At 40.4% G+C, this 143,317-nt stretch overlaps 1 protein-coding gene across 3 annotated transcripts; it reads right to left on the minus strand.

Moving 5' to 3' along the window:
- Positions 1 to 22,773: 22,773 nt before the first annotated feature.
- LOC131253456 (N-terminal acetyltransferase B complex auxiliary subunit NAA25) lies at positions 22,774 to 93,458 on the minus strand. Of its 3 annotated transcripts, XM_058254445.1 has the most exons (19): positions 93,085 to 93,458; positions 80,972 to 81,128; positions 80,729 to 80,847; positions 80,510 to 80,584; positions 79,915 to 80,008; positions 79,691 to 79,809; positions 74,698 to 74,768; positions 58,654 to 58,804; positions 58,353 to 58,528; positions 54,614 to 54,816; positions 36,094 to 36,224; positions 29,700 to 29,776; positions 28,173 to 28,247; positions 27,819 to 28,011; positions 26,678 to 26,797; positions 26,447 to 26,585; positions 26,203 to 26,243; positions 25,388 to 25,654; positions 22,774 to 23,890 (listed from the first exon to the last, which is right to left on the minus strand). In XM_058254445.1, exons 1-19 carry the CDS (start codon positions 93,229 to 93,231, stop codon positions 23,195 to 23,197), a joined length of 3,051 nt encoding a protein of 1,016 aa, XP_058110428.1. In that variant the 5' UTR covers positions 93,232 to 93,458; the 3' UTR covers positions 22,774 to 23,194. The 3 variants fall into 3 exon arrangements, with proteins under 3 accessions (XP_058110428.1, XP_058110430.1, XP_058110429.1); XM_058254447.1 differs by lacking the exons at positions 80,972 to 81,128; positions 93,085 to 93,458 and having other exon boundaries at positions 80,510 to 80,580; positions 80,729 to 80,852; XM_058254446.1 differs by lacking the exons at positions 80,972 to 81,128; positions 93,085 to 93,458 and having other exon boundaries at positions 80,510 to 80,645.
- Between the last annotated feature and the right edge of the window lie 49,859 nt (positions 93,459 to 143,317).

The raw sequence follows: 143,317 nt of genomic DNA on the forward strand, positions 1-143,317 counted from the left end.
GGATTTCATATAATCATCACGATGGACCTTAAAAAAATCAAGGTGGCCATTCCTCTACATGGGATGTGGATTTCCTGCGAAAGCCTTTTGCAAGAAGTTACTGCTAAAGGATGTTGGATGGGGTTTACCGAGTTGTTTTCGAGAAATCCACCCTATCCATCCACTCCTACCAGGATGTTTTTGAGAAATCCACCCTGTCCATCTGCTTTGCGAGCTTATTTTAGGATGTGCAACCAAAAATGATGTGTATCCAACATTTAAGTGGGCCACACGAGAGGAAACAATGGGCATTTAGTGAGCACCATTGAAGAATTCTTATGGCCATAAGGGCTTGTTTGGCCAGACGTGGTGGATGGGATTCTACTGTATTAGGAGGGTTATGATGTGCTATTCCATCCCATCTACTGTTTGGGACGGCGATTGTACTTCAGCTCAGGTGCCCTCGTAAACGCAACCAGTCGCTCGACAGATTCAGCAAATCCCAACAGCAGAGGTTGCCCATCCCTCGAAAGACTATGGGATATGGGATGGGATGGGCACTCTCGTTTCAGACTGGCGTCTCAAGACAGCGCTCTGATGGAAGAGACGACTCACAACTAGCCATCTTGGTGCGTTTCCATATAAGGTTGATGAGCAGTGGGTTAGGGAGACATTAATGTGCCCTGTTTTCCAGATCGGCAATGAGAAGTTGGTCGATTGTCTTCCTCACAACCAGCGAGGAAGTAGGAATCTCGCCGTTTGAAGGTAGGTCCAATAGTAACCAATGATTTTGAGATACCATTTTGAATCTGTAGTACAGTTTGTATGCATCGATTGGGTGTGGGACTTATAGGGCAAAGGATGGGTCTTTAACTGTGTGGATCCTCAGTAGCAAGGGGGATTCGATGAATATGAAATTTGAACGGGGATCATGATGGGATTGGTTACTTGCCATCTGATTCCTAATAAGATACCCACCATTAACAGATTGGCATTACAAGACCTCTAGGTGACAGATCCTACACTAGTTTCAGTAGATGATTAAATTCCTTCTCTGTAGCCAGTGATGGATACTTCTCTTGAGGGTCACTCAATGAGCCTGTAGGGTCTTTCATATGGTCGGGTCCATGTAAGTGTATGTACTGATTTTACGGTTTATGATATCTACCGACACTTGTTTTTGGATTAAATCGCTTTCTTTTATTGTGAGTTGATACGAGTATGGACGGACGGTGTGTTTTCTTTGTTGTGATGACCATTGTCTCTTAAAACCATTTGGAAACGAGGTTACCTGTACACTGAAAGTTTATATATCGTTTTATAATTTTCTTTTTTTTTTAATGCTAAAATGTTTAAAATGATGTTGGTAGTATAATATGATATGTATTGTCTTTATAGTTACTCTAGTAGGATTTTCCAAGTGCACACCCAATGCCCCCATTTGAACCCATGACATGTTGTGAAGTCCACTCTATCTGCTAGATTTGTTACCCTGTTTAGCTCAAAGCCAAAAAAAATTTATGTCATCCCATAAAAAAATATTTAAAGCAGTTATAAGACTCATCATATATGAAGGGTGCTATTAAAAATTTTCTTAAGTTTAGACTATTTAAAACAGTTTATGTAATCCTAAACTGAACAGTAGATGTGTAATTTTCCTATCCTAATATTAGGAATGTATTTGTAGTTTTTTTATTCTGAACTCAACAGTTGATTACACACCCTTGTTGGATTTGATGATGAATTACAGATGATTTATAAATTTTGTTATGTAACTTTTCTATCCTAATCTCAAGAATGTATGTATTTTAGTTTTAATTTACGGACAATTGGTGTCAATCGGTGCTTGTATATGCCTAACGTTAAGAGGTGTGGTTGATGTGTGGACTCTACAGATTTATCATCATCGTTTCTTAGGACAAGTTAAAACTATAGTAAGGAACACATTTTGAAAATTCAAATGTGTACTTTTTGTTTCTTTTTTTTATGAGAATGTCAAAATGTGATAAATGTTGTTACTAGCATAATATGATCTGCATTATCTTTGTGGGTACTCCAGCAAGAACGATATAATGCACACCCACTACCACAGACTGAAGCCATGACCTGTTGTGAATTGCTTATTTATCTGCTAGATCTGTCATCTTGTTAAGTTCAAAGCCAACAAATTGTTAGCTTTGTGAAGCACAGTAACTCTAACTAGTTGTATCTCCTTATGCATGTCTATCAAAGAATCTATGTTTTCAATCCTGAACAATGTTGGATGTGTAATTTTTGTATCCTAATCTCAGCTCATATATGTGAAGTTCTTCTATACAAGGCACACCTTAATGTTTTGTAACAAATCCAATCGCATTCATCTTTTTTCCCAGATTATTTTAGGACAATGCAAAAATTTCGATATGGTTCCAATGCTTAAAGTAAACCGATAAGGCCGATTGGAATTTGAGCAGCAAAGCAGATGGAATTGTTCTCACAAACATTAACACCTACGGCCATGGCGTTGCCCAAGACAGACATGCAACTAGGTTTTTCTATCCCACCCCACACCCGAGACACCATACATGTCGCCCCACATGCTACATTTTTTAAAGAGATCCATCTCACTCATAAAACGACCCCACGTGTAGATGCCCTTAATTAAAAAATAATCGGCTGCTAAACACATGAAACGAGTGATGACATCAGTGAGTAAAGGATGAGTGTCACGTCCCGAAATTGGTTACCCGAGTTCGCCAAGCCTGAACCCGAATTACATGACTGTGAGTTGTACTTAAACAAAATATAAATTGCAACCCACATTATTTTCATGTATTTTCAAGACAATCAGAGCAACTAAAATTATAATAATCATTGTCATTAAATAACGTCCACTAATCAATTCTTGAATCTTTAATTACATTGATAAATAATAATAATAATAATAATAATAATAACAAAATGCATTGAATCTTAAGAAATCTTCAAATAAAACAATAGGAAAAGTCATCAATCTTGCCCAACCAATTCTTCATATACAAACCCTGCAAAACAGTTTATACGGGTGTGAGCATGACGACTCATAGGGTCAAATCATTCCCAAATTTGAAAATTCTACTTTAAAATCAATACAACTCAATAAAATAAATAGGATTAATTACGAGTATTGAATCGGCATTTTACATTACAACAATAACAATTTATTTTTCATAATATCAAAATAAGATAATACAGTCATCTAAAATCCTTTCTAGTTCAATCCAGGGCAGAGCACCCGTGTGTGTTGATCGTTTTAGGGAATGACCCTCGGCAGAGCACCGGTGTTGATCCTTTTAGGTAATGACCCTTAGCAGAGCACCAGTGAATAAACTTTTAGGGTGATACCTAGGCAGAGCACCTGTGTGTGTTGATCATTTTAGAAAATCACCCAGGGCAGAGCACCCATGCCGATCCTTTCAGGTATGATCCTAGGCAGAGCACCCATAAAAATACAACCATCCTTTTAGGGCAGAGCACCCATAAACAAATAACATGGTGATCCTTTTGGGGCAGAACACCCATAAATTGAAATAAATTCTTCATCACGTGATAATAAGGAAATAATTATAATTTAAGCACGCCACGATAAATAAAATGAAGTCAATTAATAACTCAAATAAATTATCTCTACAATATACAACTAAGAAATCAAATAAAATATTATGCAACTAATGACAACGATCAAATAAATTTAATACATAATAAATAATCAAATCAATCGATATGTTAACCTAAAATTTTTAATAAGGAAGATCACCTACTTGATTTAGTGTGACATATCCCATGTATGGCTGGATTAGGCGAGAATATCTAAGATCGATACAAACGCGGTCCATTCGGTCCAGTTAGATCAAGTTCAACTCAATTCAACATAACGCCTCTTGGCGAGCATTTCTATGTGAAATGTTAGAGATCTCTACAAGAAAATGCACATATTAATTATACTTCTATTATCGTAAAATTTATATATTCTAAACTTGAATCCAACTATATTAACACATTCGATTCACTGAGTCAATGTGGTGAGTCGACTCAATGAGTCAAGCCTTATGAACTACAACTATAAATTGATTCCTAAATAGGAAACTTGTGAGGGATGTATACTTAATAGATGGCGTATATGGGTTAGATTTCAACCTTGGAACCGGTACGGATAGATAATACAGATACAAGAAAACTTACGGTGGAACTTTGATTAACATGAGGATGGTAAGCTTTAATGGCGATTTCTTGTTCTTGGCATATTTCGATGTAGCAATCTTTCTGAATGGCATGGATTCATCCTATGAAGCTTTTAAATGGTTAAAAATAAGCTATATACCTATTTCATTCGTGATTACATGGTTGAAGGGTTCTCAATTTTCTTACATTAAAGAAGCGGAGAGAACATGAGAAGTGGTGTTTTCTAATTGCTAGAAACGGGAGAAATCACTGAAAATTAGAGGTCCATTGAATGGAGTTGGTTGAGGAAGATACAATGGCTGAGATATGTGAAATGTGTCCCATGTGATAGACAACATGCAAGATGCACCAGGTCGTGCGCACGCTAGGCACGGCGAAGAAGGAAGGATGGAGAGGAGAGAGAAAATTGAGGATGGAGTTGGTCGTGAACAGTGGCGTGCTCATGCACGTCACTGATTTCTCTGTTTCTTTCTTTTCTTTTCTTTTTTAAATATGGGGGCCTCATAAGATGATTGTCACACCCCAGACTTGGTAATCGGACTCACAAGGAATCCGATAGCCGGTTTTGACCGCAACAGCCTCCGTAGTACCCCACTCTCGGCTCCTGAGGCAGGTTCCAATCCTGGGATCCCACAAGGAGGATTTTCATAACTAAATAACCATTTCAGATACGAGCATACCCAAGATCACAGCAAGTATATATAAGAATAACAAAGGTACACATCACAAAATCTACTATAAATTTAAACTTTTACAAGTACAAAGCAGAAAAGAAATACATCTGATAGCAAAAGAAGTAGGAAGAAGATCTGCAACACTGGGGGTCCTCGGCTCAACTCTAATCCAAACTGTAAGCCCCGTGTCCTAGACCGTACTATTCCGTGGACATCCGCAGTCTTCCCGGTCGAATTCTGGTAACCTTCGACCCTTAACCGGTATTTACGTATGACCATGAGTAACACGCCATCAACCTGAATTGACTCAAACCAAGACTTGTACCCTTGCGACCGCGTCGTCACTGCGGTTCCGATGTCACGTCTCGCGCACCGATCTGATAGTCTGGCCAAGAGATGTGGGCCAGCGTTCAGTGCGAGGAAAATGTCGCGCGTGCGAATTCTGAGAGAATCTCTATGACTTGTCGCATCAATCGATCAATCAATCAATCAATCCCATCATGTCAAGTACACATCACCTTTCACCCATTCCCAAGCAACCCCAAAGCCAAAAAGAGTTCTTACACACCCATGCCTTTCTTACACCAAGCAACCACAAAAGTCAAAAAGGCCTTACACACCCATCCCTCTCTCTCCCATTCATCACTCTATCACATCTCTCTTTACAACACTCTCTCTCTCTCTTTTCAAACTCACTCCCAAGCAACAATCCCAAGCAAAGAGAGATGCTCACGTCCAAGCCCTTCCCAAGAGAGAAAGTGATTTTAGTGGCCCACTTCCTACCCCCCTCATCTCCCATCTTAACCATCCAAACTCCATCTCCTCCATTAGAATCGAAGTTAAGGAGCAAAGGAAGCCTATGGAGCAAGAAGGAACGGTAGGTGATCTTGGATCTCCACTTATTTATTTTATTTTGTGATTTAAGGGCCCACTTGTTGTGAGACCCACCTTGATGTATGCTTTATATCAAAGAGGGGCCCATAGTGGCGGGGCTCCTCCACCCTCTCTGTTCTCTCTCTCTCTCCATTATTTTTTTTGTGTATGATGGCCTATGGCCCACTTGATGCATGATCCACGCCATCCATTGATGTGGACCCCACTGTTTTCATGGCTGGTAGGTGTCATGGGAAAAACACAAAGATCATGCTAATCCAAAACAGGTGGGCCATTTGGGACCCCCTTGTGAGGTGTACATCCACACCGTCAGTCCTGGCGGATGCACCAGTGGAGGGTGTAGCTAACAGTGAAGTGTTCTAACGGTGAGTGTGGACTGACGTGGGTGGCTAACAGTGAAGTGTTCTGACGGTGAGTGTGGACTGACGTGGGTGGCTAACAGTGTAGTGTGGCTAACAGTGGGAGTAGCTAACAGTGGAGTGTGTATGGACAGTGGGGTCCATGGGCCCCATCCACGCCCTCCACCCCACGTGTGGGGCCACACCATGGTGTATGTGTTCTATCCAAAGCGTCCACCATCGCTGGGCGGTGGGACCATGTCGGTGTGGGGCCCTCCTTGGTACGTGTGCACACCCAACCCCATAGCTCAAGTGGCAGACCGAGTGAAAGATACCTCGTTTCAGCACTGGAGGTCTTGGTATCGATCCTGTGGAGGTTGCTAACATGGAGTGTGTACTGACATGGCTGTGGACGGACTGTGGGGTCCGTGGGACCCATCCATGCCATCCATCTGTATAAGATGGCCCCACCATGATGCATGTATTGTGTCCACCGTCCATCTGACGGTGGGACACACCCCACGTGTGGGGCCCTCCTCGATGTAGGTGACCGTCCGAGCCTCCCAAGGGCCGGACGTTGGATGTAACATATATATTATATATATTATATATTATGATATGAGAGTGTGGGCCCTACGTGGGACCCACCTCTGCCCTCTCTTTTGTACATAAAAGTTGTTGTGCAGCAGTATAATATATATTATATATTATATATCATATATATGGCATGTGAGGGTGGGCCCTACGTGGGACCTACCTCTCTCTTTTAATGAAGAAAAGCTGCATGTACAACAGCTGACCTCTTTCATATATATATAAATATATTTTATATTGCTTGAGGGTGGGCACCACGTGGGACCCATCTCTGCCTTCATGAAGCAGCTGTAGCTACAACGTGCAGCACTTATGCTGTTGTGTACATCCAGCATAAGACGTGGACCACACCATACTTTATGTGTTGTACCACCGTCCATCAGTTTGGGACGGTGGGATCCACCAGCAAGAGAACGGGTTGGCTGGGGTACCTCATACCAGCTAAATGGCTGGTGAGTTGAAGTCGGTAAGTTCTGTGGCCCCATGATGCATATGTCTATTTACATCATCCACTATTTGGACGGTGGGGCCCATCATGCATAATACATGTGTTGTATCCATACCATCCAACCATTTTGAGATACCATTCATGGTATGAGTAAAGAATGAGTCAGAATTAAAAATTCAAATGGGCCCCACCATCGAAGCAATGGACAGTGACATCCACCGCTCAAAACTTCTATGGCCCCCTAGTTGCCAATATTGTTTCCACTTCACTTATCTCTATGTTAACTTGTGAATAAGTCGGATCTCAAATATACATAAGGGTGGGCCTGATTTGATATACATGAGGCCCATCGGTGTGACCTATTTGATGTACATGAAGTCCGTTGGTGTGGCCCATATAGTGTGGCCCATGTGATGTGGCCCGCTGGCATAAGAGGCCCATTGAGATGTATTCGAGGCCTTGGTGCGAGGCCCACCTGTTGTGTATATTTGAGGCCTGATGTGATTTATGTTGGCCCGTGTGACGAGGCCCATGTGAAGTAAATGAGGCCCATCATGATTGTACGTGAGGCCATGGGCCCATTATATGTTGAGCCGTATGTAGGCCACCCCTTTGGGAGCAATGTTGGTTTGACGTCCACATTGATGGGCAATGATGGTTAGATGTCCTCATTGTGACCTTCCCTTAGGCCTTGTTAGGCCCATTCTCTTCATGGGTTAACCTAAATAAGTGGGCCCTATTCACTGTAATGAATGACTTCATAACCACGGCCGAGTGTCAATCTTTATACTATGGTTGATCGGTTGATCATCTATGGACCCCACTTTGTTTATCTGCTGATTATCGAGGCCGTTTATCGTGACCGATTTGCCGATTTCGACTATCGATCGATTCCGATTGTCGTAACCGATTTGTCGATTCCGATTATCGTGGATGATTGCTGATTCCGATTGACTTGGGCGGTTTGCTGATTTCGATTTCGAGGCCGATTTCGATTGCCAAGGCCGATTGTCGTGACCTATATGATGTACGCGCGACCCGTAGTTGAGGCCCATTGGGACACATATTAGGCCTATGATGCATGGCCCATTTGATGTATTCAAGACCCATGTGTATGGCCCACATGTCATGTATTTGAGGCTTATGGGCAAGGCCCATTGTAATGTATTCATGACCCATGGGTAAGGCTAATTTTGATGTACTCATGGCCAATGGGCAAGGCCCATTGTGATATGTATTAGGCCCATGAGGGTCCACCTGTTGTGTATATGTGGCCCTTGAGTAAGGCCCATCGTGTTGTATATTAGGCCTTTGTGTGAGGTCGTGGGCCCATTATATGTTTGGCTCTATGTGGCCAATTCTTGGGGGCAATGTTGGTTAAATGTTCACATTGTCGAGGCCGATTGTTAATGCCGGTTATTGATACCGATTATGAGTATGTGACAGCATAGCATCATAATACATGCCTATATGCATCATCTGCATGTTTGTTATGAGATGTGATTGACCATTGCACATGTCATAGGGCAGGTTGTTCATACGGCTCCTTGATAGGCGGAGTTGCCCCACATAAGAGCATGGCATGCACAGGATTGATGCATGATTGGACTGTGTGACTCATACATCTCGCATTTGTGTGATATGATCACCATACGCCCTAGCGACATCAGGGCCGTAGCTTCCACAGGTATTTCGTGGATGGCCGGATGAGACACCGAAAATTTGTTCTACATGGGGTGTTATAGATATCCTTGGGTGAAAGTCCCAGAACCCTCTTGGTTCTAGAGGTTGCTCCAACGTCTAGACCGAGTGGATGCATGAGCACATAAGGGCTGTATACCGTTAGGCCACATCTCCCACTGTGTCGTGGTCGATTGAAAGGGGGTACGGCCTTACCTGCCCGAGAGGAGGGGGTAATGCTAGGCTAAGTCTGACCAGCTCGAGGAATTGGTCCGTTATCGACGAGCCGGGCCCGATATTGGCAAGCAGATAGTGAGGTCTCTTCTACTCACCTTGTTGCGCACGATGGGGCGGCAATCTGATTTGGAGTGTAATAGACCCCGGTGATTTCTCATAGAGGAACTGTACTGATATGTGGACTTATTGAGTAGGAGTTGCATAATCATGCATTTGTTTCATTCACTATCCACTCGGGCTGGTGGTGCGCAACTAATTGTTGTGTACCTTTGCATGGCCAGGATTTTGGTTGGGCACGCGACTAACTTGAGATCAGGAGTTTACCACATTAAGTTTGACTATCCAAATTTAGGTATGGGACTGGTTTGGATAGAAGTCCCTTGTGATGGACCCCATAGCCTGCGATACTACGTACTATCATCCCGACTTCACTCCAGCTTGGTCATTTCATTCGCACCGCATATCGCATTGCATCCGTAGTACTTAGCATTTTGGGTTGCCATATTTCTGCATTGATATGGCCGTTAGTACTCACGCCTTGCATCGCATAGCCTTGGTATAGCTGATGGCACTCATAGACTTATCAGTATATTTCCGCTTATTTCGATATTGTATGATTTATGGCATTGTACCCTCGGCATCTAATATTTGGCTTGCTCTGACACCTCATTTGCATAGTTGATTTGCATTGTATACCCTGATATTGTATGACTCATGAACTTGTCAGTACTTCAGCTTACTCTGATTACTCTGATATTACTTACTTGACACTTACCTTGTGCACACACTTACACCACCCTCTAAGCTTTCTATAAGCTTATGCATGATAGATGCGTGCAGGTGATGTTAGGTTACAGCAGCGTGGAGCTTGGAGCTTGTAGCTGACTTCCGGAGCTTTGATTTTGACATATGTATTTTCCTTTCAGCATTATACTCAAATGATTATATTAGTAGATATGTGATGATGATGTTGCCTTTATGACTTGGTTATACTTGTGGTTATGCTCTATTATAAAAAAATTCATACTAAAAATCCTCCTTGTAGAATCCCAGGATCGAAATCAGTCACGTGAGTGGCGGGATCCGAGAATGTGGTACTATGGAGGCTGTCGGCGCTAGATTCGGCGATCGAAAATTTTGTGAGCTCGTTTTCCGAGTTTAGGGCGTGACACAAGCTCTGCCGTTATGATGCTAATTTAGGATCACCTACACGCATCAATCGTGCATAAGTTATAGAAGCTTAGATGGTGGTAAAGGTGTGTGATAATAGTGCACAGAAGAATAGTAGGAGATGCAGGAAGGGAAACATGATCAATGACAATATCGCTAGCCTTACTGAGGCTTATCATGAATACAATGCAATGAGTACTGGACGTCATACCAAGGCGATATATAAAGGGCTTAGGTAGCCGATGCAAATGCAATGTAAAGTGATGTCAATGCTCATATCTGAATCCACATACCAAGTACATCTCCATCATAAGGAAATCACCGGGGTCCAGTACACTGCTGGATGACTGTCGCTCTATAGACCCGCATAGTCAAACAAGCATAAGGGACCTCACTACCCGCCTGTGGACGGCTAATCATCAACAAGGCTTGACGGCAATGGACTCATTTACGAGCTGGTCAGACTCAGCCTAGCAACGCCTTCTTACACCATGTGGGTAAGGTCACACCCCTATCCAACCGACTACACGACAGTGGGAGTCATGGCCTAACGGTATAAGGCCATCGTGCGCTCATAGTTTCCACTCGGTCATGGCGTTGGAGTAGATCCTTGATACCATGGAAGTTTTAGAAATTTCACCCATGGGCATCCTATACACCCGGTATGCTCAACTAATATTTCTGCTGTCCACACATACGGTCATCCACGAATGTCCCTGTGGAAGCAGAGCCCTGGTAAAGCAAGGGCGGTATCATCATGAAATGCGATGTCAATGCATGAGTCACGCATACAGATCATGCACTAGCTTCAAGTACTCAATGTGCACAAGGGGAGAACCTTCATCCCTCTATGACCACCACACAATGCAATCAATTCACACAGATGATACATATGGGTTACGATGATGTAAGTGCGCTACTTATAGAATATATTCCTCCTTCCCAAGGAGGGACAAGGTCTAGATACATAGACAGGTACTCTAAGGAGAAGTGAAGTCTTCTAGTGGGGGCCCAATACTTTGGGATGACCCACAAGCTAAGAGAGTCATAAAGCCTCAAGGAGGAAAACGATCCTAACAAGGTCCAAGGTGGGCCTTCAACCACCTATGAGGACCATATGGGCCTACCTTAGGGCCACCAAGGAGGACATCCAACCTCAACTAGGTCCCAAAAGGTAGCCCGCTACGCATATAAAATAAAGTCCAAGGCCCAAGCAATCCATAGCCTAGTGGACCATATACTAAGCCCAACACATAGGCAACATGGTGGGCCCTCAAGCAAGGTTTAGGCTCAACCATAAATATCATAAGACTACTCATGGTGGTGGGCCTAATGGGCAGCCCATTATTCCAACATATGGAAAATTCTTATATTTAAAACAAGTTGGGCCTCACATCTCGGCCCAAGTATGGATTTATTTTAATGGGTAAGCAAGGGCCCAACTACTTGAGTATTTGGCCCATAAAAGCCATTATAGTAGCATGATAAATATAGGCCCCAAGGGTCTAATGAGCCCATCAAAAGTTTCAAGACAATGGGCCTAAGAAAACCCAACAATTAACTAAGAAGACTAGTCCAATACAAACCCAATTGGAACGGGCCTTAAATATGCACTAATTAAGCCTAAAAAAATCTAATTAAAATGAGCAAGATATGTGTAATAATATCCCCAAATTTTATGGACCACGTTGCCCCAAAACATCCATTTATGGGCAGCAACTATGGGCCTATTGCTAAATTTCCAGCCCACCCACAATCTGGCATTGCTGAAAATTTAAAAATTAATTAAATTATATGTTTATCTTGGTTCCTGGTGACCCATACATGTCACGGGGGGGGGGGGGGGGGGGGGGCCACCAAATGAAGGGAGTGGATTTAACACATAAATCAAATGGGCCATGTTGCTGGACTAGACGTCCAGCAGCAGCCCAATGGGCTGAGCGTCCCTTGGTAGGCAGCCTTATGGGCCTGGGTAATTGGCCCAAAACTCACCCAAATGGATCCCAAAAATGGAAACTACAGAGGGTAGTGGCTATGTCCCACATGAACTAAGATAGGATGGAAGGTGGGACAACAAAACTCATCAAGATGAGCCCACAAGTTGGCCTGGACGGCCAGCCAAGGCTGGACGCCCCAGCCTGGGCGTCCTAGTCTGGTGGGCCACTCCAGGCCGTACCACGGATGGTACAGGGGCCCGTTGGCCTGGAAATTTTATAGGTTGGTACTTCCATGCGTGGGCTACACTTTCACAAAAATTTTGTGATTTTTGGATCACTAGAAATATTTTAATTAATTTAACGAATACAATCTATCCAGAAAATCTGTCTGACCTAGACGTCCCAACATGGTGGGCCGGTCTAGCCCTTGCCACGGTGTGTACAGGGATCCGTTGGCCCAAAAAATTGGTAGGTGGGTCCTTGCCATGGGTGGAACACACCTCCACAAAAGTTTTTGATTTTTGAATACTCATAAATATTTTAATTAAATTCGGAATTAAAATCTATCTAGAAATTCTGCTAAGTGCAGAATTCTGGATAGATCATGATTGAGCACCCAATGGGGTGGGCCCTGGATGTCCAAAAATTAGGAAAATTAAATTTAAACCTTCTCTCATATACTTAGTATAAGGTGGAGTCCACCAAAGTAGCCCATCTGATCAAAAACTATTATATAAATTACAACCTTCCTAGAATTACAACAGAAAACTCAGCAAGTACCCATATTGGCCCACCCTTTTGGGGACCCGAATGAGGTCAATTGGGGCTGGAATTTGTCATGCTTATAGGTGGGATACCCATATTCAAAAATCATACTTCACTTGGTATACAATTCCCCATCAAAAGTCCCAAATTCAGGCCTCAAGTTGGCCCAAAAATCTGTCCAGACAAATTTGGACAGCAACATGTAATTGAAAGAATTAAAATATAAACATTATTTGCCATGGGATTAACCCCAAGAATTTATGTGGTGGACTACCCCAGTGGGCCCCACAAATGTCCAGACCTTCCTCATCATCAAATACCCCTTGCATGTGTCCCATTTTGGAGGATTTTGGGGCCACAAGTCTAAGGATGGACCGCTACGGGCGTCCTAGCTTCATGGTTGGTCTGGATTTTTGTTGGCCTATATGGTGGGAACACATGCAAGATCAGAATTCTATCATAAATGAAAAATAAAGAATCAGCTACAAGAGGAGGGGCTCCACCATATTGAGGCCCTCCCCTTCATCAATCACACCATACATTCCTTCTATTCATATGTTACAACAAAGATCCACCACATGCATGTCCTAGATTCAAGATCAATGGTTGGGATGTCATCCCAACCATGATTCTAAGGTCTAGATAGCCTATCTTGCCATGGAATACAAATAATCCTCCATGATGGGGGCCCATAGAGGGAAAACCTCATGCATGGGCATGCATGCATCAAATAGGCCATTTAGCCACAATAAGGGATGATGTAGGATCTCCACCATTGATTGGTGGGTCCTACACTTCTCATATAAAAAAAAAGAGATCTAAGAATATGAAAATAGAAATCTTAAATCCTAGGAGTACACTTACCTTAGATTGCTCCAAACTTATACCTCCTAGCTCCTAGTGCACCAAGGGATCCATATCAATGGGTGAGATTGGATTTAGATGGTTAGATTTAGAGGATTAGAGGGGAAATGGGGTTGGAATGGGGTGGACGTCCCACCCCTCTTGCTTGGAGAAAATGGGAATGAGAAGGAGAGAGGAGAGAGAGGAGAAGAGAAGAAAGGAAAGAAATGAAGTGAAAAGGCTAGCAAGGGAGGGTTTTAGCCAAAGTAATGATTGCTTTTCTAGGAAAGGGGCTCTCTCTCTCTCTCCCTAGAGAAGAGAAATTCTGAAAATTTCAAATATAGGGAAGAGGGAAAGTAGCTTTTGTATGGAAGATAGAAAAAGGAGCCCTCTTTGGTAAGAGGACCCATGATTACTAGCTAGCTAAGTAGGCTAGGGACCTAGTCTACTCCACCTACCCTATGATGGCTAGGGTGATGAAACCTAGGCTAGAGACTTGCACCAAATCTTAGGTGGACCCCACAATCACGATCAATGGCCTAGAATGAGCACGGCCCACAACTCATGATCTACAACTCGGATTGTGGCACGAGACGCGGCGATGGAACCGTGGCAACGATGCGGTCACTATGGCACTAAATTTGGGTCAATCCGGGTCGAGTCTATGTAACCGGACTTGAGGATGACCACAAACACTAATAAAAGGTCGCGAGTCACCGGGATTCGACCGGTATGACCGCGGGACCAAGATGAACGAGATACATACTCACACATGCACACATGCACACATGCGAACTCGGGTCGGGTCTCACAATGATGTGATTGATCTCCTCCGTCCATCAGTTCTGCCTTACCAGGTTAGGACATGGGCTAAAAGATAAATCTGATCCAACGCTCTAGTGGGCCACACCATAGGAAATAGTGGGATTTAGTTCCCACTGTTTAAAAAATAAGTAGGTTGTTACAATGAGTTAGGAACATTTTTGGACAGTTTTATCTATTTGTCCATTTATTTTAAAATTTGTTGTCGAAGTGCCAGTTTTGGCAAAGACCATCTTATACAGAGTGTGGACGCATCTATGGTTGGCTTGGATCTCACATATGCTGCCAGATTAGTATGTGGATTGGGTCCCTTTTACACACAAAAGCAGATCTGTTAACTAAGTACGTTTTTTTAGACTCAGATTATGGACGCTGAGTTGTCTCAACTCAATCACTAATATAATAATTATGCTTTGTTTGGATTGATCAAGTAGGAATCATCTAGATTTACTAACTTGATCTTGTTTTTATTTTTTTATGGTCACGAAAGTGCTAATACTATACCAGATAAATGTATTTATCTTTACTTTATGCAAGTCCGTCTGATTTTACAACTTGATCGAATTCCTTACGCCTATTGATATGCAGATCTCTTGTAGATCATCGGATATTCGACATCTAGTATTCCAATAGTTCAGTGAATTATCATCAAGGTAATGTTTTACCTAACTTATTTTGCAAGCTTGATGTTCGAAACACATGTTGATTTATAGAGATTATGTAACCCCAATTAGGAATCTCTGAAAGTTCTAGTTAATGGGTTGATTGTTTTAATTAATATGACTTACTAGTTTACTTTTCTATCACTAACAATGAGTTGACTAATGGGTTGTCATAAAGCATTGATTATTGAATTACAATTGCCTGTTGCTAATTTCCAGTTGTGTCTGCTAACAATCAGTTAGCAATATTATTCTCTTAAACCAAACTTTACACGAAAAAAAAAATATTAAGGAAATAAGCTATGTTGAGGACCAGATTTTACGTTTAGTGATATATGTCATTAAAAGAATATTGTAGAGTTTTATTAAAGACATCTTCACACATCTAAGTGTAGGTGATCTATTCGTGATGGGAAACGAAGAAGACGAAGAGATGGCAAGGTCCGTTGTTGTTCAGGCGATGGCAGCTTGTGTGTCCGCGGTTAGAGAATACTGTCAAGTATATATGTTCAAACAACCGGCACGTCACGGAAATGATGAGCGGACGAGGTTCATCAACTCAATCATTTGGGCCAGTGACCGGGAATGTGTTACTCAACTCAGGATGAGTCGAGAAGCATTTTTTCAACTATATACTAAAATATGCGAGAAGACACTTCTTCACGATAGTCGTAATGTCAGTCTTGAAGAACAACTGGTCATTTTCCTACACACAGTGGGTCATAACGTTCGCAATCGTGTAATAAGACACAAATTCATTCGATCAAGTAAAACCATTAACCATCATTTTTACCGTGTACTAGATGCCTTCGTATCACTGTACCCTGAGTACGTTAAATAAGCCAGACAAGAGACACCCTCTGAGATCCAAACCAATTTAAATTGGGTTGCATACTTTCAAGTATCATTTTACCCAAAGGTCTCTTTGTATATATCGTTATTCATGTACATCTATTTACAATTCTTCCGCCTTTTGAAATTTTATGAAATGCATCTAGGATTGTGTCAGTGCAATTGACGGGACACACATTCCTACTCATGTATTAGTAGCCGACCATGCGAGCTTCTGCAACAAGAAAGGGGTCCTGTCTCAAAACGTACTTGTGACCTGTTCATTTGATATGAAGATTTTGTATATACTAGCTGGTTATGAAAGTTCTTCTTCAGACGCAAGAGTGTTACACAACACTTTGAACCGAACTAATGATCCTTTAATTGTCCCGAATGGTGGTCCTTGTTGATCATAATCATTGTCCTAGAAATATCTTTACTAATGAATGTTTCGAATGGACGTTTAATACAATATTCATTCAAATGTGTAGGAAAATACTATGTTATCGACGCTGGATATGCTCATTCACCAGGAATTATGGTTCCATACTGCGGGGTTCGATCCCACTTGAAAGAGTATCGAACTGGGAGAGCACCCGCAAACATGGAGTTGTTTAACTATTGATATACACAATTGCGCAATGCTATCGAACGTTGTTTTAGCGTAATGAAGGGAAAATTTTTTATATTGAAGATGGCGATACAGTATCCATTCCAAACATAAGTAAAAATTATAATAGTTTGTTGTGTCTTACATAATTTCATATGATCGGATATTGAGTATCATCAAGATCTACAAGATGCTGATATGCCAGTGGCTGACGTAAATAAACCCTACACCGCATGAGGTCTCAACAAATGACAAGAAACAATAGTTACTTCGAATTACTCAACAGGAGAAAGAAGCGTGGGTTAGAGCGCACGATGATATTGCGCAACGAATGTGGGTAGATGCGCAGAATAATACTAGGACTAGATAGCTGCAATATATTAACTTCTTTGTAAGTAGATGTCAAAAATATGAACTATTTTGATTTTTATAAGGCGAAGTATGCATTAATGGATGACTATTTTTTAAAGTTGATAAATTATAGAATTGGAGATGTACTTCTAATTTGATTATTCTTTTAACGTTGTTTACATTGAAATATAATGTTTTGAGTTTAGATTAGACAGGTCTATAACTGTGTGTCATATGCATAGGTGGAATGTCGGACTCCTGGCCAAATGATACATTGACACTAATACAATCGCCGGTTAGGTCTCCAGTGCTACCTACTCGATGTTCACTATGGGAGAAAATGGTAAAATCCCTTGCAAAGCCGCTGTCCCGAGCAGCAAAAATCAAATAGAGTAGACCAATGGATCAAGTTCTATTCGACACGTTGCTGGAACAGATTGCATTAGGACGGAAAGCCGATAATAGTTTCAAGAGAGAAGCCTACCAAGCAGCCGCTGAAGAGGTGACGAAACATACACAGGTTCCTGTCAATTGGCAGAACGTGCAGAACTGGTTGCGATATCACAAGAGAGAGTATAATGATGTGAGGGACATGCTCGTCGCTAGTGGATTTGGATGGGATAATGAGCGAATGGTGGTTACCGCACCTGACGAGGTGTGGGAAGAGTACCTTAAGGTAAGATTTTTCAAAACTTTTTCCAACAGTACAATCTAGTAGACTTTCATGTGTTAATGACACTTATATAAATAGTACTCTTTGGAATTACTTATAAATGGTTGTTTGTTGTAGTCACACTCGCACGCTGAAAAACTATAAGGCAAAAGAATCAAGAGAATGGATGACTTAGTGGTTATTGTCAGATCCGATCAAGCTACAGGACGTTACATGCAAGGAAATAAGAGTGTGGCTGCATCCTCCTCTCGGATTCAATGAGATCTTAATGAGGCTTGGACGGAGGTTGATTATGATGTTGACGATACTATTGACCTTTCGGAGGATAATTTAGGAGACTCGACAAGGAACAATCAATTTTTCTCAGAGACACCGTCCATGGAAAATCGATTGTTTCGCAGCACTCCCAATCGCACATCAGATTCTGATAATAATTGTAGTGGGAGCAGAACCAAGAAATGATTGCGGCCTCCTCATCCCTGTGATGTACTTGGCATATCTCTTAAAACTATTGCAGAGGCAATGTGTGATTTTGGCTGTAGAAAAGATGTCAACCGAACTAGCAAAGTATTGGATGTCCTCGAAGAGGTGTAAGGGCTGACCAACTTTGAGTTCATCGAAGTTGGTTAGCTCTTAAGTAGGGACGGGAAGATTGCATCAATCTTTGTCAGTCTTTAACCTGAGCGCCATGTTGATTGGTTAAAGAAAACACTCCACGATAAGTTAGGTGATGCCGGTTGTGGTTCCGTATGATGGGGATTATGCTCTGTTTGATACAATTTGGTGTTTCTAAACATGTAATCACTTTCCTTATTTTGTTTAGTTTTTGGATTGTTTAAATTTGGTAGACAGTACATACTCAACTTTTGATACTTTGATATATTTTGGACATTAATCTCCTTTTTTATAGATTCATATCCTGGTTTAATATAATCGGATCAGATAGATAATTCTGATATTGCCGATGGAGAATATCTTTAAATGAAAACATTTCTACTCTGCTACAGTCCACCACTCCAAGGGTACGTATTCATAACTATTTCAATATATTGGGATAGACACACTTCTCTTCCAACTCGATTGGGTACCGCTTCATTCAATTATACTCATTTATATTCGATTACATTTCTCAACACATCAATACAATTCCTTAAAACTATATTCATTTAAGACACTCTACATTTGGATATGCTAGTCATTTGTATTTTTAATGAATTACTGAAATGATTCTTTTTTTATGATTTGTATACTCTCATTTTTCTTCCTTAATGGACATGTTAACGCAGATGGGAAAAGAGAAATATTACATCATACTCATTGGTCGCCGACCGGACATATATCTTTCTTAGGATGAGGCCAAATTGGAAGTAGAAGGATATAGCGGGAGTAGACACCGGACTTTCAAAAACTAGAAAGAAGTGTCTTCTTTTTCGAACAGTCACTACAGTAATACAACTGCTCAATCAGCTATAGGACGAGCCAAATACGAGGAATGTGTATCTGCTTCTTATGATGAGCTTGACACAAGGACTTCATGGTCGTCAACCCAACAGATGACCCGAGCCATGGTTTTTCGAACTACTTCGACGGATAATGCCGCCATGTCCATTGGGGAGAGAGTAGCTGCATTATAATGAGAATCATGGTTATGTTTTTTGTTTTCTATGTTATTATTAAACTCTAGTTTATCACGTTGGATATCCGTTACTGTTTTAATGAACTCCACTGAAACCAATTTCACGGTATGCATTTCTGACACATCATGTTCCTTGCCATTTGATTGCTTGTGTTTAATGAGGTAATGAGATTAAAAGTGAGTATAAAAATTTCTGTATATGTGAACACAAATCAACGCCGATGATCGATCCACACTGACACCGAGTAAGATTGATGGATCCTACATCAATGTGTTACATACCAGCTGAACTCACCAGCTAGAATGACCAGTTGGTATTGCTGACCTTAGATGAGCGGGTCACCAACTAACCCCACCTCACAGTTGGCCCAAGCGAGATCTTCAGCCCTTGGATTCATGGTGTGGGATCGTTTGATACAAGGCTGTGGTGGACTACACAGCAAGAGGCTAACACATGCCAGGTTTGCAATCTCTAAATGCCTGTGTATGAAGCATCATAACTGATAGAGTTATATATATATATATATATATATATATATATATATATATGGGAAAAGGTACTATGTGGTCGTGCTCATGGGAACTTCGCATGAGGTCGAGCTGTGTGGGCCCCATCGTGATGCTTGTCGACCATCAACACCGTGCATTTGATGGGTCCCCTTTAAATTATGGGATATCCAAAAATCCGCCGTATACGGAACTCAGGTGGGCCATACCATCTAAAAGCACGTGAAGACATGTCTAAAACATATAAAAAGCACTTGGTGGGGCCCACCTGAAATTTGGATGCATCTGAAACTTGGTCTTAACCCTCATCCAAGTGGGACACACATAATGGATGGGCTGGATTTGCAAACCACATCTCGGTGGGCCCAACAAATGATTATGAGTTTTTTAATGGAGGGTAGCCCCTCTCAATTTCTGTATGTGGTGTGGCCCACACAAGTCATGGATTGACTTGATTTTTGAAACCTAGGCCCACCATGGAATGGTGCATCTGACTGATGGGGTAGATGTTCGACAAGCATCACGGTGGGGCCCACACAGCTCGACCTCATGGGAAGTTCCCATGAGCTCGACCACATGGCACCTTTTCCCTATATATATATATATATATATATATATATATATATATATATATATATATATATATATATATATATATATATATATATAACTCTATCTTATTGGTGTGATTTTTACATATCTCTCACTGAATTGGTGGCTCATATGGTGATCTATTAGATTTCAACTGGGGCCCGCAAAGGTTCCAGATCAAGCCGATATTTGTTTTTTTCGCTTCATCCATGTCGTTGTGACCTTTAGAACAGGTTGGAAACATCAGTGTGGGCCCTAGGAAGGTTTATACGGTGGATATATTATCCCCACTGTTTCCTGTGGTGGGGTCCACATGAGGATTGGATATGTACTCAATTTTAAGCTAAACTCCAAAAATTGGCTGAAAAAACGGATGGACGGTGTGGATAAGCTACGTACATTCATGGTGGGACCAACAGCGTTTACTCGGTACGATAAAGCATACTGGTTACCCGGTACGCAATCGGATTTCCTACGTCCATCTGTACCATGGTTTTACAACAGTCGGACGGCTGTTGCACCAAACACGCCATTCTCATGGGAATACCAGTAATCCATGCAATTCCAAACACGCCAACGATCTATTACTGGGGCAGTAGCCAATCCCACGACCCATTCAAACACACTGCCGTGTTCAGCTTGGACTATCCCAAACCCATGGGATCAATGGACAAACACTGACAGCCCATCAATTATCTTAAACCGTATCCCGTCTCATCTACTCCACTATTAAACCCCCGGTAAAACGCGGCGTAAGAGTTTTGTATCAGGCCATCATTTCGTGTTTTCACTTCATCGGAATTATCTTTTAAACGGTTTGGATAGCATGTAAACATCAAGGTGGAGCCTAAGAAGGTTTCAACGGTTGAAATTTCTTTTCCCAATTCTCCCTCTCGTTTGACCCACTTGAGTTTTTTATCCACCTCATTTTTCATGAAAAGTCGTAAAATAAGCTCGTAAAACGGATGAACGGAATGGATTTCTCACGTACATTAAAGTGGGACCCACCCAGCATCCTTGCGCAGTAAATCCGCTTCCCTCTACTAACAGATTTGCTAGCTGACAGCTCGACACCTGCGGTTGTAAATATATTGCCGTGGGGGGCCGACCCGTCCTTAAACTGCACAAAATGACCTGGAAAAAATCAAGGCGGCCTAAGAATCTACAACAGAGTTGCGAGCTTACAGCACGACACCTGCAGTTGTGGGCTCTGTGGGGCCGGACCTACCAAGGGCAGCCCTACATTCAATGCTAAGTCCGTCACTATATACCCAAGAAAACATACATTGAGCGGCAACCGGCCACGAGCATCTTTAAACTGGCCCACTGAATGATTGGACCATGATAACGGGTCAGACTGGGCAATTCATCATTACCCACGTCCAGCCCAGGCCAGACACTGGCCTGGATTTCAAACCCACTTGCCACGTTTAGGGTCCCAAGCCCTAGCCCTTGCCCCAGCCCAACAGGGCGGAGTGCCTGGCCCACTGCACCATTCTGTAAAGTAAAACATCCGGCTGCAAAAACACCCCAGATTTGCTAACTCATGTATGTAAAACATACGTTCCCTGCAGAAGGTAACACTACTGAATGGTTGAGGTGGGCATCGAGTCAAGTCGGACCGGATTGGGTCCAACTCGACTCGATCCGATTTTTCCAAGAACCTGACCCGAACCCGATCCGGGACCGAGTCCAGTAAGGCTGACTCGATCCGATCCGAATCCTTGCTGGCTTGAACCGAACCGAGTCCCTCGGTCAAGGAAATCAAGTCGGATCGAGTTGAGTCTGTCCGGTCGATTCGGACTGAGCTGAGTCAAGCCAAACTGGAGACTCATGCTAGGAAGAAAACCGGAGGGAAATTGGGAGAGAGATGGAGAGAAAGGAGGGGGGAAATCAGAAAAGAAAGAAGGAGAGAGGAGAGAAAGAAGGACGGATCGGATTGGCTACTGACCCGTACTCGACTCGATGAGCGGTCGGATTTGAGTGGGTCTACTCGATCCGACCCGACCCTGGCTTTTGGTTCAGGTCGTATCGGATCCGACCGGTTCGAACAAGTCGGATCCGTCAGTTTGGGTCGGATCCTCCCGCCCAGCTCTATTGAATGGGCTGCCACAGAAGTTACCTGGTGCAATGCTAGGGAGATTGACTCATATAAGGTGGGCCAAACCCTGTAAGAAAACCGTCGACCAGTTGGGAAAAAGAAAACTTTTCTTTTTGTGTGATATATTGGACAATTTCATCCGTGCTAGAGACCCACCTAATGCACGGATCAGATGTCTCATACATTTCAATGGGCCCCTGTGGGGTGGTCAGTAACATCACAAGACTAGCTATATTTGGAACTATGGTTTTGATCAGAACTAGTCACTATTATTCTAGTGTACAAACTACTCAGCAATGGAAAAAAGGGGGTCAAAAATACAGCAGTCAATATCTGCCTAAAAACCTACAAAATCTCATTCCCTCCACACCAAGAAGCATCACACAAATACAGAGAATTCAACCCCTCTTCACAACCATGGTTTTAAATATCATCCCATGCAACTCGATATGGTCCAGGTCTTATCGGTTTCAGTCCAAAATAATACGAGTCACCACAGCAATACAGGACCGAGTTGGGTTAAGTCGGACTAAGTCATACCGAGTCAGAGGAGTCATACCAGTTTCAGACCCCAGGGAAGTCACACTCGGAAACCCGGTACTTGAATCAATGGTCACCAGCACAATGATATCTCGCTGGGATCCCCAGTGCCTAAACCAACTGCTTCAAAGCAGACGCCATCGACTTCAACCTCGAACTACATGCGCAGCGGAATTCAGAAAGCACTGTGGACTGGCTTCTAACAATTCCCCTCACCACATCAGCCGAACTCCATGTCTGAATCGCTTGGAAGACCCGCTCCCCAACTTGTGGATGTGGTGTTGAAGCCATGGCTTCTAGTAACTGGAAGACATGCCCAGGCCCCATTTCAGATCCATTTATCTGGATAAGGGAGAGTAGGTTGTTCAGCTTTTCATCCTCTGGCTTGTTGTGTTGGTCTTCCAACCATTTCATGACCTTTTCTGCAGCCTTACACAAGGACTGGATTGAACTCCGGACGGCCTGCGATAACGGTGAGTGCGATTGATCTGTGCCACTGCTCTTTTTCTTTTTCTTGCCAGCGGTGGGTAGCAAGGAACGAACGCATGATTGGATTACAAGACTGTGCCAGTAGAAGGGCTCCGTCACCATCTGCACCAAGATCAGAAGATCTTCTCCAGGGTATGTTAGGATGGGCTGTGCAGATTGTAATTGCTCATCGGCCCATTTCTCCATCAGGTTATTGACAATACGCCATGAATTGGTCCTGCTTCCATCTCCGTCTGGCAGCCCCAGATCTTGAGAAAGGTTCCACGCATTCACAAATATGGCGAAATTCATCCAGTCGAGCATGTCCGAGCCATATTCCTGTTTACATATTGAAAATTATGTGAATGCAAGGAAACCCGAATGCAACTGAGAATGAACGCTACTCAAAAAGGAAATGTCGTGGAAAACAGAATTGAGAGAATACCTCAAAAAGGATAAAATTGTGGGAAATGTAAATATGAATGAACAGAAAATTCGAAGATGGAGGAAATATGTGCCAGCTGAAGCATGAAAATGTCGAGTTCCCTTTTGGAAGTTCATGCCAGCAGAAACAGGGAACTTTCCTGCTGTGCACCAATTTTCTACATGTGAAGCCCATGGTTGGTTTATACAAAGTCATTGACCTGACAGTCCCGCCCCTAATCATGAATCTTCCAAATTGGAAGATCCTACCCATAATCCTTGGTCTTTCCAATCTAAAAAAGGAAAGAATAAAACTATCAAGGAGATCTACCGGCCATGATCCATCCATGATAGGGCCATCATATTGGGCTTGGATCACTTGGATATACCTACCATGGGCCAAAATTTACAAACTCAATGCTCAGCCAGGATGTTCCTGTTTGCCAGAAACATGGAACTCAGCCTTCCAAATGTGACAGTCCAAAAGCATGTGAAGGAAACTCATTAAAAGCGAACAGAGCTTCCCATACACATTGGGAAGACTTGCTCCAAAAGGTGTTTTTTTCCTCTTTTTTTAAAATCAGTAATGCGAATCTATTAAGTAAAAGCAAAAATACAGCAATCCACTAAGGTAATGGATTTCACAAAGTTCAGACCTAAAAACCCCTCTACCAATGGTATCCCTGAGGAATTTTCCCCTTGACCCATGTCGAAACAAAACTGTCAAGAAGACAACTTTGCCTTATAATCTCGGTAACAGTAAAAGCCCGCTGCCACAGAGACACATCTTCCGGCCGCCGAAAGAATAGCATTTTCAAATCGGCCAAACAATTCACTAACCCTTGCACGACTGGGATCCAAAAAAATAAAGGATACCCCCACTTTGATTGCCATAAACTCCGCATAACTGGTCCACTACCAAAATTTTCTCATAGTATTAAACAACCTTTCCCAAGAGATCATGTTCCAAAATCACCAACTGTCCCTTGGCGATGGTGAAAGAAATCTTATGCAAATTCAAAATATGGCTCCAATCTCATTCTCAATATGCATCGGGTTTGCAGCCAGTCTTAGGTACCCATGGCTCCACAACCTTCCCCCAAACAGACCTAGGTGTCTCCTAAATTTAGGGAACAGTTTGGGATCACCTCCGAAAAAACAGTTTCCTACAAGATATAGGAACTCCAGTAACCATAATTCTTATGGAATCTCAAATCACAAACACGTGTGAAAGTGAGCCACTTCTGAAGAGGAGACAGGAAGACCACAATAGTAGTAAGAATAATGAACAAAAACTTGAAAATATCAGCAGCCTTCCAAAATATGGCTTATCATCAGGTAGATTACAAGGATATTAGAATATCATCAAAGAATCCCAATAAAGGCGCAATGCAATAGATAGAGAAATCAAACCTTAAAAGATTTGTAGCCATCTGAAATCCCAGCAATTACTTCAATTGCATCATTGAAAGAAAGGCCAAGGCTCCTGGCAAATTGTTCAAGCAGAAGCTTCAGATCAGAACTGATTTTGCCATCATGAACAGACCCGTTTGTTTCAATGTGTTCCTTATGTGATGATGAAGCAATCTGGACCGAAAGGCAGATCAACCGAGGAAGAAGGGATCTTCTCTCAATGGCTTTATGTTGGTTTGCTTCCCATTCCTTAGCTTGTTGCTTACCCTAGATGCAGTAAAGCAGAAAAAACTCAAGGACTTGGCAAAAGAAAATAGATATCTATAATACAACTATTGACAAAAAATAATAGCAGAATGGAGAAATAATACAGTAGCATGATCAACTAAAGCATGCATATGAGAAGAATAACCAAATGGTGAATTTATGCAATCCATCGCATGGTTTCAAAACATTATAACAGGCAGTACTAACGGCAACAAATGGTCGGTGACAAAGTGGTATGATGTGTAATATCATGCTGTCTGATGTGTAACAACGGAGGAAGAGGAGAAAGGAAGGAATAAAGAATTGAATCACTATACACATGGGTAGAACATTTGTTTCGACCGTAGTGATTATTTGTCGAATCGTATCAAAGCTTCCGACCGTAGTGATTGTTTCAACCAATTGCCCAATGTTTTAACACATCTAGGGAAGCATGGAAATAATACTTTCATGAAATAAATCAAGGGGAACAAAGATCTTTCATTTATTTTGTCAACATCAGATGCTATAACCATTGTAAGAATTTTGAATGACGTAGAACTTCATACCATGTTTACTCCAGGGTAAAAATTTTCTCCTTCAAATGGCTCTGTGGAACAGAAAGAAGAAGTCAATCAAATAAAAGACCTTTGTATCCAATGAGAAGACATTGCCCTAGAATCAGAAAGTGAAATCCCCAACACCAAGGCTCAAGAAGGTAAATGCAGTAAAAGCAATTTAAGATCATTATAGAATTACCAAAAGTAGCTCAAATTTTCCACACACAAAAAGGAAAAAACCAGCTCAACCAACCGAGAAGATAGTTTTTATCAGGAGCTGGCGACCACCAAGGTCGTGACTGCATATCCTCATTGAACATCAAGGATTTGAGATGCTCCTCACTTGACAGCTCGAGCACTTGAATACCATGTTTCAAGTTGCCAAAAATGCACTGCAAAAAGGCATAAAGTTGAAACTTGTTAGCATGTTAATATGCCAAAAATCATTAAACTGGAGACCATAGCATACGTGATACATCATCACCTCTATTTCTTCAAGATTATCTGCTTTCTGCTTTAGCTGCAGGATTGGAGCTTCAATCCTAGCCATCAAATATTGGTGGGAATGTTGCAAGCGTTCTCTGAATTGAACAAAGTCAATTGCCTGAACAAAAACCATGTCGCTCCAAATCATCATACACACAAAAGAAAGTAAAAGGGCATGGGGCGAAGGAAAGACGGAAGTTACCACCCAAAAAATAAAGAGAGAAGGAACATAATTTCCATCAATTTCTTTCAAGAGTTGATGAAGTTTTTTTTATCATATAGGGTTAAGATTTTATGCATTTTTACAGGCAGGTTTAACTAATTTTTTAAAATCTTGAAGCAAAACGCAGAGGTAAGAACATGTCTGGGCCATAGGGAAATGTACCATCCATAGAGGAAGATTCCTTTGGTTTATGCATGAAAGATGATGAGGAAATATAAAATGCCGGGGCAAGTTGTGCCTAGGCTCAAACCAGTGTTTCAAATAGCGTAGCGTGGCCGTAGCGCTACATAGCGTCCCAAATAGCGAGTGTACGCTACAGCTACGTAGCGCGTAGCATCCGTAGCATGAGCTACAATGTATTTTTTTACTATTTATTTTTTTATTATTTTTTTCACGTTTTCTTTGTTTCTAATGTTGAGGAATGTGATACTTTTATTATACTTGATACTTTTAACCTATAGGATTTTTATTTCTTTTCATAATTGTGACTTGTGGTTTCAATTAGACATTATTAATTAAAGTGGTTTTCTTAGAAAGTTGTTGATGTGATAATTATTTGATTTGGCTTATATATGTGAATTGGCTTTAGATAAATGATAACTAGTAACTTTTTTGAACATGCTTATAATTGATAAAATGAATAATCTTTAAGCATTTTTATATTTTTTGTTTTTCCTTTTTTTTCACTATTTATTATATTTGTCCTATTTTTAAATTAAAAAATAGAAGTATCGTGTAGCTTACGCTACACACTACGTATTTATGCTACATGCTATAGAGGGCTGAGCGCTATGCATCACGCTACCGCTATTTAAAACACTAGCTCAAACAAGTTTGTACAAGGGGGGCCCAGAGTTCCTTATCCCAGCCTGATATTACGGGACCCATTGGGATAGCCCATGTACAACTTGCTTACTTTTGTATAGTTACGATGACGATATGCAAGAAAGGTAAGGTCTGCAGCTTCTTGGAAGTGATCTTCCATGAACTTGAGATACTCATTTAGAAGATCTGTCAAATCCGACCAAAGGGGTGATCTCAACATCTGGGGCAAAATGTGGTGGGAGGCTGTCTCCAATAGGATATTCTTTATCTCCAAAGTTCTATACCTACAAAAGAATATGCATATTAAGCCAGAAGAGCCAAAAATAGGATTGCAAGAAGCCACCACTTCCAGCTACTCCAACCCGTGGCTTTGTGACAGTGAATTACGCTATAGAACAATGATTTCATTGACAACAACATATTAAACATCAATATTTCGAGTTACCATTCCAATGCTGATGGAAGAGCACCCAAGAAAGAATATAAATGCAGCAAAAGAATCCTATATTGCCAGATATATCTGCAAAACAGACCAAAAATACAGGCGTTGTCCTCGAGAAGGAAAGTCATAAAATATTATAGGAAAAAAGAAAAGTCAATTTTGTAGCCAGAAAGTCATGGTATGGCATAAAGCAGTTGCGAGTTACGACATATAAGCAAAACATTCTGACGAGTATGGCACGTCCTCAAATTGGTCAACTTATAGGCATTAATGTCTAATGGTCACAAGATCTAAAGCCAAGAAGAAGCATCTATCTAGAATCTTGAATTCACTTCATCTTTATGAACAGGGAACACGTTCCAACAAAAAATAGTCTCTTTTTTTTTAAGAGTTACAATATATATTTAATGATAATATTATATTCAGAGCATGTTCTATGATATATATATATATATATATATATATGGGAAAAGGTTCTATGCGGTTGAGCTCATGGGACCTTTCCATGAGGTCGAGTTGTGTGGGCCCCACTGTGATGAGTGTCGAACATCTACCCCATCAGTCAGATGCACCATTCCATGGTGGGCCTGGGGCTTAAAAATCAAGTCAATATGTGACTTGTGTGGGCCACACCACATACAAAAGTTGAGAGGGATTACCCTCCATTAAAACATTCATAATCATTTGTTGGGCCCACCGAGATGTGGTTCACAAATCCAGCCCATCCATTATGTGTGTCCCACTTGGATGAGGGTTCAGACCAAGTTTCCAATGCATCCAAATTTCAGGTGGGCCCCACCACGTGCTTTTATATGTTTTAGGCATGTCGTCACATGATTTTAGATAGTATGGCCCACCTAAGTTCCGTATACTGCTGATTTTTGGGATATCCCATAATTTAAAGGGGACCCAACAAATGCACGGTGTTAATGTTCGACACGCATCACAGTGGGGCCCACACAGCTCAACCGCATAGAACCTTTTCCCTCTATATATATATATATATATATATATATATATAGTAATGAAGTCAAGATCTGTGATAGAATGGCATGGCACAGCAGGATTTGTGTAGCTGACCCCAATTAGTTGGGATAAGGCTTTGATGATGATGATGATGATGATGATGATTGAAGGAGTTGAGATAGTATTTTAGATAAATTTTAGCAATAGAAAAGGCATGCATTGTTCTAACAAACTGCTAAACAAATCAAGTTGTGACACAAAATATTTGATCTACTGAAGGTGGGCCTTTAGTCAGCACTGCAACCAAAAAAAAAAAAAAAAGCAGTGAACAGGTCGTGGAACTCCTTGAAGGTACCAATGGAAAACAGAATTCTTTCTTAGCTAAATTCTACATGAAATAAAGCTTCCGTAATACCCAGGAGAAGGTGAAAAACATTGTCTATGTAATCTGTTTCTATATAAAGTAGAAGGAGATTAGAAAAAGTTGATGAGATCAATACAGAAAATGAGGACAATCCATACAAAAATAGCAGAAGCAATAAAGATGGCAACACAAAATCTAACCTTCTTATGGTCAAGCCAAATTCCAGAACCATAACACCCTCCAGCAAGTAACCGAGATGTCTTGTCCGCCAGAACAACTATATGGAGCAACCAAACTCAAAGATAAGAATGCAAGCTGTAATTGAATAGTCTACAGACAGATGACCATTACTGGATGTAGGCAAACATGAATAAAGATGCTGGCAACATCCAAAAAGAAAATAGATGCTGTGATTGAAAGTCTACAGATAGATGACCATTACTGGATGTAAGCTAACGTGAGAAAAGAAGCTGGCAACATGCAATAAGAAAACATATCATCTCTAAATAAAAAGCATAATCCTAGAGATAATTCAGGATCAGCTCAGAAGAAATCAGAAGATTATATCATTAACTACAGTAAAGCACAAATCCTACTATATAGGAAACTTAAGCTTTTTCTTGAAATGAAGTGCAAAGCAGCATCCCCTGAAACATAGATGGAGATAGTTAGTCGGGCCGGCCCGCCATATATACAGGCACATGCATTTCATATTTGATATTTGCAAGAGAAAATTCAGGACTTTATTTCTCTGGAGACTCCGGACACCACATAAAAAATTAAATAAATAAATTTTATTTTTTAAAAAAGTCTGCTCATTCTACTCCAAGGAGAGATGAAAGAAATCATCATGTTCGGCCAGTTCAATGGAAACAAGCGCAATGCTCACAACGGAGTTTGTCTTCCATCTAATCCACACACAAAACCTTTTGACCTGCAGTTTTCGTTAGAATGTTCCTTCCTGAAACATGGTTTCAGGGTACTGACATACACGATCTTGAATTTTGGGCCGATCTGCAGTGTGAGCAGTGTTAAGAGTATCAATATTGTGGTGCAGATGCCTTGCATTCTGCAGGGCACAGTCCACCATGAGAATTCACAGTCAACCGTGACTCACTGTGATGTTCACGGTCGACCGTGACTCATTGTGACTGTCGGGTTTCGCAATTTTGTGCAAAACAGGGTATTTAAGCCCGGTTTTTCCATTAGGGCTTAACACAATACGAGTATTTTCTCTCAAAGGGCTAGGTTTGCCATGGGAGAGGGTTTTCTACTCTTGTAAAAGGCTTAGGAAGGATTTCTCAAGGGATCTAGGGGTTTCCTAGAGGTGCACATCGCAATGGGAGATCGGATACATCTGTAATTGAAGAAGGTGAGTCTGTACAACTATAAAGTCTTGATTATAGTGGATCTTTGTCGCTTTGTGCCATGGTTTTTTTGCCGCAAGGGTTTTCCCCGTAAAATACCGTGTTTGTGAATTGTTTGCCTTGGTTTTGTTATCCTGCATTATTATATTGTTCTATCTTTATTTATCGTGCTTCCGCAAAGCGCACAGATCAACAGTGGTGTTAGATCCGAATTTCTAACACCTAGGGTTAATCCGGGTTTGTTGTTGGCTCAAGATTACATCATTGTGGTGTGATATATGTAATCATTGTGGTGTGATATATAGCAGGTTCACTCACAATAGATATCGTTGCATGCATCGATGAAGGATATGGAAACATGTATCAATATCAAGGATATTATCAATTCATCACTGATATTTAGAAGAATATCGCTGACTAAGGGAAACATTAAGCAAACATTGCAAGAAAGGTGGAATTTTTCGATGAAACTTCAGAAGATGTTCAAAGACACGTGTCTACACATTTAAGAATCAAATTATTAACAAAAACAACTATACATAAAAAGTTTCCATTTTATAGAGGCCTAAACCAAGTTGTGCCGAATCCATTGCTACGGCCGTTACATAACGATATTGGCATATCCTAATACGCATTACAGGGTCGTAATAGTATGACCTTACAAAAGTGAACCATAACAGCCGTAACAGGCATAGCGGTTGAATGGCACCCACAACAGTCAAAATATGGCCATATTTTTTTATAAAAAACCCTTCAAAATCTTTTTTTATTCCACTTTCCTCCCATTTTCCTCCTTCAATTTCGACCTACCTTGGGCACAAAAACAAGATTAAGAACTCATTTAAGGTTTTTGAACGGATAAAGGCTCGGGGGGGTTACTTTTTTTAGCCCTATTTATTTCATTTTAATATCTTGTCGTTTTTATATAATAAAAAGCCAGCAAAAAAATAATTTTTTAGTCCAATATTCATTTTCGAATAGTCTAGCAGATGTAGCATGATTATGCCTACAACACCATGCCTTTGATTAGGATTGATATGCTTTTTCTATTTTTAATTCCTCCAATTTTAAAATGAACAGCGACTATGTGGGGGAAAAAAACAAAAAAATTTACTTTTTATGTTCGAAACCTAATGTTGATGCTTGCAAGAGATGTAGCATGATTAGGTGTACAGAGACATGCCTTGATTAGGGGTGAAATGCTAATTTATTTATTTTATTTGTTTCTGGCTATTTTTGCATGAACAGTAACTATGAGCAATATTCATTTTGGAATACTCTTAACATGTGTAGGATGATTAGGTTTACAAGACCATGCCTTAGATTAAGGGTTATATGCTAATTTACTATTTTTTGGAAAAATATATATTTTTCTTGCTATTTTCCCATCAACAGTTACCAGCAAAAACCGTCAAAAAAATTGTCCAATATTCATGCTAGTATTTTTATCATTGATATTGCATATTTGAAAAATCAAATATAGGATTTTTCCACTCATTCCAAGGCTATCAGGTTATAAAATCAGCAGGCAACATGAGATAGCATTCCCACCAAAGCGTAGACTGTTACATGCCATCATAAACGAGGTAAAATTTTAAAAAGAAAACATATTTGGAATCCCCACATTTTATGGATTTTTGGAATTTTTTTTATTTTTTTACCAAAAAAAGGAACCATTATAGGGTCCCATACACATACAATATTGGCGGGGCACCGTTTGTGCCCACTGATACCGTTTCGGCATACCTTGGCCTAAACCATGTGCTGTCGGAAATAGAATTAGCATGATTTCAATGTTTACCTGAAAAGAATGGGAAGATAGCACCCAGCTTCTCCACGATCGAAAGGGGAAGCATGTTCAACACATAGTTTGGGTCGATGTAGATTTTTTGCCATCTATCAAGTTTTCCTTGAAGACCACTCTCCCATTGGCCAAGGTACTATGACTAGTTGATTCAGATGAGAAGCCGGCCATGGGATATATTTATGAAGCGATGGATCAAGAGAAAGAGGCGATATTCGGCTATATGGGAAATCATAGACCGGCGGTGGAATCTTCAATTGCATAGGCCCTTACATGTGGGGGCTTATTTCTTAAATATTAGATTTCAGTATGATGACAATTTTCATCCGGATTTAGAGATTAAAACTGGCCTACATGACCGTATTGAAAGAATGGTCATTGATTCAAGGCCAAGGGTCATCATTGATGAGCAGATGGATAAGTTCAAAAAGACATGGTTTATTTGGAAAAGAGACGGCAAAATTAACTAGAACGACAAAGCAACCAGGTAATTTTACTTACAATTATTTTTCTTCTTTGAGTTTGATTGTGTGCCTATTGTTTATATAAATTATATATGATTGTGTTTTAGGTCCATGGTGGGAGAGTTATAGAGGCGGAGTGTCCAAAATTGCAAAAGCTGGCTATTTGAGCACAACTGGAGCACTTTTGAGTAGGTGAGACATTATTGAATTTATTAATCAACTTCTGAATGAATCAACTTGTGAATTCACCATGTAGACTTTAATGACCAATAGCCTTAAATTATTACATTCGTGGGCTTGTAGATACATTCAAAGAAGAGGAATAGACTTTTGAGCAATAGAGATTGAATGCGCTCATCTTTGTAAAGTATAATCTCCAGCTCGAGGTCCACCATGCAAAGAGAGAAGGATCAAGGGCATGATCCTATATGCTTATCAAATATGGAATCTAATGATGAATGGATCACGGAGAAAGGATCATGCACTTCCTACAGATGGATGGACATAGGTAAATGCTTTGCTGAAGGCTTGGAGGATGTACAAGGTGAGGCGGATCCACATCAAGACCGGATGGGCGACATGGTATGACTCGAATTCTTATCGATTAGTCTTATACTCTTGTAGTCTTATAATTATTAATTAATAGTATTATATTATAATAAATTTTGCAACAAATATTTTGTGGGTCCTAGAAAGCTTGTTATTCGAAGCAAGGCGAAGGGAAAAGCGAAAGTGGTAGAAGTAGAGGGGGAATATGAGTTTATTTCGACATCAAATTATGAAGATGAAGATAATGTTGATAATGTTGACCTCAATAGTGATGAGAAGGATGATAATGGCACAGCCGATGAAGAATAGATTTGTTTGGAGTTTTTATTTACTTTTTGAATTATAGAAACATGTGAATAGAGAATTATACATGTAAATGGGAATGGGGAAAATATTATTTTATTGAATCATACAAAAACATACGTGTACATGGGATGGGAAAGGGGATTATTTGTTAAACTTGATTATGACATAATGATACATACATGATACATCTTTTTGTTTTTTTGCATATTCATGACAAAATAGATGATAGATGTGTTTTTTAAATTTATTTTTTTTTTTTTGAAAGATCACTTAAATTTCATTAAAAGAAAAGGAAACAAAACAAGAAGAGAAAAAGTCTGCTGAGGAGGCAGACTCTACAGGACTCCAAGAAACAGAAAATCAGACTCCTTTATATTGAGAACATTAACGGCCCATTCTAACAATAGCCTCTTAGCATTTGAGGCTATAACCTCTACTGAGTTTGAAATGTTTTCAAAACATCTGTTGTCTTTCTTTCCAAACAGACCACCAAACTGCTAGGATAGACATTCTCCAAAGCCGATTCTTTTGCTTGCCCAGGCTGACTCCATGCCAAGCAAAAAGAAAATGATCGGCCAACCCTGGGCTGCACCAGTTTATGCCAAAACGAAGAAAAAACTCTGACCATATTCTTGTGATGAAAGGGCAATGGACGAGGAGATGATCGATCGATTCTTCTTCCTTCATGCAGCAAAGGCAGACATTGACGATAGGCAGCCCCTTTTTTCTCAAATTGTCAACCGTGAGGATATTTTTCTTTCCAACCAACCAGCCGAAAACAATAAATTTTGGAGCTGAATATTTCCATATAAGAGATAAGGGGTGAACCTCGGGAGAAAAAGTGCTGGCCATCATATTATATAGCGATTTTACCGTGTTTTTTTAATTTTTAATTATATACAATTTTTATTTTTATTTTATGGTTATGAAAATCTGAAAAAATCTTACGATTTATGATACGATACGATTCAGACCCCTTTATGATTTACGGTACAATAACGATTATAACAACATTTACCAGGAACTTTTATAAAGGAGCCTGCCGGTTTGGAGACTTGTGGTGATGGGGATTCTTTGGTACATTTGGAGGGCTTGAAACTGTTGTTGTTTTGAAAATAAGATCTTTTCTATTGCAGAAATCATATGTATGGTCAGATTAGCTGTTTCAGACTAGGCTATCTATGTTAAATCAGATTCTAACACTGATTTTTCTTTGTGGCTTTTTTTCTTAGCTCTTGTATTCTTTCCCACTTCAGCGGTTTTTCAATAAAATTTTCAGCTCTCTCAAAAAATAAAAATAAAAATAAATTATTGATCAATAATATATTTTTTTTGAAACACACACACTACCACCCCATGCATGCATGGGTTCTCAAACCCTTGACCTCAGATATGAGACATAGTGTCTACCACTGAGCCAAAAGAAGAGACCCTTGACCAATAATATTGCTGAATATCATCAAAAATATTGAGAATGTGGGTGATGCTTGAAAATTTTCAAAATATTTGTAGTATATATATCGTTGACCAAGCAATAAGGGTGTAGGCGGGGCCAACCTCTATCCAAGCCTAGCCCATTGTTCGACACAGGCCTGAGCCTAGCCCTGGCCCATGACAAGCCAAAACAGTCCAGCCTGAGCCAGCCCTACCCAAAATGTTTATGCTCGAGCCTAAGGGTTGGTCCAGTTGGAACATTGAGAGAGAGAGAGAGAGAGAGAGAGGTAGAGTGGATTAGAGCTGCAACATGAAAAGTAAATGAGGATTTATACATATTGTGCATATTACAAAATTGCCATTGCAAACCTAATGGGCCGAGCCGGGCCAGACTGACTGGTTGTTGTACACGTTCCGAACTCAGCACAATTGACAAATGGGCCTGAATTGTAAGCCCAGGCCCAATGCTCAGGCCTGATACTCCAGCCCAAACCTAACCCGAGGCGGGCCATCCCAGCCCATTGACAACCCTATCTGACAATATCGGTGATATTGCCAATATATGGAACACCGATCATGCCTACTGGGCATAAGCAGTGCGTGTGCGTGTGCGTATAAATAACATGAGTGAAGCTTACTCAAAAGATACAGCTTTGTCTGAATTAGGTACCTGAACCAGCACATTGCACGCCATAGTTAGAAGCTCTTCACCATGCATATTTTCCTGTGGGTCCAGTTCCTTTGAAAGAGGAAGGTTCTTAAAGTACATCTCTATCATTCGTGAAGCAGTGCTTTCTAGTTCTGCGAGAGATGCACAATTAAATGCAAAAATTCAAATGAAATATATAAACATAAAAGTTGAAAAAAAATAAAATCTGAAGCATAATGAAGATGGTAATTCCCACTATGACACATAAGAACATTGAAATTGTTGAATCAAACTATTTATTTCTTGAATAAGCTGGGAGCTTATTCACAAGGTAAGCATACATAGAATCCAAACTTGTTTGTAATTGTTAAGACTCTCACGCTCATAATAAAAGAAAAAAAGAAGTTTCCCCAATTACAGGGGCCAAGTCGGTAACTCAATTCAACAATTTTAAGCCCACAAGTCTGGCCCCAACAAACGAGCACAGTTGTGTCTATAGTTGCACGATGCGGCACCAAATTCAGAGGCAGGATCAGGTGAACCTTTGGTTCAAAATGTTGGCCAGTATAAAACGCTATGATGGCCATGCAACAGAGAACTCATGTCACAACATTAACATCACAAATTTGATCCAAATACATGCATGCGCGCGCGCGCACACAAAATGTTCAACATGAAACTTGGCACATTAAAAGTTGTTGTGCCCCAATCTTCAGTCATGAGCTATGTTACCCGTGTAAGGGCAGAATGAGTCGAGATATCAACTAAAGCAAGGATCTGGTTCAGCAGACCTTCACAAACCAAATAGGACAAGGATTTGTTACATTCACAAGTAGAAAGTAATTAAAAAAAAAAAAAATCAAAATTTGAATCTGTTGCTTGCTTAACAACCCTTGAGTTAAAAATCCTAGTAGATTAGGAATTCAGGTCTGAAGAAACAGGGGATCAGGAATGGGTATATGTTATGGGAAAACTTGTGGTGTGGACACACCATTTAGCTCCAAATACAGGGCTCTGCACAATCTGGTGATGATTCTTCCCTACGGAACTAGAGCAGTACACGAGCAGAGTAAGCTCGGGTACTCGCTCGACTCGACTCGCAATAACTCGACTCGACTCGTCAGGTGTTTGAGCTGAGCACGAGTGGATTTTTGCTACTCATTATGATTTCGAATAGAGTACGAACTGTGTAGTACTCGACTTGTATACTCGAATCGGTACTCAACTCAGTACTCGAGACTCATACTCGACTAGGGCCCTATACCTAAAACAAAAGCACTAATCCCTCCCACTCCCAGTCGCTTTCGCCTAGAGCTATACACGAGTCAAGCCGAGCCAAGTATCGCCCTACTCGTACTCGGCTCTTAATGCCCAAGTCCTACTCGTACTCGGCTCTACTTGGCCAGCGAGCATGGAATCCCTGCTCGTGCTCTACTTGCCCGAGTACAAGCAGAAATCGAGTCAAGTAAAGTCCGAGTATTTGAGGCGAGTTCAAGTCTGAGTTTGAATTTGAGCCCAATTCGAGCAGGGTTTTCGAGCAACGAGTTCGAGCTTTGAGCCCAATTCGAGTTATAAATTGAGATTCATTTGAATTTCAATTCGATTGTCAATTGGAATTCGAAGTTGACCGAAGCAATAAAATATATAAAATGCACATAATTTATGATTAAAAAACTTCGATAATTACATTAACATATTTACATTACATTGTTCAAAATGACAATTTATAACAAATAACCTCCATAAGAGGAGTGCCTTCCTGTATTGTCATCTGATCCATCGGAACTGCTATCTATTTTTTCATATACATATTGGTTCACTTCCTCTGAGTCAGAAGGCGAAGAGATATTTCCTTCGTACTCTTTTACACTTTGAACTAGATTTTTCAAACTTTCTTTATGTGAAGAATTGTATGTAGTACCCAATGCCTTATAAAATTCACCGAGACGTGTCAAGAATTTGAATTTATTACTCTTTTTCTTCTTCTTGTTTGTCGTACTCGACCCTGCTTCAACATCGTATTGTTTTTTACTCGAATATCGCTGAAGTCTAGAAACATCTTCCATATTACGTTTTAAGGCGAGTTGGAATTGTTCTTCCTCCAAATCTTTTAATCTGGCTTCCTCCTCTGCATCTTTTGTGGATGTCATTCGTGTACTAGATCCAGAAGCAGTTTGGATGGAGTGAAAGGTTTTCTATTCGAATCTAACAGGGCTTAAAAAAGAATTTGGACATCCTTAAGGGCATTGGGGCATGGTTTTGCATCACCACCTCGACATGACAAGTGTAAGCGAAAGCGATTAGTCTTGTTTACAAACTTTGCGCCACACAAACCACACTTAATCTTTGTTTTTCCAGACCTTGGTGGTGATTCAACCAGGGAAGCGTAGTTCCAAATGTTTGTCGATGGGTCAAATGATGACATCTACACTCAATTTTATTTTTTTAAAAAAATCAGAATATTAATAAATAATTTGAACTTGATATAGGAACAAAAGAAAGCAATATAAATGTATCAAAATTCAAAAATAAAAGCAAATGAACAGGAATATGTAAATAAATATCGAAGATTCTTATATTTAAAATACTAAAAAGTATTTTATGTACTTTTGCATTTTACATATCACTAAAATATTTGTTTAATTTTTTGTTGAACAGTGTAAACTTGCTCATACACATAACACGTCAGAGTGGGCCACCCAGCCCATTTCAACACCTAAGTCTAACACATGGTTTTAATTTTTCAATACCTCCCAGCCCATTTTTTTGTTGAACAGTGTAAACAAATAGCTCATGTTGAAAATGGGCTGGGTAGTATTAAAAATTTAAAACCATGTGTTAAACTCAGGTGTTGAAATGGGCCACTCTGCCGTGTTATGTGTATGAGCAAGTTTACACTGTTCAACAAAAAATTAAACAAATATTTTAGTGATATATAAAATGCAAAAGTACGTAAACTACTTTTTAGTATTTTAAATGACCATTAGCTAGAATTGAATTCCATTAGAAAATAATAGTTCATTCCCTCTCTTTTCAAACACGCCAAATTTTCAACGTGAGCTATTTGTTTTATTTAATTTAATACATTTTCATTCCATATGTGTTTTTTATTTTTATTTTTTGTTAACTTAATCACATGGAAACAAAAGTCTACCCATGCATAGAATAAATGTTTCAGAAAAATAAAATAATGCATCTTTTGCAAATAAAATTAGTTATACCTTTAAAAAACAAACACAAATTTTACTTTGTAGTTTTGTGGGTATGACTCATAATAGCATATGAAACATTTATAATATTTGAAATCATACTAAGTTTATGAGTTGATTTGTTTAATGCCTCTTACTATCATCTAAAATTGGCTCTTCATGAAAATCACAATGAGAATCTTATGGAAAAAAAAATTAATAGAAAATAATGGTAGCTTTCCATACATGTCAACTTGGCCAAAATGGATTTTCTAATCAAGGCTGACTCGGTATCCAATTCCAAATATTATCCCGTCCAACCCAATTAATTATCAAGCTTAAATCTTGCATCGAGTCAAACCCATAAGCGTATTCCTGCCTAAAGTAGGTTGAACTTAGATTAGGCCCATTTGCTACCCAGATAATATTGTTTGAACTTTGAAGGTGCAAATAAAGAAAGAGAGTTCAATTAGGTGAGTTCGAATAACAGCTTAGTGGGTGAGTGGCTGACTATGGGCCCACTTCGATATATGTGTTTTAATGTCTAAACTGGTTTTGGGTCCTTTTCTTTTCTGATTTCATTTGTGATTTGGATTTAGATTGTTGTTTGTCTTTGAACTTAATATAGTGATTCTTTTATCTTTGTTGGATGCTTAGTAGCTAGAGTTGGGTTTCAATAGCTTAATTGGATTTGGCATTTGGGGTGAGGAATGCTTAGTGCACTCAAGTTATTACACTTAGCATTCATCTTTCAGATTGCACTTTCAATTCATTTATTGTTTGATTGTCAGGTTTTATTATTATTTGTATCGTTCTAGTTGTAGTATAGGGTAATCAGTTACCCATTTGAGGATTCCTATGTTGCCAGACATAGATTCAGTGTGTTCTTGGATGCATAAAAATTCTCAAATTGTCCCTTTTTGGACAGTTCAGGGTTAGATAGATTGTAATGTCTTCATTTATTCCAATTTAAATGCATATGCATGTTCTGGTTTCGTCTCTCCTTTTTCTCTCTGGATATATTTCATGTATTTATTTCCGTCGTCAAATGTCCACACTTTGTGTTGATGATTGACATAGGAATCAAATACAAGATTAATATATTCTGGAGAGATAAGGGAAGATGCTGCCGGAATTTCGGCGTAGCATTTAAATTGAAAAATGAAGGCATTACAATCTATCCAACCTTGAATGAGTGACTGATTTAGACAGTTAAGTATGCGGTATGCCCGTCTAGCAGTCTAGCCGTCTAGGTATAGCCGTATAACATATCGAGAACTTTATTTTATAAATGACTAGTCAAGACGAAAGCCCAAATACCCCTGGAATGGGTGCATCAGCCACATCTCCTCTAATCGCAGAGGGAGACACATACACGTCAACTGCATGCAAAGGGAAGAAGAAGAGATCAGCAGTGTGGGATGATTTCGAAGATGTGACAGTTAATGGTGTACAGAAGATAAAGTGTAATCACTGAAAAGGGTTATTCAGCAAGATTCCAGGAGGATCTACGACACATGTAATTAGACTTTGAAGACATGTCCTAAGATACCAAGACTCCCTCCTCCCGAACAATAATTGTTGTCATTTAAGAAGTCAGAAGGGGACGACTCACAAGGCGTAGTGTCTACTCATAAGTTTGACAAAGAGAAGCTGAATGAGTGGTATGCTAGATTAGTGATTCTGGAAGAAAAACCTTTCAGAATGATAGAAAGTAAAGGGTTTAGGGTTTTCTGTCAATTCCTTAACCCTCGGGCCGAGAATGTCTCCTGTGTCACAGTGCAGAGAGAGTGCATGAAGATGTACGCAAAAGAGAAGATGAAACTGAAAGAAGTTTTAGCTTTAGTGTCCAAAATAGCTTTGACGTCTGATTTATGGACAGTGTCCAATCAAAGAAAAGGATACATTTCATTAACCGCTCACTATGTCGATAAGGATTGAAAACTATGCAAGAGAATTTTAAACTTCCGCAACCTTTCTCCTCCACATACTGGTTTACTTATTTCAGATTGCATCTACAGTTGTCTAGAAGGCTGGGGCATTGAGAAGAAAATTTCAACAATAACTTTAGAAAATGCTTCAGCAAATGACAGTGTCATTTCATGCTTACGTAACCAGTTTAGGGCCACAGGAAATTTATTTTTTGAAGACAATATTTTAGGTCAAATGTTGTGCCCATATTGTAAATTTGATTATACAAGAAAGGCTGAAAGAAATTGACAACACTATAGAGAACATAAGAGAAAGTGTGAAATATATAAGGGGGTCGCCATCGAGACTGAGTGTATGGAATGACATCATCCAACGTTTGAATGTGCCATCTAAAAAAACATTGAAGTTAGATGTCTGTACACGTTGGAACTCGACCTATGAAATGTTAGATATGGCAATGGAATTACAACTTGCATTTCCTAAATACGCGGCGCGTGACGGAACGTATTCTTGGTTGCCGAGCACAGATGATTGGGTCAAAGCACAAGTTCACACATTTCTCAAAGTTTTCTACGATTGCACGAAGATTTTTTCTGGGAATCAGTATCCAACCGCAAATCTGTTTCTTCCGTCTCTTTGGAAGATTAAGGATGCTCTACAAAAACATGCCAGTGCGGGTCCAGATTTCATACGCCAGATGACAGTTGGTATGAAGACGAAGTTCGATAAATACTGGGACGAATGTCATCTGTTTATGTCCTTGGCAATTGTTCTTGATCCTCGTTGTAATATGGGGTTAGTTAGCTTTATTTTTACGAAGCTTTATCCTACTGAAAGAGCGGTAGCAGAGACGTCTAAGGTTCGTCAAGCCCTTGAAGATTTGTACAAATCGTATGTTAATACTTTACCTGCAGCGGGTGTTGAAGAAAGCAGAGATGCGGATATTTTTGTACCTGGTAATCTGGATGTGCTAAATGAATACATATCATACTTAGCACAAGCACAAATGAGAGTTGATACAAAGGAATCAGAGCTAGAAATGTACCTCAAGGAGCCAATCGTAGTGCGATCCGAATTTGATGTGTTGGAATGGTGGAAGATGAGGGTTAGTGAATCAAAATACCCTACATTATCTGTGATGGCACGGGACATATTATCAATACCAATTTCAACAGTGGCATCAGAATCCGCATTCAGCACAGGGAGCAGGGTTGTGAGCAAGTATCGAAGCTCACTTTCGCCAAATACAGTTGAAGCGTTGATTTGTACGCAAGATTGGTTGCGCCCGATATGGGGAGGAGATATGAATGATGATGATGAAGAAGAGGAGATTGAGATTCGTGACGAGTCTCTACCTGCAGATCAGTAATTATTTTCGATTTTTCAATTCTTTTTGGTTGAAAGTTCAATGATCTGTAATATTATTTCACTGCAACTGCAAACATGAAAGTGTTTGTCCTTTTGGAATGTGGTTTGGAAGACTTTGAATCTTTGATATTTATTTACATATGCCTGTTCATTTGCTTTTATTTTTGAATTTTGATACATTTATATTGCTTTCTTTTATTCCTATATCAAGTTCAAATTATTTATTAATATTCTGATTTTTTTAAAAAAATAAAATTGAGTGTAGATATGTCTTCATTTGACTCATCGACAAACATTTGGGACTACGCTTCCCCGGTTGAATCACTACCAAGGTCTGGAAAAACAAAGATTAAGTGTGGTTTGTGTGGCGCAAAGTTTGTGAACAAGACTAATCACTTTCGCTTACACTTGTCATGTCGAGGTGGTGATGCAAAACCATGCCCCAATGCTCTCTGCTCTATCTGATTCTGCTACTGAGCTATCGGCAGAGTTGGAATCCCTGATCCCAAATGTCCAAATTCTCTTTCAAGTCCTATTAAATTCGAATAGAAAACCTTTCACTCCATCCAAACCTTCTGCTTCTGGATCTAGTACACGAATGACATCCACAAAAGATGCAAAGGAGGAAGCCAGATTAAAAGCTTTGGAGGAATAACAATTCCAACTCGCCTTAAAACGTAATATAGAAGATGTTTCTAGACTTCAGCGATATTCGGGTCAGACAACACGATGTTAAAGCAGGGTCGAGTATGACAAACAAGAAGAAGAAAAAGAGTAACAAATTCAAATTCCTGACCCGTCTCGGTGAATTTTATAAGGCATTGGGTACTACATACAATTCTTCACATAAAAAAAGTTCAAAAAATCTAGTTTAAAGTGTAAAAGAGCACGAAGGAAATATCTCTTCGCCTTCTAACTCAGAGGAAGTGAACCAATATGTATATGAAAAAATAAATAGCAGTTTCGATGGATTGGATGACAATACAGGAAGGCATTCCTCTTATGGAGGTTATTAGTTATAAATTATCATTTTGAACAATGTAATGTAAATATGTTAATGTAATCATCAAAGTTTTTTAATCATAAATTATGTGCATTTTATATATTTTATTGCTTTGGTCAACTTCGAATTCCAATTGACAATCGAATTGAAATTCAAATGAATCTTAATTAATAACTCGAACTCGGCTCAAAACTCGAACTCGTTGCTCGAAAACCCTGCTCGAATTGGGCTCAAATTCAGACTCGGACTAGAACTCGCCTCAAATACTCGGACTCGACTTGACTCGATTTCTGCTCGTACTCGGGTGAGTAGAGCACGAGCAGGGATTCCATGCTCACTGGCCAAGTAGAGCCGAGCTCGGCTCGACTCGTGTACAGCTCTATACAGAACTTTTTCCAGCATGCTGTTGGTAAGGTGGTCTAGAGCTGAGATCCATTGTTAGACCAGATGCTCAGCTCACAACACGAAGTGTATATTTGAACATTTGGTGAAGATGGATGTGTGTGGGGTGAGAACCTGCAGGAGAATTCTCTGTTGAAATCATTCTACAGTGCAGTATCCTGAGGCAACCCAAAGAACTTGACTGTTACTTCTCAAACTTGGCTCTGTTTGATTTCACCTAGAGGCAATGTTTCTGCTGGACATGGATCCTGACAAAATTCTCCCAAATTATCACATGAATAGTAAGGAGCATTAATTCCCCAGCCATTGCTCATTGTGCCTAATGGAGAAGGAGCCTGTCACCCATCTCCTTCATTGCTCATTTGCGTGGAGATTGTAGACTGATCCATTTAATCTGTTTGGAATACAGTGGGTGATTTAAGGCTAGGAAGCGGCAACATATTCAGTTGACGGAGCATGTAAGCAAGTATAAACAGCTAGGAAGTAGTACAACAAGTTTGCTCCCACTGACCCCCTCTTCACTAATACCGAACCTCCATAACCACTTGCCTCCTAAAGCCCAGTTCACAAAACCTCTTAATTATTGTCAATTGATGTGCAAGATTTCTTTAATTCCTCATTTGAACTAGAAAATGCACAAGAAAAATGGGTAAATACCACCACAACTTAATTCGCATAAAATTCTAAAAAGCATTCAACCATAAATATTTTAAAGTAAACTGAAATACACATTGCAAGTATAGGAGTTTTGTGCTCTCATTACCAATCTCAAGCCTAGATAAAGGAGGAGGGTTCTATCAAGTTAGCAGTCGGGCATCAAACTTATGCCATAACTTCCAAAACGAACCTAAACAATATGACATTCCAAACTCATGCTAGGGTGTTCCCTGTAAGAGACGCACTGCATCGAAACCCAGGCGTTCACACAACAACGACCAGTTGTTGTGAGATGTAGGCAAGGATTCCTACACATTTTGGATGCATGCGGGTAAAGAAACTAGTCCGGGATAATAGGATTCATCTTACCACACGCAATATAAGACTTTGACAGTGTGGAGTTAGTAGATACGATGAAACAAAGGAGAGAGAACATAGTTGTGTTCAAGAAACCAAGTGGAAAGGTAATGCAGGGGCATTTTCACACCGAGCTCGAGTGGAGTGGCCTGTAGGATGCGAGGGCACACTCGAGGTGGGCGGCCCGTGTGAGGCGGGTGGCTTGTGTGAGGCAGAACACGTGATTTTAAGCCCACGAGGGGGCGGAACCCCTGAATGTGGGGCCCACAAGGGGGGTTCAGCCGAGGACCTAACCCATGGATGTGGGGCCTGGGCTATGAGATAAAATGAGTATTTCTCCATGCTCTATCAGTTCGAGCTTTTAGAGCAAGTAGTTAATTGTCCTGCATCAAATTGGTATCAGAGCGAGAGGTCTCGTGTTCAAGGCTCCTCACCGAGGGTGATTAATGTAGGGGCATTTTCACACCGAGCTCGAGTGAGGTGGCCTGTGGGATGCGGGGGCACACTCGAGGTGGGCAGCCCATGTGAGGCTAGTGGCTTGTGTGAGGTGGAACCCTTGTGATTTGGGGCCCTCGAGGACCTAACCCATGGATGTGGGGCCTGAGCTATAAAATAAAAGGATTAATTCGTCATACTCTATCAATTCGAGCTTTTAGAGCAAATGGTTAATTGTCCTGCATCAAAAGGGGTTAAAAGTAGAGAAATTGATTAATCTAAACTTCGGTATATAGGAAAGGGCAGTAACAAAAATAGGATAGGGATGGTGGTCGATAAAGATTTAAAATAATAGTTGCAGATGTTAAAAGAGTTGGTAGCAGGATTTTATCATAAGATTTGTGTGAAGTGAGGAAATAATCAATGTTATTAGTGCATATGCGCCGCAGGTGGGGTTAGAGAATAGACTCAAGAGACAATTCTGGGAGAATATGGATGTACTGATGCAAAAAAAAAAAAAAAAAAAAAAAAAAGGGAGGAAAAGAAAGGGAGATAGGATCTTTGTAAGAGGAGGCTTAAAGGGTCATATACAAAAAGAAAGTAGATGATATGAGAGGGTACATGGAGGATATGGTTTTAGGAGAAGAAATGAGATGGGGGAAGCTATCCTTGATTTTGCTATGGCATACAATGTAGCTCTAGCAAACACTTTGAAGAGAGACCAACGTAACTATCAAAAGTGGATAACATACAAGCCAAATAGATTTTTTTTCCCTTTTTCTAAGGGTAACTGAAAGAATAGGCAGTAAAGCTACAAAAAAATACAACAAAAAAATTACAATGAGGACCAATCAAAGCCCAAGAGATTACAATCTCTAAACTTTGCTGGCACAGCAGCTCGCGCCCAGTAACCAAAGATCTCGCTTTAAGGAAAACTTCCTTCCCACTCCAAAAAACATCCCTAAAACATCTATTGTTTCTGTCATACCAATTGCTTCACAATCCCACAAGGAGCGACAACATGCACACCATGTGGCCCATCTTTCCTACTCCACCACCATGCCATTGACTGAGGAAACCATCTATTGAATTGAGCATGACCCATGCCACCCCAAAGGATGCAAAGAAACTGACCCCAAACTTCCTTAGAAAATGGACATGCACAAAAAGATGGGTCACCGATCCCTCACTACCCAAGCACAAGGGACAAGCATTCACAATAATGAGTTCCCACATCCTCAAGTCATCAGTGGTTAGGATCCTCTCCCAGCAAACCAACCACACGAAAGTCGCCGCCTTAGAAGGGGCCTCGTAGGACCACAAGACAAAACAATGCATATTACGAGACTCAGCCACAGCACCAGATAAAGAATGGGAAAAAGATTTAACAAAAAAGATTTTAAGTTTGTTGTCTTTCCACTTAATTGAATCTGGCTCCTCTGACAGAACCAGCCTCACTAAAAGATTGAGCAACGATACCAACTCTTCAGCTTCAACATCTAAAAGGTTTCTCCGAAACGAAGGCATCCATAAGCCTGTAGAACCTTACATCACAAAACACTTATCAATTGTATTATCCGAGTCCACGGCCATGCAAGCCATGTTGAGAAATTGGTCTAACAACCTACTCTCCCCTAACCATATATCCTTCCAGAACTGGACTTCTAAGCCATTTCCTATGCCAAAAAAAGACACCCGCTAAGATAGGCCCCTTCAACTTCATTATGGCTTTCCAAATCCCCGACGCCCTATACAAAGAAGAGCTCTTGGCCCACCAACCCTCCACTCCATACTTCCTGGCAATAATCTCCTTCCAAAGGCTTCCCTTTTCTATCGCAAATCTCCACAACCATTTCCCCAAAAGAGCCATATTCATGGAATCGAAGCTTCCCAACCCAAGCTCGCCCACCACCTCTGGCCTACACACAATATCCCAATTCATGAGGTGGAACTTTCTCCTCCTCTCCCCCTTGCTAAAGGAAATCATTTCTAATCTTCTCCTACTTAGCACATTCAAAGGGCAACGGAAAAAATAGACATGAAATATAATGGAAGGTTAGAGAGCCATCTTAGTCGATGTAATTTTACCTCCCAGAGAGAAAAATCTATTTTTCCAGACTGATATCTTCATGGGGTCCCATAAATGCTTAGCCACCTTCCCAGTACAAAGAGGAAGACCCAAGTATTCCAAGCGAAAGCTCCCATTTTCCAACCAAACAGTCTAGCTAGCAACCCTACTTCCTCCTTCGGAAGACCTATTCCCAATAATTCAGATTTACTAGCATTAATATGCAAACTCGAAATGCTTCAAAGCAAAATAAGGCTTTCCAAGATTTTCTATTTGATTAACTTCTACCTCACAGAATAAAACCATATCAATCGTTAATTGGAAATAGGAGATTTGGAAGTTCTCTCCATCGACTTTGAGACCGCTAAATAAACCCAAAGAAGCCCCTCTAGATATCATGCAACTAAGCGCTTCCGCCACCACCAAAAAAAGGAAAGGGGATAAGGGATCTCATTGCCTAAGGCCGTTAGAATATTTAAAAAATCCTTTTGGCGAACCATTCGCCAAAACTAAAAATTTTGGCAAGCTGATGCACTCTAGGATCCTCCTCCATTTGAAACCACACCCAATCCGACATAACATGTAATCAAGAAAAGACCACTCTACGTGGTCAAAACCTTTTCGAGATCCAATTAACATATCACACCAAATTTACCCGATCAGTGGAGTGAATTGACAACTTCGTGCACCAACAGAGAGCTACTAAGATGAGTCTACCTTTCGCAAAAGTCACCTGCGCGGTGGAGATGGTCATTCCCAAAATAGCCCTAAACATCTAAGCAAGATTCTTAGCCAAGATTTTATGAGGCCCCCAAATCAAATTGATCAGACGAAAATCTTTAATACAACCCACACCTTTTTCGGGATCAGAGCAATGAACAATGCACTCAACTCCGTAGTGAACTTCCCGCTAAAACAAAGATCTGGAATAAAACTCAAGACATCTCCTTTTACCTACTCTTACAAGATTTGATAAAAGACTATAGGAAAATTGTCGAGCCCTAAAGCTTTATCTCTACCTAAGTCCATGATAGCCCGCCACACTTCCTCCTCCGAGAATAGCTTTTGCAACGCTTCCTCTTCTTGCTCATAAAGCATGTCAAAACCCTAATTTTCCAACTTCAGTCTTGTAAATTGAGGATCGGAAAGCATAGTCTTATAAAAAGCCATAACCGCATCACAAACCTCCACATGAGCTTGATATCTAACCCCCTCCACTACCACGCTTCCAATTCTGTTTACTCGAGCCCGAGCACTAGATATGGCATTAAAGAACTTCATGTTATTGTCCCCCTCCGTTAGTCACATAGCTCGTGACCAAGGTGTCCCGTATCGGTATCGGTTGGCGTAACGGTGACCTCCAAAACCGATACGGATACGGGGGCGTAACGGTGATACGGGGGCGTAACGGCCCGTAACGGTGCAAAATTTTTTTTTTGTCAAAAAAATATGAAAAAATATGGATTAAATCCGGAATATTCTAAGCATTCCAAATATGCATTCATTTATAAATTGGAACATGTTTATGGTGGTGTAACGGTCCACTCTTTGGTGAGAAGTTGTATCGGACTATCTGATGAATTTATGAACCAGATAACCTGAATTTGACTACAAAATTCATATATTTAATTTTCTAACTATCTACTATCAATGATAGATATATTAGAATGAATGTAATATGAAAATATCTTACATTTAGGTGTTTGCAATTATTTTTGAGGGCCAAAATTCATGCGTAAATAGAAAAAAATATATTAAAAAAATATAAAATGGCACCCCAAATATGTAAAATGCACATTAACATGTTCTACTATGATTAACACATCAAATGACATCATTAAAACAGCAAAAGAATCATTAAAAAATGATTTTTCGAATTTTCAAAAAAAGGGCCAAAATAAATGCGTAAATAGAAAAAAATATAAAAAAAATATAAAATGGCACCCCAAATATGTAAATTGCACATTAACATGTTCTACTATGATTAACACATCAAATGACATCATTAAAACAGCAAAAGAATCATTAAAAAATGATTTTTCGAATTTTCAAAAAAAGGGCCGAAATAAATGCGTAAATAGAAAAAATATAAAAAAAAATATAAAATGGCACCCCAAATCTGTAAAATGCACATTAACATGTTCTACTATGATTAGCACATCATATGATGTCATTAAAACAGCAAAAGAATCATTAAAAAATGATTTTTCGAATTTTCAAAAAAAGGGCCAAAATAAATGCGTAAATAGAAAAAAATATAAAATATATATAAAATGGCACCCCAAATCTGTAAAATGCACATTAACATGTTCTACTATGATTAACACATCATATGATGTCATTAAAACAGGAAAAGAATCATTAAAAAATGATTTTTCGAATTTTCAAAAAAAGGGCCAAAATAAATGCGTAAATAGAAAAAAATATTAAAACAATATAAAATGGCACCCCAAATCTGTAAAATGCACATTAACATGTTCTACTATGATTAACACATCATATGATGTCATTAAAACAGCAAAAGAATCATTAAAAAATGATTTTTCGAATTTTCAAAAAAAGGGCCAAAATAAATGCGTAAATAGAAAAAAATATAAAATGGCACCCCAAATCTGTAAAATGCACATTAACATGTTCTACTATGATTAACACATCAAATGGCATGATTAAAACAGCAAAACAACCATTAAAATTTGATTTTTCGAATTTTAAAAAAAGGGGCCAAAATTCATGCGTAAATAGAAAAAAATATTAAAAAATTATTAAATGGCACCCCAAATCTGTAAAATGTACATTAACATGTTCTACTATGATTAACACATCATATGACATGATTAAAACAGCAAAACATATTAAAAAAAGTATAAATACCTATTTTTGACGAATTTCTGAAAAATGGCCCACCGAGCTTTGATTCAAAAAAATCTGTGATATAATGTGTTTTTATCTCAAATACCTAGCTAAGGTTGGTCGAAATTAGTAGTAGAAGGAGTGAAAAACAGTTTGGAAGCAAAAGGTTTCAAAAAAACAGCAAAAAATGAGCTAAAAATGAAAAAAAAAAAAGTTACCGTTACGGGCCCGTAACGGGCCCGTATCGGCCGATACGGGTACAAAAAATCGTATCGGCCGATACGGCCCCGAAACGGGTAACGGTTCGCACCGTTACCGTTACGTATCGGCCGATACGGCCGATACGTAACCGATTCGGCACACCCTGCTCGTGACCTCCGCCTCCACTTCACTTCCTCTTCCTTTAGAATCCTACAATTAACCCCTATTAGATCATCTCTACGAGCTAAATCCACTTCCCACAACGCATTCCCTTCCTCTTTCAGATCAAGAACGTGAATTTCTGATAAAACATTGTCCAAATCCCTTCGCGAGCATGAAAGAACTCCTAGCAGGAAATCTTCCTATTCAATAATCGCAGCTTCTGAAAGAGAATGAAACCCAACTTACCCTGAATCTGAAAACATTCCCACCACCCCTTAACTAAGTCACGAAACCCATCCACATCGAGCCATATTAACTCAAATCTAAACAGATGCAACCCCCCATCTATCTGTCACCACTTCAAGCATGATAGGGCAATGGTCTGATGTGGGTCTGGGCAAGGCTTGCTAATTGCTCAAGGGGGAATTTATTAATCCAGGAAGTCGTTACTATGAATCAATCCAATTTAGATTGGACAGGGTTTGCTTGATCGTTAAACCATGTGAATCTTTCACCTCCCATTGGAAGATCAATCATATCATTCCTCTTGACCCACTCAGAAAAATCTGCCATGCTTCGAGTAATTCTCCCCCTTGATGATTTTTCAAAGGAAAATCTAGCAACATTAAAATCACCTCCCATGCACCAAGGGTGGCTCCACGTCGTACCAACTGAATCCAACTCCTTCCGCACAACAAACCTGAGTTTCAAACAATTCGGCCCATAAACAATAGAAAAACCCACTTTAACACCAAATATTTCATTATACAACAGAAAGTTCAAAGAAAAATCCCCCACCCACAGGTCTTCTTTCATCCACAGAGATGAGTTCCAATTTATCAGGATCCATCATGTCGTACCCACTACCTCTTTTGCCACCCACTCTTTTGCGTGACCTCGCCAAAAATCATTCAAAATATTATGCCCCACAAAGACCATCTTTGACTCTTGAATGGCCAACAATTGGACCCCGAACCTTTTATAAATATCCCTAGTTTGGACTCTCTTTTGAGGACAACCCAACCCCCTAACATTTCAACTCATAATCTTCATTGGGAAACCTTTCTACCCCTTTTAACCTTCTCCTCACCCTTGGTTGAAGCAACAATGCCACAACTCAGTGAGCTTTTAAGCCCCTTCAGTTCCCTCAGAGCCCTGAGAGATTAACTAACATGTTAAAGTTGTTTCTATCTCTTTCTGAGCTCCTCTATCATAGATGGTTTGAAACAAGGCAACAATCTACTTTGCAGTCTCCGAATGTCACTCCAAGCATCTTACCCATTTTACCCAACATGAGCCTTCTACCACTAACATGTGATCTCTAGACAAACCCATCTTTTAACCAGCACTTTCGACATACACCTCGACAATCAAAGCAACTTTGCATTCCTCTCTAGAGACCTGAATAGACTTCAAGCGCATCCATCCATTTCTCATATGGGATTCACCAACGGCAAGTCATTGTCTTCAGCACACACGATCATATCTTCACCCACCTGGCCAAAACTGCACCTCCAATTCTTGAGACCAACTTCCGTAGCATCTCAAGAGTCTCCATAAATTAACTCCCTTGCAAGGAGAGACGGCCATGAAGAAGTTATCACTCACAGAGATACGCCTTCATAAAATTGACCCTTCATTACATAGAAACTTGCACATGAGAATGGCATAAGAGACCATCCCATGAGAGGACACATCAACTTTTGGCGTGTGTCACGCTCTTCACACAAACCACATCCTCCACTCGCACCATAGCCCAAGATTTCATGGGCCTTTCCAACCCCATTGCCTCCCCATTCGCGCCCAAGACCCTTAAGCTTCACATGTTCGTACTTTATGAATTGGGCTCCAGATAATCCTCCCCATCAATAGTTGAACAGTGAGTTGTTGCTCGATCGAGCTGATAAGCAATGCCCCCTGCCTCCCTAGAATTTGAGACGACATCTCCCTCTCATTGCCTGGTATTCCACACGTTAGCCGCCGATACGAGATTTGAAGACACTCACAGAGATACGCCTTCGTAAAATTGACCCTTCATTTCATAGAACCTTGCACATGAGAACGGCGTAAGAGACCATCCCACGAGAGGACACAACAACTTTTGGCATGTGTCACGCTCTCCGCACGAACCACATCCTCCACTCGCGCCATAGCCCAAGATTTAATGGGCCTTTCCAACCCCATTGCCTCCCCATTCGTGCCTAAGACCCTTAAGCTTCACATGTTCGCACTTTATGAATTGGGCTCCAGATAATCCTCCCCATCGATAGTTGAACAGTGAGTTGTTGCTCGATCGAGCTGATAAGCAATGCCCCCTGCCTCCTTAGAATTTGAGACGACATCTCCCTCTCGTTGCCTGGTATTCCACACGTCAACCGCCGATACAAGATTTGAAGAGTCGACCGTTGCTTCTGCTACACGTTCCCCCTGCTCATTAAAAGCCACACCCGACTTCCTCCACTATGTTAACTTCACCATCTTGAGACGAACGAATGTCCCATCCCTAACCAACGCAGTCATCGTCATCCTGCATAGCCATCAATGCTTTTGGCACGATTATCGTCCTTTCTTCTGATTTGAAATATGAACTTCCATATGGCTCAGGAGTAAGGCACCCACCCTTATCTTCTTCCACGTCATCTGCCGAGAGAGAGAGGATCTTCGTCCACCTGGCTCAGGGATGAAAGACCCCTCCACACATGCCTCCACGTCACCTTCTCTCGAAACTTCTCTTAATGATAGCCGATACGTGCCCCTCTCACTCGACTGTGCTCCATTAAAACACAAAACCCATACTCAATCCCTGATTTCAGCAAGCCGATCTCTAAGCTCCCTTTCTCTGAGGACCACCTCTTGCATTTACATAAGCGATTCCTTGGATACCGCTACCGAGATTCTCATATTGCCAACAGCAATCGTGACCACCTGTGGAATCGGCATCAATTTCCTTCTCCAAATTTTGGTTCGAGCTTTTCTAAGATCTGCATAATATTTCATCATGGCGTCAATCACAAGCACTTCTCCCAAGCAAGCTTCCAACACCAGAAAAATCTCCCTGACCCACAACTCTAGAGGTAAGCCATGGAACAAAAACCACACTTCTTCCTTCCACAACACCGACCATTGCTCCCATCTCCACAAACCTTACACCAAGTCATCTTTGAAGAAATTGCCCAGCGCCAATACATGATCCAAATCACCCCCTGGCCAAAGAGATAAGGACTTCAATATGATTCGAGATCTTTATGATTGTGTCCTCTAGATTAAGTTCACATTTTGACTACAACCATGAACTTATTTCATCAGTGGTTTCATTCTCCCTTACCATCGCCACTAAACACCACCGAAAAGATAGGCTTGTATTATCAATCATCTAGGGCCTTAATGTCACTGTCGGCATCCCTCCCTCCCAACTACGCCAAACCTACTTTTCATTCACCTCGTCCTCCCCTTTCCATACCACCCCTCCCCACTCTCAAGTTCCCTCTTGCAACTTACCTACCTCAGCCTCCCCTTCGACCTCTTTCACAAGGAAAAAAACACCAAATAAATTGCTTTATACTGAGGAAGGCAGCATGGTCAATATGCAAGAATTGTGAGGTTAATATTAGGAGAGAGTTTGATCGTGCAACATAAGTTAATGGTTATGGATGATTATATTGTGATATGAAAGAAAGGGAATGAAATCAATAGGTGTCCAAAAATAGGCAGTGATAGAGTGGAATCGTGGAAAAGGATTCATGTAGTCGACCCCAATTAGTTGGGATAAGCCCTAGATGGTGGTGGTGGTGGTGGTGGTGGTGAAATTGAGACTTGCAACTTAGACTCTACAAAACAAGTCACTAGGAGAGCATGGAAAATGAATTCATGGATGAGAGGAAAAACTTTAAAAGTTCATGAGATCAGAAAGCATCGTACCACAAACCGGAAGCTTAGACATAGCTCCAATGGATTCTTGAATTCTAAAACTGGTTATAGCTTTCCCCAGTGCTTTGACTGTTGATGGTGACGGAGATTCACAAGATTTGAAGATTTCTTTTAATAGTTCCATCTTTTCATTATGTGTTAAGACTTGTAAGAATACTTCCACATCAGAAGTGAAGCAAGCCAGGTGTCCAAACCTGCATTAGCGAAGTAGAAGCTTCAGTTGTAGATAGAAGTTACATTTCCTTTCAGTGAAACTAATGCGATAAAAGATGCAGAAGTTAAATAAAACAGTCTAGGGACAAGAAATCACCAAATACTATCTAGATAATAGAATTCTAGTAAAGTCAATGTTAAGACAAAACAACATATGCTTACATGATAAATACTACACAAACTAGATTACCATCCTAATGTTTATGTATGATGTGTCTTAAGGCGGGGGAGTCATGTGGATCATATATTCCTTTAGTGTGGTTTTGCCACAGTAGTGTGGAATTGGCTCTTCAATCTATATTTCGATGTGAGTGGGTGATTCCAGGGTCCATCGAAAATTTCTCCTACTGTGGCATGGGCAAGGTTCGATGAGAAGAGAAGATCCTTTGGAGGCTATCGATTCTTGCCTAGTTTTGGTCGATTGGTCAAAGCAGAATGATAAATGCTTCAGGAATCAACATATGCTTCCAGATGAGGTGTCAGGAGAGCAAGATTGGACTCATAGCATGGGCCCTGAGTTTAAAGGCCTTTGCGCGCTGTACTATAGCATTTTGTTTTTCTTTAGGGAGTTTTTTGTAGCTTTTTGTAAGGATTTCTCATTCTCCTTTTAATAAAATGATTGTGATCTTTCAAAAAAACAATCTGTGAAAGAGGCAATAACCATAGATATTTTTGAATGGTTATGCAATTTATTAAAAAAACAAAAGAAGAAAAAAGCAATAAACAAGAAAAGAGATGAGAAGCAGGGAAGCAATACTGATAGAGATCATATTGTATCACCAAAAAGCCATGTGACTAGAGTTGTATTATGTATGACATTTTAACAGAAAAACTAGGCAATAAAAATAAAACAAATCACAAATGATATTGTTTGAAATCACGACATCCTAAAATGGTTTTTTCTAAAGCTTTCCCAGCCTAGCTAAACAATGCAACACTGGTAAATAGGACCACGGTGGTAGACTCAAATTTTCCCTGCACAGTCTAAATATGCATGTTGGTAGTTGGAATCAAAATAATCGATAAGTCTCCAAGGACTTTTTTATCATGTTAATGGACACGAGATGATTCTACAAGCTCACTAGGGGTTTGCTTCTTTGAAAGCAAACGGTTAAAGTGGAGTGAAGAGGTTTCTCAACGAGCCAAATCAAGAAAACATCACATTAGGAATTCGTTGGTGGTATTGAGGATAAGGAAGGTATTCTTTCTCCATTTTAGCACATTAGCATAATCAAACTATCTTGGTTGCTTACTGAAGATGGGAATTAGAGATAGGGATTGAGAACAACCAATGTAGTAGAAAGAAAAATTATGCTGCTAGATTAAATGGCAGGTGCTGGAGAGAGAGAGAGAGAGAGAGAGAGAGAGAGAGAGAGAGAGAGAGAGAGAAGAAAACTAGTTATACAGAGCAAGATAAATAAGTAATATGAAGTTCGGTAGCGCGCACACAGAAGGATAAAAAAAAAAAAAACGCATCAAGTTCAATTTACCCACAAAAGAAAAGCTACAATGCTTAGTTGTGAGTCCTAGCAATGATTTAAGCAACCATTAATGGCATGCACAAAAAAGTGTCAACAACAGCGGTGCCTACTGCCTAGCGCTCATAAGCTATGATAGATGAAGTAATTAGCCAGATCACTTCAGCACCTGATTGCTCTAAAGCACCACTGATGTGCATGACTTTTGATGCAATGACATGTGATGACCTAATCCTAGATGCATGTATAATCAGGTTAAAGAATGTTCAAATAAATACACGAATCAACTAACTGTTTCCAATCAAATGGATTGGGTAAATTTCATCACAAAGATGAGGTCATTCCGTCAGGATCATGCTCATTAGCATAAAATCACGTAAACAGTAAAAAGGGAGGACCTAGGGATATGAGGATATCCCAGATCTAGCATAAGTCAGTTCACGGTCAAGTTTGGATCTGATTCTACTGACTAACCATCCATATTTTCCGTTCAAACTAGAAAGGAGACATCTACAGAGGAACGAAAGGAGTGAAGAATGAAGGGTTCGAGATAAAGAAAGTACAAGTCCTTTGGTCGTAAAAAAAAAAAAAATGAGGAGGATGATTCTTACCTTTTCCTGCACCTCGAAGATCTATATAAAAAATAAATCTGAAATCGGGGTGGAATCCTCAACACCCAAGGGCCAATCCTGAAACCTTAATCTCTTAAATAAAGAAGAAGAAAAATACGAATTTCTATTCATTCAATAATAATCAAAATAGGGTTTCTCACAATGTATATATAAGCTGTGGAAAAAGTAAAAGTGTACTAAAGCCCCTGAAAACAAGAAAAATAACAAAAAGATGAAAATATAAAGAAAGTACAATAAAGCCCCTGAAACAAGAAAAAAGAATAAAAATGTCTAAAACTAAAACACTCGTGTGGTAGGGTAAGAAATCTGACCCATGGATCTATAGTTCGAGTGCGGTCATGCCACTCATGCACTCATAGCGCGTCAGAGAATGGGTTCGATGAACCCAACATCCATCCACATCAACTTCTCCGCTCCGGTACTCTGTCGACGACGCCTCCTCCTCTGGTACACTCTAAAGGGTGCAACACTGATGTCCGCATCAACTTTTCTTTTCAAAAGTTAGAATAAACATAGAAAGATAAATTTTGTATTCACCAAAGCTGAGAGCACAGGCACTAATAGCTGGCAGAAGTTGAATGATCCATTCGTAGTTTGAACAATCAATGTTGCTCAAAAAGTCAATCACAGTATTTTCAGGATTTAGACCATGAATTTAGGATCATATTTTGGACATCAGTTAGTGTAGTCCTTTATTGGGTCGCTTTGGGCAGGATAACCTAGCCCACCTCATAGTCTCTTGATCCTTCCCAATGGAAGCAGGTCATCTCTTGCTTGTTTGGCACAGAGTGGGCTTAGGGAAGGCTAAGAAGGAGCTGTGGAGATGTCCTTGCTTGCTATTTGGTGGGTTGTGCTTGTGCGGTAAGAAAGAAATGAAAGATGCTTTAGAAATGAAAGCAAGTCGACAAAGAGTATTTCTCAAAGGGCCAGATTGCTTGTAGTTGAATGGGCTTCTAATGTCTCTAAGCTTATGCGATGTAATTTTGATTTTCTTGGGATGTAGCCAAGTCGCCATCTTGGCGGCTTCACGTTGTTGTTGTTGTTTTTCTTTTGTTTTGGTTTAATAAATTTTTTGTTCTCTCTCTCTCTCTCCCTAAAATAAAATTTAAAAAAAAAATTAAAAATTTAAAAAAAAAAAAAAAAAAACAACAACAACACATGAAAGTGAAGATGCCAAATAATTACCACCCATTAAATGCGGAAAAAATAGTCTACATGTCAACGAAAGCCCCAATGGCCAACAAAGCATGTACGCATTAACAACAGATGCCTAAGAAAACCCTTCCCTGACATAATTATGAAGAAACAGGCTAATTTCATAACATGATTGAGGATTAAGGTACATGTGCAAAAATGCAATATCAAATTTATATTTTACACCGGAAAGTAGCAAGGGTCAAAACATACTTGTAAAAATACTGCAATAAAACCTCCATCAACTTGCCATTATCATCCTTGCCATATAAACGACGCCGTTTCTCAATTTCAAGGTTCGCCAAGTAAGGACCTCTTATATGCTCATTCTTGGCCTCTGCTTGTAACTTTTGTACAAAGAGTGTTGCACCAGAGATGCGTGAATCGAACTGTAGATCCATTTGTCATAAATGAAAGTTTGTTAAAGACTTGAAGCAGAACTTCTACTAACAGATGGAGACATACAGAAGTTCAAATGAGCCGTCGTGCAAAATGACAAAGACGAGGTTAATACCATTTCATCTGTCAAATGTGGCGACTTGCATATGTTGGAGTCAACAAACTTTGGTGAACAGAGAGTATTGCTGGTGGTCACTTGGCACCAGCTGGAATCATCCTCCAGCAAACAATTTAAATAATGTAGGAAAGCCTCCCAATCATCAGGGCTGCCGACAAGACACCAACAATTACAGGCTAAAAAACATATACAAAAAGCTAAAGTAGCATGTGGGACTCCTTGACCTACTAGGCAAAAAAGCATCTTCCTCTTGCCATGAAAATCAAGCTAATGCATTTATCAAAGTGATCTATCCATGCGGCAGAAATTCTGGGCATGTCAATTTCATTGGCAATGACAAGCTTCATACACTTGAAAGAGTATATCATTATAATCAGATCTGGGCATCCGTCAGGAGTCATACAAAGCAATAGGCAGCACTTAATAAAGTCATCTCAAGCAACCCAGTGAACCTTGAACGACAAAGACACAAAGCTATACACAAGAATGTATCAATTAATACCTTAAACTACCAACAGAGATCAATCCAGATATATGACAAAAGATGCAAAGTAGCACAAATTAACTTAAGCAAAGTTGAACTCCAGCAAATATTCCACAATAATAAATAAATAACTCAGAGTTTCAACACTTCCAATATAAAATGGTGTGTGCCTGTATGTGAATAGCCGTGAGTTGGTAGAAGCAGAGAGATTTTTTGCTTGATCTGCCACCTATAAATGTATAGGTTATGCTTACCACCTTAACAGCCATCTGGCTCTGTGCATCAGTGCATAAAGAAGACAAGCACACGCAGCTCTAGGACAGTTGGACCGGTGCTCCATTATGACAACTGCAGATCACAGAGGAAGCTCTCCTCTTTGAAGCACCAACCTTGCAAACCTTCTATGTTCTCTTTCGGCATACTTTCCCCTTGTGCCATACAAAATGAAGGATCCCTCAAAATAAGCAACATGGAGATAATTCCAACAGCCCTAGGTGTGCTTTTGTAATATTTGCTGATATTTATGTTTTGATTCAGGTTAAACACTTGACATGTTTTCTTCCATCTTTCCTTTCTCTCTCTCTTTTTTTTTTTGCTGTTGTTTCTATAAACTAACCTGCATCCTGAAAGATGTTTGTGTTGTTATTATCTCATCCTAATTTCATATATTTGTCATTTTCTGCAGTTGCTTCTGTATCCACATCCTTCCATTTTGGATTCAAGCACATAGCTCAACAGAAGGTGCTTCTTCACTTCAGCCTTGAGATCTTCACTTCACACTTACCTACTAAAGCATAATGTGATGTCCTTTCCAAAAAGGAAAAGCATAATTACCCAATCTCGTCATTCTGGACTTGGTGAATCAACTTGGTTGATGACAATGCCAAGCTAGGCACCTAAAATTGAGTCTTGGATCATTATCACAATAAGAGTGCAGCAAGAGAAATGTATCTTCAAATCCAAAGGCCAAACCACTAAGAAAATAAGGGAACAACGAGATCACAAAGGTTTGTTATATGAGATCACTTAAGCGATTATGTGATCACGTAATCACATAAGCACAAGCACATGCCATATGTGATGGTTGCATATGCCATGTGTATGTGTTATTGTGTATGCAATCGCATATGCCATTTTGCAATCACATTGGCATATGCGGATTGCATAATGGCATATGCAATCGCATAATGGCATATGCGATTGCACAATGGCATATGTGATCGCATAGTCTCCAACGGTCAGAAATCTGACTGTTGGAGCCTTTTTCCTTATTTGAAATCCGGTTCTTTTGCCCCCCTTGTCCATTTACATTATATCTTCCCCAAAACTCTCATACATTCTCTTGCTCTCATTCTAAAGCATTTTAAAGCCCTCTAATCCCATACTTTCATTCCTTTTTTTGAAAAGCCACAATATATATTAGAGAAGAAAGGGATACAAAAGAAGGAGAGAAGAGAGATCGCCGAGGGAGCAATCTCAGCTAGACTCCAAGAAAAAGAAAATCACAATCCTTAAGACCCGCAACATACACAACCCACTCTATCAATAACCTCTTCGCCTTACCAGCAATAGTCATTTCCGAGTTTGAGATATCCCTAAAACATCTACCATTTCTTTCTTCCCAAACTGACCACCAATTAGCAACGATTGCCATTCTCCACAAGGGCGTCTTGAGATTGCCCGATCTAACCCCATTCCAAGCTTTTATGAGATGAGACACTGAGCTAGGAAAGCACCACTGAATGTTGAAGCGGAGGAGGAATTCAATCCAAATCCGAGAGATAAAAGGGCAAGAGAGGAGAAGATGATCAACGGATTCTTCATTCTTCATACAACAGAGGCACATGTTAACTATGCACATTCCCATTTTTCTCAAGTTATCCACCGTAAGGATTTTCTTGATCCCAACCAACCAACCAAAAGAAGAGAATTTAAGAGGAACCGAGTAACTCCAAATATAGAAGGGCAGGTGATCGTCATTTGGAACCAGGTCGTGGTCTAAAAAGGAGTAAAGAGATTTAACAGTAAACTTGCTGGACTTGTCAAGCTTCCATATTAGTCTGTCTTGAGATTGAATATCTGGCGTACCCCTGTAAATGCGTTCAAGGAGCCCCACATATTCATCAATTTTCCAATCTTGGAGGCTTCTCCTGTAGGTAACATTCCACACAATATTACTGGCCGAGAAGGAGTAGCAACTAGCAACTTGAACGGCTAGATTGGCGACGAGGTTGAAGATATTCGAGAAATCTTCTTTCAAAGACGCTTCTCCCACCCAAACATCTTCACAAAACCGGATATTATCTCTATCACCTAGAGCAAAGCCAATACCTTTGAAGACTTCCTTTTTCAAGGATAAGATCCCTTTCCACAAGGCAGAGGCCCTATAGAGAGAAAAGTCTCTGGTCTACCAACCGCCGAATGATCCGCCGTATTTCCCTTTGATGATCTTGTTCCAAAGACTGTCATCCTCCGTCCCAAGTCTCCAAATCCACTTCCCAAGAAGAGCCTTGTTCATGATCTTGAGATCTTTAATCCCTGCTTCACCTTTTTTGAATTGCTTGTAAACCTGGGGCCACCGAACAAGATGAAATTTCTTTCTCTTCCTTTCCGTGCCAAAGGAAATCACGCCTTAAATCTTTCTAGCTTGGACAAATCTGAAGCTGGGCATTTGAATAGAGACATGTAATATAGAGGCAGATTTGAGAGGGCTGCCTTTATGAGAGAGAAACGGTCACCCAAAGAAAGATATCTACATTTCCATCTAGCCAAGTACCCTTCAAACCTATTGATGACCTTATCCCATAGGGATTTAGGAGGCATGCCCAAACACAACGGAAGACCAACGAAAGAAGTCGGAAGCAAAATCAAAGAGCACCCAAATGATTCTGCAAATATACTAACCTCCTCTTCGTTCAGGTTAACCCCGAACATCGTTGATTTTTCCATGTTCACCCTTAAGCCCGACACTGCCTCGAAGCAATGGATCGTAGTGCGCAAATTAGCTACCTTGACAAGGTCAACTTCGCTAAAAATGAGGGTATCATCTGCATACTGAATATGAGATAGCGAGAATGACAGACCTTTCTATTTGATACCACCAATAATCCCAGCCTCCTTACCTGACTGAATCATTCTGGAGAAAGCCTCCCCCACTATAAGGAAGAGGAGTGGGGACAGGGGGTCACCCTGACGAATGCCACAGAAACTCCTAAAAAAACCAAACGGGGTCCCATTTAGGAGGATAGAGAAATGAGCCGATCTTAAACATTCTCTAATCCACCCTCTCCATTTGTCTCCAAAGCCCATCCACTTCATCATATATTGCAGGAAGCGCCAATCGACGTGATCATAAGCCTTTTCAATATCCAGCTTACAAAAAATAGTCTTCAAGCCTTCTTTATGGGAGGAATCCAAGCATTCATTAGCTATAAGGGCACAATCGATGATCTGCCTCCCAGGAATAAACGCACTCTGGTGACCTAAAATGAGATTCCCTATAAATTTCTTCAATCGGGAGGCCATGACCTTTGCCAAGATTTTGTATGGGCCCCCTAATAGACTAATTGGTCTGAAATCTTGAAGAGAGCTTGCAACCGGGAATTTAGGAATTAAAGCTATGAAGGAGGCCCCTGGGACTTTAGACAGTCTGCCCCTTTCATAAAACTCATTGAAGAATAGCATGATATCTTCTATAATGACTTCCCAAAAAGTGATGAAGAAGGAAATAGGGAAACCATCAGGGCCCGGGGCCTTGTCGCTGGCTAGGGAGGCCACTGCTAATCTCACTTCTTCCAAGCGGAATGGGGCTTCTAAAGCTTTGGCGTCTTCAGTTGATAGGCCAACCATCTGAAGGTGATTCAGCAACAGTCTTTTCCATCGATCTTCCCTCAACAAAGAGCTGAAATGGGCTATGGCTTCCTCCGCAATTTCCTCTTTATCTTCAATACGGCAACCATTCACTGTTATGCTGCTGATTCGGTTTTTCTTGGCGTGCATACTGGCTATGCTGTGAAAATATTTCGTGTTTTTATCCCCCTCCTTTAACCACTTGGCCTGAGACCTTTGCTTCCAGGCAATTTCATTTTCAAAAGCCTTGGCAGATGAAGACTGGATAAGTTGAATTCTTCTGGATAAGATTTTAGTCGACATAATACCATCTTCAGCATCAACGTCTATCGATTGTAATTCTGCCATAATCGATTTCGTTTCCCAAGCCCTTTTATATAGAACTTCCTGTTTCCACTTCTTAAGATTTTCCTTCAACATTCTGAATTTGCTGCAAAGCCTGAAACCTGCAAAGCCATCAACATGGAAATCAGTCCACCAATCTGAAACCATCAGATTGAATCCTTTAATATTTAACCAGGAGGATTTGAATCTGAAAGGTTTGGGGCCCCAGTTGTACTCGTCTGTAGATAACATAATTGGACTGTGATCTGAGGTAGTTCTTGGGAGGGTTGTCTAAGAGACAGAAGGAAATTCTTCCAGCCAGTCCGCAGAAACAAGGAATCTGTCCAATCTAGAGAGGGAGGGATTCACTCTACCGTTAGTCCAGGTAAATCTGGAACCGAGAAGAGGGAGATCAACGAGTTCTTAATCATCAATCCAGCTTGAAAGGGATCGCATCACTGGTCTTTTCTGCCATGGGATTTTTCTTCAGCATACCTGGTGACATTGAAGTCTCCGACAAAGCAGAAGGGCCCAAGAAGTCCCGCCTAGAGGCACTCATTTCATCCTGGAAATCTGATCTTCTAGCGTCAGGAGTAGGACCGTAAACTGATGAGATGAGGCATTTCTGATTAGAGGATCTGTCTGATAAAATAACCAAAACCGAAAAGGATCCCGACCAGGAGTTCACCAGCGTACATAGGGACGATTTCCACGCGATCAAAATGCCACCAGCACTGTCGTTGGCATCCAGCACCACCCATTCTGCATCAGCAGCCTTCCACAGTGAGCCCAAGATCCTGACGTTGAAATTCTAAATTTTCGTTTCCTGGAGACAAATTATATTCGAGTTGCGAGCATCACATGAGTCTTTTATCAGCCTTTTTTTTTGCTTTGAACCCACCCCACTGATGTTCCAAGAGATAATCTTCATTGAGGAACTATACTGCCTCGAGAACCCTGAAGCTCTGTGAAGTTGATGAGGTCGGAAGCTAATCCCGCGGAGGACACAAGGTGCTGGAGCTCTCGGTTACTAATAGATTTGGATAATCGATTTTTGGGAGACCTGGTGATTGCAACAAGTCTTCCACGAGCTTCGACGCACTGAAACAGAGCGATGTAGTCTTCCGAGCAGTCCCCGAAGGATAGCCCAACGGTCCTTCCGACGTGGCCTATTGCATCTTTGATCCATTTTTTCTTCTGGATCGTGTTGATAAGGTTAGCTCTACACTCTTTATTTGTCGTCTTTTTATCCAAAAAGGCCCCTTGCTCTGAAGGAAAGTCGATCCAGACCTGAAGAGGCTCCGCTTCAATGACGTAATCACCTAAATCATCCTGGAAGAGGGTGAAAAGGCCATTGTCTGAGATCGAAGCATTTGAAGCTGAGGGGGAGGAAGGGAGGGAATCAAGGGAGGCCGTATTCTCCGAGTTGTATGATTGGTTATCATACTCCAACGGGTCTGCTCCTTCCTAGCGATGGATGCTAAGATCGGGCAGGATGCACCAATCGTTTGACGCTAGGGAGGTCTCAATCTCACCTGCTGATTCGATGGAGCTTTCCACATCCTCAATATTTTATTGGGGAGACCAACAGGTTTAAAGATTGGGGTAGTTGAGGCCAGTGAAATCAATCTGCAGTCCAGATGAGGCTCGAGGCGAGGGGAGAGGTTGAGATTAAACGTCCGATCTGATTCTACTAAAGAACCCAATCCGGAAAAGTCAGTTGGGATCGGGGCCAAGGTAGACCCGAGACTTGGACCCGGGGCGTAAACTTCTGCAGTGACAGGTGTTGACGTTTTACCATCGAACTCGCCACACGTCTCCCCCGGATTGAGATCACCGAAGTAATCCTCCCTTCTCGAGATCGCGGAAAGCCCTGTAGAAGATCGCTCCATCTCTTCATGCCATTTGGACGAATTAACACGAGTGGGCGCGTGTGTCACTTGCATATCTACAGCACTTTGAGTGCCACTTGTCGCACGGGATGGAGAGGCGCGAGTTGAGATATGTGGAGGCGGAGGGAGCGGGATATCGATGCGACATGCATCTGCAGACGGAGCTCCACGCGTAGGGCGATTTGGCCGAGGACTGACATTTCCATCATGACAGGCAGCTGTCATAATTTCGCGACTTGGTGCTCCGCGGGAGCATTGAATCCAAGCTGCCCCTCTCTCATCTTCCTTGTCACCGGGGACAGAGGAGTAGACTCCTAATTCCTTTGTCTTCCCATAGATCGCCCCACCTGGGGATTGGATCATTCGAAACCTCCCTCTGCACTGGCAAGAACAACGTCCTGTTATTCACAAGAACTTCAATGTGGGGTGGAAAACATTCTCCTTTCCTTCTTCTAACCCGAGCTATGATGACAACCAATTCCTCCCCTAGTTTTGTTTTGGGGTCCAGTTCGATGAAAGAGCCCACCATGGACGCTGCAGAGATGAAGGAATCATCATACCACAGTTCTAGGGGGATTGCCCAAATTAGGATCCATACATCTTCCATGCCGAAATAGGATAACTCGTCCCACCTCTTAACTTTCAAAACCGTGCCATCTGCGTGTAATACACTAGCCATTATCAGCATATCTGGGTTGACACCCGGACCCACCTTGATCCACAGCTCATTGTAGCCGATGGGTTTTATGATATAGGCTGATGGTCAGATGTTGCAACGGTCATCTATCCATCTCCAAACTTGAGGAATCGAAGCTCCCTCACTAGTTATGATCACTACCGTGTTTTCCAGATCCTTTCTAGCCCGAGCAAAAGATTCTTGGTTGATCCGCAGCACACTCTCTAAACCCATGTTAGGTGGCTCTACTGTAATTGGCTTCTTCTTCCATTCCTTATCCTAGTTCTGTCGATCGTAGGTCTGTTGAATATTTAGAGAACTTGGCTAACCTAGGAGCACTTCCTTGAACGATCCACCCTTAATCTGACTGGAACTATGTTGAACATTTGACCTTGTTGTTTCCTTGGAGGTCATAGATTTTCCGATGGAGTTGTTCTTCTGATTTCTTTCAAGACCAAATCTCACCCTTTGGACCAGCAACAGAAGTCCACCAAATCTTTCTTCATACAACATCTGCACCGCCCTCACCAACTCCTCCTCTGAGCCCATTTTGATCAGAGCAAAACTTCTGTAAAGACCAGTTTTCCTGTCCCTAGGCATAACCACATCCATAACTGCCCCAGCCCTGCCGAACGCTCTCGATAGATTTATGGGAAACTAGCCATCTGGGAAACCCTTGACGAATAGGGTTGGATAACTTGCAGTCGCCCTAGATTTCCGACCAACGTTCTTCCCATTGTTCTTCCTACGCATTACCTCTTGCCATGAATCAGAGTAGTCCGTGTTTTGATAAAGATGGTGGGTCTCGGCCAGTGTACGAATTGTCGGTATCGTTACAAGTTTCGCTGGCTGGAGATAAAGATATAATATCGTTATCGCCGATAACTGGAAATGCAGGGAAAAGGGGAGAAACATGGAGAAAATGGTGGAATTTTTTAGTGAAACTTCAGGACATGCCTAAATACACATATTTACATATTTAGGAATGAAAAAATTGCAAAAAGAATGCATTAAATTAGAAGTTTCCATTTAATGGGGGCCAAAAGGCATGCATTGTCGTAAGAAATCACTCAAATAGTAACCAAAATGAGTTTATATAATACAAATGCAGCTAGCATACAGTAGTTAAGACATGTAAAAGCAAATGAATTCAAAGATGTCAAATCAAGGATGGATTAGATTATTCAATCAGTGTGGTATTTGATACTCTGGCCGCGTATGACACTTGATACCTAGCATTTGAAAATGGTACATGTGGCAAATTCTAACATAATCTAAACCGTGTTTTCGCTTCATCAAGATCTGTGTGACCTAATCAAGAGGTTGGATGGCAAAAAAAAAAAAACCATTACAATGGCCCTATGAAGTTTTTAATGGTGGACATTTAATCACCACTGTTTCCCTTAGTGTGGTCCACCTTAGATGCAATCATGCAGATCTGTCTCATTTTGGACTCATGCCTTAAAATTATCTATCAAAATAAATGGACGACATTGATAAAATATTTATCATTATGATGGCCCCAAATAACATCGACCCATCAATCCACGGATACAAATAAGTGACATGTGCGTGCCGTATAATCAGTACACTTATCGTACTAAGTCAACTGTGTGGGGCCCATTGTGATTTATGTATTTTATCCACCCCATCCATCCATTTTACAAGATAATTTTAAGGCTTGATCCCAAAGATGAAGCATATCCAATGCTCAAATGTACCAAACCACATGAAACAATGTGAATTGAACATGCCTACCATTGAAAAATCATTAGGGGCCACAAGTTTTAGATCCATGTCATTTTTGTATTTTACCTTCATCCATCTCCATGTGATCTTATGAACAACTTGGATGACAAATAAACACCATTGTGGGCCATAGCGCCTAGGAAGGTTTCAACGGTAGGAATCATTGTCCCGACTGCCTTGGCGGTGTGGTCCACCCTAACTTTGGATCTACCTCATTTTTGGGTTCACTACTAAAATGATCTCGCTAAGTGGATGGACCATGTGGATATAACACATACATCGTGGTGGGGTCCACAGAACTTGGTGATGTCCAAACGCCATTGAAGTTGGCACCCGCACACCACGCTAAAAGTAAAAGGAAGCAGATTGTGTACCGAGTAACTCGTAGGCTAAGCATACTAAGTAAACTCTGTGGGGTCCACCATGATTTATGTATTTTATCCACTCCGTCCATCCATTTTAATAGATAATTTTTGGGCTTGAAACTAAAAATGAAGTATATCCAAACCTCAAGTGGAACACACAATGGGAAACGGTGTGAATTGAACATCTACCGTTGAAAGTTTCTGGGGGGCCACAGAAGTTTTGGATTAAGCTTGTATTTGTGTTTTCTCTTCATCCATGTCTGTGTTATCTTATGAACAGGTTGGATGAGAAATAAACATCACTATGGGCCCAAGAAATGTTTCAACGGTGAAAGTTATTATTCCAACTGTTTCCAATGGTATGGTCCACTTGATCTTTGAGTATGCTTAAATTTTAGTCTCAACCCCTAAAATAAGATGGAAAAACGGATGGACGGCATGGATAGACCAGATACATTGGCATTAGGCCTAACAGAGTTTACTCAGTACGCTCATGGATAGACCAGAAACATTGATAGTGGGCCTAACAGAGTTTACTCAGTACAATAAGAGCGTACTGAGTAACCAGTACGCAATCTGATTTCCCGGACGCAGATTAGATACTGACCGGTTGAATAGCGAGACTCGCTACACGTCACCAAGTTCTGTGGACCCTACTATGATGTACGTGTTGTATCCACAACATCCATTCATTTGGAGATATTATTTTAAGGCATTACCCATAGAACGAGGCAGATCCAAAGCTTTAGTGGACCCCACCACAGAAAACAGCGAGAAGATTGATGTACACCGTTGAAACCTTCCCAAGGCCCACCATGATGTTTTATCGAAATCCAACCTGTTCAAAAGTTAACAAAAACATTAAAGAAGGGAAAACACAAATATCAACTTGATCAAAAACTTTTGTGGCCTTTATAAGTTTTTAATGAAGGTGTCACTCTCCCCACTGTTTTCTATGGTGGGGTCCACTGGAGCTTTGGATGTGACTCCTCTGGATCTTGTGCTAAAATGATCTCTCCAGATGGATGGACAGTGTGGATACAAAACATACATCATGGTGGGGCCCACAAAACTTGGTGACATCACTTCAGTAGCAGTCTCACTACTCAACCTATCAGTAGCCGATCCGCGCCCGTAAAAACCCATCGCGTTATTTTCAAAACGAAAGAGGGTTTTCGAAACGAAAGAGGGTTTCGGAAGAGAACCCTCAAAACCCTAAAATTTCGAAAGAAAGTCTCTCTAAATCCCTAATCTTCAGCAGATTCTTCGCCGAAATCATCTTTAGGTTTGGAATTTTTGAGTATTCGAAGAAAAAAAGTGGAAAGTAGAGATTGGATGGCACTTATGGCACACCGATCAATCAATTGGCCCACCGCAATTTCCGTTCACCCATCCTCTTCTACGATTGGCCCTCCTCTTCTACAGGTACGGAAATCTGCAAGTTTGCCCATTTTTTTCCTTTTTTTGGGGATATTTTCCGTATTTACCCAACGCTCTGATGTTATCGGTCCTTTTATCGTTGAAAATGGTTGTTTGCTACAGTTATCCCGTGATTTCTCGCTGACAACTGGACTTTTCGCAAAAAATCGATAAAATCGCCGAAAAATCGGCGATGTTAGGAAGAGAAACGAAAAAAGGGAGTTTCGGTGTCGGAACTCCCGCGATACTGAAATTATCGGCAATAATTCGATAATATCGCCAATAATTTAAACACTGGTCTCAGCTTCGGTTGCTTCTGAGATGGAAAGATTGGTGGTGGGTTCATTTTCAGGTCTAGTCGTGGCCTCCAGTCAGAGAGCATTCATAGCCAAAGGCTTCATCGCCGAATCTTTCATCGCCGGAGAGCTTTCATCGCCGGAAACCACGCTGCCAAACAAGCCCAAAAAGCCATACTTTCATTCTCTCTTTCATATTTCACTTGAAGACAAGATCAAGAAGCAAGAAGACAATAATCAATCTTCCTTCTTCAAGAAGACGAGATCACAACTCACAAGAAGGAAGCAATCTCTCTCTCTCTCTCTCTCTCTCTCTCTCTCTCTCTCTCTCATATGATCCCTCTATTTTTCTCTTCATTCTCTAATCAATTCTTTAGTTCTCTAATATATTCTCTAATTCTCTTTTATTCTCTTATTCACTCTCTCTCTCTCCTCTAATTCTCTAATCTATTCTCTCTCTATTCTCTTATTCTATAATCTATTCTCTAATCTCATTCTCTCAAGTCTCATACTCTCGTCTCATCTCTCAATTTTTCTTTCCTTAGCATCTAATTCTAATCTCTACTCTAAGTTCTAACTTGTATGATCTATTCCTTTCATTAGCATTCTCAATACCCGAGACTCAAGAGACTTATACAACAACTCAAGAGTCAAGTGACAAGCACACATTCAAGAGTCACCCAACATTCAACATTATTTTGTTTTATTGTAATTTGTAATTTGTAAATTGTAGTTGTATAAGTGTATTTGTGTTTGTGTAGTTACTTACATCAAGAGTCAAGACTTAAAGAGAGGTTCAAAGCTTCATTTGAAGAATCAAGATATGAAGATTCAACTCAAGACGACAACTCTCTAGTCTCACTCACACCACAATCCTCTCTCTGACGACAACTCTCAAGTCTCTCTCTCTCTCTCTCTCTCTCTCTCTCTCATATAGCAACCAACTAATAGTCTAATAATACTAGACTAATAGTACTATAGTGGACAAGTATAATAGCATTTAATATTTAGTATTTACAATTAACTGACTAATTTGGTATTTGGTAGTTACTACTTGTTAGTTAGTAGTTAGTATTTAACTAATACCTAGCATATAGCTTATTTGTTCCATACTTTCATTATTTGTCTAATACACTCACTCATACACTAGTACACTTACCTAGTGTCATCGTCATGTCTTCTTCCCAATCTTCTTCTTTGAAACCAAAGTTAAATGACTTGGGTTGGAAGTACAAGCACTATTGAACTGTTGATAAAAAGTATCGGATAGTATGTGATATGTGAGAATCCATAAGTTCCAATGGCATTGGACAGCATAAACAACACATTGTGCATGCATTGAGATCAAATGCAAGAGCATATCCCAGTATTACTCTAGAGATCAATAAGGAAATAATGGAGTACATGGACATGAATGCTCGAAAAAGACATGACACAGCAGCTATTCAAGAACTTATGGAAAGATAAGCTTATGAGGACATCGATGTAGTAGATTTGGATGCTTCTACACCACCTACATCAACAGGGTGATCTAGACCAACAGCCAAAAGTGCCCGTGGGCATAGGCCTATGGATAAGTGGTGTAGACCACATCCGGAAGATATGGTTGACCAAAGGGGTAATGGCAAAGAATATACCCAAACAACTTTGGAAAACCGATATACGAATTATGATGGAAAAACCACGATTCGGTACATTGCAAAGTAGTTGTATCAAGCTGGTGTAGCTTTTAATAGTGAAAATGAAGAGTTTTAAAGTAAGGGTTGAAGCTATAGGTCAATTTGAATCTGACTTGAAACCCCCTTCCTATCATGAAGCGAGGGAGAGTTGCCTAAAAAAAGAAATACAGTTTACTAGAAACTTTATCTTCGAGTACAAAGAAAGTTGGAAAATCTATGATTGTTTGTTAATAGCCGATGGATGAATGGATAGATCCGGCCGGACATTGATAAACTATTTTGTAAATTGTCCAATTGAGACAAAGTTTTTTAAAGTCCGTAGTGCATCGGCTCATTCCCACACAATTGATTATTTATTATAATTGTTAGATAGTGTAGTTGAGGAGGTAAGAGAGGAATATGTTGCCCAAGTTATCATAGACAACACAGCTAATTATGCAATTGTTGGTCACTTTCTTATGAAGAAGATGCAACGTTTATTTTGGACACCATGTGCGGCACATTGTGTTGATCTAATGTTAGAATATGTAAATCGGTTGTATCTTAAGGTAATTGCTAGGGCTAGGAGAATCATGGTTTTTATATACAAGCATGCCGTTCTTCTCCATCACATGGGAAGCCACATTCGGTGTAATTTACTTCGTCCGACCGTGACTCAATTCCCAACAGCTTTCTTAACACTACAAAGGTTAAATTAAAAGAAAATTGAACTTAGGACCTTTGTAGTGTTGGCCGATTGGAATGACTGACCATGGTTAAAGAAGGTTGAAGGAAAGTTAGTCCAACAAACCATTCTTTCCCAATCATTTTGGAATCATGTGGTTATGAGGCCGTAAAGACTATTAAGTAAAGGTAATACTGGCAACTGTTACACATTATGGGTTCGTAATGACTATAACAGCCATTATGAAAAAAAAAAAAAACCTATAACCACTGTTAATAGCCCGTTACGTCCCCCATAAAGGCCGTAATAACCCCATAATGGTCTGTTACAAGGAAGATATAGGTTTTTTGGATGTTTTTTTCAACATTACGAGGCATAGGTTTTTCAAGGGTTTTTTTCAATTAAAAGAGAGAGAGAGACCGTAACGGCCGTCACAGCCATTACGACCTATATCATAAAGGTAACACTGGTGGCATTAATGTTTCAGAATACCTTGGCGGTAAAGGCCTTGAAATCATTGGAACCCTTAGTGTGTTTGGATTGGTGAACGATGATGAAAAGCCACCCATGGGTTATATCTACGATACGATGGAGAGGGCCAAAAATAAAATCATGAAACAATTCAACTACAAATAACATGATTATCAGGCATCGGCCCATCCTATATATTATGGATGCTTGATGGGGCAGCCAAATGTCATCCCCGTTGTATTCGGCTGCGTAAATCCTTAATCCGGCTGAATTCTTTGCGCCCGCCTAATGCAGGGGCATTTTCACACTGGGCTCGAGTGGGGTCGCCTGTTGGATGCAGGGGCACACTCGGGGTGGGTGACCCATGCGATTTGGGGTCCACGGGGGAGATCTCGTGTTCGAGACTCCTTACCAGGGGTGAGTAATGTGCATTTCACACCGGGCTCGAGTGGAGTAGCCCGTCGGATGCGGGGACACACTCGAGGTGGGCGGCTCATGTGATTTGGGGCCCACGAAGGGGGTTCGGCCGAGGTCCTAACCCTTGAGATGTGGGGCCTAGGCTATGAGATAAAAGGATTAATTCGCCATACTCTAACAGTTCGAGCTTTTAGAGCAAGTGGTTAATTGTCCTGCATCAAATTGGTATCAAAGCAGGCGGTCTCGGGTTCGAGACTCCTCACCGAGGGTGATTAATGCAGGGGCATTTTCACACTGGGCTCGAGTGGGGTCGCTTGTGGGATGCAAGGGCACAATCGGGGTGGGTGCGGCCCACGGAGGTCTCGTGTTCGAGACTCCTCACCAGGGGTAATTAATGCGCATTTCACACCGGGCTCGAGTGGGGTAGCCCGTGGGATGCGGGGACACACTTGGGGTGGGCGGCCCATGTGATTTGGGGCCCACAAAGGGGGTTCGGCCGAGGTCTTAAAACCCATAAGATGTGGGGCCTGGGCTATGAGATAAAGGGATTAATTCGCCATACTCTAACAGTTCGAGCTTTTAGAGCAAGTGGTTAATTGTCCTGCATCACCGCCGATCGGACGGTGGCATCGGCAATGCATATAAACGAATTTCTTGACGTTTTAAAAACAATGGTTCCAAAAAAAGAAGAATGGGATAGAATTTCTTGCGAGTTGGACTTCTATATGAAGAGTGCAAGGATTTGTTCAAGAGACATTGTTATTAGGCATAGAAGCATGAAATTTCCATGAAATTGCCAAGTATGTAATTCTACGAAGTTACAATGTAAATAGTATAAGTGAGAACGTGTATAACTTAAACTTATTTGCACAGTTGATTGATGGTCAACGTATGGAGTTGACCCGACTAAGAGGCATCCGACACTACATAAGCTGGTCATGAGGATTCTTGGCCTTGGTTCCAAGGAGGGGGGTCACTCATGCTACCATCCAAGTGTCGGTCGCCGATACTCGAGTTTCTCCAGTTATCCCAATATCATAGTTCCAGAATAAACCAAGAGAAGAAAAGAAATTTGTGGTAGTAAAAAACTACTCTAAAAAGCTATACAAGTTTGTATGAGTAGCTGGCATGCCTATTCCAAATAAACAAGATTGGGTAAATGATAAGACCATTAAAAAACAAAGACTTGCCAAATGATGAACAAAGAAGAGACTTGGGATCTGAATCAACTTTTATGAACATCGAACATATCAAAAATCAAAGTTCATGGGGAAATTGTGAAAGAAACTACACAGGGCTACGTCATGTCAGTAATAGAAGGTGAGGAGACTGACTTTGGTAAAGTGGCATGATTACTTACGACAAATATGATAAATGTAAGACAAAACAGAATTATAGAAAACTGAAGGTGAGGTTAAATATGTAGAGTAAAATATGTGTTTGTATCAACATAATCAAATCCAATAGACTAAAATAATGCAAGATGCATCTATACACATGGAAGAAGGAAAAAAACAATACAATACAATGTCGCATGCAACCACAACAGTCAACAAGCTTCAACCAAATGGTTTGAACCAACTGTCGCTACAATAAGACAGCACTGGAATTAAAGAATCTTGCAAACAGCCGTTTTGTCAAAGCAATATTTCTTCTCGTGACGATTGTTTGTCTATAAATAGGCAGCAAACCAAGTGCAGATACATCATATGCATGCTGTTGTTTGTCACTGCCTTGAAGACTTTTCTACGAATACCTTGATTCCAAGACTTTTTGGAAGACATCAGCAGCGGCAGCATAGTCACGTGCCCGAGCAAGAAGTCTACCCTGTCAACTTGAAGTCACACAGTACAAAAAGGCAGCAGCTAACTTAGAAACAGCAGGTGACAACATTATAGATTTAAGTCCTAATATAGAATTGGTGTACTCAAATATTTTAAGGATGCGAGGAAATGAATTGCACCAGATATCCAATTAAGCTTCATATAGCAGTGAATACATGCAGCATGAAAATGCTATTAAGATAGTGTCATAGAAGTTCTCTCGGCATTGTCCTCACTGTTCACATGGCACACATGTATGTTGACCAGGAATGGTGATCTAATGGGCCATCACATGGATGGACAGCAGGACAAAAAATTCATAGTGATTGGACAAATCTGATCATCCAATCGTTGAGATATTTGCCTGTTTAAGGAAGAATTTTCCTCCATTTCGAGCCAACAGTCCTTACAGGTCACACATCAGATGGCAACCACCATTCGATAGCCTTGCTTTTAGGATACGGCCTATGAACTCAATGGTCCTATATCCTAATCAGCTACACCGACATGTACAATCAACATGTTTTGGGACCCACATCATGGACTCAGGATTTGTGCATGTCCTGGAAACATTCCTCTAAGCAGTATTTAACGGAAAGAGCTGAAACATAAATGGTAGTGTGATGAATCTCAACATATCCCCCTGAGGAATACAGTAAATATAAAAAGAGTACAAAGAAAAATGAGAAGGCCAAATTCGACACTAATAAAATAGCCAATATAAATGTTAATGTAGTCAAATCCCAGCACACTCATATAAAGGATATGCCTGATTTAGATACATGGCAGCATACATACAACCATACAGAAATGTGTGTGTATAGCCCCAACCACAGTTCAGAAAATCAGTATTATATTGGCCAATATGACCATACAATCTGTTATTTGAAGAAGGATGAAACAGAGAGAAGGATAAGGACTTGATGAATATCCTCTCCTCTCTGATGCTTTATTTATAACCACTTAACAATACCAAGATAAATCACAGGCCTGCCGCTCATTGGATGAGCTGGTAGAGACAGTACAGTGTGTGAGTGATCTAAGGTTCAATCCCTGGTAGTGTCACCTTTCAAAACAAAAGTAAAAGATAAACTCACAAACATTCTTATTCTAAGATTGATTATGATCTCCAGGGTGCATCTTAATCCAAATAAAATATGGTACTTGGAGTTAACACTAAACATGCGCAAAACCTCCTTATAGTGCACTCACTAAACCAAGAGTTGTGTATTCTAACACTCCCCACAAGATGGCATATGTCGTACATGCTAAGCCTGCAAACAATATTCTGTAAGCAAAGAGATGAGGATCTTGGTGAGGATGTCTTTAAGCTGATCTTCAGAACATACAAAGGGCATATGAAGAATCTTGGCTGCCAACTTCTCTTGAACAAAGTGACAGTCAACTATGATATGTTTTGTTCCTTCATGAAAGAAGGATTAGAAGCTATATCCTATATGTATGGCAGCCTGACCATCACATTGCAACAGAATAAAACAGATGTGAAAACCCATATCACACCTGATTCATTTAACTCAAACTATCTCACATGCTAATAAGCCATTGCAGGGTATTCAGCCTCAGCAAAAGAATGAGCCACAACAACTGTGTTTTGCTTCGCCAAGTGAAATCCACCTACAGGGGTACAGTAATCAGTTGTGGACCGACGATCAGATGGAGACCAACCAGCATCATAGAACCCACTGATATTCAAGTGATCATGGTCTGAATATAGAAGGCCTTTCTCCCAGAGCAGACTTTAAGTATCAAAGAATTTTGCAGAAAGATTCAAAATGATGACAACACGGGCTTTACATGAACTGACTAACAAGCCCAACTATATAAGCGATACCCAGTCATGTAATCATGCGGTAATTCAAGCAGCCTACAAGGCCTCGGTATATAGCAGGATTTTCAACTTCTTCGGATTATTGATCATGCAGTTTATGATTCACCTCAATGAGAGTACTGACTGGTCATGTGCCAAGTAAGCCGGACTCTGAGAGAAGATCGAGCACATACTTCCATTGAGATAAAAATCCATCTTTTGGACTGGGCAACCTCAATCCCAAGTATTTGAGGTATCTAACATCCTTCATTTCGAAAGCAGCCAAAAACTTCTTTAACCTATTTGATTTCTTAAGTAATGATGCCAGTGATGATAATATCTTGAATAGTAATGGCACATGACCATGTTTGTAAATACTGAATGATCAATTGATTCTTTAGTTGTATATTATGAATGTGTGTGTGTTCTAGAAATACAAACCTTGATAGTTGGTACTACATGAAGAATTGAACAACCTTAGCAGTTGATTAGTGGTAGTGACCTCTCTATGCATTGACGCCTCTAAAAGTGGGTCATTGGTTAGAACGTAGGGTCATTGGTTAGAACGTAGGGACCATCAGATTGTTGCAACCTTTAGAGTTTAGAATATATCACCAATCAAAGAGGGTGCCTGATATTCTAATAGTCAATTTAGACAGGAATCATAGGACTCTTTAGTAGTTTAGTTAAAACTAGAAAGGACTCTTTAATTCTTATGTTCGCATCCCCAATTTAAGCAAGGTATTTTGGTCTTGAAAATGAGCAAGGATCTTTTGTTCATGCCTAAGTCCTGAACAAGAATGTGTTGTTTTGCCTTCTGCAGTAGTATCGGTTATAGTTGCACGATTAATAATGCAAAGCAGCACCATCTCGAAGCATGGGAGTGGGGAAGTGTCTATTTCAAATGTAAACAAGTATAAATGGGTCGGAAGCTAGAGCGGGAGAGGGAGTCCAAAGCACAATTGAAGCGGAAGCAGCCTAGTTAGAAGGATCCTACAACTAAGTATAGACTGTCAAATTCAAATTTTGAACCTGCCCCTATGAAAAAAATCAAATATAAAAAGTATAGAGTGTTTCCTTCTAATAATATAGTAGTGTAGGGAGTCTTCAAAAGCAATCATCTTATTTGGAGAATCCAATTTATATAAATAAGGGAGAACCCTCCCTCTCCGTGTGTCTGTGTGTGTGGAGGGAAGTGGGGATTGGGATAGGGGTTGGACGGCTACCGTATAGCCTTGTGAAAACTTCCATTCCTAACTGGCGTTTGGTCGGTTTTGAAGAGCAGAATGGCAGGCTCTTCAATCATAAGTCAGAGTCATTTACTGAGGTCCTCTCTCATGTTGTCACGGGCAGAATAGAGAATGAAGGCTACTCCATGAATCAGCCTAAGAATTTCAACCCTTAGTATAGCCAAACAGCCCAGCAGAGGCTAAGGAATGAAGGGAACAAAAAGCACACAAACAAGCAACACAACTTTTACATACGCCACCCTAACCGTATGATTTCTCACTAAGGAAAATGTCCTCTACATTATACACTCACCCATGGCTTTCTACATACCTTGGGGTCATCTCTTAGAGGAGATAGATATGGTTACAAGAAGTTACAAGTAGTTATAATTGCTAACATGTGTCTAAGCCTCTAAGGTCCTCAGCCAACAAGTGTGCTAGGCCCATGACTAAGTGCCAACACTCATGACAGCCTCCCCACCACAACTGCTCACTACTACCTCCTTTTATCCCATGTGATAGTTTGGCCACATGGGTGTTGGATTCAAGCATGTGCCCCAACTACCAGCACTTAATCCAACCTGTTGCACTGGTCCACCTGTGCAACTGGCTATGTGTCACACTCCATCCATGTTGTGCCAACCCACAATCTGTCCCGCTGAGGCCATCTATCGTGTATTGGCAATACGGTATCCAAAAATGGGTACATAATAGCCATAACAACCATTACATACTTTTAGAGGTGGGAATGGTCACACATTACACGGACATAATGGCCGTTACAGAAAAAAAATGCCCTGTAACAGTGTTACAGCCCCATAATGGTTTTTTTTTAAGTGGCCATAACACCCATTACGTCCTATATTGTAGTGGTAATGGCAGTGGCCATTACAGTCACCGTTACCATTATTGAATACCTTGATTGGCAGTGTCCAACAATGTGCCTGTGCGTGGCTGCTGATCATGGGGGTTACACGTGGTAAGAAGAGAATGGTTAGTTGGGGTGTCTTTAAGTTTTGGTCAAGAGAGTGGGAAGGGTTATGAATGATCCCCAAGGGTAATTTTGTCTTCTTATGCTAAGATTAAGCCTCATCATCTGGCTGTTTCACCTTTTTTATTCTTTTTTTAAAGGATAATGTGTTGATTTTATTGAAAAGCTGCTTGACAAATATCAAGAGAGCAAAAAATACAGAGAAGAATACATCCAAAAGGAGAAACAACTACACAGCCCAAACAAAGAGGACAAATCAGAAGCATCAACGTGTTAACCCCAGAAGCCCACATCTTGTTTTATCTTCTTGTCTTTTTGTCATCCTTTCAGCTCCTTCAAAGTTATCATTCTATAAAAAGGGAGAGTTCGTTTATCAAGTTAACTACTTCAAAATCCAAGGATGTGATGATAAAAGATAAAGATCAAATTACGCAGAGAAAGAGTTTTATCATACGAACAATAACTAGGGAAATACCTAAATCTATTAGTTTCTTCAATATTTGTAACAGTTCTTTACTTGGGCCGGTGGAATCTCTCTATTCCGTACACATTCATTCCCAAACTTTTCGGAATAAATAAAACAGGTGGAGTCTTTGGAACAACAATTGGTATCTTTATTACATTATACACATATGCATATATATCTATATGTGTGTGTAGATATATAGATATGTACACACACACACACACACACACACACACACACACACACACATGCATGTGTAATCTGCATGTATATCAATAACAGCTTTTTTTTTTGTGCTCAGAAGGAGCCACATGTCGCACCGCACCCTAGTCCACTAAAAGATCTGTATCAAGAATTAGAATCCATCAACAATTCTCTTAAATAAAGCAAAAACAGTAAGCTCTGAATCTACCTGTATCCGTAACCTATCACCCTCAATTGCAACGAGGCAGCCCAATTTTCCGGAGAGGATCTCCAAGGCAGTCTCATACTTAGCCTGCTGTTCCAATAATGAAATATATACAAGAAGGGCTGGAAAAAAATTTGATCAGTTAGGAAAGGGCTTAATAGTGACAATGCAGGTAACTGATATTTGCCTCGTTCATCAAAAAATAGACAAGAATGAATGGAGCAGACCTTCTGGCTCATGCAAGCTATGCGAAGCAATGTGCTTCTTAAGCAAAGCTTCAGCTAAGAGTAACAGTTTCTCTCCCCCTTCACCACAAAGCACCTAGCAAAACCACCAAAAGTGATCAAAATAAGCAGCAATGTAACAAAACCAATATTGATCATACATGGAACTACTACATGAAATGCTAGCGATTTTGCAATACAATGAACACATGAAATTAGAGCTTTGGTAGGCATCTACATACAGGGGCAGGGGCCAACCCCAACTGACCATCTGACCCATGTTGGACATCCGGGCCGTGCATCAGTTGGGGCCCACCTCCCACCATGTAGATGAATGGACCAAAAATAACATCAACTCATCAGGCAGACCAACATATGAGAATAGAATGAACTGCTTAAAAACAGTTGCCAACGGTACCCACTAAACATACATGTGTGGCCCACCTGCATGGTGGACGCAACATGCTTTTGGCACTTGTCTGGGCATAGAGGTGTCTCTTCAGAGATTGATGTATTGTGGGCTTAGCAAACATCCACAAAGCAACCAACTTAGCAGTTACTACTGTGAAACACGAGGATAGGAATAAATTCAGATTACCTGTAATTGAATGCTGCAAACTGCCCAGAGCAAAAATCTTTCTTCGCCAACAACCTTGTACATTTTGATGGCTGTCTGCCAAGGAAATCAGAACCGAATGCCATGGGGTACCAAATTAGTTTAAGATGCTTTCAATCTAGTCATAATGGCAAATAGAAGTCAAGCAAAAGCAGAAGAAAGAGAAAGAGAGAAAAAAACAGCTACAGGATAGCACCAAACCTGTTGTTGCTTCACGTATGAGTACTCACGAACATAACAGTTGAAGAGTCCCATCATTAGCTCCAAATTATTTGTAAACTTCCCACATGCATACTCATAGCAAGATGTTGCCAGGTCCACTGAGGGCATGAGGTCACCAAACTCAAAATAACAAAACAAAATAAACAAACAAACAAAAAAAAAAAAAAAATCTTGAACAGTAAGTGAAATATTGAAGAGAGAGAGAGAGAGAGAGAAACAAACAGCGATCAAGCCGGCGGAAGACAATCTGTAGAGTGCTGAGGGTGAGATCATCGATTTGGATGACATCATCAGAATATAAAAGCTCTTTGGCATTTAAGCAAACAGATAATGCCTCATCAGGCTTTCCCATCCTCTCCAAAATCAGAGCCTTAAGTGCCTAATAAAATCAAAAAAAAAAAAAAAAAGTCAACAATTAATCCAGCACAAAAGAAAAAGGTTTAGATTTCCAATTGAGGCTGGACTATTATGTGCATTTTCGCCATTTCTTGAATCATGGTGACTCATCCACCATACACAAACATGTACATTGATGTAACCAATGCTGTTGAATCACACAATCACATATGCGACCGCGTATTTTTTTTTTCAAAAAATAGGGGAAATTCAAAAAAAAATGTAAAATATATATAAGAAACTAAAGGGAACTTTTCTAAATTAATAGATAACTAATTTTACATATTTAAAATACGTTTGAGAGAGATAAAATCAACTAAACAACCACTACTTCGCCTCTTCGTTGGACTGTCGCCGCAAACACAATGGTCTCTGACCAAGACCAAGAACCATTTCGAATTTGGATCTTGACATGTTGGTGGTTTTTCACCGTAGGCATCACACCAAGAATGAATTAAACATCAAGTCATTGACATTCAACAATATAGTTAACAAATAAGAAGTAACAACAAAATCAACAAGCTATTTATTTATTATTGTAGAAAATCAACAAGCTATCTTCCTTGAAACTTGAAAGTGCTTGAATCTTGATATTCCTACTTCCAAGAGAGAGGGAATGTAGGGGGGGGGGGAGGGGGAGAGAGAGAGAGAGAGAGAGATAAGACCACTTGGAATTAAGAAATGTAAGAGAAGAAGAGAGTAAGAGAGTTTTGGAGTGAGATTATTGCAAATGGAGGAGATTTGGAAGCCTTTTTATAGGCAAAAAGTTGTTTTTTGCAAAAATAAAAAAATAAAAAATTTAATTTGCCATGGCCAATATGTGATTACATATGTTGTATGCGATCACATACATCGCATGTGTGATCGCATATTTTCGCATATGCCACATGTGCCGTCGCATATGTGCCATGATGCATATGCAATCTGCATATGGATATGCACATATGCGATCGCATATGTGCATATGTGGTCGCACATGACAACACAGGATATACCATTCAAATTGTGCACCCCATTGCAGTTGGAGTACAACAAATCCCAAAAATTATACTGATCAGAGATCCCCATGTCCCCTCGCTATCCACATGTTGGCCATCAAATGGACAATTAGAAAGGATGCTTCTTTCTCTTTTCTAATAAAACACGTCGTTATTGATAATTAATATATATATATGTGTGTGTGTGTGTGTGTGTGTGTGTATACACACACACAATTTCAAATGGATTGTCAAAAAGTGGACAATGCTTCAAATTCAATCGCCTACATCGGATGGTTGAGATCTTCCCATCATTTGACTTTTGGGCTATGATTCATCCACAACGAGGCCCATGATTTCGATGGTTGACTCGCTGACATTTAGGAAACAGTGGAAATAAAAATGGTAACCTGCTCCAACAAATACACATATTCCATCATGCACCAGCATTCACAAGACTTCCTGTGGAAAATGTATCATAGGCGATCATAAGGATTCAGTGTGCCAAACATCAGAACTCCCATATTGTTAACTTATGCAGAAACCAAAATGTTTACGGTCTGTGTGGACCAATGTTCTGAAAGTTGTAAATCATGAATCATAAGATTGAATTACATCATGAGAGATTTAAATCATGAATCATAAGAAACAATTTTGTAAGATTTGACTTACATCGTGAGATATAAATCATGAATCATAAGATTGATCCAAAGATCATATGATTCAAACATGATTTTTAGAGAGTGGGTCAAATGTAAGATTCAAACTGCTTGTATCTTATCTGAGTTGTAGATTCGAATCGCAAGTACTAATATTCTAATAACAATAGTTTGGATGCAAAGGGAACAACCACTTATGCTAATAGACTCACTAGCCACGACATCCACCTGATTTAGCTAAAGTATCTGCGATCCCATTAGGATCCCTACTAATAGGACTTTCAATGGGCCGGGCTCAGGCCAGGCAAGATCAAATTGAATAGGCCTACACCGCCTGGTCCGAACAGTTCAAAATCCAGCTGAAGCCAACCCCACGCCCAGCCCATTGATAGCCCTACCTACTAACATAAGCAAGCATGACATTTAGGGCTTGTTTGGATGTACACTTGAATGAGAACGGAATGCAGCACGCACAAGTTCATTACCAAAATGTTTATTTCAATCATGGCATGTTGAAGAGGGAGGTGGTCTGGGCAAGCCGAGACGGAAGGCTGCAATGCTTGCTGTGCTGAGGTCTATCTAGTTCGAAAGGAATGGTCACTGTTTCTGGTATGTAGAGGGTTCCGCTTTGGGGATTCTCAATTGGGTTTTTCTGTTTCTTAGAGACTGGGTGCCATAGTTGTGGGCTGGGGGTTTGAGGCCAGCTGTTCTGGTTCCTCCTCTGTTGTTTGGGTTCTCTTGTTTTTCTGTTTTTGGTTGTGGCTGTTTCTTCTGGTCTGTTTCCTTTTTTGTTGTTCTGTTTTGCTTTTTCCCGTTTGCCCTTTCGGTTTAATAATATTCATCATCTTTCAAAAGAAAGAATATTGAACGAGCCCAATGGATAGAGTTCTAACCATGCAACCACATAAACCATCTGTAGTAGGCACATGCCATCCAGCTTCATCACTCCTATTAATATAGAGAAATCAACACCTATAACGGTGTATGTGAACTTTTCAAATACAAAACTCTCTTTTGCTCAAACATGACACCTGTGTAGAATGTTCAACCAAGCAAAATAAGCACTATAAAGATCACCAGACCCGAAATTCATACCGATCCACAAATTAGGTGAGACACTGTAAAGTGAGTCAGAACATGTCGAATACAGAATCTCTGAGAATACAATACAGATGGGCCAAGCACTGCCCCATATAACTACAAAGAGAAAAGCATCTATAAAAGAGCCCAAACTACCATGGAAGAATTGAGCACCCCTGCTTTAGCCCAAGCCATCAGCTTCAGAATTGGCAGATCCAGGCATGTAATCAGAACTCACTAGAAAATTGCTTCATTCAGCAGATATACAAAACATAGTGGAGAACCATCTTCCAACCACTTGATAACATTACTAAAATCCCCCTCAATAATCAGTGGGGAGAACTATTCTCAGAAACCATTTTAATGCCTTGTAGAACAGTCCCAAGTGTCCAACAGACCCAAAAATTCAATCGCCAGCACACCTCGATTGTTCCTAATCTGCCCCCAGACCCCAGCTGGACCCAGGTTGCCAAAAGAACAGCCATCAAAATTGAGCTTAAACCAACCAGCATGAGGAGGGTGCCAGATTTCAGAAACATTTTTTTTTCAATATAGGCACTTAAGATAACCTCTTCCCAATTACAAAGAAAATACGAATGAGGCATCCATCTCACAGATGCATCCAACTGACCCATTCCACAACCAGATCAAAAATTGTTTTCCCGACCATCAGAACTGAACATGATTCACCTTTGAAGATTCTGTCATTTCTCTCCAATCACAGAATCAACAGCAAAGCCTTGGCAGCCATCTTCCACAACCTTCTGCCAACCGAACTCGAGGCAGGAGAACTCTACCTCAAAAGAGATCAGCCCCAGAGAACAAAGACCCACTACTCAATTCTGATTTTAGAAAGAATGATTGACCAAACCTGCTGCACAAACTTGCCAATGTATAAACAGCTGAGGCAGTCTCCTCACAAAGACACATTTCCCATTCCCTTAATGTTATCCGACATAAAGATTTTATCTAGGCAAGCTATCCAGCCAAAGGCTTCAACGTTGAACGGAGCATTTCATTTCCAATCCAAAACAGGCCTCGGACTCAATTGGGAAAATGCAAACAGCAACCTTACCTAAAAGACTCCTTACTGCTTCGAGCTCCCAAACTCTCCGACCTGCCTGACCATCCCACAAATACACACCTGATCCAACATGAGCAACATCTGAATGAGCAACAAGATTTCCTCATAGTTCAAATTGCATCTAAACCAGGGGAGCCAAATCACCCTCCCAGAAACTCGCTAAACAAAATTAGCTATGAGTATGACAGCCCCTTTTGTCCTCAGCTATAGCAAACAGTGACCCAAAAAGAATGCTAAAGGGCACTACTTCCCTTCCCAGAATCTGATCTCCCCAAGAAGCTGATTATGGGCTTGGAAGGCATCATGAACGGAGGACTTCCCACTTATTCTCTGCCAGCCAAAAGAATGCTCATAAGGAGGGAGGACTTGCCCCTGCAAGTTCTCGACCAACATTTCACGAGAAGTGAAAAGCTAACATCCCCAATCCTTTTAATTCCCAACCTGCCTTCAGCCCTAGGCTTACACACCTGGTCCCAAAAACGAGTTGAAAGTAATCACTCTCCTTACTATCATTCCAAAGAATCTCTTCAAGACAAGCCATCAACTTCGCCACAATCTTATCTAGAACTACTTGAAAAAGGAATGTGTAGATATGGATGCTTGCGAGAACAGCCTTTATGGGCATATGCTCGTCATGTATGGCCTCAGCTGCTCAAGTCTTTCGGCTTAGATTGGGTGATGCCCTCCTCAGTAGATTTGCTGCTCAAGATGTGGAGGTTCAGCTTCCTAAAGACCATTCGGATTCTGCGGCGCTTGTCCTTGCTAGCGTTTCTTTGGAACATTTGGGGGGGAGCAGAACTCAAGATCCTTTTGCAACAAAGGGGGTCCCTGGGGGGAACCTTTTTGGGAAATTAAGAGGGATGCAATGCAATGGGCAACTAATTGGTGCAATGTAGATGTTCCAGTTGCATGTTCTAATTTGGATTGTAATTAGTTCATTCTTGTTCCTTTGCATGGCTTGTATTAATTCAAGCTGTTTTTGAATAAAATTTATGCATTATCCTTCCAAAAAAAAATCTGCTCTTCCCAGAATAGCAACTTTCCCATTCACACCACCAACTTCGGATGGCATCTCTCCAGTACCAAATACCCAACCTCAACAGGAAGCCTCCCCAAACTCAAGAGGAAAACCAATAACCTTTGTAGGGACTCAGGAGATCAATACTATCACAACCCACTGTGGCAATGAGGAGACCTATCTCAGAGCACTCCAGTTGATCCCTGAAATATTACTGTTAGATATATTCAGCCCTTAGTTGAAAGATCCTTTTTCACTGTGTCACCAGCTTCAAATCCCTGCTTGCGAATCTCACTCCCACTCCTGCTTCCTACCTATTTATACTTATTTACATTTTGAAAGAGACACTTCCCCACTCCCACATCCAAATTTGTTGTTGCTTCACTTCACACTTCGTGCAACTATAATTCACTCTGAGGCCCAACACAACTTCAAAACATCCAAGTATGCCCTTGAAACCTAAATCCTCCATCTTGGATCCACATCCAAACAGCACCATGTAACAAACATACTGGATATGGGAGAGAGAGAGAGAGAGAGAGAGAGAGAGAGAGAGAGAGAGAGATTGAGAGACTTCGAAACATCCAAGGATGCCCTTGAAACCTAAATCCTCCATCTTGGATCCACATCCAAACAACACCGTGTAACAAACGTACTGGATATGGGAGAGAGAGATTGACGGACTTCAAAACATCCAAGGATGCCCTTGAAACCTAAATCCTCTATCTTAGATCCACATCCAAATAGCACCGTGTAACAAACATACTGGATATGAGAGAGAGAGAGAGAGATTGACGGACTTCAAAACATCCAAGGATGCCCTTGAAACCTAAATCCTCCATCTTGGATCCACATCCAAATAGCACTGTGTAACAAACATACTAGATATGAGAGAGAGAGAGAGATAGAGAGAGATTGATGGATTACCAGTTCTCAACCTTGGAAATCCCAATCCCAATACTATGCCAATTATCTTCTTACTTATGCTTCGGCCAAAAATGAAAACAAAAAGGGGGACATGGGATCCCCTTAAAATGATATCTAGAGCTTCATTGATGACCCAGCAGAAGAAATGCACAAGTTCCATTTCTAAACTTCTTTAAACGCCATATGGCTGATTAGATAAATTAGGAACCTCCAATTAATGCCATCAAACACCTCTAGATCCACTTTGAGAAGAAAGCCTTTTTTACCCATCCTCTTCAAATTATCCACCACTTCATGAGCTATGGAAGGGCTATTAAATTAAATATGAATCAACCCCACAAAAGCACATCGCGGAGAAGAAATCACATGATTAAGGATCTTTGTCGCCGTCATCTAAGCCTTATCACAATTAATTGGGGTCAGTTGCATGAATCTTGTTCTACCATTCCACTCTATTAAGGACCAAACTTTGGAATGTCATATTGTTCGGATTCATGATGAAAGTTATGGAATAAGCTTGAGACCAGCTGCCAACTTGACGCAACCCCCCTCCTTTACCTGCCCTAGGAACTAGCAGTGAGAACACAGACCGTTACATAGGTTGATCACAATTAAGTGATATCTAATAGTCTATTACATAAGATGATTACAATCAAAGAGTTTATTGCAATCAAGAGTCCTAAACTTTATTTGCCATGGAAGGATCGGATAAGTCCTAAAAACCAACACCTTAGGGTCAACTTGTATAAACTCCCTACTAAATTTATTGGCCTAAAGTGTGAATTTCTTCGGTATTCATTCTTTTCGGCACCAAAGCAATGCAGCACCCATCAACTTGGAGATTGCAGCATCTTCATAGAACTCATCAAATCCATAATATCATCTTGAAAAAATTCCCCCACACTTGGAAAACTCAATCGAGAACCCATTAGGGCCTAGAGCCTAGTCATCTGCCATGGCAAATAAAATTGCTTTAACTTATTCTCTAGAAAATCTACCAACTTAGATGCTCCATACCCTAGAACACAATCTAACTCTAAGCTGATGTAGGACAACCTAATCCAGCCTTAAATGAATGTAGTATTTGAAAGGGGTAGATTTATGCAATCTTTAACAACAAAGTTTAAAATTTTAAAAAAAAAAAAGTCTCAGTCTTATACATCATAAACAAAAGAAGGAAATAAGGTTAATGCAGCAATGATTATGGCCATCAATCACAAACACGTAGTATTGAACTTTAAAATCTAAATTTAGTCGAATCCGGCGAAAGATAGGACTTTCATCTTGCAATAGGTAGTCTAACGATCCAAGTGGATTTTCTAATCCACAAAATAGAAATTTTCTGGATTAAGAAATCTAGAAAATTCAAAAAAAAAAAAATGATGGTTTTTCAAATCTAAGGATTTGGGTGATAGAATTTGAAGAATGTCAAAATATGTAAATGTGGGGATGAAACTCTTCTGAGATCTAATGATTTAGATAAAAAGAAACGGGATCGGCTTCTATATCTAAAGATCTTAGGAGAAAAGGAAGAAAATAAGTTTAAAGAATAGAGCACCTTGAGAAAAGAAAAAAGGAGAGAGAAGTAGAGGATGAGAAATCACTTCCGTGGGCGTCACGCCCTCTTCCAATCACTGGAAGTCAAATATGAAATCGTCAGAAGCAAAAGCTCTTTCTTTTCGTAAAACATAACATGGCATGATTTAGGTTTAGGGTAAAACACCCTTATAAATTCGTAATTAAATGAAATGACCAAAATACTCTGCTAAAAAAAGTTTCAAAAAAAAAAAAATCGCACAAATTGTGCGCACTGTCTCAAAACTCAAATAAATCAAACTTTCATAAACTAAATTCAAATCCAAGATGCCGGATGGGCCACGATAATAGTGTCGTGAAGGTGGTGCAATGAAGGTGGGATGTGATGATCTAATAGTCCGATCACACCATCCTCGCAATCCAATAGTCCAAATGTCTCCTTCAAGAAACTTACACATGTCACGAACACGTGTAAGGTCTTCAACCTCTAAAAACCCAACCCGTACCCTTCATCTAACCACATTGACACGGGTAACGCACGCCTCCTGCATTGATATATTTAAATAGCCTAGTAACTGCATCATAAGCCACCTAGAATCGGCCTTGAACAAAACTCATATGCATACGACTGCCTAAAGAAGTTAACAATGGAATGGACCCTCGAACGTCCTCATCAGAGAAACCACATAGGCTTCTTTAAAGGACTCGACATGATTAGACCTTCTGTGGCAAAAGGCGATGCCATGAAAGAACTTTGTATTCTAATACCCCTCTTTCAGCCAATTCAGCCATGAGTTTTGACACAAATAGATCTCTTTTCTGAGGACATCTTGCGGATCTACATGGGCGGCCAATTTTCAACCCTCTTAGCATCAAAGATACTATTAGCTTCCTCTACTCTATTCGGCACAATAACTTCAACCAAATTCTCTCACCCAACAAAAATGTCCGAAAACAACAAAGTTCCAATCTTTTGAGCTTGAGTTTAGCCAAAAACATCAACCTAGAACTGTTGACCACCTAAAAAAAGAGGACCACTACCCTCTCATCATCAAATTGAAGCTCAAATGAAGAAGCCGCATTCGCTTGAACAAGAGATGCTTTGGGCTCAAACACTTTGATTTGTAATCGAAGACGAGTCTCGGAAGTGCGTGGCAATCTGCAGATTGCCTTAAGGGTACAATCTACCACACCCTTCATCAAACAAGAAATGAACAAGTCTATTCATACATTGACCATTAGACTAAGTGAATTTAGCTCCTAATGGGTATTTACTAACAGATGCTTGCCAATGAACTTCGCAAAATGCTTCATACTCGTCATAATAGTAGACCCTTCACTTTTCTAATAAGAAATCTCACAACATTGAAGTTATCACCCAAACACCAGGGCACACCCCAACTTGAGGGAATGCAATCCAACTTAGCCCAAAATCAAGTCTAACAACAGGATGATTTGGGTCTTACACCACTAACATACATTATCGAGCTCCATCCTCCAAGATTTGAATAAAGCCAAGAGGTATCACCTAGGACTAGAATTCTCAAACTGCAACGGTTGAGAATTCTAAACAACTAGAATCCCATCCAATCTGCCCTCCAAAGGTTTGCTAACGGACCCAAATTGCGAGCTGCCCCAAAGCATCCTAATGTCAATCATAAACAAGGCCTCTTTCTTAGTCTTGGATCAACAGGGCATGGAATTTGTAGCTTTTAACCATCTCCTTTGCTGCCAATTTCTCCTCTTCACTACCCAAACCCCTTATAATCCACGATAAAATTATCGTCTTGGGACAATTGCTTGAATAGCCCTTCCCTTTCCAATTGACCCTAGATTTTCTCCCCACATAACTAATAGAAATGCAGAGATTTTTAAGCTCCCCTATACCTTTTTGCTTCTTTGGAGTAATGAAAATCACAACACAAACTATAACCAACTTTTCCCTTTCTTAAATGCACCTAAGATTAAGGATAAAATTAGCCTCCTCTCCCTCTATGCTAAGACTAAGAGACTTAGTTCATGATCAAGGAGAAGATGAGATTAAAGACTTGGCCTCTAACCCTAGCTTTGACCCACATTCACCAAAGTAAACCTGGTATCCTCCTCATCTAACCATGACACTCAATTTACAGCAAGCGGGATGGAAGCGGACAACAAAAGAGGGCAAAGCATCCTCCTCTTCTAACCACAAAACTCAGTCCACAACAAGAGGAATGGAGGCAAACTCAACAAAAAAGGGCAATCCCCGCACAACAACCTAGCTAGAAGAATAACACATCATGATAGCACATGAGAAAGTAGATCCAATCTGCAATTTTTCCTCAGTAAGCGGGTGTCTTCTCTTGAACAACAAAAATGGGTGTCAAAATTCCTTGGTTTTGATTATGAGATTGTATATCACAAAGGGAAGGAAAACGTAGCAGTGGGCGATCTCTCACATCAATTACCTGATGGTTCCATATTTGCTATAGCTATACACAAATTTCCCTTCTTCGGCGACATTAAGAACAAGTGCCTGAAGAACTCGAAGATACAAAAGATTATGAAACAGCTCCAAGCTGACCCTGTTGTTACGCCAAGTTATTCACTGCACAATTACAAGTTGTTCTATAAAGAGAGGCTAGTCCTACCATCAAATTTATCTCTAAAGGAAGACATCCTACGAGAATTTCATGCCTGGCCATCGGCGAGCCATTCGGGTTACCTTCATGCTACCTTCGTGCATACAAGTCTATCCCAAAATCTATATTGAAAAGGCATGAAGAAGGACATCAAGAGGTTCGTGGACGAATGTGACATGTGCCAGCGTAGCATATATGAGACAACGTCACCACCAAGACTCCTTCAACCCTTGCCTATTCCTGTGCAAGAATGGGAAGACATCTCCACGGATTTCATTAATGGGACTACCCAAGTCAAATGGTAAGAGTACTATGATGGTGGCCGTCGATCGATCCACTAAATATGCACACTTTTGTGCTCTCTCGCACCCCCACACAGCTAGCTCAATTGCGCAAGCATGTGATCCCATCTACATCAGCAATTTTTGGAAAGAACATTTTGCCCTCCAAGGGACACAACTACTGATGAGTACAACATACCATCTACAAACTGATGGACAAATGGAGACCCTTAATCGATGCTTGAAAACATACATTTAATGCTTTGTAGGAGATCATCCTAAGCAATGAGCAAAATGGCTTCCTTGGGCTAAGTGGTGGTATAATACCACTTATCACACAACTTCTAAGATGACTCCTTTTGAGGTTGTCTATGGCATCCTACCTTCCACCATCAATTCATACTTACCACTCACTGCTAGTGTTAATCAGGTTGATCGTGAATAGAGTTGTACACAAGCCAAACAGAGTTGAGCTTGGCCCAACTCAGCTCGGCTAGCAAGCTACCCCAGCTCGAGCTCGGCTTGTCTCGGTCCTCAAGCCTGACTGGCCAGCTCTAACTCGACTTGGCTCGATCCTCGAGCCTGACTGGCCAACTCGGCTCGGTCAGCAACTCGAGCCAACTCGAGCCGAGCTTGAGCTCGATCTTTCGAGCCGAGTTCGAGTTCAAGCCTACAACCTAAGTTCGAGTTTAGATTTTAGGGTTTTTAATATTCGAGTCAAATCAATTCGAATCGAGTCAAGTTCCGAGCCAAGTCGAGTCAAGCTCGGTCTAGCTCGGACTTGGCTCGAAATTTTTTTCGAGCTCAAAAAATCAGCTCTACTCGACTCGAACCCAATTTCGAGCCGAGTCAAGTCGAGTCGAGTCGAGCGAGTTAACCGAGCTAACTCAGTTCGTGTACAGCTCTAATCGTGAATTGTGTGATCGAGATAGGATACTACACTCCTTAAGAGATAACCTTCTTATGACCCAAAATTGTATGAAGGTTCAATATGATCAGCATCAATCTAGACAAGAATTGAATTAGGGGAGATAGTTTTTCTCAAGCTACAAAATTATTGACAGTCCACACTCATAATGCAGTCCAATCAGAAGTTGGCTTCCCATTACTATGGGCTGTTTCAACTCAGAGTGTGGGCCTGGTAGCATACAAGCTTGCCCTTTCCCTAGAGTCCAAGCTACACCCAGTGTTTCATGTCTCATTACTCAAAAAACAGGTGTGAGAGCAGGCGCCACATCTTGCTCCTATTACAGATGAAGGGGTGATACAGCCAAAACCATATGCTATCCTGGAAAGGCGGATGATCAAGAGAGGCAATAAGGCTATTACTGAAGTTTTGGTGCATTACTCTAATTTGCCAAAAGAGGATGCAACCTATGAAGAGTACTCTCATTTCCAATGTTGTTTTCCATATTTCAAACCGTGAGGCCAAGGTTCTTTAAAGGAGTTGCAGCTGGCTGGGGACACATGGCATTAGTCTAACTATTCGATTGTTAGCTTGTTGTTATTTTGTTAGGATATTATCTTCTGTTATTATCTTTTTCTCTATATTTAGTTGCCATGCCTCACATGCACTAGGAAGGGATCCTCCCTCGAAGAAGGATCCAGAACAAAATACGATATTAGATTGAGGTTTATACCATTGGAGCACGGCCCATCCACGTTAAATACAATAAACCAACGGTTCGGATCACATAACCATGGCCCCACATGTAAAATCTATGAAAGAAGACATGGAAGTACGAGGAGAACTTACAAGGGCGTAGGGAGAGCTGGGATATTTGGAGAGGAGGCCGGTGGAGAGCTTGAGAGCGGACTTGAACTGGCGGGAATCGACAGCATCCCATATCGGACGCACCCGGCGCTCCGGAATCCCTCCTGCCATCCCGAACTTCGACGCCATTAGGGTTCCTACAGTTAGGGTTTCGAAGAGTAGATAGACAGATGCAGGTATAGAGATAGAGAGTTTTAGGGGTTCCTCTCTGTGTAAAGTCCAGTTTAGGGTTTTGGGCTTTGGTTTCCTTTCTTTTACGCTTTTATTTTATTTTTTTTCGTTTTGTCAATTTTGCCAGCTTCGGGTTTTGTTGTGTAGATGGGGGTGGGCGCAGGTTAACAATGGTGCCCTGCCGGTGCTCAGAAGAGTATTGCGACGAGAAAAACCCAGACGACCGCTCGGACGCGGTTTGCCTGCTTATTGCTTAGTAAACTGTGGGGCCCACCTTAATGCGTTTCTTATCCACGCCGTTCATCCGTTTTTCCAAATAATTTTATTGTTTGAATCCAAAATTTATGTATATTAAGAGCTCAAGTGGACAACACCACAGGAAACTGTGGGGAGTAAATGCCTACCGTTGAAAACTGCTTGGGGGCTACAGATTTAGTGGATCAAGATGATATTTGTGGTTTCCCTTTATCCATGTATTTTTTGATATTATTAACGGGTTGGATGACAAATAAACATCAATGTGAGCCCTAGGAAGGTTTCAATAGAAGACGTCGATATCCCCACTTTTTCCTGTCATGTGTTCCAATTTAGATTTGGATATGTTTCAACTTTTGCATCATAGTATAAAATGATCTGGAAAAACTTATGGACGGATTGGATTAGTCACATGCATCACGTTGGGGCCCACAGTTTACTCAGCACGATACCCAAGCCAATGCCAATATTCTCGCGCATCTCTCCATTCGCGACTGCACGCGTGTAAAATCTCTCTAATCATACATTAGGACGTGAGTTTGCCGCAATCACGGTGAACTTTTCTCTTTACACCGCGACTGCAGCAGTCGGATCCCGGGCCATGTTTCAGTGATCTAAACCGTTTAATACGATGGGCCGCACCTCGGCTATGGTATGAAAAACTCCCAAGGCTTTTCAATTATTTAAAATAAAAAATTAAATTTAAATTTAAATTTTGAAGAAAAAAAAAACAAACTTCAAACCCGGCAACAATAGTCGCACTATCGCGCTGATCTTCTTGGTAAAATGGGTAAGGATAGTTTCGCCGACGGTCTAGACCCTGTCGTGGGCCCACTTTGATGTATGTATTCTATATTTATATTCTTATTGTACATCTATTTTTCATATTATTCTAGGACCAGCGTCCAAAAATAAAGAAAATCCAAATCTCAAATAAACCATATTTTAAGAAACAATGGTGATTGAATAGCCTACCATCAAAAATTTCTTAAAGCCCACCATAAGGTTTCCGTTATAATTACTGACTATCCAATCTATTAACAAGATCACATAAACCTAGATGAAAGGATAACACAACTATTATACCTAATCAAAAACTTGTGTGACCCATTAATGGTCAGTCACCATGGTTTCCTATGTTATGCTCCACTTGAGAATTGAATCTATTTTAGTTTTTTTTGTTCATGCCCTGAAATGATCTTGCAAAAGTTCATGGACCACACACGGACTTTGGTGAGGCTTGCACCCCACATAATCCATTCTCCTTTGTTAGTTTCCCACCATTTTTTAAATGGTGGTGAATGATAGAGCACAGCTAGGGTACCCTCCATTCAACACTAATGAAACTGCGCCATATGCATGCATCATCTTAGGAACCCACCATTAAAATGTAAAGATTCCCCTATCAAAATGACAATTTTACCTTTGACATGCCTATATAGATGCATAAATGGCACTCTTTTAATAGCCGTGGATGGTGTGTCTTGCCCCCTGTCTAGACGCAACCCACTTCTATGGCTAGCTACATATGTATAAATGGCATTTTTTTTAACAACGATGGACAAAGTGTCAAGCACCCTGCTAGATGCAATCCACTTCTATGGCAAACTGCCATCATAATGGTCTCATCGAATGGAAGACTTATAAGGGTGCTCGCACATGTTTACATTGTAATTGTACCTCATACCCAAAAGTGAGGCATGTTATATGTAAGTTCAGAGTCGCTCATCGCTGAATTCTTATTTGGTGGATATGAATATTGCGTGTAGAAGATCAGGTGCATGTTGTTAAAGACATATGCTCACACTAGTTGTATGTCTAACTAGCTGGCATGTGAGGCACTATGGTATTTATATGATGTCTCCCCCATGTGATAAGGTTGTCCCACCATGAAAATGTGATGACCCAAACATTAGGTCAATCCAACCATTGGATGCATACCGCGTGAATGTGGAGTTTCTTGGGTGGTTGTTTATTGTCTTGTATGGTATGCTCCACTTTATATTGGATCCACTTGATTTTGGAGGCATCCCATTTTCATGGTAGGGCAACCTTGTTGGATGGAAAACATGTCATGTATATATCATAGTAGGCCCTACATTATAACTAGCTGGACGTGCAACTAATTGTGTGTGAGCATTTCTGATTATTAAATATTATGGATATTACTCATAACTTGAGCCACTTCACTGTTTATGTATCTTATATGTGCTTGTTTCATTCGATGATAATATCACATTGAAAGTACATGCGTTGCATTTTGACATGAGGGACTGTCGTGTAACCTGCTTAACCTTCAGATGTATGAATTTTCTACTTGTGAGGATGGTGAAGTTGCATGGTGCATTGCCTGAGTACCTTTAAGACCAGTGGTTTTATTCTAGCTAATATGCTTTGAAATCATTAGCAAATGAAAATATGGTATCAATGCAACACATATTCATGGATTCTTGTAATAGAGTTGTTTTCCTAACATAATTTGTATAGATAAATTATATGGATTGAAATTAAGACTAATGGCTTTTAATCATGACCTAAGGTTGTGCAGATGCCTTGCATTCTACATTATATGATTGATCATGCGAATCCAAGGCCAACCGTGACTCGTTGTGTAATTCATGGTCAATCATGGTACGACTGTCGAGTTTCATGATTTTGCACAAAATAGGGTATTTAGGCATGCTTTTAGAATATGGCTTGAAAAGATATAGGTGTTTTCTCTCAAGAGGCTAAGGTTTTGCCTAGGGATAGGGTTTTCTACACTTGCATAGGGATTAGGAAGAATTTCTCGGTGGATATAGGATTTCCTAGAGGTACGCATCGTAAGGAGATATCAGGCAATTTCGTAATCGAAGAATGTGAGTTTGTACAACTCAAAGGTTTTGATTGTAATGGATCTCTATCACTTTGTATCGTGGTTTTTTTTTCATACAGAGGTTTTTCACATTAAAAATCGTTGCGTTTGTAGTTGATTTTTTTGTTTGGTTATCCTACATTATTACATTGTTCTATATCTATTTTATTATGCTCCTGCAAAGCACACGAATAAAGATTAATGTTAGATCCGAACTCTAATACCCAGGGTTTGATCCGGGTTGTTATGGCTCAGGTACGCTTCATTGTGGTGTGATATAGAACCGATGTTGAAAGTCAAATATTGCATATTTAACCATTCACATATATTACCTTTTCTGGCATATTAGTGTTAACTCAATTTAATTATATGTGTTTTTATCATGCGAAGTAATTTAAAAGCTTATGATGAAATGAAGAAAATGAATCTTGAAAATTAGCCAAGAAAAATCATATTATAAAACTCCAAGTCAAAAAAGAGAATTCCTAAAATAATTCTAATATAGGGTTTTTGGCGCCAAGTTAGACGTTTGGGATTCAGTGAATATGTCAGGATCAAAATTCGATATACATAAATTTGATGCGAATAATAATTTTAGTTTATAGCAGTGAAAGATCAGTGATATTATAGTTTCACAATGGTTGAGTAAGGCATTGTTAGAAACAAAACCTGACACGACGTCAAATGATGACTGGGCGATCTCAAGGAGAAAGCTATGAGCACAATCCATTTGTGTCAATCGGATGAAGTTATGTACAGTGTCCTAAATGAGAAATCTCCCGAAAAAATGTAAAAGAAGATAAAAGACTTTTATATGTTAGAGTCCCTGAATTAAAATTGTTCATGAAGAAACAATATTATGGGCTGAAATTGGATGAATTATATGATCTCTTAAAGCACACGAACTTATTTATAAAGCTATATATGCAGCAAGTTGGCAAGGCTCGGAGAGATGGTAGAGGAAGAAGATAAAAGCGGTGATACTTGTAGCATCGCTTCCCCTGTCATACGACCATCTCACCATTAACATTTTGTATAACAATAATACAATGAAGCTTGGAGATACCACTGTGACACTAGTTTCTAACGAGACGAGGAAGAAGTCGAGTGATGATGACTCTTGAGCGAAAGGGCTAGTCGCAAAAGTGGGTCAGGGATATGGGTGATATTCAGAGCAATCTTGGTATGACAATAAGAAAAAGTATATATCAAAATCAAAAGTAAAAGATGAATGCTTCTATTTCTGCATAAAATGACATTTCGAGAGAGACCATAATAAACGGAATAATGACATGAAAAGCATACGTAATGGAAAATGAAACGAGGGTGAATTGACCAGTGTGGCGGAAGAGAGCTCATAAGGAAACCTGCTCTCGATTTCTTCGGGTGTGGGCTGTCTCTCAAACACATAGAATCTATATTCAGGATGTTCATGTCAACGGTATCAGTAATGAATATCTTAGATACCGGCAGACCTTCACTAGATTTCTGAATATCACATTTGTACATACCGTATTTAGACATCCTTATAATATTCTCTTGTAACTGACCCCTAACTTAAGGATCTGCATTGCTCTAAATAAGGTATGTAACTGACCCCTAAACTGGGAATATAGATTGCTGTAAATAATGTAACTGACCCCTGAATTGGGGAACTAGATTGCTATAAAGAAGGTAGAAGATCTATATTATGGACGGGAGAGCTCTCAGATAAAAACAGAGAAATTCACCACAAACATTCTTCTTGTGTTTATAATTTTTTGTCGTGTGTGTGTTGTGGTTTTAACATGGTATCAGAGTCAGGTATCTTGCCATCGTCTTAGAACAATCTTTATGCGATTTGTGATTTCGTTGGGCATAAAGAGGTTATCTTCTTGGATATTTTCATAATATCCGATCATTGGCTCTTTGAAGTTGGATCTTGGCAAGGCGTGGAGGTACTTAGCCGCTAGTTCTGTGGCATTCGTGGGCAGCATCAGATTCACTTGATCTGATTCTCTTTCTTCTTGATATTGTTTACAACTCACCTATGGAGAATCTAAGTTCATGTGCATCAAATTTTCGGATAAGAATTATTTTGCTTGGGCATTTCAATTCCAGATCTATGTTAAGGGGAAGGAATTATGGAGGCACTGTAAGGCCTGTATCTTAGTCCGTACCGTTCTGTAGACTTTAGCGGTCCTCCCAATTAAATTTCAGCGACCCGCGATGTGTAGGTAGCATTTGCTCGCGACCCTGAGTCGCATCCTGTCGATCTGAGTCAACTCGACCTGATACTTGTACCCTTGCGACCACACCGTCGCCGCAGTTCCAACGCCGTATCTCTCACGCCGATGCGATACCCAGGCCAGGAGATGTGGGTCCGCGTTTATTTTGAGAAAAACGCCGTGCATTTGCAAAACCCAAGAGAATCTCTACTAAATATCAAATCAATCAATTAATGTATAAGTCAAGTACATATCACATCACACTCATCCCTCTCTCACCCAAAGTCAACACAACCCATACCACCCATCACCCATCACCCATCACTCCATCCATCACCCATCCCTCTCCCTTACATCCCCTTTCTCTCTCATTCTCCACCTATTCTCCCAAGCTCCAAGAGAGAGCCAACGTCCAAGCTTTCCATGAGAAGAGCCAAGTGTGGCCCACTCCCTACTACTCTATCTCTCATCTCCACCCTTCAATCTTCATCTTCCGCCATCAAAGGGAAAGCCTAGGAGCTAAGGAGTCCATGGAGCCTAGAAGAATCGAAATCGGTGGGTGTTCGTAGCTCTAGATCATGATTTTGATTTAGGGCTCACTTATGATGGGACCCACTTTGATGTATGTGTTGTGATCTAAGAGGGGCCCATAGTGGCGGGGTCCCTCAACTACACCGTATCTCTCTCTCTCTCTCTCTCTCTCTCTCACATTTCTTTTGGTGATGATGAGGTTGCGCGGCCCACCCGGATGGACCCTACCACGATGTATGCATTTTATTCATGCCGTCCACGCTGACACGCCCCATCCAGGGCCGTCCGTTCCTTAGGCGTCCAGCGCCCCTGGAATATGTAAAAACACAAATATCAGCCTTTTCCAGAAAGGCTGGTGGGTCCCACATGTGTGGACCCACCAATGGAGTATGTGTTTCATTCATACCATCCACCATCCAGAACCCTAGACGGTGGAGTCCACCTTGATGTATATATCCACACCATCCAGCGTTCCTGGATGGTGGGACCCATCTCACGCATGTGCTATATGCACGCCACCTGTCCGTTTTCTAGGTGTGGGACCCATGCCACACGTGTGGGCAGTGGGACCCACCTTGATATTTATTTTGTATCCAAACCGTCCATCTGGACTACACCATGATATATGTGTTTGATCTCCACCGTCCAAATTTCTGGACGGTGGGATGCACCGTGATGCATGTGCTTTATCAACATCGTCTATCTGTGGGGCCCACACGTGATGTATGCGCTTCACCCACACCATCCATGTGGATGTGTGGACCCATACGTGATGCATGTGTCTTGCATCCAAGCCGTTCGTCCAGGCCTGGATGCTAGATGGAGCCCTTAAAAAAACATATATAATATTTATAATATGAAATATATATATATATATTATGGTGGGCCCCACATGGGACCCACCTCTATGTAAGTTGATCGGCCGGTGTACCTTACACGGCTGTTTAGCTGCTGTATTGACAATAACAAGTACTGTGGGTCTGTGTGTGTATTCACACCATCCAGCTCTTTTGATGGTGGGACCCACCTTAATGTATTTATTCTATATCCACTCCGTCCATCTGTCCAGGGTAGGTGGGACCCACCATGATTTATGTATTTTATCAATACCATCCATCTAGACGGGGTGGTGTGGGGGCCACATGATGTTTGTGTTTCTCCCAGCCATCCATCTGGACGTGTCGACCTCACCTTTGATGTATGTGGTTTACATCCACGCTGTCCATTTTGCTGGACAGGTGGGACCCCCACCTTGAAAGTATGTGTTTCATCCCCGTGAGGGACACCGTGATGTATGTATTGTATATCTATGTCGTCCGTTTGTGCGGCCCACCGTGATGTATGATTCAGGCTGCCCATCCATTTTTTTTTTTAGTTATGGGCTGCCCCATTAGGCCTACCTTGATGTATGTATTGCAAGCTCACTACCCATCCCTTGTGCCTAACCCATGGGCCCTTATGTGTGGCCCAATATGATGTATTTGTGGCCCAATGATATGGCCCAAAGCGATATATTTATATGGCCCATGTGGTAAGGCCCAATGTGATGTTTATGTGGCCATGAGTAAGGCCCAATGTGATGTTTATTAGGCCCAAGTGATGAGGCCCATTGTGATGTATATTAGGCCCGTGTGAGAGGCTCACTGTTGTATATGAGTCCCGTGTTTGAGGTCCAATGAGATGTACACATGACCCAAGTGATGAGGCTTTTTGTGATGTATATGAGACCCATGAGTGAGGCCCAATGTGATGCATATGAGGCCCATGAGTGAGGCCCAATGTGAGGCATACGTGGCCCATGAGTGAGGCCCATGGTGATGTATATTAGGCCCTTGTATGAGGCTATGGGCCCACTATACATTTAGCTCTATGTGGGTCACTCCTTGGGAGCAATGTTGGTTAAATGTCCACATTAATGGGCGATGATGGTTAAATGTCCACATTGTGACATTCCTTAGGCCTTTGTTAGGCCCATTCTCATTATTCTAGGTCAACCCAAATCATTGGGCCCCATTGATGTTGCATGGTTCATCATCGCCGTAGATGGATGACTCCGTACTACCGGATTTGGCATATCCACGGTCGAGGGACGATCTTTATATTTTGGTTTAGATCGGTTGTTCATCTATGGACCCCGCCTTGCATATAGGCAAATTATCGATACTGGCTATCAATACTGATTATGAGTATGTGACAGCATAACATCATGATACATGCACATACGCATCATCTGCATATTTGCTATGAGATATGATTAACCATCGCATATGCCATAGGACAGGTTGTTCATGGGACTCCCTGATAGGAGTCATCTCACATGAGCGCACGGTACACGCAGGTTTAATGCATGACAAGATGGTATGACTCATGCATATCGCATTTTGTGATATAACTACTATACGCCCTAGCGATATCAGGGTCGTAGCCTCCATAGGCATATCGTGGATGGCCAGATGGGACACCGAAAATCTTTTTCTACATGGGGTACCATGGATATCCCTGGGTGAAAGTCCCTAAACCTCTGTGGCCAGGAGACGCTCCAACTTCTAGACCGAGTGGATACATGAGTGCCCGAGTGTCGAATATCAGTAGGCCGCGTGTCCCACTGTGTCGTGGTCGGTTGGAAGGGGGTGTGGCCTTACCCGCCTGAGGGTAGGGGGCATAGCTAGGTTGAGTTTGATCAGCTCGTAAATGGGTCCTCTATCGATGTACCGGGTAGATATTGGCTGATTACTGGCTAGGCGGATAATAAGGTCTCTTCCACTTGTATGGTTGCACGTCTAGTGGGCAGTGATCACGTGTAGAGTGTACTAGACCCTAGTGATGATCCCAGAGATGTACAGTACTGATATGTGGACTTATTGAGCAGGAGTTGCATACTCAACATTTTACTTATTCATTCATTCATTCATTCACTATCCACTGGGGCTGGTGGTGCACAGCTAATTGTTGTGTACCTTCGCAATAGCCAGGATTTCGGTTGGGGTGCGCGACCAACTTAAGATCAGGAGTTTACCACATTGAGTCTAGTTATCCAAATTTAGGCATGAGACTGGTTTGGATAGAAATCCCTTGTGATGGACCCCACAGCTTGTGATACTACATACTATCATCCCTACTTCACACTCTAGTTTAGTTATTTCATTCGCACCGCATATTGCATTGCATCTTCAATATATGATATTTGGCTTATTATGTCTTTGTATTATATAGCCGATCTATATTTCTTCCTCAGTATATGATATTGGCTTATTATTTTTTTTACATTGCATAGCCTGGATAAGGCTGATGGTATTTATGGACTTACCAGCATATTTTCACATTGCTCTGATATTGCATACTTGACACTTACCTTGCACGCACACTTACACCACCCTTTAAGCTTTCTATAAGCTTATGCACAATAGATGTATGCAGGTGGCATTAGGTTGCAGCAGCGTTGAGCATGGAGGGTGCAGCTATCTACTGGAGCTTTGATTTTCAATATATGCATTTCCCTTTCAGCACTGTATTGATAAATGATGATGATGATGATGCCTTTGTGATTTGGGTAAACTTGTGGTTATGCTTATTACAAATTAAATGTATGTTGGAAAATTCTCCTTGTAGGATCCCAGGATCGGAATCTGGTGTATGGGCGCTGGGAGCCGAGAATGGGGTACTATGGAGGCTGTCGGCACCGGATTTGGTAATCGGGAATTTTGTGAGCCCGGTTTCTGAGTTTGGGGTATGATAGGCACATTGATGGATTTGACACCAAACCCACTAATCTAGCAAAGGCCATTCAATGGGAGACAATGGATGCTCGTATTATGAGCTGGATATTAAGCTCCATGGATCCCACCATTATTCTCAATCTTCGACCATATAAGACAGCCAAAACTATGTGGGATTATTTGAAGAACGTGTATAATCAAGATAGTTCGGCTCAAAGATTTCAATTGGAGTACGAAATCGCCAACTATACTCAAGGAAATATGTCGATTCAGGAGTATTATTCAGGTTTTGTCAATTTATGGATTGAATATACAAACATTGTGTATGCGTCAGTCTCCAATGATGCTCTAAAAGCTATTCAGACTATTCAAATCAAACTACTCAGCGAGACCAATTTTTGATGAAACTACAACATAAGTTTGAAAATGTCCGCTCCACATCATGATCAGGACTCCCTTACCATCCTTGGATATTTGTTTGCATGAACTCCTTAGGGAGGAGCAGCGTTGCTTGACTTAAACAACTTTGGAATAGCAGGAAGGTTCCCCCAATATTCTCTATGTTGCATACGCCGCACAAGGAAAACAACGGGTTTGGAATATGATCAATGTCCAATGCTACAGTTGTAAGGAGTTTGGCCATATTGCTAATCAGTGTCAGAAGAAATTTTGCAATTATTATAAAGGACAGGGCCACATCATTTCTGAATGTCGAAAACGCCCTTAAAATCGAAATCCTCGAGCTTTTCATATTTGTGTGGATGATATAGTCCTTGACTTCATGGCTTCAGCTTTCATGCCTTCACAGTCAGCAGCACCTTCTCTCACACTTGAAACAGTCCAGTAGATGATCTTATTTGCATTCTCTGCACTTGGTCTCACTAGTAAACATCAATCTCTCTCTGACTTGTGGTTTCTTGACTCTGGTGCTTCTAATCACATGACTTTTTCCTCTAACAATCTTGTCAATGTAAAAAAGTATGATGGAAATTTGCAAGTCCATACCGCCAATGGGGACTGTCTTCCCATCACAGACATCTGTGATATCTCTTCTTCTCCATCCTTGCAAAATATTTTTTATTCGCTTGGATAATATGCTAATCTTATTTATGTTGGGCAATTAGTCGATACTGATTGCCATGTCTCTTTCTCTCGTTCTGGTTGCATTGTGTAGAATCAGGTGTCAGGGAAGACAATCGCGAATGGCCTAAATGCGGACGACTCTTCCCTCTTCGCTTCCATACACAACCTAGGGATTCAAGTGTGCTCTCTTTATTTTGTACCTATGTCAAGAGTCAATATCAATTGTGGCATAATCGGTTAGGCCATCCAAATTCTAGGACCCTTCTCTCTATATTAAATTATGGTTTGATGGATAATAAAATCTCATTTTCTCTTAAAGATGTTGATTTTAAGTGCTCTAGTTGCAAATTGGGAAAGAGCAAAAGTCTTATATTTCCAACTCATGATGCTCCCTCTATTCATTACTTTAATTTGTTTCATAATGATGTTTGGGGGATTACACCAGTGATCTCTCATGCCAATTTCAAGTATTTCGTTACCTTCATTAACGACTACAATCGCTTTACTTGGATATATTTTATAAGGATGAAATTTGAAGTTTTTCGTGTCTTTCAAAAATACTTGGCTTTAATTGAGAACCAATTTTCTACCAGCATCAAAATCCTACGTTCTGATTTAGGGGGGAATACATGTCCAACAAATTCTAGGATTTTCTCTAACAGAAGGGGATTATTTCTCAACGGACTTATCCGCATACTCCCCAACAAAATGAAGTTACCAAGAGGAAAAATCGTTACCTCCTTGATGTGGTTCGTTCCTTGCTTCTTGAGTCATCTGTTCCACCTAAATTCTGGGTTGAGGCTCTTTTTACCGCTGTGCACTTGATTAACCGCCTTTCTTCCTCTAATCTTCATCATCACTCTCTGTATTTTCTTCTTCATCAAAGGCCACCTGAGTATACCCATCTCCATCCTTTTGGTTGTGTTTGCTTTGTTCATCTCCCTCCAATCGAACACACCAAACTCTTCGCTTAATCCGTACAGTGTGTCTTTCTTGGCTATACTCCAAATCAAAAGGGTTATCTTTGTTGCTTGTTTTTCTTGAAAAAAATATTTTTTTACCTCTCATATGAAGTTCTTCAACCCTACACCTATATGCTCTTTACTTGACTTTGAGGATGTGTCTACTCCTTCCCCTACTATCACACGGTTTAGACCTGGTTTTGTGTATGAAAGGCGAGAAAGGCATGACGATTCTACTGATGGACGCCCTCATGAGTCAACTCCGACATCTGCATCCGACACAGTGGCTACTCCTCTTCGACGGTCCACTCACCTCTCTCATCTTCTTGATCACTATGGATACTCCCTTGATCGGTACATCTTTTCTCATACAACTTTATTTGCTACATTACCCTCAATTTCTATACCTAATTCGTACTCCCAAGCTATGAAACATGAGTGCTGGAAAGAAGCCATGCAGGAGGAACTAGATGCTTTACAAAACAATGATACTTGAGACATTATATCATGTCCACCCTCTGCAAGCCCATTGGTTGTAAATGGGTTTCCTTTGTCAGGCTCAAATCTGATGGATCCTTGGACAGATATAAGGCTCGCCTTGTGGCTCTTGGCAATCGTCAGGAATATGGCATTGACTATGAGGAAACCTTTACCTCGGTAGCCAAAATGACCACTGTTCATATAATTCTAGCTATTGCTGCTTCTCAGGATTGGACTCTCCACCAGATGGATGTCAAAAATGCTTTTCTTCATGGGGATTTTAAAAAATAAATCTATATGCGCCCTCCCTAGGGTATTTCTAGTTCTAGTGGTACCGTTGTGTGTTGCTTAAAACGTTCATTGTATGGGCTGAAACAAGCCCCTCGCGCTTGGTTTGAGAAGTTCCGACAAACACTTCTTCAACTCTCCTTAGTGCAAAGCCAGTATGATCATTCTCTATTCCTGCACAAGACATCTTTGGGTATCATCCTTTTACTTGTCTACGTGGACGATATTATTATCACCGGCAGTGATAGTGTATTGATTTAACAACTTTAAGCTTCCCTTCGCTCCTCCTTTCACATGAAAGATCTTGGCGCCCTCACCTATTTCTTATGACTTGAAGTTTATAAAGGTGCCAAAGGCCTCTTTCTAAATCAGCAGAAGTATATCACAGATATTACTATCTTGGTTGGCTTACAAGACTCTGTTCTAGTTGATACTCCTATGGAAGTTAATGTGAAATTTCGCCAAGAAGATGGTGATCTTCTTCCCGACCCTACATTATATCGGTGACTAGTTGGGAGCCTCGTCTACTTGATGATTACTCGGTTGGATATCTCATACGTTGTTTATCTCGTGAGTCAATTCATGACTTCACTGCGTCATTTACATATGGTTGCGGTTCGACGCATCATCCACCATCTTCTTGGTTCTCTTACTCATGGGTAATTCTTTCCTTCGGGTTCTCCCCTTCAACTTGTCGCTTATAGTGATGCTGATTGGGCCGACTGCCCTGATACGCATCGCTCCACCACTGGATGGTGTATATATCTGGGTGATGCACTGATTTCCTAGAAGTGTAAGAAACAAGATCGAGTTTCAAAATCATCCACTGAGGCTGAATATCATGCTATGTCATCAGCCTGTTTCGAAATTAAATGGCTGCGTGGCTTGCTTTCTGAACTGGGAGTTGTACAAACCGTCCCTACTCCTTTGCATGCTCATAACATGAGTTGTCACGCCCCAAACTCGAAAAACAAGCTCACAAAATTTTCAAATGCCGAATTCGGTGCCGATAACCTCCGTAGTGCCCAATTCTTGGATCCCGACACTCATATGCCAGATTCCGATCTTAAGATCCTACAAGGAGGATTTTCAGCATGATTTTTTTTGTAATAGAGCATAACCACAAGCATAACCAAGTCACAAAATAACATCATCACATATTCACTATATCAAAAACTTTAAGTACAATACGGAAAGGGAAATACAGGGTGATCAAAAGGGTCCAAAATAATCTAACGGGCACTCTTGCCTCAGCGCTGTTGCGATCTAACGACACTTGCACGAAACGGTCGTGCATAAGCTTACAAAAGCTTAGAGGGTGGTGTAAGTGTGTGCGTAAGGCGAGTGACAAGTATACAATATCGGAGTAATGCGAAAAAATGCTTGTAAGTCCATGAATACTATCAGCCGTACCAAGGCTATGCGATGTAAGACATGAATGCTATCGGATATACTAAGGCCATGCGATGCGAGGCCTACGTAGCCGAATGTCATATGTGAGATGCAATACAAGTATGCTAGTCTTCGTCAAGTATATATATCAGTACAGTTCCTCTCTGGGATATCACCGGGGTCTAGTATACTCCACACTGACTGCCGCCTCCCTAACCGCACAGCCCAACGAGTGGAACAAACTACACTATCTGCCTGACTAGTAGTCTATCAATACCTACCTGGCTTGTCGATAGCGGATTCATTTGTGAGCTGGTCAAACTCAGCCTAACTTACAACCCACTCACTCGGGCGAATAAGGCCACACCCCCTTCCAACCGACCATGACACAGTGAGAGACGCGACCTACTGGTATTCGGCACTCAGGCGCTCGTGTATCCACTCGGTCTAGACGTTGGAACATCTCCTGGTACCAAAAAGGTTCTGGGACTTTCACCTAAGGACATCCTAAGTGCCCACAGTACTAGAACCAAATATTTTTGGTATCCGATACGACCATCCACGATGTACCTGTGGAACCACGGCCCTGATGTCGCTAGGGCATACGATAATCGTGTCACACATATGCGAGATGCATGAGTCATATTATCCAGTCATGCAGCAATCCTGCGCATACCATGTGCTCATGTGGGTAACTCCTATCAGTGAGTCCCACAAATAATCTGCCCAATGACTATGATCAGTTACTACTCATGTCAAGCATACATATGATGCGTATGGACATGAATCATGAAGTTATACTAAGCATGTTATATAGTGACGAACTGTCCTCACAATGAAGATGAGCCTAGACAACCAACACACAATAAGTACGAATATATCATTGGGCCCTAGGGAGAGTTATAATGCGGACATTTAACTAACATTATTCTTACAATGTGGGCGTCAAAACACCATTGCTCCAAGGCATAGCCCACCATCAAGATCTCGCATAAATCATGGTAGAATCACATTACAATGGGCCTTATGTAAATCCCATCGAACCTTGACCCATAAGTCTCATATATATCAAGGTGGGTCTCAACGGATGGGCCATAAATACATCAAGATGGGCCTAATCATGTAGGCCCCGTATATATATCAAGGTGGGCCACATCAATGAGCCTTACATACATTGCAATGGGCCATAACCCATGTAGAGATCCTTCTAGAGCATTTCTAAAGAAACAATTCATATCGAAGGATCATTTGGACCTACCATAGATAGCAACAAAGATAATAAATTTCACGGTTAAATAAACCACAGGGCCTACTATAAAGTTTATTTCCAACCAATCTAATCATAAGGTCATGAAGACCTGAATTCAGAGGGGAAAACAATTATCATATTGGTCCAAACCCTTTAGCCCAAGGGTTTTTAATGGTGGACATTCAAACTCACTGTTTTCTATAATGTGGTCCACCTGATCCTAGATCTGTCTCATTTTTAGTCTCAAGCTTTAAAATTATCTTCCAAAATGGTTGGATGGTTTGGATGCAACACATACATCATGGTGGGTCCCGTTGTCCAGTGGTGTGGACAGTGTGGATAGAACACATACATCATTGGTGGGTCTCACCGTCCAATGGTGTGGACGGTGTGGATAGACACATACATCATTGGGTCCCACATGGGGCCCACCATAATGTTTATTTTCCATCCACCAGTTGATAGGGTCACATAAACCCGGATGAAGAGTAAAAACAAATTTCATATCGATCCAAAACTTCTATGACAACCCAAAAGGGTTTCAATGGCAGACGCTCGATCCCTCACTGTTCCCTGCCGTGTGGGCGACCCGAGCTGTGTGTACAACTACTTTTTAGGGGGGGTGCGCTGTTTAAAAAGGGGCCCATCAAATGCACGGTATGGATGTTTGAGACACATCACGGTGGGGCCCATGGGGCATATGGCTGGGACATGGGTCCCTGCCCGTTCACGCCAGAGCGCAACAGGGGCTGCTACGCGTCCTCCAGCAGCAACGTCCTACTGCATATATATTTTTTTGAAAAAAATGTATTTCTGTGGTTTTTCACAGGTGGGGCTCTTAGGAGAATCCACCCCACCTATTGGACTCTATGGCTCAAGACAGACCAAATGAGCCCAATATTCGGTATATTTTCATGTACAGAAACATCAGAGTGGATTTCAATGGTAAACCCATTGTTTTCTATACTATGGCCCGCCAGATAGTCGGGTTTGCTTCATTTTTTGGCTCAACGCCTAAAATGATCTGGGGAATGGGATGGACGGCTTAGATTAGATCCATACATCAAGGTGGGACCTGCATGAGCAATCCACCCCAAAAGCCTAAACCAAGCTAATATTTATATATTTTTTTTGTCTTTCTGTTGCTGCCAGTACACCCCATTATCTGCTCACGATTCACTGGATCATGTCCAGCGTCCCTGGACGCTGGACGGTTTGAATGTAACACATATTTAAGGTGGGCCCCACCTACAGACGGCTGTCCAGGTGGGCTACCAAGTGGCTGGATGATGTGGATAAGACACACATCAAGGTGGGGTCCATCCGAGTTGGCCACATAGCCACCTCATATCGCAAAAAAAAGAAGAGAGAGAGAGAGAGAGAGAGAGAGACACGTGATGATGGAGGGACCTCGACACTATGAGCCCTTCCTTCCATGCATTCAATCATACGTCAAGTGGGTCCCAATATATGTGGGCCCACCAAATCAAAAATTAACGATGGAGATTCATTCTCCATCAAAACGGAAGGTGTAGATGACCTCTTTCAGAACTTAGAAAAGTAAACATCATGATGGGGTCCATGGAGAATGGCTTAATCATGGAATGATCATGTGAATCATAGTGGGTCATCGGCCACATCTAACGTCCAAAGTGAGATCCATACCATCAATCGGTGGGCCTCACTTGGCCCATCATAAAAATACGAAATCTAGGCCTATAGAACACCCACCATCTTCTCCTTGCTTTCTTGACTTCCTTGGCTTCCTCTGCTCCTTAGCTTCGATCCCAATGGAAGATGATGGAGTTTTGATGGTTGAGATGGGAGATGAGGGGGTTAGGAAGTGGGCCACATACAAAATCTTTTCATGGTGGTTGGGAGAGTTTGGACGTTGGAAATTTTGATGTTTGGGTTGCTTAGAAAAAAAGGGAGAAATAAGAGAGAGAGAGAGAGAGAGAGAAAGAGAGAGAATAGCTTAAGTAGGCAATGATGGCTTGTAAGAGAGGTATGGGTGGCTAGCAATTAGTGCTTGTAAGAAGGGCTAGGGGTAGGGTGGCTATAGCTAAGGTAGGGTGGCTATAGCTAGGGTGATGTCATCACCCTCATGAGTACCTAGGGATTGGTGTCACACGGGATAGGTGGGTCCCGTAATATGCGGTCCATAACCATTATAATGCAAGATACACATCTTATGATCTAAGCGTTGGATTGGCGCATGAGACGCAGCGTTGGAACCGCGACGACGGCGCAGTCGCTAAGATATAAGTTTCGGGTCAAGCCGACTCAAAACTATGGGATACGACTTAGGGTCGTGCACAAATGTCGATTATAGGTCGCGGATTGCCGAAATTCGACGGGAAGGATCGCGGGGGTCGACGGAACAGTACGGACTAGGATAAGGGCCTTACACGAGTGTTATTCAGATTGTGGCAAATCCAGTTTTTCACGAGCGTTCCAAGTATATAGAGGTTGACTGCCACTCAATCCGCGAAGCTTTTGAAAACAACATCATTACCCTTCCTCACATTTTTACAAATCTTCAAATTGCGGATGTTCTCACCAAACCTCTCCCTCGCGCTCGACACCAGTTCTTCTTAAACATAATGATGCTACTTGATTCTCCAGCATCAATTTGAGGGGGGGTGCAACGATATCAGCAATGAATATCTTAGATACCGGTAGACCTTCACCAGATTTCTGAATATCACATTTATACATACAATATTTAAACATCCTTATAATATTCACTTGTAACTGACCCCTAACTTAGGGATCTAGATTGATGTAAATAAGGTATGTAACTGACCCCTAAATTGGGGATCTAGATTGCTGTAAATAATGTAACTGACCCCTAAATTAGGGAACTAGATTGCTGTAAAGAAGGTAGAAGATCTATATTATGGACAGGAGAGCTCTTAGATAAAAATAGAGAAATTCACCACAAACATTCTTCTTGTGTTTGTAGTATTCTGTCTTGTGTGTTGTGGTTTTGACAGTTCATATCACGTGTGCTTAGATAAGACTTGGTTCAATTCATACAAGTCCCATGATGGCAGAAGTGTTATGATGAGGAATAATGCAACATGCAAGGCCATCAGAATAAAATCTATCAAGGTAAGGATGTTTGACAGAGTCATGCAGATTATATGTGATTTCAGGGATATCACAAATTCAAAGAAAAATTTAATATCCTCAGGAGTTTTATATACGAACGGTTGCATGTTCACTGCATTCAGTGATGTATTAAAGGTCACCAAAGGTGTAATGGTGTTAATGAAGGGACAAAACATAAAATCTATGCAAGCTGATAGGAAGCATGGTTATAGGTGAGGACGCCATCACCTCATACGTAAAATCTGGCACGGATGACACTAATATATGGCATATGAGTGAGAGGGGCATGATGGAACTCCACGGAAGGAAACTCTCAAAGGGAGTTAAGGCGTGCAAGGTGTTTTTTTTTTTGTGAACATTGCATCTTACGCAAGCAGTGCAGGGTAAGGTTCAAAGATTGTTACACATACTAACAATAGGATGCTCGATTATATTCATTCTGATGTTTATGGGCCAATGACAATGTCGTCTAAGAGAGGGGCACGACACTTTGTGACATTCGTAAATGACCACTCGATGAAAGTTTTGGTTTACTTTATGAAGCACAAGTTTAAAGTGTTCGTCAAGTTCAAGCAATGAAATAGAGAAGTAGAGAAGCAAATTAGGAGACATGTTAAGTGTCTCATCTCAAATATTAGTACAGAGTACAGGGAAGTGGAATTCATGGAATTCTACGAGGATCAGGGCATCACAAAGGCACTTCTCAACCCTAAGGACCTCATAGCAGAACAGGGTAGCAGAGATGATGAATATAACTCATTGGAGAGGGTGAGAAGTATGCGGTTTACATGCGGGGCTGCCTAAAAGCTTTTGGGCTGAAGCGGTAAATATGACATGTTATATAGTAAATCGATCATCGTTTACAATACTAGACTCGAAGGTTGCAGAGGAAGTCTGGATAAACAAGGATGTCGATTACTCATAATTGAGAATCTTGTAGTATCCAGCATATGCTCACATGCAAAGTAAACAGAGGTCGACGTTGGATTTAAAGTCCAAGAAGTGCACCTTTGTCGGGTATGGAAAAAGGTGTAAAGGGCTACAAGTTATGGGATTTAGTTGCTTATATGGTGGTTATTAACATATTTTCATCTTCGATGAGGCATCAATGTTGAAGACCAACAAGGACACTGCAACAAAAAAAGTTAAAAATACCGGGTGAGACCAATAAATTGTTGGTGCAACTGGATATAGTTGAGCCAGTTACTGAAGGTAAAGATCAACAGGGGCAAGATATTGAGCAAACTAATCAGAAGGAAACTTGGAAATTATAGCCAAAAATAGGAAGAAAAGTAACATTGGAGCCCCAGTTCGATATGGATTCAAGGATATGGTGTCTTTTGCATTGTTCATAGGGAGTAGAGACCCATCCACCTTCAATAGGCAAAATCTGGAAAGGATGGCGATAGGTGAAGGTTGCCCATGATGGAAGAGATAAAATCTCTACACAAGAATTAAACATGAGAGTTTGTGGAACTTCTTAAAGGTTAAGAGGCTATAAAGTGTAAATGGGTCTACAGGAAGAAACGGGCATTGACATAAAAGTCCCATAAGACATGATTACAACAAGGAAGAATGCAATAATGGTTGTTAAAGACATGAACCATCTGTCAATGACGGAGACTAGATCGACATAAGAGAAGCAAACCCAACATAAAAGAACGAATAATATGAGATGCTCAAGTGGACTACAATACGTGATGCTCATATGGATGAATATAATGTCAGACATACATCACGATCGACAACCTTGTCGGCGTTAATGGTCAAAACTCTTTGGCATAGCAAACAACTACCGTGGATGCATAAATAGAGGATTTTGTAGCTCCAATACCACATATTGATCTTGTTTTTACATCACCATAGATCGAGTTAATGAGAGGGTTATGATCTTACCTGTGGAGGGTGGCTAGTCCGCCATTAACGCTGGTAATGGGAGCTCACCAAAAACGATTGAAGCACTCGAATCTTCCTTCTCATATACATTCTCTTCAACAAGAACCGAGATCTAGATACCGGGGTATCGAGTCAGGGATCAAAAACTCTATCATATACTTATTTGGGGTCAGCAAAAATCTCTGCCCATCATAGGCTTTCCCTTGACTTCTTCTCTCCCACACCTCTCTCCCACGAGGGAGAGAGAACAAGTAACGCCCCAAAAATCGACACCCGAGTGCATAGACTCTAATCCCAAGTTCTCAAGTGTTAACTTAATAAAATGCACATGTATCCTCATTGATATTCACGCCCATTCCACACATGAAAAATTAGAGTAGCGCAATTCAACTTATCAGATACAAAGCAAGGTAGAGATTAGGGCTGAAAGTTGGGCGAGTTCAACCTGACCGACCCGTGACCGACCCGACATTGGGTTGAGCTTGGGCAGGATATATCGGGTCTGATCTCAAGCTTGGGCTATACAAACACCAACCCGATAAAACTTGGGTTGGGCTCGAGTTGAGGTCTCGGGTTGCCCGACCCAACCCGTACCCGATCAATATATAAGTTACTTATAAATTATAATTGAGTGTGGATCGTTTGTGTCGAAGGCACACTACTGATGTCGGGTCTCATTTGTCCACATCATTTCTAAGGACTCAAGCTAACAAGATATGCCAGATTTCTCTCTCCCAAATAGATTGTGTGCTATGCTGCATGACTTTTAAAGGAGTAGTTGTCCTATATTTTAGCTTGTTTTTTTAAAAGAAAAAAATGAAGTTCTTTATGATTAATAATCACATATATAATTAATAAAATCATAGATACAAAAAAAAAGTCTTATATTGAAATATAATAAACTAATGTAATAACGAAAATATTAGCACGTATACACCCGACCAACCCGACCGAGCCCGCTTGGGTTGAGAATTCCCAACCCGAGGTTGGGTTGGGTTGGGTTAGGGTTGAGGTATAGGAACCTTGGGTTGGGTTAGGGTTGATCACCAACCCGACCGGGGATTATACAAGTCACGATGAACATACAACAAAATTTACACATCAAGCATGTCTGATCGGGGACTTTAACATATACATGTATAAAACTAAAACAAAAGTAAAGTCTTCCTGGTCTGAGTTTTGTGGCGAAAGTGGCAATCGGCCTTGACCTGACGCTCCCAAGGCATCATGGTAAAAGTCCAAGCCGACCCAAACCTACTTGTCGAAGGTCTCGATAGCACCTACAGCAACAACGACGTCTGTTTGGTGTTTTAAAACATCGTCCTAGGTGGGAGCGAGTAACTAACTCAGTAGTTCTCTTATTTATAAGTCAAACATGTTTTCATCTTAATCAGCGCAGTTAATTATAAACAATAAATCGAGAATTTTATAAATACTCTTGTTAAATGCAATAATGAGATTATGGAATAATGCATACGCTTTGTAATCCAACATTCCCTCATAAGCGACTTCAATGCCTATTTTGCAAATACCAACACTCCCTCACAAGCGATTCCAATGTCAAATCGCAACCCATCATAGGGTATGCATGATTAGCTAAGTGATTATTAATTCTAATTCACATATCAAATTAGCAAAGCTAGGACACCGACGTTATATCACGAGTTCTTATTTAGATCACATGGCTCGTTGTGGCATGTTGCGGGTCATCACCAGCATCCCTTAATCCAAATTTAGGTATCATCTGTCTATCTCACAAATCAACAATTTTAAAGGTATGGCATGATACCTAAAGGTATTAGGATCAACCCAATATGGGTCATCACTCAAACATTGAGTATGATCATTTAGTTCTGAGGTGCGCCCTCATTGTAAGACCCGTATCCTAATTAACCTTCTGTAAGCTTGATTTTCGGTGTCGGCTTGCATTTGAATGGACTAGATTGATAAGTTCCAATAGGTTTTCATGTTCTAGTGTCGTAATGACTCGAGATCTATACCTTAGTGATCCTACGAACGTGGTAATTCCAACGCCACGTGGCACGCCCCATTTCGACGGCCAGATCTTAAGATGTGTGCCCCATTAGAATCAATGGATGACACGCATCGTACATGTGCGAACACATGTTGTGGGGCCCACTAGTATAAAATATTTGAAATAGTAAAACATTACTTTAAAAAAATTTATCTAATGCATTTATGGCTTAACACATACCGCGTCATGCTTATCCCACGTCTCCTCGCCTCTATATTCAGCGATGACCATGCCGTCCCCCCATATAAAACCATCTCCCATCAGTCTCACCGACTGCATGAAAGAAATTAAAAAGAAAAGAAACGTTATAGACAAATAAAAATATATAGTTGAACGAGAAATTATAGGAGATTAGGGAGAAGGAAAGGCAATCTCAACCGTTCGTATACACCTCATCTCCAAATCAACTGTTAAGGTGAGCGCATGGGTTATTTACCCATTGTCCTATTGTCGGTCTCATCAAATGGACTCCATCTTGATGTATATGTTGATATCTATGTCATTTTTCTATTTTGGCATAAGATAAAACCCACTTCTCTATACTACTCAGCATGACCAACACGTGGTTCGCCTTAATAGGCATATGATTCGTATATATGAGTCCCATAATGGTGAAAGCTCATTCAATGGTGGAAATTTCATGTTTTCTTTGCCCTCTCTATTTCTCTTTTTTAGGTTTTGATGGATGTGCAAAGCTCAGTAGTAGAGCTAGGCATCAGACCGAGTTGGATCGAATTGGGTCTAACCTGATTCGGTCCGAAATGTAGCAGGCCTGACCCGAACCTGATCTGATCCGAGACCGAGTCCAAGACATAGGACTCGGACAGATCCGGCACACAGTTGGCTTGACCCGAATCGAGTCTGGCTCGGTCAGGAAAACCGAGTCGGATCGGGTTGTGTATGAATCGGATTGACTTTTTTTAACGGTAAAAATCATTATCCTCATTGCTATTTTCAGTGTGGTCCATTTGATCTTTAGATATGATTCTTTTTTTTTTCTCCAAATGATCTAAAATGATCATGAAAAATGGATAAACGGCATGGATATAATAAATACATCATTGTGGGGCCCATGTAATTGATCTCATTTGAGCCGTTCATACAACTCGGAGCTCGAGGCGCTATAGCCTACAGCTGTAACGTGTGCTATGCACGAAAGTGCTAGCATTGATGTTAGCATGTTGTGTGGGTCTTATCATGGGATATGTGTTATATCCAAACCGTCCATCCATTTGGCGAACTTGTTTTAAGGCTTGAGACAAAAAATAAGATAGATCTAACTATCAAGTGGACCACACTGAAAAAAGCAGTGGGGATTGAACGTCTACCATTGAAAGCCTTTTGGGGTCACAGTCTCACATAAGTTTTGGATCAATTTGAAATTTGTTTTGCCTCTTAATTAAGGTCTTTGTGACTTTTTGAACAAATTAGATGGAAAATAAACGTTATGGTGGGCCCTACGAATTGTTTAACGGTGAAAATCATTCTCTGCTGTAATTTGTGGTGTGGTCTAGATGATTTTTGGATGTGATTCATTTTTTAGATGTACTGCTCTATAATGATCTCTAAAATTATATGAACAGTGTAGATATAATAAATACATCACTGTGGGGCCCATATAACTTTGATCTCCTTTGAACCGTTCGTACAACTTGGAGTTCGAGGAGCGTCAGTGCTCCTCTTCGCACGACACGTACCTACTTCTACAACATACAGTAGCAGCTATATAGCTGTGTATGGTACACCAGCGAGTATCTTTTTATTATACTCATTAAACTCTGTTGAGGCCCACTGTGAATACATGTGGTTTATCCATGCCGTCCATTCGTTTTTCCAGATCATTTTAGTAGTTAAACCTAAAATTGATGCATATCCAAAGCTCAAGTGGACCATATCATAGGAAAAAGTAAAATTATTGATAAGAACCACTCCAGATCGGGTCTGATCGGATCGGGTTTTCGGATCAGGTCGGTCCGGATTGACCACGACTCGATCTCGATTCGAAAAAGTGTCGGATCTGAATGACACTACCCGATTCGCACCGATCCAGACCATCGGTTCGGTTTAGAATGGGTCGGATCGAGTCTGATCCACCGGATCGGGTCAAATATGCCTAGCTCTATTCAGTAGGCCGACTATGAGCCGGCCGCCGGCCAACCTCATGGACGGAAGAGATCACTCATGTGGACCCTCACTTATGTATTTACAGCAATAGGTAATCAATCTCAAAGACACTGCATGCAAAGACGTTGTCCATGTCAACACTGTGAATGAGATTTTTCAGTCGGTGGATAACATACGGTTAATCCACACCGTCCATCCTCTTTATCGAATCATTTTATGGTCGGGGACCAAATATGAGATAGATTATGACCTCAAGTGGGCCACAACATAGGAAATGCTGGTGGTCACCATCGTGCACCATTGAGATCTTTCCATAGCCATAGCATGGCATTTATTGCCATCTAATATATTAGTAATGTCACGTAAGCCTATGCAAAGTGAAAACATAAATATATGATTGATACATGTAGTCACAGATTCACCGTTTTGTGAGAATCCACACTATCCATCTGATTGGTTATTCTATTTTAGGCCTTGGTCCTAATTATCTACCTGACCTAGATCTCAGGGGGGCCACACTATAGGAAATAGTTGGGGACAAAAATGTCCACCATTGAAAACTACCCTGTACTAAGTACCATGGCATTCATTGCACTTGACTTTTCAGAAGGAGATACAGGCCTGGACTAGTAACATCCCAAACAACATGTGGTCCACTCGTGGGACTCACCCTATTGTATGAGTACGATTCAAACAGTCGATCCATTTTTCCATACCGTTTTAGGCCTTGGACCGAAGGTTGGGACAAATCCAAGCCTTAGATAGGCCACAACGTAGGGTGCAGCTGGGACAAGATATCCACCGTTAAATACTCCCTAGGCCCACTCATGATGTTTATTTTCCATCCAATTTGTGCATAAGGTCACGTTGACCTGACTGAAGGTAAACGACCGATATCAACTTAATTTTCAAGCTTAGTGGGCCCCACCTTTTAAAATGGTGGAGTTACATGAGCCATTGTTAAAACCTTCAGGGTCAGGTAGGTGTTTTAGGTGGTGGACCCCACCATGACCCATGAAACAGATCCATGTCTCTGGCGATCCTCACCACCAAAATTAATTGGGACAGTAACGCCCACCTCTTGAAACAGTGGGGATTGAATGACTACCAGTGTAAACTCCCTGGGCAACACTGTGATATGTTTCATGCCAAAGCTGGCCATTTGTTTTGTTAACTTCAGTTGAGTGGGCCACTATCCAGTGGGGCTCACATGAAGTTGTAAGAAATTCATCCCAACCATCAATTTTTTAGCCCATTTAACGTGAGCCATATCCAGATTTTAGATGGACCATTTGCAAGTAGACGGTGGAGATTGTTTGACCACCATAATGTCTTTTGCCTTCCAACTTGTAGGAAAGATCATATATAAAGACTGAAGTGAAAGGAATCACAAATATAAGCCTCACCACAGCAACTAATGGTGATTGATTACCTGTCGTTGAAAACGCCAAAGGCCCACTATATGTATGTGTTTTATAGGCACACCATCCTTCCATTGGATAAGAGACAGATCCAATCTGTTAATAAGGTCACACCTGATGTAGGGTCACGTGAATGTTAGTTTAATCACAAACGTTTGTGGCCCTGTTACTAAGATCAGTGGGGGATTGTCCACTGTGCACCAACTAGATAGTGAGGTCCATGGTGTTATATGTGTTTTATTCATGCGGTCCATTGTTTTGATTGATATTTCAGGCCATAACAACTACCTTGATGTACGCATTTCATGCGTACCGTAGCCCATTGTATGTGTACATCCCCAAGCATGGGACTAATGTAAGTCTCAAGAGGATCATGCCACATGGATATTTAAATTTCTATTAGGACCGTCATTTGGGTCTACGCTCCTTATCTTAAGCTATTTAAGGCAGATTATCACATATATTATGTACCCTACATTATATACATGAATGAGAATGTGTGTGTATGTGCCAAGATTGGTAGCATGCTAGTATACTTGGTCTTGATAAGGTAGACACTAATAATATGCTTAATATAAGTCATACCATGCTCATCCATATGCTACACGCATAATCTGTATGCATGTTCTGGATTCTGATTGATCATAGCATACGCCTTTAAGCTTGATATACTTAGGGGACCTGTACGGGACGTGGTTACCCATATGATCATCATATGACTTGATGCATGACTTGAAAGTTTGATTCATGTATGACACATTACATCTACTCCCTAGCGATACCAGGCATGTAGTCCCACAACTAGGATGTGGTTAGCATATATGAGTATGGACACCGAAAACTATTGAGGTTACAGGGCGTCGCAGGCATCCCTGGGTGAAAGTCCCTAAACCTTGTGGTACCAGTAGGATGCTCTAATGTCTATACTAATTGGAGTTATGAGCACATGAGAGCTGGATACTAGTAGGTTGTGTCTCCTACTGTGTAGAGGTCAATTGGAATGGGGTTTGACCTTATCCGCCCGGGTGAAGAGGGCTATATGATTGGTTGAGTTTGACCAGCTCATAAAATGGGTTCGCTATCAGTGAACCGGGTGGGTTTTCGTATACCACTGACGAGGCGGATAGTGAGGTCTCTTGCATTCACTTGGTCTCGCGCGCAATGGGCAGCAACTAGTGTCGAAAGTGTACTAGATCCCGGTGATGATCTAATTATAAACTATTATGGAATGTTGATTAGATATCAAGATTGGTGTGTGACATATGGTAACCATACATTCATATAACACTCAAGATTGCAGATGCGTAAATATAATTTAGTGTTATATAATCGTGGGCCCGATCCCCAATAGGTATGGGACTATTTGGGATCAGGAGTTTATCATCCTATAATTGCATTACATGTTTTCTATAGGATTAACATGTCTTGTAATCCTGGGTGGGAGGCCCTATCGACATACGATACTACGCACTACGACTTGTTCATTCATCATGTGTTTTTCTGTTGCATTGTTGTATATGACATTTGGCTCAATAGGCCTTTACTTCATATAACCTTGGTACGCTCATTAGCATTCATGGACTTAACAATATAGTTCTCCATCATTTCCGCATACTCTGATATCGTTATACTTGTCATGTCTATTATGCATACACACACACACTCTCTAAGCTTCATAGTAAGCTTACACACATTCCTTACATGTATGTTATTTTAGACAACAGTAGTAGTGAGGCAGGAGCACATGCCTGATGTTTTTGAGTTTTTATCCCTTCTAGTACCATACTCAAATATTTTTATAATGGATGCATGTGATGATGTTTGGCTTATGGTACATTCATGGTTATGCTTCCCTTAAAAAAATCCTAAAAATCCTCATCACAGGATTCCGATTTCGAAACTTAGCATAAGCTATGAATCGAAATTGGGGAGTCACAAAGGTTGTTAGCACCGGATTCGATTTATGGCGAATAAGCGCCAGAAATTGGATTTGGGGCGTGACACTTAGCACGTCGAACCAAATCACCACAAAGGAAAATGGCTCATCACCCAATTACACTCACACCTGGGTCGTTTGAACGGTATTCTGATACGGAACCATCAGCCGGATATTTTGACGAGGACCGTTCGAACAATGATTTATCAACTCCATTAATGCTCACTGGTCCTCATTTAGATTCAGATTCATTTCAGGCACAGATAATCAGAGTTGTACAATTCAACTTAGCAGAATTAAAGCGAGGTAAAAATAAGAAAAGGTTCAGAAATATAAGGTTAAGACTCAAAAATACAACTCCAATAGTGATGATCTCCCAAAATGGGGATTATACAAGATACAATATACATACCCAGGATGATTAAAGTGTAAAGTTTTCTGTTTTTGTCATATCCTCCAAAACATAACGACGGTGACATAAGTCAATCTATGCATACCCGTTTGAGGGCTCGCTAGTATATATATCAATAATATTGCATGGTTAGTGTTTTAAAACAACGTCCCAGGTGACAGTGAGTAGCTAACTCAGTGGTTCCATTAGTTTTAAGTTACACATGTTATCGACTTAATTAGCGCAGTTAATGATAAAATAATAAATCAAGCACTTCCTGAATACTAATGTTAAATGCACGAATGAGATCATGTAATGAAGCATACACCTTTCAATCCAACACTCCCTCATACGTGACTTCAATGCCTATTTCGTAAATGCCAACACTCCTTCATCACGCGACTCCAACACGAAATCGCCACATCTTATCTAATGAAAGCGATTGACGCGTATGTTAGCTGAGAAATTATTAAGTTTCATTCATCCAACATATTGGCGAAGCTAGGATACCAACGTCATATCACTAGTCCTTATCCGGATCACGCAACTCGTTATGGCACGTATCGGCTCCTCGCTAGTGTCCCTTGATCCAAATTTAGGTATCACACATTTATATCATGAATCAACAATTCCAAATGTATGAAATAATACTTAAATGCATGAGGATCAACTCGATATGAGTCATCACCCAATACCGGGTATGATCACTCGATTTCGAGGTGTGGGCATGTCACATAAAACCAAAACACATAAAAGAAAGGGCTTGTCGCCCAATTCCATTCACGCCCAGGTCGTTCAAACGGTACTCTATCACGGAACCATCAGCTGGGTAATTTGACAGGAACCGTTCGAACAATGATCTATCACCTCCATCAATGCTCACTGGTCACTACGAGGAGGCTCATCACCCCAGCGTAGGCCGACAGCTCGGACACGGTATCCTATACCACCTTGCCCAGCTCACGAGTCTTAGTGGGATCGTATCGTACTAACGGTTATAAATGAACTCATCCATTAGGAACGGGGTATCCTAGATTCAATTTGGTCGTGTCATATATTGTGAACATACATGATCAGACAACTAGTGGACTAATTCGATTTACTTGAGAGAATTCCGACGCAACCGGCATTGGGTGCAAGCAACCCGTATAGTCTAGCTACTGTTCGTCGTCCATGTTCAACTCGGGTCAATCAAACAAGCATAGGGTGGTCGACCTAACATGGGTCGCCCCTTGATTTATGTGATTTACCGACTGACCCAATATCCTAAGCAATTCTAAACATCGTTAAGTACTAACAATTCATCAAGTAATCACAACAAGATTTCATATGAAATCTAAATTTAACAACACAAACACTTAACCATTTCATCGAATATGTGTTAATAAAACCAAACATTCACCTAGGCATTCCATTAAACATGTGAGCATCAACAAAATAACACATTCATTCACTTAGGCATTTTATCAAACATATGGGCATCCATAACCAAGTAATAATATATGTTGTGATCAAGTCAAAGTGTAAAATTGTTAGCATACACCAACCTATCTACAAATAAAAAAAAGCATTAATTAAGACCCTCAAGGGTCGATAAATGACAACGTAGGGATAATGGTCCACACCTCTAAGAAGGAATCTCCGATTTTGAGCTCCCAGTGTTAGGGATTTGGTGAAAATCACAAATTCCTATATAAATACGAGGAACTATATGAGATTCATGTAATTCATTTTAGAAAAACTTAGGTTAGAAAGTAGGATTTGTTTCTTACCTCCCAATTGCGAGTTGGGTGGACTCAGCGGAGGAAAATGATCGAGGTTAGGGCCTTGGTTGAGGAGACCAATGAAAGGAAGCACCAGAACCTCTCAACTCCTACTGTCACTCTCACTCTTCTTCTTTCTCTTTCTCTTTCTCTCTTTCTCTCATTTAGCAAAGGCAAATTCGTATGGGGAGAGGAGGTGTGAAATAAAATGGGTTTTATAGTGTCAGAATTGGTGAAAATAGCCCTAAGGGCTGGATTTTTACTATACTAGCCCTAGGGGAGTATGTTTCTACCCTCTGGGGACCACTACCAGGCGTAGGAGTCAACACCCAACGTTGGATAGTTGACCCTAGTGATGATCTACGCATAGACACAATTAGTCTGCCATTTGGATGAGTCGATCGATGGATATGTTAAGAAGTCTGTTTGACGGTCATCGATAGTCATTCAGGGCCACAATTATACAGTATGTGCAAGATATTTACCTAGATTGTTACCCTAAATTTGGTCGTGATCTAAGGGTCTAAAAGCCACAACTTGGGCAAAGACCGAACACAGATAAGTGACTTAAGTTCTTGGTTAATTTCAAGAATATTTGCACAACTCATGCACCGACCTTACAAATCAAAGTTGAGTGATTCGAGTCACGATCTCTACTCAATGTCTCGCGATGGACGTCAAGCCCATTAAGACAAACATATTTCTATAGCATTGGGTTCAGTGACACACTAACGAGCGGTATAAAACTTGTTTGGATAATTAGGGCATTTATGAATTGAATTGGGTATTGAGATTTCTTATGCACAATGATTAGGGTTTGGATTAGCTAAGTTCATAGTGTGTCCTATTTTTAATTAGCGGAAACAACGATTCGATCCTAATAACCCTAAACTGTTGATTCTTAGGCTAAATAAGTAACCGGATTGATTTGGTTTATTAAGTAAAATCTGACCCCTAGTTGTCTTAGCTTTTGGAAGGTCTTTATTTAGTTACGGTCATCTCGATTAGTCAGTGATAGGTCAACTAGATTTGGACCCTACATGAACAAATCCCGATGCTAAGCTCGATATTTAAGCGATCCGACGAATTCATTGGCTTCCTACGGTTGATTAATCGGATTTGTACGGTTCTTTACTAGTATCACTCGTGTATAGGTTTACTTCGAGTGTCAAGGGCTAATAAGCGACAACGTAAGCTAGTCATATCGAGAGTTTTCAAGGTTTTTTTGGAAATTCAAAATAGTAAAAATTCAGGATGTTATAGTCTCATACCACCACGCTCGGCTCATGAGTCTTGGTGAGATTGTATCACACTAGCGGTTATGAATAGACTCATCTATTGGGAGTGGGGTATCTTATATTCAATTTGATCATGTCATAGATTTTGAACATACATGATTAGTCGGTTGTTATACTAGTTTGATTGACCCGGGATAATCTCGTCTCAACAGGCATTGGGTGTAAGCATCCCAAGTAGTTCAACTACTGTCAGTTGTCCCTATTCAACCCGGGTTGATCGAACAAGCCTATGGTGGCCGACCTAACTCGGGCCACCCCTTGGTTCGAGCAATTTACCGACTGACCCAACATCATGAGTAATTATAAACATCACTAAGGGCTATCGTTAGGCAATTATGATAATATTTCATGTGAAGCCTAAATTTAACAGCACAATCACTTAAGCATCTCATTGAACTTGCAAGCATCAATAACATAACACAATCACATATGCATTTCATTAAACATGTGAACATCAATAATACAATACAATCATATAGGCATTTCATCGAACATATAAGCATTAATAGAACAACACATTCAATCACTTAAGCATTTCATCAAACATGTGAACATTCATAAGCAAGCAATAACGCACGTTGCGATTAAATCAAAATATGAACATATTAGCATACACCAACCTATATATAAACAACAAAATCATTAACTGAAACCCTCAAGGGTTGATAAATGACAACATAAGAATAATGGCTTGCACCTTTGCAATGATTCACTTGACTCAAAGCACTCCTACAATTAAGGTTATAGGAAAAATTCGCCAAAGTCTAAGGGCCCGTTTGGCCGGGTGGATTGGGAGGGATTGAATGGTATTAGGGTGGATGGCATGGATTTCTAGGTAATGATGGTGTTGTCGGTGGATTGTCTGGAGATCCATGGGATTGCTATATCCCTGGATTGCTATATCCAATCTGTTTGGCGCGCCCGGCCAATCCTGGGATTAAACCTTCTCATCCCTGCCAATCCCTCAAACCAAACACGTCCCAGGCAAATTTGAAAGGATTAGGTTGGATTGGATGGGATTTAAAGGTACTGATGGTGTTGTCAGTAGATTGTCTTAAGATCCATGGGATTGGGATCAGATCACCGACTCTGTTTGGCACGCCAGGCCAATCCTGGGATTTGACTTTCAATCCCTTCCAATACCATCCAAGCCCTTCCAATCCGACCGGCCAAACGGGCCCTAAACAATCATATAAACCATTGTAAAGACTATAAACCTAACTCAACGACTATATTAGAGAGTATAATCTATTTCTTACCTCCAATCGCTGTCAAGAGAACTCCACAAAGGATCTGCAAGCGGTAAAGTAGCTATAGAGGGGGATGAGAGAGTGAAGGTACATAAATCCTCACACTTCTAAGCTCTCTCTCTATCTCTCTCTCTCCCCTCCTTTATCCTATTTCTCTTTTCTCCTCCAAGGCTAAGGCATGAAATTCGTATGGGAAAGGGGGTGTGGAACGAGGGGGTATTTATAGTACTAGAAAATGCACAAATGGCCCCAAAGGTCATTTATTCATTATTATAACCCTGAGGGAGGTTATTTCCCACTAACGAGACCCAACGGAAGGCATATGGGTTAGTCTAAGCCATGTAATAGGTGTCCCATAAGGCAATTCATGTTTGGACACAAACATACGATGATCGGGCGTGCTGATCAACTGGGAAGGCCCTAACTTAAATCGATGGTCACTGATGATCAATAAAAGCCGTGACTATACGAATATATGTGGAGAAATGTCTTTAGTAGGTATTTTGACTTTGGCCATGAATCGGTGGTCTAAAAGTTACAACTTCGCGAAAGAGCAAAGGAGTTGGTTCCACTTAAATTCTAGGTTTTCACTTAAGGCATTCACACATCTCATGAACTTGGTTTGCTAGTCAAAGTTTAGCAATTCGAAACATGACCTCGGCTCGATGTTCCACGATGATGTCAAGCCCACTAAGAAGAATGTCTTTTTATAGTCTTGGGTTTAGTGACCCACTAACGAGCGGTCCAGAGCATGTTTGGATAATTAGGATATTTTTAAAATTAATTAAGTAGAGAGATTTCTTATTCGCAATGATTAGGGTTTGGATTAACTAAGTTCATAATATGACTCATTCACAACTAGCGAAATGACGATTTGATCATAGTCACCCTAAACCGTTAGTTCTTAAACTAAAAGAATAACTGTATCACTTTAGTTTGTTAATTAAGATATGACTCCTAGTTATATCGACTTTTGTTAGGTCTTTATTTAGTTATGGTCGTCTTAATCGGTCAATGATAGGTCGTCTAGGTTTTAGGCCTTTGATGAATAAATCACAAGGCTAGACTAAAGGTTTAAGTGATCGAGTGGATTAGTTGACTTCCTACGGTTGATTAATCATATTCGTGCAGTCCTTTACTGGTACCACCCGCGTGTAGGCTCACATTAAGTGTTAAGGGTCAGTAAGTGACAACATAAGTTAATTATAGAAAAAAATTCAATGGTTTTTAGAAATTTAAAATAGCAAAAACCTGGGACGTAATAGAACCCTAACCAAACTCATATATCCCCATGAATATGATACTCTATAGTGTATGTGAAAGTCGCACACACCACTCATTGTGGGCCACACCTTTAACGTATTCCGATGATGTCGACCATCCAATTTGTTTGCTCGATAACCAATGACATGGGTTGACCACAAATCCCAACATATTCGCGTTGCACTTAAGTGTATTTTATTATTTTAAATATGAATATATTTTATTTTTAAAAACTCTGGTGCAATGATTCAAACTCATTTCAATTGCCAAGTTCACCAAATTCGCACTAATAATATGATGAAATCCCTGTCAAACTCCATACAAAATTTTCTTCTTAACCATGGTATTCTTCATTAGCGCACTTACGTTGAGACACCATAATATAACGAGGTAGTTGAGTGCAAACATTGGCACCTGCTCAAGGTTGTCTGCACATTACATTTTCAAGCCAATTTACCACAGTCTTTTTTTGGAAAATGTTTCTTGATTACCACGTACTTCATCAATTGAATACCCATACCCATTTTGAATGGTAAAACCTCATATGAAATGTTGTTCAAACATCAACCATCCTATGATTATCTTCACTTCTTTTTTTTGCTTGTGTTGTGCTCATATTATTTATAATTATCGATATAAATTTACTCATTGTGCCTCTAGATACATATTTGTTGGTTATCCCTCTGATCAGCACTGCTATCGAGCTTATGACTTATAACGCGAATGCATCTTCATTTATTAGTATGCTGCTTTTGTTAATATACTATTTCTCTTTCAAAACACCAATTGCACACTCGATACATCATCTTATATCATTTATATGCCTATCACTAATCAAAATTTAGATAATCCCATGCCTCCTTCTATTGGCATCCTTGAGCTTCATAATCCTCACCCTTCAACCAGTGCACCAACACCTGAACTTCGTCGTTCCTACTATATTATAACTCAACTTGCTGACCTTAATAACCGCGTTTGTCCTACTCTTCCACTCTCATTATCTCTCACTTCATCTCCTTTACCCGCCCTTTACATGTATTCTCTATCCTGTATTTTTTTCTTCATGCAGTTGTTTCTCTACTAATCACGTTGTCTTCCTTTCCTGTATTTCTTCTTGTAAAAAGTCGACATCCTTTTCTCAAAACACTAAAGATCCTCGTTGGTGTGAAGCAATGACAACTAAATTTGAGCCATTTGAACAAAATTAAACCTAGACTTTACAACACCTACCACCATGAAATACACCAATTATATATAAATGGGCGTACAAAATCAAATATCGTGCTAACAGATCCGTTGAATGTTTCAAAGTATGTTTGATGGTGAAAGGATACAATCAAATTGATGGTCTCGATTTTCATGAAATATTCGCACCTGTTGTTAAAGTGGATACTGTACAGTGTCTCTTGGTTTATGGTTGTTTTTCGTCACTGACCATTATATTAATTTGACGTCAACAATGCTTTCCTCCATGGAGACATTGATGAAGAAGTCTGCATGACAATCCCTAGCTTTATGAAATAGGGGGAGCAACATATTTGTCTTCTTAACAAATCTCTTTATGATACTTTCCAAGCATCACGACACTAGTCTAATAAATTATCCTTTGTGCACAAAAAGTTAGATATCTTCAATCATTAACAAATTATTCTTTTTTCATGCATTTAAATGGCACTCTCTTCCCGGTAATTATTGTTTATGTTGATGATATTATTATGACAAGAAATGATCAAACCATCATTACTACTTTAAAGATATTTATTAAAACAGAGTTTCAAAATAAAGATCTCGGCCCATTGAAATATTTATCAGGAATTGAGATTACTTGTTCTCGGCAAGGGATTTTTCCCAACCAACACAAATATAGCTCTACATTCTCAAAGACTGTGAACGTCTTGGAGCTCAGCCTATTATCTTCCATATGGAACAAATTTTATGTTTAACTAATACTCTCGGGATTCTTCGTCCAGATCCCTCCATGTATCGGTGTCTTGTTGGATGCCTCATGTACTTAACCATCACTTGACCCAACATTGTTTATGTGGCCAATATTCTCAACCAATTCATGCATAATCTACGCCAACCCTATTATGATGTAGCCATTTGAGTGCTTCGATATCTCAAGTCTTTACTTGGTAAGAGCATTCGTTTGCCCTCATTAATTTTCTTTAGTTATTATTGTGATTTTGATTGAACTGGTTGTCGCATAACCCATTGATTTATTACGAGCTACTTTATAATACTTGGGAACAATCCTATATCTTGAAAACTTAAAAATGACCATCAACTTCAAGTCATTTGCCGAAAACCAATTATCGCACTATGGCCAATGTCACTTATTAGCTCACCTGGCTCAAAAAGCTTATTTGAGATTTAGATATTCAACATCCCCAACTCATGCGCCTTTATTGTGACAGTCAAGTTGCTCTTCACGTATCCTCCAATTAATTTTTTTTTACGAACAAACTAAGCATATAAAAATCGATACTAACCTTGTTCGTGAAAAGATCACTCTTGGGATTCTCTACAATTTCCTGTGTGCGCACCAATCACCAACTTGTGGATATATTCGCTAGAGCTCTTGGTTGCGGTCAATTTCATCTTCTATTTAGCAAGTTGTGTATTACGGATCTCCCTACACCAACTTGAGGGGGTCTCAAGCAAGATATAATTTTAAAATATTCTTTTTTTGTAGATATTTGATTAGGTTGTAATTAAAATTATGACAGATTTTATTTTATTATAATATTTCTATTATATGGCATTTTTCCTATATAAATTTAAAGCTACACTTGGTGAAATATACAAGAAATTACCAAATATTTAAATTCCTATCTAGTTTTAGTCTGGTTGGAAGAGGAGGCGATTAGATGAATTGATGTCGTCAATTAAAAATGGTGTGAGGGGATTGTTATAAGGTTACATCATGTTATTACGGTAGAAGAGTTACCTCATATGTGGGGAATTATGGGAGAAATGAGAGATTGATTTATCTAATTTTCAATGCCATCATCCTAACAATGTTGTAGGGTAACACGGCTATGAATGCTTTCGTCGCAAGCAATCGCTTTCCACTTAATTTTTACATCGTGCAAATGAGACGTAGTGTTGTGCTGACTTGAGTGCAATATGTTTGACTGGAGTCGCCACTAGCCAGATCAAGCACAAATCTATAGTCAACTAAGAACCGTAAAACCACTTTCGGGTTTGGGGAATGATTCTCGAACTTAAGTCACTCATACGACTTGGTTTGCGACTGTAGATTTCAAATAAGGGCATTGCTGACGGAAAATGAATGGGTTAGACATCATCTTCCCCTTACACTACCCGTAGTCTATACTTTATTGAATTTTTTAAGTTTTAGGAAATTTAGTAGAATCTTATCATCATTACATCGAGTTGCACTTTACATAATTTGAAACTATTGATATGTAAATAAAGTAAAAATACCTAGCCTTGTTTCATAGAGTTTAAGATTCTAAGTACGCAAGAAGAAAATAAATAATATCCAATGTTGATTTACAGCATTTAAGACCTCAAGCATGTACAAAACAGATTAAAGAGAAAGTGCAAGCTGGTGTTACAAGTGTGTCTGGAATGTGTGGAGTATAATGGGATCTAAATTGAGATCTAAGAGGAAAAAAGGGAATACCAAATATAATTTTATGCAGAAGGGATAGTTGGATATCCCCGATCTCAACTCTATTATCAACTACTATGGTTTTCTCATTGGACTATTTTGTCCCAAGGTCAACTAGCATTACTATATTATTGAGATTATTCTAGACAATTCGACACCTTGGAGGGATCTTGCCCCCCTTCAAGCACCCTCCAAACCATCAAACCCTCCCTGCTCTTTCTCTCTTATTTAAGGATATTGGGAATGCCCCCAAAAGGCTATGTGTTAGGCCCCTTATATAGACCTTTATGGCCTTCATTACAATGGGCGGCGTTAGTTTTTAATATTTTTTTAAAAACCACTTTTGAGGTGGTTGTTGGTATTAGTTTTCAAATGGTTTTAGCATTAAAAAAGTTTTTTAATGCCAACCCTTACACGGGAGGCGTTGTAATTCAATCTCAGAAGGATACCTCTTGTTGTAAACAGAAGGTTTAGGAATTTTAGAAAGTGTCGACGAGTAGCCAAGCTATGATTTTATTTAGGGCATGTTTAATTTTCCAAATTCATTGTGAATGCATTGTAAATAACCAATTATTATAATTTCACCCTTTTTGAAAATTGGCAGGTATTTCTGCTTTGAAAAACAGTCCAAAAGGACTGGCTTAAATTTGTGGGTCCCACCGTGATGTACATGACATATCCGTGTTGTCCATCCTTTTGACCATAACATTTTGAGGCATGAGCCAAAAAATGAGGCAAATCCAACATTTAAGTGGCCCACAACAAAGTAAAAAGTGGCTTGAAGAAGTTTTTAATGGTGGTTGTTTGATTCCCTTTTTCCTATGATGTGGTCCACTTGAACTTTGAATATGCCTCATTTTTGGCTCATGCACTAAATTCAATTGACATAACGGATTGACGGTGTGGATAACCACATACATCATGATGGGCCCCACATATATTTAACAACATCCTGGATTTTAGCATTGAAAAAAGTAGAGTCAAATCAACCCTCCAGAACAATGCGGTACTTACCACAGAAAATAATTATTACTCATTTGCAATGCATTTACATTTACTTTAGAAAATCAAACATGCCCTTATAGAGCTATGGATTTACCAATTTGATATCTTAATAATTCTTAAGACATGCCGAGGATGTTTCTTATTCGACTAATTTAGATTTTCAATGATTTTCGGGTCATCTAGAGATGATTTTATTGAAATCTTATTGAAGTTTAAAGAGTAATTTGTTTTCATTTTACAAATATATTAATAACTGAAAGTGCCCTTATTTGTCAATTAATGTGAGATTGAGTTAGTCAGTTTAGTGAGCCCCATAATGAAAGGACTACATGATGCAGTCTCAACACAGTGGATGAATCAAGATCTCAAAGTAAATTAAACCTCACATCCCATGACCAAAACACCTCAGGTATATAATACCCATTAAAAAATACTCTAATTTATACAAAAATCAACAAGGAAAATATGTTTTATAGATTAGGTAATAGAAAACTAAGTTGAAAAATCATATGACATTCTGTCAAGTTTTCTACTTCATTCATGTCATCGAACACTACTCGATGACATCAAACATACATGTTCGATGACATCGAATAAGTGTCTCGAACTGTCCAGCAACCACATAACATTTTGGACTAAAAAACTCGATGACATCGAACTTGTCTTGATGACATCGAAGACCAACCTTCGATGACATCGAAAACGACTTAATGACATCGAAAAATGACACTCAGATTTCCAGCAAGCTCAGCAGAAATTCACTTGAAAAATTCAATGACTTGAACAACTGTTTGATGACATCGAACATCAACCTTCGATGACATCAAAGGTGTCTTGATGACATCGAGAATTGAGCAAATTATGTCCAGCAAACTCTAGAGGAAAAGGCACTTACAATATTCGAGGAATCGAACTAGATTCGATGACATCGAAATTCAAATTTCGATGACATCGAATAAACATAGAAAAAGTCTAGCAAGTTTTAAACGTTTTTCAAACAAAAATCCCGTGTCATCGAACTGCTACTCGATGACATCGAAGGTGGCCTTCGATGTCATCGAACCTAATTCAATGACATCGAATACAGAAAGAATCTGCTCGTTTTATTACCATTTGGACTTTTGTCTATATATCTGAAATGTTGCTTTCTTAGTTTGTATTGAGAAAAAGAGTGAGTTCTAAGAGAGTAATTGCTTACTTACCATCATAAACCTTTTTTTCATGGGAGTTCATCCTTCAACCATTTCTTAAATGCAATCATTGAATATTTAATAGATTGGATTGGAGAATGAACTTCACCATTCGAGGACCCTCCAACAACTTATTTAATGGCAATTCATTGTGTTGGAATCTCTTTAATGCCTAATACCCTAGAATCACTCTCTGTCTCTTAAGGATCTATATTCCTTAAAGAGTAGATTCCCCTAAAACCTTAACCCAACTCCGACGACTTGCATTGGGAGCATCTATAGTATTGCAGTTCAAGGGAGCTAACGATTCTTCGTCATCAAGGGAGACCATCTTCATCATGTGCTAGAAACGGGGCTCACCTACTTTCAAGTAAGTGTTTAGAGTCCATAGAATCTGAAGATCCTTCATTGTGTATGATTGATTTGCAGGTTGTATTTCATAAACACACTAAGACCTTTGCAGGCATCCAACGGGAGAATACGTATAGAGACCTTGTGTAGGATCTTTAGTGCCTTGTGTAGGTATGATTGATTGTCTTGTGTAGACATGTATGGCTTCCTTGGGTAGGCAATTCCTTGTGTGGGATATATGTGTCTTGTATAGACAATACCTTGTGTAGGCTGTGAAGGTTTATGGTTAACCTGATTTAAAATCATCACATATTTAATCTGGCACACTCTAGGGTGGAGTGAGTCAACCAGGAGTGGAGTAGGCACATAACTGAACCACTATATATCGCTGTGTTTGTGATATTTCTTGCATTCTTGATTTGATTGATTAATATGTGTAAATGTGATGTATTCATGTTTTGCTGAACTTAGATCTCTTCAATGCCTTAAAATATGAATGTGAATGATTCTCTGATGATCTTACTAAACCAAGTTTAAATTGGTAAACATTATAAATAGTAAGATCAAAATTTAAGAAAAGTCCTATTCAACCCCCCTCTGGGACACTTTGACCAATTCCATACTTCTACTGTAGTGGTTATACCACAATTTCAATTGGTATCAGAGAGGGTTCCTCTTAAGGGTTTAACAACCTAGAGAGATATCTTAAATGAAGTTTGAAATTATGGCCAAAGGAGAAGGATCATCGGTTTCTAGACCTCCTGTCTTTGATGGTTCAAATTATGCATACTAGAAAGCTAGGATGCATTATTTTCTACAATTTCTAAATCATGATGTTTGGAAAATAGTTGAAAATGGATATGTGCCACCAACTGATCAAGTGGTACTCGATAATGGCACAACTATCAGCACACCCAAATCTAAAGAGACGTGGACTACTTTTGACAAAGAAAAGAAAACTTATGAAGCCAAAGCTATTAATGTTATTTACTGTGGTGTCTCTCAAGAAATATTTAATCAAATTAGCATGTGTGGTGCATCAAAAGAAGCTTGAGATTTATTAGAAACAACCCATGAAGGAGCTAGCACACTAAAAAGATAAAAGCTGCTACTTTTGACATCACCATTTGAACATATCAGGATGGAAGAACATGAGACCTTTATGGAGTTCTTCATAAAGCTAAAGATCATTTGTAAATCCATGGGTGGATTGGGAGAGAAATTTCTGGAATCTAAAATCTGTAGGAAAATTCTGAGATCCTTACCGGAACGTTTCAACTCCAAAGTTACAACCATTGAATAATGTAGAAACATATATGAAATAAAAGTAGAAGAACTAGTAGGTTCAGTACCAACTTTTGAACTACACTTCAAACCATTCACAAAATTTAAAAGTAATAATGAGGATGTTGATGAGGAAGTGGCTTTATTGGCTCAACAGTTCAAAAAATTCTTCAACAAGAACCGTGGAAAACCATTCAACAATAAGGGGAAACACTTGGACAACAAACGTCAAACAGGCAAATCTTTTAGAAAGTCCAAAGAACCTCAATGTTACAATTGCCGAAAATATGGGTATTTATCCACTGAATGTCCTGCTAAGAAGATAAAAGGAAAGGCTATGGCGGCCACATGGGATGACACTGATGAATCAAATTTGGAATCCAGCAATTCTCAAAGTGATGGAGACCAAAAGTCTTTAAAAATACTTTTGGCCTTCACCTCTACTGTCATTCCCAATCTAAAGGACAATGAGGAAATGAAGGAACCACAAGCCAAAGAGACACTCCCCTCAGATGATGAAGAAGAAGAAAATGATAACATCCATGATGCTTATGATCAACTTTATATCCATAGCATTATGTCCTTAAGAAACTAGGTATTGCTAAAAACAAAAACAAACAGTTACAAAAAGATCTAGATAAAACTCTAGAAATCAATACCCACTTGATAAATGATCATCAACAGTATCATATGGAAAATGACAAGCTAGAAAGGACAACAACTTCCCTCACAACTGAAATGCCGAAATTAAACAAATAGATTGAACATCTAGAATCAGAGAATATGTATCTAAAGAATGAAAATCATAAACTTATTTATGATGCAGAAAAATCAAAGCAATCTATTGAACTTACTCATAGGTTCTCCCAAAGTAATGAAAAACTAGAGATACTTCTAGGACTGAGAAGAAATCAAAAGGATAGGAGAGGCTTAAGCTATGAAATTTGCAAACCAAACTCCTTTCCTGCTCCACCTGTGACTAAGAAAATTGTTGCAAAACACTCCTATTTGTCATTCATGTGGAGACTTGAGACATTACAAGTTTGAGTGTCTTTCATTTGGTAAGCCTCACTCTACTTCCGATCTGAATCTTTCTAGTGAATTTAAACCAACCGGAAGAACAATTCAAAAACCAAAGAGCCCTTCTAACACCACATCAAATGAAGGAAGGAAATATCCAACTCCACCCAAGATGACGAAAAGGATGAAGGAGCTACTAAATCAGGTAGCTTAATTGAATCGGAAAACCAAAGAATTGATGAGACATAGGAATCTAGTTCGGTTGCCCAAAAAATCCAAACAGCCCCAAGGAGAAGACAAAGAATTAACTCCAAAGAAAATTGTCACCAAATGGGTGATAAAGAATAAGAACAATTGCATAGTAATTCACACCGCTCTTAAAGCAGGCAGTAATTCTAAGTGGTATCTTGATAGCGGTTGCTTCAGACACATGACAGGTGACCAAACACATTTTTATTCATATTCAGAATTTAATGGTGGGTTAGTCACATTTAGAGATGGGAGCTCCACCAAGATAATTGGGCATGGAGCAATAGTTGCCCCTGGATTGCCCAAAATTGAAGATGTTCTGTGTAGAAAGATTAAAACACAATCTCCTTAGTATTTCTTAAATCTACGACAAAGAACACTTGATCACATTATCCAAAGATGCGTGTAAGATCTCAGACCATATAGGAAAATTCATTATGAAAGGTCTTCTGTAACGTCTCAGTTTTTGGAACCCGAGTATATGACTCGTTCTCCAAAAACCAGAGTGTTAGCCTTTAAAATTCAATATAAATTTGAACCGCTTTTTATCAATCAGAGTTAGTAGCCAATGTTGGCAGAATAAACCATACATTGTATAAAAATATTTCAATTGCCATAAATATCCAAAGGTAGTGCCGATACAGGACTTATACAATCCCAAATAATAAAATTCTTTAAATAAAGATAGAAATCTATCGTCTAATGATGGAGCTCAACATGGGCTGTAGGGACCCCGTCTAGCTCCTCAGCTAACCGATCTACTCTAGTGACCCAGTGAACAACATCGACTCACTCTACACCTGCATCAACTGTTACGGTTTGATAGCATCAATGGCTATTGCAGTGAGGAGTACCCTCTAAGATTGCACATTCATCATTCATAATCCAGTATAAATCACAATATATGAGGAGAGACATATTAAATATTACAATTTAAAATCATGATCATATATTCAGAAATAAGCTAGTCAGCATAATCTCAATATTAATAAAATATAATAGAAATCAAAATGCAAGTGGACGTGTCCAGATAGTCAAATAATCAATCATTCAAACTCCACAAAATGGCTAGAAAATCAAGCTTTAAAGCGCTACTTCACCTCGAAATTATATCGCATGTGAACACCATAAGATGGCTAAAAAATTGATAAATGAACTCCCACTCTACCCGAAAATCACAATACGACTAAACATTGCAAGATGAAGAGAGAACAACATACAAACATATACTTTACCCCGAAATTATATTGTACGTGAACACCGCAAGATGGCTAGAAAATCGATAAATGAATTCACTCTCTACCCAAAAATCACAGTACGACTGAACACCACAAGATGAAGAGACAAGCAACATACAAACTCTAGACCACCCGAAAATCATATTGTACATGAACACCGCAAGATGGCTAGAAAATTGATTAACAAACTTCAACTCTACTCATGGTACTACTGAACACCACAAGATGGCTAGGAAATTAACATACAAACATCTATTTCACCAGAAAATCATATCGTACGTGAACATCGTAAGATGACTAGAAAATTGATAAGTAAACTCCCGCTCCACCTGAAAATCACAGCACGACTGAATACCGTAATATGAAGAGATAACAACATACAAACTCTAAACCACTTTAAAATCATATCGTACGTGAACACCGCAAGATAACTAGAAAATCGATAAGCGAACTTCAGCTCCACCTGAAAATCACCATACGACTGAACACTGCAAGATGAAGAGAGAATCAACATAGGAACTCCGATGTCATCTGAAAATCGTATGAACTCCGTAAGATGGATAGAAAATCGATAAGCGAACTTTAGCTCCACCCAAAAATCATAACGAACTTCGTATAATGACCTGAAAATCAACAAGATATGCGAATATAACCAACAAGCCACAAAATGGCTTCAATGCTCCATCAAAGCCACGAAGGGCAAATAAACGATCCAAGCTAAGTAAGACAAATATGCGTTCTAAGCCATGTAAGGTAAAGTGTGATCCAAGCTGTGTAAGGCAAATGTACGATCCAAGATGCGTAAGTCAAATATGGACTGCAAGATGGTGAGTTCATGACAAGTTTCATTCATTACATCACTTAATCACAAATGACAAGCATATAATTAATTAATAATGTACAACTAAAGATAGCATGTTATCATCAATCATTTATGCTTGCTATAATTAAAGAGATATGTTCATTATCTAACATAAGAATCAGGTGCGCAACGAATTAACATATTCACATAATGAGGTAAATAACTTAATGAGAGAAATCATATCATCATCTATGTTCAGATTGATGAATTTGAGTGGGAATCTCAAAGGGTGAGTTCTCACCTAGATTGAACAACTTAGATGTGTGGCCTGCTAGATGACACATGACTGCAACCTGATACAGTCAAATCTGATCAATACACATGTGGCCATAACTCGATCAAAATGTTAAGGAAGAATGTTAATAATTAGCTTTCTACAGGTAATAGACTTAGCGAAATCTCACTGAGTCGACTCAATAGTGTATAGATGAAATGGGTTTCGATTTACCTTGGATTTATATCACTTGGCAGCTACAAGGCTAGAGTAGGCTAGATCCAAGCCCAAGCCAACCGAGCCGGACTCGGTGATTCAGCCAAGTTGACTCGATAGCAACCAACGATTTGATCTCCCTCTTTCTCATTCTCCTCCTCCTTATCTTTCTCCCTTCTTCTATTTCTATGATGGAATGTCCAGCTAGGCCTGGACCATGCCCAAGCCTAACTCGACCCAGTCATACTCGGTTTCAACCGAGTTGGCTCGGCAACAACTTGGGAGTCGACCTCCATCTTCCTTCTTGCTCCCACTACTGGAATGTCCAGCAAGAAGACTGGTCCAGATGGTGTCTGGATGGGACCAGACGTGCTCAAAACACAGCTCGAACCCAACCGAGTCTAGCCCACTCAGCTTGACAGTAACAGTCCCTCTCCCTCTTGTTTTCTCTTCCTCTCTTTCCTTCTTCTTCTTCTTGTTGTTCTTCTTCTGTTTCTCTTTTCTCACCTCTCCTTTTTCCTAACTGAAATCTCCAGCTGGAACTAGAGTAGACCAGGGCCTGAGTCGCGCTGGAATCAACGACCAGCTGGACTTGCTCTAGCGGTTGGATGCGACACCCTCAGCTCATGAACAAGAGTGTGACACCACTCCTCTCTCACATTTCCCTCCCTGCTTCCTTCCTTCCCTATTTTTCTTCTCTTTCTTTGCTGCTTCCAGCAGCAACTGGACCTGACACAAGACTCAGCCCGAGTCAAGCTGGTGTAGTAGCAGCAACAGCAGCAGCATCCCTCTTCCTCTCTCTCGTTTTTCTTTATTCTTCTCTCTTTCTTCTTCCAACTTTGGCTAGCAGGAACTCTAAATTCGACCAGAACTCGCCTCGAATCAGTGCGACTCGGTGTGGCTCGAACGGAGAAGGAGAAGACGGCCATTAATGGCGTTATGAGGTCGGACAGTTTTTTCTCCATTCCACCACTTATGGATGGTCTGGCTTAGCTCCAAGGAGCTTGGGGACATGGGTTTTTTAAGCTTTATGAAGGTTTGATTAGTGGTTTCGAAGGAAGTAGAAAATGACAATTTTCTCGGGTGGACGCAATGACAGGGAGGAAGGGTGCCGTTGCTCGATTTCCTCCTCCTTATAGCATTGCCCTGACTCCCCCAGAGCCGTTGGAAAAAAACTGGATGGCCAGGATCAAATCCTATCGTTTGGTTTTCTCAAAATCATGGGAAGGATCTGCGTTAGTTTTCTTGTAAGGAAACCCTAAAGAGGAGAGAATGTAGGGCTTGGATGCTTCCAAATGGAGGGCCGAGATGTGTGGATTCAACTTCACACGGATCGCCAGTGTGGAAAGAAGAAAGAAAATGAATCTTTCCGTTTTTGAAAAAAGCCGCACGCAACCCTCTTGCGCCAGGAACCGTGCGCACCTACGTGCATTCCATCAGGCAAACCAACCATGGTTTTGCTCGGTCCCATCAACTCAACGTGATGGATGGTTCAGATGAGGGGACCGACCCATGATAGTGGGCCATATCGCATCAAAACAGACGTTGTCCGTTTAAAGGTGCTGAAGGCGAGAAATCCCCCTGCTTTCTTACCACTTTCATCGGGTTAAACCCGATTGACTGGATTCCTCAGTCCAGTGCACAGCGGGTGCACGCACGGGTCATACACACGCATTAAGGATGGGGCCTACAAAGATGTTTTTGGATGGATCTACTCCATCCATCCGATTCCTTGATACGTATAGGGCCTTGAGTCCAAGAATGGGGCTGATCCAAAGCTTAGGTGGGCCATACTCGATCAATTCGAGTTATTTTATTGATTCGAGTTAATATGACGGTCAAATTGACCCCGAATTTGATTCTAAGGGGTTCCCAGCCCAGTTTAGATTATCCTCGATGGCACTCCTATTGATCAGGTGATTTAAGTGTAGTATTTGAGTGTTAGATCACTTGATATCAACTGTAGATTAGATAGATGGTGGATTTATAAATCCATGGTCCGATATTGATGATTTCAGTTGATCTACTCCTTCCATCTGTTGTTTTTTTTCAACTCTAATTTGGACCAACCCAAAGGATGAGGTAAATACAAGGCCTATGTGGGTCAGACTGTGATTTCATGATTACTATCGATTTTTGCAAATCAGATGATCATATTTTCTCTTAGACTTGATAATCACTGATCTAAGGGCTTTAGGGGCCCAAGGACCATCCGCCTAGTGATTTATGACTGGATTTGAAGCCCAATTCCTTTAATTTAATCGTGTATCGTTCATGACCCATTTCTAAGGGTAAGGATTAATGGATTCAATGATCCAATACTATAGGTTACTAGTGGATGGTTAGGTTTACTGAAGAAATAGGTCCTCCAGGTTACGTGACACTATTTTGAAAATCAATGGATGAATTGTTCTAAGGTCGATGCCTTCTTCCTACTGGCTAGATATAGTTTTAAAACGTAGCTTCGACGGTAGAGTTAAGATTATTTTGATAATCCTTTCCTTTGATATGCGAGACTTCGCTCACATGGTAACACCCGAGTACTGAAAAGTACAGGGTGTTACAATCTACCTTCCTTAAAAGAATTTCATCCCTGAAATTCCTTACTTCTATCTTAAATGGGAACGAGTATGATCCATTTTTCCATATCTCTAAGCATTTACCATTTTCCCCGTGAAGTATGTTTATATGCGCAAGTGTTCAGGACTGTCTACTAGGACTGGGGTTGTTACATCTTCGTACAAGTGATAACTGCTACGTAATTGAAAGTAGTGGGAGAATGTATTATCTACAAGATGCAACATGGTTGTGACTAATGAGTCCAAGCTATGACACCAAAGGCTTGGACATGTCCACTATCGAAACTTGGCTAAGCTAAGCTCAAAAAATTTGGTGAGAGGCCTTCTTAAGATTCGAATGGAAGAGAAGATTGTATGCGGTGATTGTCTTAAGGGCAAACAAATAAAGGTTGGACATAAAAAAAGACAACCACCGTAGCAACTTCTAAACCACTTGACTTGTTGCATATGGATCTAGTGGGCCCCACCAAAGTTGAGAGTCATAGTAGAAAAAGATATTTCCTGGTAGTGGTAGATGAGTACTCCAGATTCACTTGGGTCGCTTTTCTTGGGGAAAAATCCGATGCATTTGATGAATTCATGATTATGGCAAAATGACTCCAAAATGAGAAAGGATATTGCATAAATTGTATTAGGAGTGATCACGGTGGGGAGTTTGAGAATGATTGATTCCAAAGGTATTGTGATGAGAGTGGAATTCGACATGAATTCTTAGCCCTAAAAACACCATAATAGAACGGAGTGGTTAAAAGAAAGAACGTGTTGCAAGAAATGGGCTCGGTTATGCTGAATAGAAAAAACATGGCCAAAAGCTTCTGGGCTGAAGCAGTCAATACCGCTTGCTACATAATCAATAGGGTATATCTTAGAGTAGGTTTAAATAAAACTCTGTATGAGTTGTGGTATGAAAAATAGCCTAGTGTGAAATATTTTCGTGTCTTTGGTAGCAAATGTTATATTCTTAAAGACAAAGATCAACTAGGCAAATTTGAATCTAAAAGTGACGATGGTATTTTTTTAAGATATTCCCCAAATAGTCGTGCTTATAGAGTGTACAATTTAAGTGTTGGGGATTTGTACTGTGGAATCACACAGATCTAGATCTAGGATAGCAATCCAATGACACCAAGCACACACAAGAGAACACAGATTTAACGTGGAAAACCCTCACGGGAAAAAACCACGGCACAAAGTAACAGATCTCCATTATGAAAATAGAAATTACAAAGAGAGAAGACTTACCCTATTCGAACAACCTCGAATCTCACCCTTGCTACAACCTTTAGAAACCCTAAAATCCTTTTAGGAACCCTTGGAACTCCTTTACAAAACCTTAGAATATCTCCCAATCCCGCATACACCCATTTATATAAGTTTAGAAAGAAGTAGAATCGAAATAGGAAACAAAAATTGCAAAATCTGCTTTTCCGCAGAAAATCTGCGTAAATTCTTCGATGTCATCGAAAACAGACCAAAACTATCTAGCGACCAGGGGTGAAAAATTCTAAAAATTATTGATGGCATCGAGTAACCTTCGATGTTATCGACGACTGGCTTCAATGTCATCGAAGCCTTATCGATGTCATCGACAGACCAACAAACAAATTTAAGACATTTGTCCATAAAAATCTCCACCATGTCTTCAATCTTCATCCGAGTAGCTTCTTGTCCCCTTCTCTTGTCTCTGCATCTCATCATAGATTCATCAACGCTTCTCATGCACACTCTGTCCTTCTTTTACACCATCGCCAAGCCCAGAGAAGCTACATAGAACTTGAACTTCTCTATAGGAACATTCTAATTAATCATGTCTACCGGATCTAAATCCGCATGCCCAACCACCTTTACTCCTCTCTTCCTAAAAGAAAAGACGTAGTCTTCTTACCATCTCACCGCTATCCATTATTGCTTGTCAGGGTACTTGCTCACAACACTTATAGCCTGTGAAATAACTGGTCTAATCCAGACCATGGTATACACTGCCAACCGTATTCAAATAAAGCTCATGAGATATCCTACTTTTCCTCATCTGTTTTGGAACATGTTCTGAGGAAAACTTGAGGAGAGACGCGTAGGGAACGCTCTCCAGCTTTTCTTGGCCCATCACATCCTTGATCAATACCTACGCACAAGGTATTCCTCATGTAATTACCAAAGCCTACTTCTCTTTCGGTCTCAACGCCGAGAACCATCTTTGCAGCTCCCTGATCCTTCATCCTGAATGTCCCACTTAACCGAGTCTATAGTACATTGATTTCAGACATGTCATAATTGACGATCTACATGTCATCAATTCCTGACTCACCATAAAGGAATCAAACCACTACCTAGGCGATAGGTCGAACCACGACCTCCTGTAAAGTCTTTTCTCAACCCCTTTAACTTCGAACTGATCTGGTTGCTTCATGTAGATCTTCTCTTCACTTTCCTTTGCAGAAGTGCAGACTCCATATCCATCCTTCCAGCTCAAGATCACATTGACCAACTAGTGTCAATCATGGATCTAATAGACACCTGCTATACTATCGGTGTGAATATCTCTGAGAAGTCGATTCCTTCTCTCTGAGCATAACCCTTCGCTACCAACCTCACCCTGTATCTATGTTGAATCCTCCTGAAGATCCACCTGTATCCAACCACTTTCTGGCCCACTGGAAGCTCCACCAGTCCCATATGTCGGTCTGGTAC

The sequence above is a fragment of the Magnolia sinica genome, chromosome 8 (genome assembly GCF_029962835.1).
Source record: "Magnolia sinica isolate HGM2019 chromosome 8, MsV1, whole genome shotgun sequence".
Taxonomy (NCBI): Eukaryota; Viridiplantae; Streptophyta; class Magnoliopsida; order Magnoliales; family Magnoliaceae; genus Magnolia; species Magnolia sinica.

What these genes read in the sequence shown, in the direction of transcription:
- LOC131253456 (XM_058254445.1), bottom strand. Translation starts at nt 93,231, where the DNA reads ATGGCGTCGAAGTTCGGGATGGCAGGAGGGATTCCGGAGCGCCGGGTG. An exon ending in TTATTGCAGTATTTTTACAA is followed by an intron (nt 54,817 to 58,352) that starts GTATGTTTTGAC and finishes TCGCTAATGCAG; the next exon opens with GTTTGGACACCTGGCTTGCT. An exon ending in CGTGCAATGTGCTGGTTCAG is followed by an intron (nt 29,777 to 36,093) that starts GTACCTAATTCA and finishes TGCTCCATATAG; the next exon opens with TTGTTCTGGCGGACAAGACA.